At 45.0% G+C, this 144,179-nt stretch overlaps 1 protein-coding gene across 1 annotated transcript; it reads left to right on the top strand.

The window, feature by feature from the left end:
- Nucleotides 1-2,444: 2,444 nt before the first annotated feature.
- CFAP95 (cilia and flagella associated protein 95) lies at nucleotides 2,445-92,689 on the top strand. The gene is made up of 6 exons (XM_075340051.1): nucleotides 2,445-2,572; nucleotides 11,403-11,514; nucleotides 56,625-56,746; nucleotides 59,680-59,748; nucleotides 65,094-65,154; nucleotides 92,389-92,689. Exons 1-6 carry the CDS (start codon nucleotides 2,466-2,468, stop codon nucleotides 92,569-92,571), a joined length of 654 nt encoding a protein of 217 aa, XP_075196166.1. The 5' UTR covers nucleotides 2,445-2,465; the 3' UTR covers nucleotides 92,572-92,689.
- The last annotated feature ends 51,490 nt before the right edge of the window (nucleotides 92,690-144,179 follow it).

The following is a 144,179-nucleotide window of genomic DNA, read 5'->3' on the forward strand; positions in this document are numbered from 1 at the left end:
ACAGCTTCAGGCCAAAGGGTCACTTAGGAAAATCTACATAATTGTGCAGGGAGGCAGGCTCCGGACCACTAAGCAGTACCAGTGGGGACGGACACCCGGACGAGCTCTCCTGAGTGGCACCCAGAGACTTGGTTTACTTCTGTGTCAGAGTCTGCTTAATGACTGCGCCAACATCCACACAGCCTGAGTGAGTACACTGCACACCCTGTGTCCTGCCTGCCCGCATAGCCTGGACAACGCTATCCGCCACTTACATCCAGAGACCCGGGATTTCCCCTACCCGTGGAGGGATCACCATCTGGCTGCTGCACTCCATCTCCCCCGGGTACTCCCATCGGCAGCAGTGGTACTCCCCTTACCGCGCACCACGGGTGGCGTCACAAACTATCCCTTGTAAATAACCCCTCCCTTCACATTTGAAGTGGCTGCAAGCCCCCGGGTCCGGAGACCCTTGAGCCACAGCAACCCTGGATCCGAGCAGTTCGACTGCTGCAGGGGCGGCACAGTGTTTTCATACTGACCTGGGGAATCATAATGCCAATTCAGTTTTACCATACAGTGAACACGGTAAATAACCCAAACCCCTCCCCCCGCCACAAAACAATTGTGCAATTGCACTTCTTTTGCAACTTCATTGCCCATGTAATTTTTTTCCCCATTTTTCAGTATTATATAGGGCAAAATGAATGGTGTCATTCAAAAATCACAAGTCGTCCCGCAAAAAACAAGCTCTCATACGGCTATATTGCTGGAAAAATAAAAAAAAGTTATGGCTCTTGGAAGAAGGGATTATAAAAAATGAAAAACGAACAATTGCCCGCGGGTGAAAGGGTTAAAGGAACCAGTGTCAGGAAAAATGTACTGGTGACTGCAACAGCAGGCATGTGAACCACTTTGCAGATAAACACAGCATCCGAGCGGACAATACCGGTAGAGCAGACGTCCGGTGCTCACCTGAGGTCACAGCAGCCGCCGGGGATTTGTGTGACGTAGGATGTTGGGAGGAAACAGGGGGCACTACAGGGACCATAACCTCTCCTCTATGGGCGTGATATCGGCTGGATGAGCTGATCAGCGGAAGTACAAGGCATAACGACTAGTCACACTGTGACGCCCTGGCAAAGCCAGGTTGTCACAGAAAGAGTTAATCCTCCTTGGTAACCTGATCCCACACCGGTGCAGCAGGACAAACCACCTCCCCCAGTGTAAGAGCAAAACAGAGCAGTAGGGGAGGGGCTGGAGCAGAGTGTGTGGAGAGAGAGACATGAGAGGAGCCCGGAGTTGTAGCTCCCGGGCAGCTACAGAAGCGTGCTCCAAAAGGATCGGGACAGGCTGTTAGTGAGGAAGGGGCCAGAGGTAGCCGGGGCAGGGTAGTGGCCCGCCGGTACCAAGGGTGACCCGGATCACTGCAGGGGAGTGGACTCCCCGTTCCCGGCTGAGGAGAAAGAGAAAGAGTGGAGAAAGAGGCACCTGGCTGCAGGGAAAGAACAGGGGCTGCTGCACCGTGTGTGGGACACTAACACCCTCCGTACCGAAGGCTGCGGACTCCGGCAATTTCTGGTTAATTCCTGACTCTGTGTGAACTTTCTTGCAAAGCGAACTGTGAGTAACAACATCCCCCGGTCCAACCGGACGCACAGCTCTCAGACTGTCTCCATCTCCTCCCTGCACCACCTCACCGGGGTCCCGGGACACCAACACCCTACCCGTGGAGGGAAATCACCACCTTGCTGCCCACCACCATCCCCGGGATCCATTAACCGGCAGCGGCGGTGCTCCGTTACCTCACCGCACACCACGGGTGACGTCAAGGACAATTTCCCTTACCTAATCCCCTTCTTACTGTGGAGCCTGGGATCACAGACCGGGTCACGCCACCGTGATACCCACAGAAGTGACCCCGTGGCCCGGATCTGAGTACCCCTTGTCCCCGGGCGACACAACACTAATTAGCATATGCTGGAATAGAGGACTAAAATGCTGCTCTTATGTTTATACAAGCAACTTTCCCCTAACATTGGGGTTACTTGAAAAAAAGCATTGAATGACAAATGCAGCTCTGTAATTAGTTAATAAGGGTAAACACTGCTGTCAGGTTCCCTTTAATTGGCAGCACATCAGATAGCACTGTTACCATAGACTCTCATCTAACATCAGATCTGCCCCTACATAATGCCACCCAGTATCTCAGCTGCTGTCATCTCAGCAGCTTTCTACCCGTGGGTGTCAGATGCGGCTCCATTGTCTCCCCAGGACACTGCTGGCAGCCCAGATGACGCCCTCAATGTCCCCTGCACTGTTCACATCTACTGGAATGCAGGACCGTGACAGCGCGGAGTGATCCAGCGGCGCCAGGCGTCGGTGTTACTATGGCAGCGGGGACACATTCATAGCTCACTGAGAGAAAAGAGTTCCTGCGCGGAAGAACCAGACTGTGTCTCTCTCTGGAGCAGCACTGTGGGGTGATGTATGGAGACGACTTTCTGATCAGCAGGGGCATGGAGAGGAAGGGCTCCCTGTACCTGCGCTCCAGTCACATGCACTATGACAAGCCCACCAAGGTGTCTGGCTGGTAAGAGGGCATGGCTGTATGGTGGGCAACCTCTGCTCTACTAGTAATGGATGGTATTCTTCACTACAAAAGGGCCAAATGCATAGAAAGCCCATAAGTGTGGCTACATTGCTCCACTAGCTGCACAGTTTGTTTTTTTCTAGATAGGTGGCGCCAGTAAGCAGCCGCCATGTACAGTATATCCCATTATAGCGGTTCACCGCCCCTAGAGATAGGGTCTTATTATAGATACAAGACACTTTACGCCTTACGATGAAGACATTTTTATTGTTTTCTGCTGTTCTATTTTTTCATCCTCATTGCCACATGTGGATTTGTTTTTCTTTTTTAACCCCTTCAGCCCCCGGGCACTTTCCGTTTTTGCGTTTTTGTTTTTTGCTCCCCTTCTTCCGAGAGCCATAACTTTTTTATTTTTCCGTCAATCTTGCCATATGAGGGCTTGTTTTTTGCGCGACGAGTTGTACTTTTAAATGAAACCATAGGTTTAACCATATAGTGTACTGGAAAATGGCAAAAAAATTCCAAGTGTGGAAAAATTGCAAAAAAAGTGTGATCGCACAATAGTTTTTGGGATATTTTATTCACCGTGTTTACTATATGGTAAAACTGATGTATCTATGTGATGCCTCAGGTCAGTGCGAGTTTATAGACACCAAACATGTATAGGTTTACTTGTATTTAAGGGTTTAAAAAAAAATTCACAAGCTTGTCCAAAAAAAGTGGCGCACGTTTTGTGCCATTTTCCAAAATCCGTAGCGTTCTCATTTCTCGGGATCTGAGGCTCAGTGATGGCTTATTTTTTGCGTCTCAACCTGACGTTTTTACCGGTGCCATTTATGTGCAGATGCTACATTTTGATCACCTGTTATTGCATTTTGCGCAAAATTTGCGGCGACCAAAAAACGTAATTTTGGCGTTTGGAATTTTTTTGCCGCTACGCCGTTTACTGATCAGATTAATTGATTTTATATTTTGATAGAGCGGGCATTTCTGAACGCGGTGATACCAAATATGTGTATATTTTTTTAACCCTTTAATTTTCAATGGGGTGAAAGGGGGGTGATTTGAACGTTTAGGTTTTTTAATTTTTTAAAACTTTTTTTTTTACTTTTTTTTATTTTACTAGTCCCCCTATGGGGATATAGCGATCAGCAATCCGATCGCTCTGCCCTATCTGCAGATCACAGCTACAGAGCTGAGAACTGCAGATATGGTGCTTTACTTTCAATGCCGGCTGTATTCCGGCATTGAGAGGAAGTAACTCATGTTAGCTACAGGCGTCATCACATGACCCTGTGCTACCATGGCAACCACCGAAAGTCACGTGATCATGTCACGTGACATCCGATGGGGGCGGGGTAAGTGACTGTCATGGCGGCGCGCATGTACATCTCGCTGCCAGATTTTGGCAGCGAGATGTAAGGGGTTAATGGCCGCGGGTGGAAGCGATTCCACCCGCAACTAGCAGGCACACATGTCAGCTGTTGAAAACAGCTGATATGTGAGCGGATCGCCGCCGCCTGCTCACGGCAGGGGGCGGGGATTAACTGCACACGATCCATGACGTACTCAGTACGTCATGGGTCTCTACTTTTGAATGCCACCATTTTACTAACCAAGTAATGTAAAGAAAAGCAGAATAACAGGCAAGCTGTGACTGATATTGGTTCACTTCTGGCGTAATTATAACTGATCACTATTTTTGGGAGGCGTGGTGACCGAAAAGAGCAATTCTCCCATTTCTACTTCATTTTTTTACAGCCTTCTCCATTTATGAGTAGGTGACATTTTAATAGCTTAGAATTGTATGTACGATCATTATCTTTATATTTTTATGTTGTAAACAGATTTTTTTTAATTTAAAGGAAACCTGTCATATGAAAATATGTTAGTAACCTACAGATATGGGGTTAATCTGAAGGTTAAAGGGAACCTGTCAGCAGATTTGGTGACTGAGCTGTGGCCACCACCAATGAGCGTTAATATACAGCATTCGTACATGCTGTAGTTGTAGCACCCATGGGGCAGGGGGGTGAAATTACTCATCGCCGGGCCGGTGATGTCAGGTCTGGGATGTCACGGGGGGCCCTGCCCAGCTTCGTGGCCCCGAGGTGTACAATAAAAGGGGATGGAGGATGTTGGGAGTTGTCTCATGCCGTCACTTGCGGTATGCGGCCAAGGATTAGCCGCTGCTGCCGTCGCTGTCCTCTGGGGCGTATGGTATCGCAGCTAGCATAGTTCAGCTTCCGCAGGTGAAGCTAGGCCCCAGGGAGGATGATGGAGGTGGTAGTGGCCGTTGGCGCTGAAGCGCGGGGCGAGTTGACGGCGCCAACAATGAAGAAGTGACAAGGCAGTTGTGGTTCCAGGTCTTTTACTCACAGTTTGTATGCTGCCCAGAGGCACCGGTCTCCAATGTGATTGGGCTCCAGCCGATCCTGGGTAAGTCAAAGGTCAGAACTGGTGCAGTAGTCTGTGGACCCTTCCTTCTTGCTCTTTTTTGGGGGCCCCGGTGTAGTGTTAAAGTTCCTGTCCCGTGTGCAGGTGGTGCGGGTCCGCTGTGGGGCTGAACTGCAATCACGACTCCAGACCCTATGTGCCAATGTGCTCTTGGATCTTGTGGTGGCCAGAGGGATGTGGAATCCCCCTGTCTTGCAAATTCTGGTGGTCCAACATAGAGACAAGGAAAATTTTCAGGATCAGCTGACCTCTAAACTTGCTGTGGCCGGTTTTGGAGATCAGTGCACGGATAGTCAGCGGGCCGGATCCCGGGATTAATGAAGCAAAGAAAAAACTTATCATCCAGCACTTGAAGATAGAGTATCCCAAGATAGGCGCAATGATTTTAATTATTTGTACTTTTGTACACCAATAAAATTAATAATGATTTTATCAAGTCCGTGAATTTCGTGGAATTGGGATACTCTATTGCGGGCTTCACACGGTACGATCTATCGTGCGATTGCATGAGCGATCATACCCGCCCCCGTCGTTTGTGCGTCACAGGCAATTAGTTGCCCGTGTTGTACAAAGTCGTTAACCCCCTGTCACACGTACTTACCTCCCGGGCGACGTCGCTGTTGGCGGCGAACGTCCACTTCCTGAAGGGGGAGGGACGTTCGGCGTCACAGCGACGTCACACGGCAGCCGGCCAATAGAAGCGGAGGGGCGGAGATGAGCGGGACGTAAACATCCCGCCCACCTCCTTCCTTCCGCATTGCCGGCGGGACGCAGGTAAGCTGTGTTCGTCGTTCCCGGGGTGTGACACTGAGCGACGTGTGCTGACACGGGAACGATGAACAACCTGACGGACTATTTTTTAAAAGTGAGCGACGTGTCATCGATGAACGAGAAGCTGAGTATTTATGCTCGTTCACCGCTGTCACACGCTACGACATATCAGACGATGCCGGATGTGCGTCACTACCGACGTGACCCCGACGACATATCGCCCGATATATCGTACTGTGTGACGCCCGCATATCTTCAAGTGCTTGATGATACGTTTTTGCTTTGGTCCAACATAGAGTATGTTCCACCCTAGGGCTCTGCACCCTGAAGAGCATCGGTTCCAAGGGAGAAATGAAGCTCTCCCCTCGGCATCTGTGTTCCTCCTACATCACACAGGAACTACCGGTCAGTTAGCTCCTCCACTGTCGTCTCCAGCTCCTTCCAGTCTGCCCAGTCTTAAGTGTGGAAGTTCTTAAGCACTCTCCACAGCGGCCGTGTTGTGCTGAGTCTCAGACTATTCTGAGGTGAATGTCTGTGTGTTCTCTCACTTCCCCTGTGCTGCCCCCACCTTCCTGATGACTCACTGGTGACTGGGAAAAACCTGTTGTGATGGTGACCACCTTTAGCCCAGTTACAGTGGGAAAGCACCTGAGCTGTGTGTGTGTTGGAGCTGTGTGTGTGTTGTGTAAGTGAAAACCAGTGGTTAACCTCTTCCCTACCCAGGATGAGTACTGCACCTTAAGTGAGATGCAATACCCTGTGGCGACTGAGCCTCAGGGGTGCCACATTCGCCCACAGCGAATCGCAGCTCTCCCGGGCTGCAACAAAACATACATGGTATACCGCAATTTTTGTTAGGCTGAAAACTAGAGGCAGAGGGAGGAGCTAGAAGCAGAGCTCCGTCCCTCCTTCCTCTTTTATCTACATAGACTCATCAGCAGCATCAATCACAGTCTCCTATCTCAGTAATGGGAAAGTTCTCACTGAATACAGATTTTACCTCAGAACTGAGAATTTTGATAATGACTGATCAATTCTGACAGAGAAAGAAGCAGATTTGTTGGATAAGATATATTACAAAGTTATTTATTTTCATGTGTACTATTGATTTATGAAATAAAAATTCCCACAATGAGCTTTTTGGTGAGTTTTTGATTATGCAGATGTTCTGCTCCCTTTCTGAACCTATTAAGTAAATTAGGTTACTTGCGTATTGTCTGTGTTTTTTAGTGCATTTTTATCGCTTTATTCTGTTGTTGGTATGTCACGCTTTAAATAAAGTTGCTTTTGTTTTTGATACTTCCTGGCATTTGACTTTGACAACAGTTTATTGACACAGGCATTTTGGAAATGCACTAAAAATGCATGTGTTTTTTTTTCCTGCGGATTTTCTGCATCTAATGCAACTCTATGGGGAGAATCTGCAAATAAGGCTGGAAACACATCTATGCGAGTAAAATCGGTCCGAGTTGGCTGAAAAAAACTCGGCTGACTTTAGCTCACGTTAGGTCCGAGTGCAACGCAAGTGCGATGCTTCTTCTGAATAAATTAATGATTTTACTAGTGTGTGTAATGCGTGTGTAATGCCTGTGTAATGCGTATTTTTTACTATGTCATCTGCCATTCAGCTCTGCTACATGGCCGCTGACAGCAGACACAGACAGCCATGTAGCAGAGCTGAATGGCAGATGACAGCAGACACAGACAGAGCCGCACGATCAGAATGAACTCGGGTTAACTTCACCCGACTTCATTGTCATGCTGCGGCTCTGTCTGTGCCGCGTCCTGATTAGCGGTCACCCGTGAAGGACTCAGCGGTGACCGCTAATCCCCTGAGTGACTGAAGTTAGCAGCCCTCTCTCATACCCACCGTTCCCCGATCCCCGGCGCGGCGCTGCACGGCATTCACACTGCTGCGGCGGCTTTAACTATTTTGAAAAAGCCGGCCGCTCATTAAACAATCTCGTATTCCCTGCTTTACCCGCCCACAGGCGCCTATGATTGGTTGCAGTGAGACACGCCCCCACGCTGAGTGACAGGTGTCTCACTGCACCCAATCACAGCAGCTGGTGGGCGTGTCTATACTGTGCAGTGAAATAAATAATTAAATAATTAAAAAAACCGGCGTGCGGTCCCCCCCAATTTCAATACCAGCCAGATAAAGCCATACGGCTGAAGGCTGGTATTCTCAGGATGGGGAGCTCCACATTATGGGGAGCCCCCCAGCCTAACAATATCAGCCAGCAGCCGCCCAGAATTGCCGCATACATTAGATGCGACAGTTCTGGGACTGTACCCAGCTCTTCCCGATTTGCCCTGGTACGTTGGCAAATCGGGGTAATAAGGAGTTATTGGTAGCCCATAGCTGCCAATAACTCCTAGATTAATCATGTCAGGCGTCAATGAGATACCTTCCATGATTAATCTTTAAGTTACAGTAAATAAACACACACACACCTGAAAAATCCTTTATTATAAATAGAAAACACTAACAAATTCCCTGGTTCACCACTTTAATAAGCCCCAAAAAGTCCTCCATGTCTGGCGTAATCCAGGATGGTCCAGCGTCTCTTCCAGCTCTGCTGCATGGAGGTCACCGGAGCTGCAGAAAACACCGCCGCTCCTGTCACCTCCATGCAGCAACTGAGGTGAGTATCGCGATCAGCTGAGCTGTCACTGAGGTTACCCGCGACCACCGCTGGATCCTCCAACAGTGACAGCGGGTAACCTCAGTGACAGCTCAGTTGATCGCGATACTCACCTCATTTGCTGCATGGAGCTGACAGGAGCGGCGGTGTCTTCTGCAGCTCTTGTCACCTTCATGCAGCACAGCTGGAAGCGACGCTGGAGCATCCTGGATTATGCCGGACATGGAAGGCTTTTTGGGGCTTATTAAATTGTTGAACCAGGGAATTTGTTAGTGTTTTTTATTTCTATTAAAGGATTTTTTCGGGTGGGTGTGTTTATTTACTGTAACTTAAAGATTAATCATGGAAGGTATCTTATAGACGCCTGACATGATTAATCTAGGAGTTATTGGCAGCTATGGGCTGCCAATAACTCCTTATTACCCCGATTTGCCAACGCACCAGGGCAAATTGGGAAGAGCCGGGTACAGTCCCAGAACTGTCACATCCAATGTATGCGGCAATTCTGGGCGGCTGCTGGCTGATATTGTTAGGTTGGGGGGCTCCCCATAACGTGGAGCTCCCCATCCTGAGAATACCAGCCTTCAGCCGTATGGCTTTATCTGGCTGGTATTAAAATTGGGGGGGGACCGCACGCCGTTTTTTTTAGTTATTTAATTATTTATTTCACTGCACAGTATAGACACACCCACCGGCTGCTGTGATTGGGTGCAGTGAGACACCTGTCACTCAGCGTGGGGGCGTGCCTCACTGCAACCAATCATAGGCGCCTGTGGGCGGGTAAAGCAGGGAATACGAGATTGTTTAATGAGCGGCCGGCTTTTTCAAAATAGTAAAAGCCGCCGGAGCAGTGTGAATGCCGTGCAGCGCCGCGCCGGAGATCGGGGAACGGTGAGTATGAGAGAGGAGGGGAAAATGACCGACAGGCTGTGAGAGAGGGACAGAGATAGTGACGGACTGACAGAGAGAGAATAGAGAGCGAGAGGGAGAGACCGACTGACAGAGAATAGTGATTGACAGACATTGTGAGACATCACTCGTTTCCAGTGTTTTAGGAAACATGCGAGAAATGTATTTAGAAAATCGGATGTCACTAGGATGGTGTCAGTGCCGTCCCGTGACATCCGATTTTTTACACGCTCCCATAGACTCGCAAAAAAGCAGCATGCTGCGATTTTTTTCTCAGTCCGATCTGGACTGAGAAAAAAAAATCGCAAATGCGAGCTGAATCATTCACTAACGTGTCCGATTCCATTGCGAGTTTTTCTCGCATTGCTCTATTGCGAGAAACTAGCAAGTGAGAAGCAGCCCTAACTCAGCTTACCTGCAAGAGAAATGACATGCTGCGGATATGAGACACACACAGCAGGTCAGATTAGACTGAGTACAAAATAACACTGTGGACATGAGTTTTCTATAAATCTGGTCCACTTTTCTAAGATGCTGTGTTTTTGACAAAATATATACGATCAAAAACTCACTAAAAATTCACTGTTGGCGCACAGCCTTAAGTCCCGTTTTGACCATCTGTGTTTTTGATCACCCGTCCGTGTGCACATGTTTAAACACTTGTGTCTTCTGTTTTTACGGTATGAATGTAGAAAATGAAATTACAAAGTTTCTCCTATACTTTCAATGTGAAACACATAGCACACGGACAGCACCCAGATTGTACACTGATGCCCTCCGTGTACTGGACGTGTTTTTCACTGACCCATAAGGGTGCTTTACACGCTGCGACATCGCTACCGATATATCGTCAGGATCACGACGTTAGAGATGCACATCCGGCTTCATTAGCGATGTCGCAGCATGTAAAATCTCTGACGATCGCAAAAGAGTTAAAAATCATTGGTATTGGAGAGGTCGCTCCAACACCAAAAATCATTGACAGGTAAGTAGCGATGTTGTTTGTCGTTCCTGTGGCAGCACACATCGCTATGTGTGACACCGCAGAAACGAGGAACATCTCCTTACTTGCGTCTACCGGCAATGCAGAAGCAAGGAGGTGGGCGGGATGTTACGTCCTACTCATCTCCGCCCCTCCGCTTCTATTGGCCGGCCGCTTAGTGACGTCACGGTGACGTCGCTATGACGTCGAACGCACGCCCCCTTTGAAGGAGGGATTGTTCGGCGGTCACAGCGACGTCGCTGACAAGGTATGTGCGTGTGACCACATATCACAAGAACGACGGGGGCGGGTGCTATCACGCTCGACATCGCTAGCAAACGCTAGTGATTTCGCAGCGTGTAAAGCACCCTATAGACTTGTACGAGGGGCTGCTGATAAGTCTTTGGCTTTACCCAGAAAGAAACAAGATAGGATGATGAACCTTTACATTTATTCCGCATACTCTCCACTGATGTCAACACACTTCTTACATCTGTATTCCAAGTTCTGTAAGCCTAGCAAAAAGATTGATTTTGGTTGTGCCTCAAACCAGGCATCCGTAGCAGCCATGGCATCAGAAATGGTGTGAAATTTGGTACCCTTGAGCTGTTTCTTCAGGTTTGGAAACTGATGATAGTTGGAGGATTTGATTGACAGATACAACAGGAAGGGAATATGTGGGTTGGGTCTTGCTATCTATTCCCACCCCCATCTGCCTACCTGACTTTCCTCTCATCACTGTCATAGACGTTAATTCCGGCACAGGCAGGCAGACAGGGACAGGAATAGATAGCAAGCACTGACCCACATATTCCCTTTTTGTTGCACCTGTCAATCAATCAAATAGCAGTGGATTGCTGGAACTTTACTTGTACATATTTCTGAAATAAAACATCCAATCTCAGAACAAAAGGTATGCTTACATTCTGCATTCTAGCGCCAGTATAGCACTGGCTTTAATTTATATATGAAAAATCTTGATGGCTAGTTCTTTTTAAAACTGCACAATATTTTTTAAAGAAATAAGTAAAGTATGTTAATATTTTAATTCCTTATTGTTTAGGCATCAGAGTCGGGAAGCTGAACCTAAAGATTATGATGTCAATGAAGCTCCGTTAGGTAAGAAGAATTTGTCTCGATCTACCTATAGACGATTTGGAAACGTCACTAGTGAAGTGAGTATCATTTATGTTACCAGTAGAGTAAGGTTTTTTCTAGTTTTCTGTAAATAAAGCTATATTTGACTCTGATGATTGCATTTGGGACTGATACCATTAACCAAATCCTTGAATAGAATTTTCACAAATTCTGGATTGCAAGTACAAAAGATATGATTTGTAGCCTTCATTGTCAAGTTTATTAATAAGGAAAGTAGTGCTCTTCTTGCCATCAAACAATGTGCACCATGATGGAACTTTATTGTAAAGTGTCTGTCGGGGAACTGTTGGCCTCAGCCACAACACAGTTGGAAACAGAGCCTTACCTTGACCTGTAGGCATTACTTTCCAACATCATCTTTTTGCTGTTAGGTACTGAATGCATTACAATCTGTGGCCATATAATGGTCCGTTTACATGGAGCCACCCGGCATAGTGAAACACAGCTGATCAGAAAACACTTACTCATTGGTGGTTGTTCAATAGCCTGTTTACACAATCAATCCGCGGTAAATGATGCACAGAGAATGATCAGTAATAGATCGCTCAGTACACGTAGGCTACCATAGTTCTTGGCAGTGCTAGTCCTGTTTACACAGGTGATGCACAACTGAAAATGGATCATCTTTTGTGCTGCACAAAAGCTCATTTCATCCGATCAGGAACATTTTGCTGGTTCCTCATGTCAGGGCCGGCGTCAGCACCCGGCATACCCGGGCAAATGCCGGGGCCCTGGAGAGCTAGGGGGGCCCACTCGGCCTCGTCACTTCAGCTGCCCCCGGGCCCTGCCCACTCTCCTTCAGTTCTGCTGCCCCCGGGTCGAGATCCAGGGACCGCAGTCCTCGGCAGGTAACTGTGGCTGCCGTCCCTTAGCTAGTTTCACACTTGCGTTGCAAAAAGTGTGATAATAAAGGCCAGGGATTACAGTGGACGCGTTGCGTTTTCTTTAGCCGAGAGAGAGAGCCCTCATCATCACCGCACACATCTCGACATCACCGCACACATGCCGACATCACCGCACACATCCCGACATCACCGCACACATCCCGACATTACCGCACACATCCCGACATCACCGCACACATCCCGACATCACCGCACATATCTCGACATCACCGCACACATCCCGACATCACCGCACACATCCCGACATCACCGCACATATCTCGACATCACCGCACACATCCCGACATCACCGCACACATCCCGACATTACCGCACACATCCCGACATCACCGCACACATCCCGACATCACCGCACACATCCCGACATCACCGCACACATCTCGACATCACTGCACACACCCCGACATTCCCGCTCACATTCCGACATTACCGCCCACATCTTCACCGCACACACCCCGACATTACCGCCCACATCTTCACCGCACACATCCCGACATCACCGCTCACATCCCGACATCACCGCACACATCCCGACATCACCGCACACATCCCGACAATCCCGCACACATCCCGACATTACCGCACACATTCCAACATTACCGCCCACATCTTCACCGTACACACCCCGACATTACCGCCTACATCTTCACCGCACACATCCCGACATCACCGCACACATCCCGACATCACCGCACACATCCCGACATCACCGCACACATCCCGACATCACCGCACACATCCCGACATCACCGCACACATCCCGACATCACCGCACACATCCCGACATCACCGCACACATCCCGACATCACCGCACACATCCCGACATTACCGCACACATCCCGACATCACCGCACACATCCCGACATCACCGCACACATCCCGACATCACCGCACACACCCCGACATTCCCGCACACATCCCGACATTACCGCACACATCCCGACATTACCCTCCCACATCTTCACCGCACACACCCCGACATTACCGCCCACATCTTCACCGCACACATCCCGACATTCCCGCACACATCTCGACATTACCGCACACATCCCGACATTACCGCCCACATCTTCACCGCACACATCCCGACATTCCCGCACACATCTCGACATTACCGCACACATCCCGACATTACCGCCCACATCTTCACCGCACACATCTCGACATCACCGCACACATCACGACATCACCGCACATACCTCGACATCACCGCACACATCCCGACATTACCGCACACATCCCGACATCACCGCACACATCTCGACATCACTGCACACACCCCGACATTCCCGCACACATTCCGACATTACCGCCCACATCTTCACCGCACACACCCCGACATTACCGCCCACATCTTCACCGCACACATCCCGACATCACCGCTCACATCCCGACATCACCGCACACATCCCCACATCACCGCACACATCCCGACATTCCCGCACACATCCCGACAATACCGCACACATCCCGACATTACCGCCCACATCTTCACCGCACACACCCCGACATTACCGCCTACATCTTCAACGCACACATCCCGACATCACCGCACACATCACGACATCACCGCACACATCCCGACATCACCGCACACATCCCGACATCACCGCACACATCCCGACATCACCACACACATCCCGACATCACCGCACACATCCCGACATCACCGCACACATCCCGACATTACCGCACACATCCCGACATCACCGCACACATCCCGACATTACCGCACACATCCCGACATCACCGCACACATCCCGACATTACCCTCTCACATCTTCACCGCACACATCCCGACATCACCGCACACATCCCGACATCATCGCACACATCCCGATATCACCACACACATCCTGACATTACCGCACACATCCCGACATCACCGCACACATGCCGACATCACCGCACACATCCCGACATCACCGCACACATCCCGACATCACCGCACACATCCCGACATCACCGCACACACCCCGACATTACCGCACACATCCCGACATTACCGCCCACATCTTCACCGCACACTTCTCGACATCAGTGCACACATCCCGACATCACCGCACACATCCCCACATTACCGCACACATCCCGACATCACCGCACACATCTCGACATCAGCGCACACACCCTGACATTCCCGCACACATCCCGACATTACCGCAAACATTCCGACATTACCGCCCACATCTTCACCGCACACAGCCCGACATTACCGCCCACATCTTCACCGCACACATCCTGACATCACCGCTCACATCCCGACATCACCGCTCACATCCCGACATCACCGCACACATCCCGGCATCACCGCACACATCTCGACATCACCGCATACACCCCGACATCACCGCACACACCCCGACATTACCGCACACATCCCGACATTACCGCCCACATCTTCACCGCACACACCCCGACATTACCGCCCACATCTTCACCGCACACATCCCGACATCACCGCACACATCCCGACATCACCGCACACATCTCGACATCACCGCACACACCCCGACATTCCTGCACACATCCCGACATTACCGCACACATTCCGATATTACCGCCCACATCTTCACCGCACAAACCCCGACATTACCGCCCACATCTTCCCCGCACACATCCCGACATCACCGCTCACATCCCGACATCACCGCTCACATCCCGACATCACTGCACACATCCCGGCATCACCGCACACATCTCGACATCACCGCATACACCCCGACATCACCGCACACACCCCGACATTACCGCACACATCCCGACATTCCCGCACACATCACGACATTACAGCACACATCCCGACATTACCGCCCACATCTTCACCGCACACACCCCGACATTACCGCCTATATCTTCACCGCACACATCCCGACATTCCCGCACACATCCCGACATTACCGCACACATCCCGACATTACCACCCACATCTTCACCGCACACACCCCGACATTACCGCCTACATCTTCAACGCACACATCCCGACATCACCGCACACATCACGACATCACCGTACACATCCCGACATCACCGCACACATCCCGACATCACCGCACACATCCCGACATCACCACACACATCCCGACATCACCGCACACATCCCGACATCACCGCACACATCCCGACATTACCGCACACATCCCGACATCACCGCACACATCCCGACATCACCGCACACATCCCGACATCACCGCACACACCCCGACATTCCCGCACACATCCCGACATTACCGCACACATCCCGACATTACCCTCCCACATCTTCACCGCACACACCCCGACATTACCGTCCACATCTTCACAGCACACATCCCGACATTCCCGCACACATCTCGACATTACCGCACACATCCCGACATTACCGCCCACATCTTCACCGCACACATCTCGACATCACCGCACACATCCCGACATCACCGCACATATCTCGACATCACCGCACACATTCCGACATTACCGCCCACATCTTCACCGCACATACCCCGACATTAACGCCCACATCTTCACCGCACACATCCCGACATCACCGCTCACATCCCGACATCACCGCACACATCCCGACATCACCGCACACATCCCGACATTCCCGCACACATCCCGACATCACCGCACACATCCCGACATCACCGCACACATCCCGACATCACCACACACATCCCGACATCACCACACACATCCCAACATCACCGCACACATCCCGACATTACTGCACACATCCCGACATCACCGCACACATCCCGACATTACCGCACACATCCCGACATCACCGCACACATCCTGACATCACCGCACACACCCCGACATTCCCGCACACATCCCGACATTACCGCACACATCCCGACATTACCCTCCCACATCTTCACCGCACACACCCCGACATCACCGCACACATCCCGACATCATCGCACACATCCCGACATCATCGCACACATCCCGACATCACCACACACATCCTGACATTACCGCACACATCCCGACATCACCGCACACATGCCGACATCACCGCACACATCCCGACATCACCGTACACATCCCGACATCACCGCACACATCCCGACATCACCGCACACATCCCGACATCACCACACACATCCCGACATCACCACACACATCCCAACATCACCGCACACATCCCGACATTACTGCACACATCCCGACATCACCGCACACATCCCGACATTACCGCACACATCCCGTCATCACCGCACACATCCTGACATCACCGCACACACCCCGACATTCCCGCACACATCCCGACATTACCGCACACATCCCGACATTACCCTCCCACATCTTCACCGCACACACCCCGACATCACCGCACACATCCCGACATCATCGCACACATCCCGACATCATCGCACACATCCCGACATCACCACACACATCCTGACATTACCGCACACATCCCGACATCACCGCACACATGCCGACATCACCGCACACATCCCGACATCAGCGTACACATCCCGACATCACCGCACACATCCCGACATCACCGCACACATCCCGACATTACCGCCCACATCCCGACATTACCGCCCACATCTTCACCGCACACATCCCGACATCACCGCACACATCCCGACATCATCGCACACATCCCGACATCATCGCACACATCCCGACATCACCACACACATCCTGACATTACCGCACACATCCCGACATCACCGCACACATGCCGACATCACCGCACACATCCCGACATCACCGTACACATCCCGACATCACCGCACACATCCCGACATCACCGCACACATCCCGACATTACCGCACACATCCCGACATTACCGCCCACATCTTCACCGCACACACCCCGACATTACCGCCCACATCTTCACCGCACACTTCTCGACATCACCGCACACATCCCGACATCACCGCACACATCCCCACATTACCGCACACATCCCGACATCACCGCACACATCTCGACATCAGCGCACACACCCTGACATTCCCGCACACATCCCGACATTACCGCACACATTCCGGCATTACCGCCCACATCTTCACAGCACACAGCCCGACATTACCGCCTACATCTTCACCGCACACATCCTGACATCACCGCTCACATCCCGACATCACCGCTCACATCCCGACATCACTGCACACATCCCGGCATCACCGCACACATCTCGACATCACCGCATACACCCCGACATCACCGCACACACCCCGACATTACCGCACACATCCCGACATTACCGCCCACATCTTCACCGCACACACCCCGACATTACCGCCCACATCTTCACCGCACACATCCCGACATCACCGCACACATCCCGACATCACCGCACACATCTCGACATCACCGCACACACCCCGACATTCCTGCACACATCCCGACATTACCGCACACATTCCGACATTACTGCCCACATCTTCACCGCACAAACCCCGACATTACCGCCCACATCTTCCCCGCACACATCCCGACATCACCGCTCACATCCCGACATCACCGCTCACATCCCGACATCACCGCACACATCCCGACATCACCGCACACATCCCGACATTCCCGCACACATCACGACATTACAGCACACATCCCGACATTACCGCCCACATCTTCACCGCACACCCCCCGACATTACCGCCTACGTCTTCCCCGCACACATCCCGACATCACCGCACACATCCCGACATCACCGCACACATCCCGACATCACCGCACACATCCCGACATCACCGCACACATCCCGACATCACCGCACACATCCCGACATCACCGCACACATCCCGACATCACCACACACATCCCGACATCACCGCACACATCCCGACATCACCGCACACATCCCGACATCACCGCACACATCCCGACATTACCGCCCTCATCTTCACCGCACACATCCTGACATTACCGCCCACATCTTCACCTTACAGATCCAGACATTACCGCCCACATCTTCACCTTACACATCCAGACATTACCGCCCACATCTTCACCGCACACACCCCGACATTACCGCCCACATCTTCACCGCACACTTCTCGACATCACCGCACACATCCTGACATCACCGCACACATCCCGACATTACCGCACACATCCCGACATCACCGCACACATCTCGACATCACCGCACACACCCTGACATTCCCGCACACATCCCGACATTACCGCACACATTCCGACATTACCGCCCACATCTTCACCGCACACAGCCCGACATTACCGCCCACATCTTCACCGCACACATCCCGACATCACCACTCACATCCCGACATCACCGCTCACATCCCAACATCACCGCACACATCCCGGCATCACCGCACACATCTCGACATCACCGCACACACCCTGACATCCCCGCACACACCCCGACATTACCGCCCACATCTTCACCGCACACATCCCGACATCACCGCACACATCCCGACATCACCGCATACATCCCGACATTACCGCACACATCCCGACATCACCGCACACATCTCGACATCACCGCACACACCCCGACATTCCCGCACACATCCCGACATTACCGCACACATTCCGACATTACCGCCCACATCTTCTCCGCACAAACCCCGACATTACCGCCCACATCTTCCCCGCACACATCCCGACATCACCGCTCACATCCCGACATCACCGCACACATCCCGACATCACCGCACACATCCCGACATTACAGCACACATCCCGACATTACCACCCACATCTTCACCGCACACACCCCGACATTACCGCCTACATCTTCACCGCACACTTCCCGACATCACCGCACACATCCTGACATCACCGCACACATCCCGACATCACTGCACACATTCCGACATCACCGCACACATCCCGACATCACCGCACACATCCCGACATCACCGCACACATCCCGACATTACCGCCCTCATATTCACCGCACACATCCTGACATTACCGCCCACATCTTCACCTTACACATCCAGACATTACCGCCCACATCTTCACCTTACACATCCAGACATTACCGCCCACATCTTCACCGCACACACCCCGACATTACCGCCCACATCCCGACATCACCGCATACATCCCGACATCACCGCACACATCCCGACATCACCGCACACATCCCGACATGACCGCCCACATCTTCACCGCACACATCCCGACATTACAGCCCACATCTTCACCGCACACATCCCGACATTACTGCCCACATCTTCACCGCACACACCCCGACATTACCGCCCACATCTTCACCGCACACATCCCGATATTACCGCCCACATCCTCACCGCACACATCTCGACATTACCGCCCATATCTTCACTGCACACATCCCGACATCCCCGCACACATCCCGACACTACAGCCCTCATCATCACCGCTCACACACCGGCACTACCGCACCCATCATCACCGCACACACACACCGGCATTACCTCAGTGACGTCCCCGCTGACAGCTTGATTCACTTCAGTTGCTGCGTGGGGCTCACAGGAGCAGCGGTGTTCTACTGCAGCTCCTGTCAGCTTCATGTAGCAGAGCTGGATGCGGGACCTCGTGTGGATTACGCCGGACCTGGAGGGGTATTTGGGGATTTTAATAAAGTGGTGAAAGAGGGTGGGTTTTTTTGTCTTTTATTCCAAATAAAGATTTTTTTTCGGGTGTATGTGTTTATTTATTTTCACTTACAGGTTAATCATGGAAGGTATCTCGGGGAGACGCCTGCCATGATTAACCTAGGACTTAGTGACAACTATGGGCTGCTGCCATTAAGTCCTTATTACCTCGATCGCCACCGCACCAGGGCAATTCGGGATGAGCCGGGTTGAGTCCCGGGACTGTCGCATCTAATGGATGCAGCAATTCCGGGCGGCTGCTGGCTGATATTTTTAGGCTTCGGGGCTCCCCATAACGTGGGGCTCCTCATCCTGAGAATACCAGCCTTCAGCCGTGTGGCTTTACCTTGGCTGGTATCAAAATTGGGGGGGGGGGGGAGAACATGCCGTTTTTTTTAATTATCTATTTATTACTGCACGATATAGACTCGCTCACCGGCGGCTGTGATTGGTTGCAGTGAGACAGCTGTAACAGTGTGGGGGCGGGTCTGACTGCAACCAATCATAGGCGCCGGTGGGCGGGGGAAGCAGTGAATACAAGATTGAATAATGGGCGGCCGGCGTTTTCAAAAGAGGAAAAGCCGCCGGAGCAGTGTGAGTGTGTTTGTATGTATGTATGCTGGCCAAAAGTATTGGCACCCCTGCAATTCTGTCAGATAATACATAGTTTATTCTTGAAAATTATTGCAATCACAAATTCTTTTGTATTATTAACTTCATTTAATTTGTCTTCAATGAAAAAAAAATAAAAAAAATTGTCCTAAAGCCAAATTGGATATAATTCTACACCAAACATAAAAAAGGGGGTGGACAAAAGTATTGGCACTGTTTGAAAAATCATGTGATGCTTCTCTAATTTGTGTAATTAACAACACCTGTAACTTACCTGTGGCACCTAACAGGTGTTGGCAATAACTAAATCACACTTGCAGCCAGTTGACATGGATTAAAGTTGACTCAACCTCTGTCCTGTGTCCTTGTGTGTATGACATTGAGCATGGAGAAAAGAAAGAAGACCAAAGAACTGTCTGAGGACTTGAGAATCCAAATTGTGAGGAAGCATGAGCAATCTCAAGGCTACAAGTCCATCTCCAAAGACCTGAAAGTTCCTATGTCTACGGTGCGCAGTGTCAAGAAGTTTAAAGCCCAGGGCACTGTGGCTAACCTCCCTAGATGTGGAAGGAAAAGAAAAATTGATGAGAGATTTCAACGCAAGATTGTGCGGTGGATAAAGAATCTCGACTAACATCCAAGCAAGTTCAAGCTGCCTTGCAGTTCGAGGGTACAACAGTGTCAACCCGTACTATCCGTCGGCGTCTGAATGAAAAGGGACTGTATGGTAGAATACCCAGGAAGACCCCACTTCTTACCCCGAGACATAAAAAGCTAGGCTGGAGTTTGCCAAAACTTACCTGAGAAAGCCTAAAACGTTTTGGAAGAATGTTCTCTGGTCAGATGAGACAAAAGTAGAGCTTTTTGGGAAAAGCCATCAACATAGAGTTTACAGGAAAAAAAAGAGGCATTCAAAGAAAAGAACACGGTCCCTACAGTCAAACATGGCGGAGGTTCCCTGATGTTTTGGGGTTGCTTTGCTGCCTCTGGCACTGGACTGCTTGCCCGTGTACATGGCATTATGAAGTCTGAAGACTACCAACAAATTTTTCAGCATAATGTAGGGCCCAGTGTGAGAAAGCTGGGTCTCCCTCAGAGGTCATGGGTCTTCCAGCAGGACAATGACCCAAAACACACTTCAAAAAGCACTAGAAAATGGTTTGAGAGAAAGCACTGGAGACTACTAAAGTTGCCAGCAATGAATCCAGACCTGAATCCCATAGAACACCTGTGGAGAGATCTCAAAATGGCAGTTTGGAGAAGGCACCCTTCAAATCTCAGGGACCTGGAGCAGTTTGCCAAACAAGAATGGTCTAAAATTCCAGGAAAGCATTGTAAGAAACTCATGGATGGTTACCGGAAGCGGTTGTTCGCAGTTATTTTGGCTAAAGGTTGTGCAACCAAGTATTAGGCTAAGGGTGCCAATACTTTTGTCTGGCCCATTTTTGGAGTTTTGTGTGAAATGATCAATGATTTGATTTTTGTTTCATTCTCTTTTGTGTTTTTTCATTGCGAGCAAAATAAATGAAGTTAATAATACCAAAAAATTTGTGATTGCAATCATTTTCAAGAATAAGCTGAGTATTATCTGACAGAATTGCAGGGGTGCCAATACTTTTGGCCAGCACTGTATGCAGCAGAGCAGTGTGTGTCTGTATGTATGCAGCAGAGCTGTGTGAGTGTCTGTATGTATGCAGCAGAGCTGTGTGTGTCTGTAGGCATGTATGATGTGTATCTATGTATGTCAGTGTATATAACTGTATCGATTTGTCTGTTTATATGTATTTTGTGAGTTTTTCTTTAAATATGTATATGTACGTATCTGTGTATGTGTGTGTGTCTGCGTGTTTATGGGGCCCACTAGGACTCTTCTGCCCAGGGGCCCACAAAAACCTGGAGCCGGCCCTGCCTCATGTGGTCGGCAGCCTGTTTACACTTGCACAAAGGGTAAAGCAGAACGAGTCATATTAAGAACACTCATCCACAATAATCTTTCAGAACCGGTCACCAAATTTATGTTGCATTGAATACACTAGCTCCTCCCTTTATTTATGGCTCCTCGCTCTACCTCTAGCACCTCCCTTTATTCCTAGCTCCTCCCTCTGCCTCTAGCTCCTCCCTTTAAAGCTCCTCCCTCTGCCTCTAGTTCCTCCTCTTTCCTGCTGCCATAGAATCTCATCAGTACCAACTGCCATTTCCTATCTGATACGATATATTACAAAGTTACTTATTTGCATGTGTACTATTGATTTATGAAATAAAAATTAAAAGGAGACTTACTCCTGCTGTTCAATCTACTTCAGTACCCTATTACAGTAGAAAATGTATCTAATTTTATTTTTACGGAGTTGAAGTCTATCATGCACCATTTTAAAATTTTGATTTTCTTGTTTTTTTGCTATAAAAGGTAAAATACACTAATAAGAACATCTTTGATTTTGCACATAATTCATCAATCCAAAGCAAAAAAGAAAAGTCACTTAAGAAAAAAGAAGCAAATGATGATTGAGGGCCATGGTTGCGTCTGTATAAAAATATTGGAATTTATGTGTTCCTGTTTTGCTTGGTGTGCCATTTTGTAAGTTTATTTAAAGGAGATCTGTCATTGAGTTTTTGCCACCTAATCTGACAACAGGATAATGTAGAGACAAAGATCATGATTCCAGCAAATGTGTCAGCTATTGCACTGTTTGCTGTAGTTTTGATAAAATCTGGGTTTTTTTTAGCAGATTATAAATAGGTAATTAGCAAACCTGCTGTTATGTAGCTCCCATATTCATGAGTTCTATATATCCCTGCCCCCACCAATGATTTTCAGCTTTCTGCCTATGCACAGTACACATAAAGCTGTCTGTCAGTGGTGTGGGTGGAGTTATACAGAGTTCAGTATTCAGAGAACTGCTGGATCTGCTGAACATAAAACTGTAATTTTATCAAATCTGTAACAAGCCACACAGTGACATATCATAGGAATTTTGGTTTCTAACCCTACATCATGCTGCTGTCAGAGTACCAAAAACGTACAGACAGATTGCCTTTAACCCTTTCCAGACATTTGACAAAAGTTTACGTCATGGTCAAGAAGGGTTCGCACACATTGACATAAATGTATATCATGTATATACCTCCGTTCACCGTGTCTTTAGATGAGATGAACGGAGGAAGGTGCCTGCTGAATCTGACAGCAAGGAACTGGGACACGTCGCCACGGGGGAATTTGCTGGCCCCGCAACTGCGATCGCTGTGATTGGCTGGTTAATTCTGAACAGTAAATCACAGAGATTTCAATATTTCTGCAAATTAAAATACCTTAAATATTGAAGCTATGATTGGTGCTATAACGGCACCGATCATAGGCTAGACCTAGGTAATTGTGGGGTCATCAGACCCAGCACTGATCTGAGTTATTGGATGTCCGATTGCACCAGCAGAGACCTGGTCTGACCTCACAGTGACCGCTCTGCTCTGCCTCATTCCTGCTTGGAGACGCGGGAAGAGCAGTCACGATGTTGTTTTGCTGCCAATCTGCTGGGACTTGTGGTGCCACAGAATATTTTAGCCTGTGTGACTGCATAAAGATCTTCCTTATGGCCGGAGTCACACTTGCGAGAGACTCGCGCGAGTCTTGCAGCACATCACTTGTCATGGCTGCACACTCTCCGGACAGGAGTGTCTCAGCTGCAAACACCAAACACACACACCTGAATAAAATTTGGTTATTTGACACACACTATATACCATATTTTTCGCCTTATAAGACGCACCTCATTATGAGACGCATCTAGGTTTTGGAGGAGGAAAATTAAAAAAAATATATTTTGAGCCAAATAGTGCACTAAAACATTTTAATAAAATTCTAAAAACATTATTTTAACAGTATAGCCTCAACAACAGTGAACAGCAGCATTGTAAGTAACCTGAACCATGTTTATGAATAACATGAGGGGAAGCTTGTGAGATGATGGGAGATCTGTGGATGATGCACTGTTATGGAGGATCTGTGGATGATGCACAGTTATGGAGGATCTGTGGATGACGCTCCGCTATGGAGATCTGTGGATGACGCACTGTTATAGAGGACCTGTGGATGACGCACTGTTATGGGGGACCAGTGGATGATGCACTGCTATGGGGGATCTGTGGATGCACTGTTATGGAGGATCTTTGAATGACGCACTGTTATGGGGGCTCTATGGATGATGCACTGTCATGGGGAACATGTGGATGACGCACTGTTATGGGGGGTCTGTAGATGACGCACTGTTATGTGGGATCTGTGGATAACGCTGTGTTATGGGGATCTGTGGATGATACACTGCTATGGAGGATCTGTTGAAGACGCACTGCTATGGAGGATCTGTGGATGACAGACTACTGTGGAGGATTTGTGCATGACACCTGTTATGGGGATCTGTGGATGATGCACTTCTGTGGGGGATCTGTGGATGACACACTGTTATAGGTATCTGGGACTACAATCCCCCTCATCCTTAGAAATACACATGTGGCGCCTCTGAGGCCTCAGTCGCCACAGGCTACTGCATCTCTATTAAGATATAGTACTCATCCCGGGTAAGGAGAGGTTAATCGCTGGTGATTCTCACATTCACACACCACAAACAGATAGGTGCCTTCCCACTGGGGGGAAGGCCTGGGGTAGGCAGGGGGTTGGCCATCAGAAAGCATGGGACTTTCCAGGTCACTGAGCCAGCCACTTGGGGAAAAGGGTAGGAGCATCTTCACACATAGTCAGTTAGCCCCGGGCACAGCTTGGGGTGAGACGCACACTGGGACCTCGGTACACTCTCTTCTACTTCACACTTCTGGGAGCGCCATAGGACCCGTGTCTTGGAGCATCCAGCTCAGCCCGGGTTCTCTACAGCTACACAAGATTCCTGGGTCTGCGGTGAGTGCAGGAAACACCCGTGACCCGTTCCATATTCCACATACACCGGGATAGGAGGGACCCCGACCAGGAAGGACTCACAGTGGGAACACCTGCGGTGACCTCAAATTGCTCGGTATCGGCTGGGACCCAGCACACCTTTGGCCAGTACTTCTGAAGCGGCAACTGGGTTACTTAAAGAACTGTGAGTAAAACACCTGGAACCTACAGAGACTGTGTTTGCCTGTCCTTGCCGGCGCTGCCACCCCGCGCCTCGGCGCCCTTCATTACTACTCCCCTCATCATTCTCCCTGGGGCCCGCTCCACCTGTGGGGAGCAGAAACACCTTAGCTCCTACTACCATCTGCCCCAGAGGACAGCGACAGCAGCGGCGGATATTCCCTGGCCGCATACCCACAAGGCCCTATTATTTGGAAGTCAGGAAGGAGCAGACCCCGTAAAGAACCATGACAACATTTCCCAGGTGAGGTCCCCCAATCTGGAAAGAAAGTAAGGTTGCAAAAAAAGGGGCAAAGTGTGTTACAGAAAGGGGATAAGAAAGGACACCATTTTTCAGTGTGACACCTGCCCTGAGAAACCTGGCCTGTGTATAAAAGAATATTTCAAAGTCTACCACACATCCATGGATTATTAAATTTACTCCTGATTTACTCTAATTTATTGTACAACTGGATGTACTCTACACAACTCACATATGTCAACCTGATATGTTCTACCCAACTCACATATGCCAATCTTATGTACTATACACAACTTACATATGCCAACCTAATGTACTCTACACAATTCACATATGCCAACCTAATGTACTCTACACAACTCATATGCCAACCTGATGTACTCTATACAATTCACATATGTCAACCTAATGTACTCTACACAACTCACATATGCCAACCTCTGTACTGTACATAACTTTCATATGCCAGTCTTATGTACTGTACATAACTTACATATGCCAACCTCTGTACTGTACTAAACTTACATATGCCAACCTAATGTACTCTACACAACTCACACATGCTAACCTGATATACTGTACCTAACTTACGTATGCCAATCTTATGTACTCTGCACAACATACATATCCCAACCTAATGTGGCCTACACAATTCACATTTGTACGCAACTCACATGTGCCATCCTGATGCACTCTACACAACTGACGTATGTGATCACATTATAAAGATAAAATACCAGAAAAACACTAGATCAATTCCAATATAAGGTCACTTTCTTCTGTTTAGGCACATCAGGGTCTCTCCAATCGTGACATGATGCCCGCAGACTACAGTGCCTTGCGAAAGTACTTGGCCCCTTGAATTTTTTAACCTTTTCCCACATTTCAGGCTTCAAACATAAAGATAAAAATGTTAATGTTATGGTGAAGAATCAACAACAAGTGGGACCCAATTGTGAAGTTGAACGAAATTTATTGCTTATTTTAAATTTTTGTAAAAAATAAAAAAACTGAAAATTGGGGCTTGCAATATTATTCATCCCCTTTACTTTCAGTTCAGCAAACTCACTCCAGAAGTTCATTGAGGATCTCTGAATGATCCAGTGTTGTTCTAAATGACTGATGATGATAAATTAAGCCACCTGTGTGTAATCAAACCTCTGTATAAATGCATCTGCTCTGTGATAGTTTCAGTGTCCTGTTTAAACCACAGAAAGCATCATGAAGACCAAGGAACACAACATGCAGGTCCGTGATACTGTTGTGGAGACGCTTAAAGCCAGATTTGGTTGCAAAAAGATTTCCAAAACTTTAAAAATCCCAAGAAGCACTGTGCAAGCGATCATATTTAAATGGAAGGAGTATCATATCACTGCAAATCTACCAAGACCCGGCCGTCCCAAAAAAATTTAATGTCAAACAAGGAGAAGACTGATTAGAGATGCAGCCAAGAGGCCCATGATCACTCTGGATGAGCTGCAGAGATGTACAGCTGAGGTCAATAATCAGTCGTACACTGCACAAATCTGGCCTTTATGGAAGAATGGTTCACAAATAAGCGTATCCAGGTGTTAGAATGACCAAGTCAAAGTCCAGACCTGAATCCAATCGAGAATCTGTGGAAAGAGCTGAAAACTGCTGTTCACAAACGCTCTCCATCCAACCTCCGTGAGCTCGAGCTGTTTGCAAAGGATGAATGGGCAAGAATTTCAATCTCTCGATGTGCAAAACTGATAGACACATACCCCAAGCGACTTGCAGCTGTAATTGCAGCAAAAGGTGGTGCTACAAAGTATTAACTTAAAGGGGCGAAATAATATTGCACGCTCCAATTTTCAGTTTTTTATTTGTTACAAAAATTTTAAATAAGCAATAAATATCGTTCACCTTCACAATTGTGTCCCACTTGTTGATTCTTCACCATAACATTACATTTTTTTATCTTTATGTTTGAAGCCTGAAATGTGGGAGAAGGCTGAAAAATTCAAGGGGGCCGAATACTTTCACAAGGCACTGTATTCCATTAAAGTCTGCATTCCAACAAGTCACTTCTTCCTTTTAGAGCTTAACACTGTGTCCAAACGGTAGTTTCCCACCACATATGGGTATCTTCATATTCAGGAGAAATTGCACAACAAATTTTGGGATCCACTTTCTCCTATTATAATTGTGAAAATGACAAAAATTGGGGCTAAAATAATATTTTTGTGGGAAAAATCAAACTTTTTCATTTTTATGGTTTGACGTTGAAAAATTCTGTGCAGCATGTGTGTTTTCAAGGTGCTTACTGCCTGTCTAGGTAAATTACTTGTGGGGTCTAATTTCAAAAATGGAGTCACTTATGGGAGGTTTGCAATGTTCAGGCACACCGGGGGCTTTCGAAACGCGACATGGCGTCCGCTAACAATTCCAGCCAATTTTGCGTTCCAAAAGTCAAATGACGCTCCTTCTCTTTCGAACCCTGCCGTGTGCCCAAACAGTTGATTTCCACTACATTTTGGGTTTAAACTAGAACTACTGGACTCGTGACACCTATATAGAAATACATAGTGCAAAGTAGTCAAAATGACTACCTCAGTAGTTCTAGTGTTAAGCGTTCTCAGGAGAAATTGCACAACAAATTGTATGGTGCATTTTTTTCTGTTGTTCACACTAGAAAAATGATTTTTCTTAAGAAATTTCTTAAGAAATTTCTCAAGAGTGAAGGATTAGTGCACCTGCGTTAAAAAACGCACCAAAAACGCACCTGCGTTTTTGCCGCGTTTTCGGTGCGTTTTTGGTTCGTTTTTACCGCTGGTTTCTCCCTGCGTTATTGTGCCAATTATCTATGGCAAATAACGCAGTTAGCTGCAGAAAAGAAGTGACATGCTCATTCTTTTTCTTAAGAAAATCTACTGAAAGAATTTTATTAAGAAAAAAACGCAGTGTGCGCACAGCAAATTTTTTTTGCCATAGGTTTTGCTGGGGAATGTCTGCAGAAAGGTTACAAGAATTTCTCAAGAAATTTCTGCAGCAAAAACGGACCAAAAACGCAGGTAAAAAGCGCAGTGTGTGAACATAGCCTTACTCTTGTAAAAATATAAAATTTGGGACCTAAAAAAATATCGGCAGAATCACTGGGATCCATAAAGTGACACTGGTCAGAATTGAAAAAATTGGCCTGGTCAGGAAGGTGAAAACAGACTGAGGAGGTGATGGAGTTAATGTATATCTTTTCAATCAGTATTATATGTAAATTCGGTTGTTTAAGAAAATAAACAAGTGAAACTCAAGTCGTTAATCATTATAATAATTTCTGGTTGTACGCTGAAAGCTTTAGGGCCATGTCATATTAGGCTGGCTTCATACCTGCATCCTGGAATTCTATTATTTTTTTCCCTTTTAGGAACGGACAAATGGAATTCACGGCCCAAATAAATTGCATTTATCTGATGTAAATGGAAGCAGAAACAAAAAAGAGCATATCATGCAGAATGCAGATGAACAGCATGATAATCAATGGGGCCACTCTGCTTCCCGTACATCAGATATACAACCTAAGTAATGTCTAATGTATCAGTGTAATGAAATATGTGTGAGATACTGTAACATTACGTTCTTGACCACTGGAGGGAGCACGAATACTGCATGACAAAAGGCATCTAGTCTTTTTTTCCTCTGCTTCCTAATAGCACAGTCCTGAATGATAGCCTGGTGCATAATTTCTTCCTGTAGCAACTGCTTTCTGATTAGCAAAATGAAATGTAAAATCAAATATAAGATATTGGTACATTTCAAATATTTATATAGGATGAAGAAAGTGTTGACAATTAAATTCAATCATTTAAAGGAGTTGTCCAGAACTTTGACATTGATGGCCTATCCTTAGCATACAGTGCCTTGATAAAGTATTTTCTAAATATTTAATAAATCTGAAAATTGTGACCATCATTTGTATTCAGCCCCCTGTAGTCTAATACCCCTGAATAAAATCCTGAGTGACCAACTGCCTCCAGAAGTCACCTAATTAGTAACATTACTCTACCTGTATATGATTTATTCTCAGTATAACTACGGCTGTTCTGTGAAGACCTCAAAGGTTTGTTTGAGAATATTAGGGATCAAACCGCATTATGAAAACAAAAGAACACACCAGACAGGTGAGGGAAAAAGTGTAAGGGTACGCACCCACGATCATAGTTCACAGCCTTTTGGACGCAGCATGCTTTAGCTGCATCCAAAAGGCTGTGATGTACAGTAAGAGCACAGTGGATGGAATTTCTAAAAATCTCGTTCCCACTGGGCTTGTTTTTTTCCACAGCAAACACTGACCTGCAGTGCGACTTTCAAACCCGTAGCATTTCAATTGTTTGCTGCAGAGTTGCATATGTCCTCCGCAGGGAGTACAGAAGCAAGAGATCGCAGCGCCCCAAACCCTGATAGTGGCAGCTGCGGTCTCCTGCGTAGTCATGCGGAGGAGACCCGCTGCTTCAAGGATACAATGGGTCCTGGTCATGTGCACGTACCCTAAATGTTCATGGGGTATGAATACATTGTCAAGGCAATGTAGGTTATAAGTATCTGATCAGTGGGGGTGCGTTACCTGGCTGATCAGCTGTCCCTGGTGTCGGTGGAATTGCTCATTTATAAAGCGGCATAGTACAGAGTGGGCCATAGGTATGGATACACCCTGATAAAATGGAAGTGGGAGTACATGGGAGGGGCAAAACATTTGAGGCCGGGTGACGCTATCTGCAAAGCCACCATTTTGAATTCAACTTTACCCTTTTTTATCGGTATATCCATACTTATGGCCCACCCAGGGTGTATCCCATACTTATGGCCTACTCTGTACTGTCAACAGTATATGGCTGCAGACAGGTACTCCATATTTGAATCAATAATGCAGTTCCCTGAGCACTTCCGGCCACACCAGGAGCAGCTGATCGTCAGGGGTGCAGGAAGCCATAGCCCCATTGTTCAGATATTGATCAACTAGCCTAAGGGGCACTTTGCACACTACGACATCGCAAGCCGATGCTGCGATGCCGAGCGCGATAGTCCCCGCCCCCGTCGCAGCTGCGATATCATGGTGATAGCTGCCGTTGCGAACATTATCGCTACGGCAGCTTCACATGCACTCACCTGCCCTGCGACGTCGCTCTGGCCGTCGACCCGCCTCCTTATTAAGGGAGCAGGTCTTGCGGCGTCATAGCGACGTCACATGGCAGACGGCCAATAGAAGCGGAGGGGCGGAGATGAGCGGGAAGTGAACATCCCGCCCACCTCCTTCCTTCCGCATTGGCGGCCGGGACGCAGGTAGGAGATGTTCCTCGGTCCTGCGGCTTCACACACAGCGATGTATGCTGCCACAGGAACGAGGGAACGAGGAAAAATGCTTTACACACTACGATATCGACAGTGATGCCAGATGTGCGTCACTTTCAATTTGACCCCACCAACATCACACCTGCGATGTCGTAGTGTGCAAAGTGCCCCTAAAGGTTGCTTTACACGATACAATTTCTCATGTGATCGCATTTGCGATCGCACTCGCCCCCATCGTTTGTGCGGCATGGGCAATTTGTTGCCCGTGTCACACAATGCTGTAACCCCCCGTCACACGTACTTACCTTCCAAACGACCTCGCTGTGGGCGGCGAACATCCACTTCCTGAAGTGGGAGGGACGTTCGGCGTCACAGCGACGTCACACAGCGGCCGGCCAATAGAAGCGGAGGGGCGGAGATGAGCGGGACGTAAACATCTCCCTCACCTCCTTCCTTCAGCATTGCCAGCGGCCGCAGGTAAGCTGTTTCATCGTTCCCGGGGTGTCACATGGAGCGATGTGTGCTGCCTCGGGAACAATGAACAACAGGATGTTCGATTTTTAGAAAATGAGCGACGTGTCAATGATGAACGAGAAGGTGAGTATTTCTGCTCGTTCATAGCTGTCACATGCTACGATATCACTAACGATGCCGGATGTGCGTCACTTACAACGTGACCCCACCGACATCTCGTTAGATATATCGTAGGGTGTAAAGCCCGCTTAACGATAGTGATTGTATGCAGGAGGAAATCCTTCACTTGTCTTTTTGCAAGGGTTTAGATTACCCTTCATCATCGATACACCCGAAAAATGTATATTATTAAAAGTGACCTTGAAATCTCTTTTATTTTCTGGCTTACTTTTCCAGGTTTCGATGCTTCTTTAATTCGCTACTAGTACAATGTGAATTTTCTCATAACATATTATTCAGGCGGCACTGATTTTTCTTCACATGAAGTGTTTTTTCTTTGTCGCTCTATTGGGAGACCCAGACAATTGGGTGTATAGCTACTGCCTCCGGAGGCCACACAAAGCACTACACTTAAAAGTGTAAGGCCCCTCCCCTTCTGCCTATACACCCCCCGTGGGATCACGGGCTCCTCAGTTTTCATGCTTTGTGCGAAGGAGGCTGACATCCACGCATAGCTCCACTGTTTAGTCAGCAGCAGCTGCTGACTTTGTCGGATGGAAGAAAAGAGGGCCCATACTAGGGCCCCCAGCATGCTCCCTTCTCACCCCACTTTTGTCGGCGGTGTTTGTTAAGGTTGAGGTACCCATTGCGGGTACGGAGGCTGGAGCCCACATGCTGTTTTCCTTCCCCATCCCCTTAGGGCTCTGGGTGAAGTGGGATCCTATCGGTCTCCAGGCACAGAAGACCGTGCTCCGTCCACAGCCACTGGGAATCTGCTGGACATGGAGCTGAGTATCGTCAGGGACAGGGCCCTGCTGCATTAAGGTACTCTGTGTCCCCGTACAAATCGCGCACACACAGACCAGCGTTGCTGGGTGTGTTAGTGCGCCGGGGGCAGCAGCGCAGCGCGCTTGTGCTATTACTCACTGCAGCTTTGCTGAGTGAGTTTATGTATTAGGAACTGCCGCGCCGGCCGCTGCTGGCGGTTTTTTACACTGCGGTGCGGCTGGGACTTGTGGTGCGCCGGGGACTTCCGCGCTGGCCGTGCTTATAGGACGGCCGCGATTATAAATCGAGTCCCCGGCTTTTGCGGCCTAGTTCCGTTTCGTTCCCGCCCCCAGGCCTGCCAGTCAGGGGAAGGGCGGGACGCTGTACAGAACGTCAGCGCCGAGGGCTGGAGTCTACTTTACATACTCCAGCCCTCACACTGGGCACAGTGGGACGCCAGTTTCCCGCACTTTGTCTGGGGCACGCCCACGGCCCGCCCCTCTTCACAGGACGCCGGCAGCCATTCCTGTTTGCAGTCTGAGTGGAGAAGGGAGACAAGCTCTGTAAGACCCAGACACGGGATTCTGGCGACCACACACCCGCTTTTGAGCGGGCGGTAAGCGGCACCTCAGGTGCTGACCCCACTAGTGCCGAAGTGTTCATTTGTACTTTATGCTTGTATGCTATACATTGCACTGTACAGTCGCTATTCTTGGCTATATACCCTCCTAGATTGCTAGACAACAGCATGTCATCCGCAAAAAGCAAGGGGGCCAAGGCACAGGCTTTCTATGCTACCTGTACCGCATGTAAGGCTGTTCTACCGGCAGGTGCCACTGACCCCCATTGTGTGCAATGTTCGGCCCCTGTAGCACTTGCTCAGCCGGGGCCTCTGCTAGAGGTGGCCCAAGGAGAACCACCTGTGAACACTGTCCAGGTGACAGGGACGGAGTTTGCAGCTTTTGCTGATAGATTGTCGGTGACTATGACTAAGATCCTTGAGACTTTGCAGTCCAGACCGGTAACTCAGTCCATGGGCACTGTTGATTCAATGCTCCCTGGCCCCCCTCATTTGGAACAAATCCGTGCTCCGGGGGGGTCCCATGCATCCCGGGGTGAAGGCTCTGACACGGACGACAGTCCCAGACAGCCTAAGCGAGCTCGCTATGAGCGGCCCTCGACTTCATCACACTGGTCAGGGTCTCAGCAGGAGGACTCTCTGTATGATGAGGCAGAGGTAGCTGATCAGGATTCTGATCCTGAGACCGCTCTTAATCTGGATACACCTGATGGGGACGCAATAGTGAATGATCTCATAGCGTCCATCAATAAAATGTTGGATATTTCTCCCCCAGCTCCTCCAGTGGAGGAGTCAGCTTCACAGCAGGAGAAATTCCATTTCAGGTATCCTAAGCGTAAATTGAGTACTTTTCTGGACCACTCTGACTTTAGAGAGGCAGTCCAGAAACACCACGCTTATCCAGATAAGCGTTTCTCCAAACGCCTTAAGGATACACGTTATCCCTTTCCCTCTGACGTGGTCAAGAGCTGGACCCAGTGTCCAAAGGTGGATCCCCCAATCTTCAGGCTTGCGGCTAGATCCATAGTTGCAGTGGAAGATGGGGCTTCACTTAAAGATGCCACTGACAGACAGATGGAGCTCTGGTTGAAATCCATCTATGAAGCTATCGGCGCGTCGTTTGCTCCAGCATTCGCAGCCGTATGGGCACTCCAAGCTATTTCAGCTGGTCTTGCGCAGGTTGACACTGTCACAAGTACATCTGTTCCGCAAGTAGCGTCCTTAACCTCTCAAATGTCTGCATTTGCGTCTTACGCTATTAATGCTGTCCTGGACTCTACGAGCCGTACGGCAGTGGCGTCTGCCAACTCCGTGGTTTTACGCAGAGCCTTGTGGTTAAGGGAATGGAAGGCAGATTCTGCTTCCAAGAAATGCTTAACCAGTTTGCCATTTTCTGGTGACAGACTGTTTGGTGAGAGATTGGATGAAATCATTAAACAGTCCAAGGGTAAGGATTCATCCTTACCTCAGCCCAGACCAAATAAACCCCAACAGAGGAGGGGACAGTCGAGGTTTCGGTCCTTTCGAGGCTCGGGCAGGTCCCAATTCTCCTCGTCCAAAAGGACTCAAAAGGATCAGAGGAGCTCAGATTCTTGGCGGGCTCAGTCACGCCCAAAGAAAGCAGCCGGAGGAACCGCTACCAAGGCGGCTTCCTCATGACTTTCGGCCTCCTCTCTCCGCATCCTCGGTCGGTGGCAGGCTCTCCCGCTTTGGCGACACTTGGCTGCCACAGGTCAAAGACCGTTGGGTGAGAGACATTCTGTCTCACGGGTACAGGATAGAGTTCAGTTCTCGTCCTCCAACTCGATTCTTCAGGACTTCTCCGCCTCCCGACCGAGCCGATGCTCTTCTGCAGGCGGTGTGCTCTTTAAAGGCAGAAGGAGTGGTGATCCCTGTTCCTCTTCAGGAGCAAGGTCACGGTTTTTACTCCAATTTGTTTGTGGTGCCAAAAAAGGACGGGTCTTTCCGTCCTGTTCTGGACCTAAAACTGCTCAACAAGCATGTGAAAACCAGGCGGTTCCGGATGGAATCCCTCCGTTCCGTCATCGCCTCAATGTCTCAAGGAGATTTCCTAGCATCAATAGACATCAAAGATGCTTATCTCCACGTGCCGATTGCTCCAGAGCATCAGCGTTTTCTACGCTTCGTTATAGGAGACGAACACCTTCAGTTCGTAGCCCTGCCTTTCGGTTTGGCGACAGCCCCAAGGGTCTTCACCAAGGTCATGGCAGCAGTAGTAGCAGTCCTGCACTCTCAGGGTCACTCTGTGATCCCTTACTTGGACGATCTACTTGTCAAGGCTCCCTCTCAAGAGGCATGCCAACACAGCCTGAACGTTGCGCTGGAGACTCTCCAGAGTTTCGGGTGGATCATCAACTTTTCAAAGTCAAATCTCACCCCGACCCAATCGATAACATACCTTGGCATGGAGTTTCATACTCTCTCAGCGATAGTGATGCTTCCGCTGGACAAACAGCGTTCACTACAGACAGGGGTGCAATCTCTCCTTCAGGGCCAGTCGCACCCCTTGAGACGCCTCATGCACTTCTTGGGAAAGATGGTAGCAGCAATGGAGGCAGTCCCTTTCGCGCAGTTTCATCTGCGTCCACTACAATGGGACATTCTCCGCCAATGGGACGGGAAGTCGACGTCCCTAGACAGGAACGTCTCCCTTTCTCAGGCGACCAAGGATTCTCTTCAGTGGTGGCTTCTTCCCACCTCATTGTCAATAGGAAAGTCTTTCCTACCCCCATCCTGGGCGGTGGTCACAACGGACGCGAGTCTATCAGGGTGGGGAGCAGTTTTTCTCCACCACAGGGCTCAAGGCACGTGGACTCAGCAGGAGTCCACCCTTCAGATCAATGTTCTGGAAATCAGAGCAGTGTATCTTGCCCTACAAGCCTTCCAGCAGTGGCTGGAAGGCAAGCAGATCCGAATTCAGTCGGACAACTCCACAGCGGTGGCATACATCAACCACCAAGGAGGGACACGCAGTCGGCAAGCCTTCCAGGAAGTCCGGCGGATTCTGACGTGGGTGGAAGACACGGCATCCACCATATCCGCAGTTCACATCCCGGGCGTAGAAAACTGGGAAGCAGACTTCCTCAGTCGCCAGGGTATGGACGCAGGGGAATGGTCTCTTCACCCGGACGTGTTTCAGGAAATTTGTCGCCGCTGGGGGATGCCGGACGTCGACCTAATGGCGTCCCGGCACAACAACAAGGTCCCGGCCTTCATGGCACGGTCTCACGATCTCAGAGCTCTGGCGGCGGACGCCTTAGTTCAAGATTGGTCGCAGTTCCGGCTGCCTTATGTGTTCCCACCTCTGGCACTGTTGCCCAGAGTGCTACGCAAGATCAGGTCCGACTGCCGCCGCGCCATCCTCGTCGCTCCAGACTGGCCAAGGAGGTCGTGGTACCCGGATCTGTGGCATCTCACGGTAGGACAACCGTGGGCACTACCAGACCGGCCAGACTTGCTGTCTCAAGGGCCGTTTTTCCATCAGAATTCTGCGGCCCTGAGCCTGACTGTGTGGCCATTGAGTCCTGGGTCCTAGCGTCTTCAGGATTATCTCAAGAGGTCATTGCCACCATGAGACAGGCTAGGAAACTAACCTCTGCCAAGATCTACCACAGGACGTGGAAGATATTCTTAGCTTGGTGCTCTGCTCAGGAAGTTTCTCCCTGGCCATTTGCATTGCCTACCTTTCTTTCCTTTCTGCAATCCGGGTTGGAAAAAGGTCTGTCGCTCGGCTCCCTTAAGGGACAAGTCTCTGCGCTATCTGTATTTTTTCAGAAGCGCCTAGCACGACTTCCTCAGGTACGCACGTTCCTGCAAGGGGTTTGTCATATCGTACCTCCTTACAAGCGGCCGTTAGAGCCCTGGGATCTGAACAGGGTTCTAATTGCTCTCCAGAAGCCGCCTTTCGAGCCTATGAGGGATGTTTCCCTGTCTCGCCTTTCTCAGAAAGTGGCCTTTCTAGTAGCAGTCACGTCTCTTCGGAGAGTGTCCGAGCTAGCAGCGCTGTCATGCAAATCTCCCTTCCTGGTGTTTCACCAGGACAAGGTGGTTCTGCGCCCGATTCCGGAGTTTCTCCCTAAGGTGGTATCCCCCTTTCATCTCAATCAGGATATCTCCTTACCTTCTTTGTGTCCTCATCCAGTTCATCAATGTGAAAAGGATTTGCATTTGTTGGATCTGGTGAGAGCACTCAGAATCTACATTTCCCGCACGGCACCTCTGCGCCGCTCGGATGCACTCTTTGTCCTTGTCGCTGGCCAGCGTAAAGGGTCGCAGGCTTCCAAGTCAACCTTGGCTCGGTGGATCAAGGTACCAATTCTTGAAGCCTACCGTTCTGCGGGGCTTCCGGTCCCCTCAGGGCTGAAAGCCGAATCTACCAGAGCCGTGGGTGCGTCCTGGGCATTACGGCACCAGGCTACGGCTCAGCAGGTGTGCCAGGCGGCTACCTGGTCGAGTCTGCACACTTTTACCAAGCATTATCAGGTGCATACCTATGCTTCGGCGGACGCCAGCCTAGGTAGACAAGTCCTTCAGGCGGCGATTGCCCACCTGTAGAAAAGGGCCGTTTTTACGGCCCTATCATGAGGTATTATTTTACCCACCCAGGGATTGCTTTTGGACATCCCAATTGTCTGGGTCTCCCAATAGAGCGACAAAGAAGAAGGGAATTTTGTTTACTTACCGTAAATTCCTTTTCTTCTAGCTCTAATTGGGAGACCCAGCACCCGCCCCTGTTTTTTTGTATACACATGTTGTTGATGTTGAATGGTTTCAGTTCTCCGATATTCCTTCGGATTGAATTTGCTTAAACCAGTTTATTGGCTTTCCTCCTTCTTGCTTTTGCACTAAAACTGAGGAGCCCGTGATCCCACGGGGGGTGTATAGGCAGAAGGGGAGGGGCCTTACACTTTTAAGTGTAGTGCTTTGTGTGGCCTCCGGAGGCAGTAGCTATACACCCAATTGTCTGGGTCTCCCAATTAGAGCTAGAAGAAAAGGAATTTACGGTAAGTAAACAAAATTCCCTTCTTTTCTGTGATTTTTTTAATGTTAAATAAATAAGCTGTAAATATTTTACAGTACAACCAAAAGCTATGAGATTTCAGAAATATGCACACTCTTGTTTTTTTTCTAACTGAATTTGATATCTACAGCATGTCAATTTCTTTCAGCATTTTTCTACATTTTTTTCACCCATAAAAAGCAATGAGAAAATTAAAAAATACTGCAAATAAATGCAGCAAACCAGGTGTTGCTGCATGTTTGCTGTGTTTTTTGGTGAATAAGCCCACGTCCACATGTTGAGTATTTGGTAAGTTTTGTACCTCAGTATTTGGTGAGTTTTTACCTCAGTATTTGGTGAGTTTTTACCTCAGTATTTGGTGAGATTTTTACTTCAGTATTTGGTGAGTTTTTTACTGCAGTATTTGGTGAGTTGTTTTACCTCAGAATTTTGTGAGTTTTTATCTCAGTATTTGGTGAGTTTTTTACCTCAGTAATTGGTGAGAATTTTACCTCAAAGTTTGTAAGCCAGAACCAGTAGTAGAATAATCAGAGGAAAAGTATAATAGAAACACCTCACCACTTCTGTATTTTTTACCCACTCTTGGTTTTGGCATAGGCCTCTTTCACACGTCAGTGATTCTGGTATGTATGTGACAGTTTGAATATCTACCAGAATCACTGACATAAGCAGACCCATTAAAATCAATGGGTCTGCGCACGCATCAGTGATTTTTCACTGCCCGTGTCTTTGTGCGGCATACACACGTGTCCGTGTTCTCCGCATGGAGACAAGTCCATTTTTTTATGGCATCACTGATGTCCCACAGACCGCACTATGGTGTGATCTGTGTAACACGTACCAGAAAAACACGTACATTGAAATTAAAAAGCTTTTTATACTCACCTTTTCCAGCGACGCTGTGCTCAGCTGCTGTGCTGCTGCTGCTTCCAGGCCGTCTCATTATTCTCATGCATATGAATTTATGCACTACACAGCTGACCCGGAAGTAGCTACTGTGGGGGTTAGTGGCGGCTGGATACACAGCAGAGCCGAAAAGTTCAGCACCATGGAGAGCAAGAGCGGGGACAGGTGAGTATACATCCATGTGCTATCATGGATAATGGATCATGGATTACGGATAGCACATGGATAACCCAAGTGTACCGTAAATCACGGCACACGCAGGGACATATGCGTTTTTTACACGTCAGTGAAAAACATCTGTGTTTTTCACTGACAAGTGAAACAGGGCTTACACATACTGAGGTAAAAAACTCACAAAATACTCCATACAAAAATCCAAAATATGTGTGTGGTTTGTCTTACTATGAAGAGAGCAGGTTTTGGCTTCAGGCAAAAATGCTGCATTTGAACATAGCCTCAGTGTTTCAGATCAGATTTTCATCAGTGTTTGGTCAGTATCAAGTTTTTACCTTCAGAGATTCATCAGTTGTTCTTCTATGCAAAATAAAACTGATTAAGGTTTCTCCTAAGGCCCTGTGCCCACGCTGTGAAGTTTTGACACGTATTTTCAAAATCTGCAGCAAAATCAGCATGTTCATTGTGAAGCCAGTAAAGTCTGAGAATTCAGAAGTGCTTTGCCCACGTTGAGTATTTTTTCCTTGCGTATTTTGTGCATATTTCTGTTTTTCTGCACAAAATACGCAAGGGAAAAATACTCAACGTGGGCACAGCACTTCTGAATTCTCATAGACTTTGCTGACTTCACAATGGACATGCAGATTTGGCTGCAGATTTCTGAAAATACGCGTCAAAACTACACAGCGTGGGCACTGGGCCTTAGGGCTCATTCAGATGGCCATGTTTAAACAAGTATGGTACCGTGTGTCAATCAGTGTTTTCCATCCATGTATCATCAGTCGATTTTTACCATCAGTTATGTGTTTTTCACAGATAGATAAAAAAGAAATAATTACACAGCTTCTCCTATCTTTTGTACTGTTAATGCATTCAGCACACAGATTGTACACGGATTTCATCCATGTACGTGTTTTTCACTGATCCATAGCCTTGTATTGGCCCTTTTCATCCATGATACTGGAAAAAAAATGAATTTTTCTTCATGTGTTTTGCATGGACAAACCGTGAATTGAAAGATAGACTATATATAACAGAGATGTCTTTTAGACAATTAGTGAAAACCAAGAGGTGGTATAAAGTTAAAAAGAATGTGCCAAATTTATTTCTAAACTGTCTAATTTTAGGACACAATGTAAATATTTATGGGATTTTATGTTTATGAGAGGAAAAGTCCTGCATTCTACGAATCAATAGAAGGCAGAGATTGTTCAGGTCATTCACGTCTGGTCGTACTGGTAACATATCTAGATAGTTGCACCAAATTCTTCATTCTTCATACACCATATGTCACAGCTTCCGTCTGCCTAATCTAGTTTTTTCCTCTCTAACTTAATGACAGCAATTACAAACCTGCCATGTAGTTTATTGCTATTCCCACTCCTATGATGACTTCATAATTGTCCTTGTCTGGCTGGACATACCGTTGGTGCAACATGTACAACCGCACAGTGGCCCAAGAGGTAAGGGGCCTACTACACCTCCAAAGCAGCAAGGAATTTTTATCACAGACACTTTATTGCTCTGTAAAGGGTCGATGCACAGGGGTCCTCTTCCGTCTGTGTCCACTCCTGGTCCTTGTCATATATCTCTAGTTCCTGCTGTACCTGCTACCTGGTTATCCACTGCTACTGTAAGTGTGTTAAAGTCATAAAAATGTCATCTTTTTAAATTGAGTAGCTTACTGTCTATGTTTATGGTGGACGGATGGATCCAGCCTGTTGGATTTACAATGGCTAATCCTGTGTTTAGTGCTCTTGAGAAATGAAAGGCGCTCAGCTGAGCCGATCGTTCCTGAGTAGAGGAGAGATGGCAGTCAGTGAAATGATCACTCACTGACAGATGTCTAATGTGCATGGAGGCTTTGCTGGAGCAAAGTGATTCAATTGTAGTCAAACTTGACCAAAGGGTATGATCCAAAAGACTGTGGAGGAGCAATGGGATAGTGAAGTAGTTAAGGCTATGTTCCAACAATAAGCTTTTGATGTACTTGAAACACGCAGTGTCATAAACTCACCAAAGCTCTTCGTGGGAATGTAGCCTAAGGCTATGTGCGCACGTTGCGTAATTTCATGCGTTTACGCTGCATATTGCACTGCAACTTAAACGCATGCGTCCTGCGTCCCCAGCACAATCTATGAAGATTGTGCATAATCCATCCGCACGTTGCATTTGAGAGCGCAACGATTTGCATCCTGAAATTTTGATCCAAATCGCTGCACTCAAAAAAGTAACGTCACTTATTTGGTGCGCTTTGGATGCTGCTCCCATTCTGTCTATGGGAGAGCCAGCATCCATAGCGCATGAAATCGGCATCTATTCTGCAGACACACTTCATCCATTACGCAGTGTTTCTGCAGCGATTTGAAGCGCACATGCACTGCCAAATCGCTGCAGGTTTTTCAGCATGGACACTACACAACGTGCACACATATACTAAAAGCCCCGTCACACGCTACGATATATCGTGCGATCGCCCCCGTCGTTTGTGCGGCACGGGCAATTAGTTGCCCGTGGCGCACAATGTCATTAACCCCCGTCACACGTACTTACCTCCCTCTCGACGTCGCTGTGGGTGGCGAACAACCTTTTCCTGAAGGGGGAGGGACGTTCTGCGTCACAGCGACGTCACACAGCGGCCGCCCAATAGAAGCGGAGGGGAGGAGATGAGCAGGACGTAACATCCCGCCCACTTCCTTCCTTCCTCATTGCCAGCGGGACGCAGGTAAGCTGTTGTTTGTCGGTCCCGAGGTGTCACACGTAGCGATGTGTGCTGCCTCGGGAACGACGAACAACCGGCGTGCAGAAGGAGGAACGACATTATGAAAATGAACAACGTGTCAACAATAAGGTGAGTATTTTTGCTCGTTAACAGTCGTTTGGAGGTGTCACACGCTACGACATCTCTAACGATGCCGGATGTGCCTCACGAAAACCGTGACCCCGACGACATATGGTTAGGTATATTGTAGCATCTGACGGGGACTTTAGATGTCTGTTGCAGTAAGCAAAAACCTAAAGGCAACCATTGTATTAATAAAAATAGCTGATAGTCCTGTAAATGTCTAATAATTACATACTATTACTGGCCAAATATTTTGTATTTACTCTCAAAAGAAATGGAACCATCCCTGGTACTATTTAATCAGCATGAACTATTTCTAAATATTTTTGGTTAATTTTAAGATTTTGTCCAGATAGTTACAGAAGTATGCCTATGGCCAACAGTAGTATCTTATTAAGTACAAAGGTTTCATTATCCAGAATAACAAAACTCGACAGTTTCATTTCTCATTCAGGTTTGATTTCCCTTTATGGTACTTTCATCGTGTCCTATATTTATTAGAATGAAACCCTCAGGGTTATAACAATCCAAAATACGAAGTCAAAGGTATTTGTGCTGAAGAGATGAATTACTGAATCAGAATTAAACTATCAGTTTGAGTGATCACCTAAGGGTTCGGATGAGAATGACCTCCAAAGCAGATTAATTTGGGTTTGGTCCTCAATTCACCGGGCTTATAAATGGTTTATTACTTGTCAATGCAGATTCATCAAATTATCCAATGTTGAATTGTACGACTAAAGCCTGGAGCCAGGCGAGAAATGCTGTTAATATGTATTCTGTATCCTTTCGTATATGCACAAATAACAGTTGAGTCACAATAACTTTATTCTATAAAATTACTTTTTAAACTTTTTCTATTGGGGCCTCAGACAGTCAGACAATCAGATGGTCCTTGGGCCTTACCACCTGTGGTGGAAGTCTACGGAAAAGTTAAAAATTAATTCACCACCATGTGATATTTCAATTTTCGTGTTTAATAAAATTGTAAACATTTCTACGTTTCTATTTTTTTCTGTCAAGATGGGGTGCAGAGTGTACATTAATGAGAAAAAAATGAACTTTTTTGAATTTACCAAATGGCTGCAATGAAACAAAAACGTAAAGGGGTCTGATTACTTTCCATACCCACTATATTTATATATATATATATATATATATATATATATACAGTGTATATATATATATATATATTATATAAAGCTCAGTGTATGTGTGTGTGTGTGTATGTCCGCTAAAGCAGAAGTCCCCAACCCCAGGTTCGCGGACCAGGACCGGTCCGTTGGGGGTTTTCAACTGGTCCGCGGCGCCGCTGACAGCTATCTCTGCGGCCCTGCGCCTAGTCAGAGCACGCTCTGTGTGGATTGATAATGTTCTCTGCCGTAGCCGTGACAGCTCGCAGCTCCCAGCAGAGAACATTATGCAGGATGGGGCGGGGCATCGGGCGGGTCTTAGTGACGCGGCCCTCCAGCACAGCATGGTATGTACTTGACGGGGAGGGGCGGCAGGCTCTCCTCACTGACTCGCCCCCGGCAGAACATGTTATGTGGGGCGTGCCGGGGCCGGGCAGCAGACTGGCCTCATTGACGCGGCTCCCGGTACCGGTGTTCAGTGTGTAGCGCTGCTAAGCAGCAGTGCTGTATACACTGACGCTCAATGTACAGTGCTGCTACTTAGCAGCGCTGTACACCGAGTTCTTGCCAGCATCCTCCCCATACAGCGCTGTCTGGTGCATATAGCAGTGCTAGTAGCAGTGCTGTACAATGAGACTTAATGTACAGTGCTGCTACTCGCAGAATGTGCTCAGACAGAAGTAGGGACAAGCTGCGAGTTGGAGGGGGAGGAGCTCTGGATGCTAATGGGAAGCTAGATATGACGTCAGGTGTCTCACCCTTATGACTCCTGTAGCTGTTTTCTGGTGTTGCGGCCCAGCAGCAGATTTTATGGTTAAAGAAATGAAAAAAAGCAAATAACAATTAAAATTCATAGCAGCAGTGGCTGTGTCCAGTAGCAGCAATAGTGGTGGTTATCATCATCAGTGCACGTCTCCAGTAGCAGCAGTAGCGGTTATCATCATCAGTGCCCGTCTCCAGTAGCAATAGCCATCTTTCTGTGTTAGGGGCCCACAACGCCTCCACCTCAAACCCTTGTAAAATGAGTAAAAAACAAACATCACTGAAGAGCTTCTTTGAAAAGGAAGAAAGACCCAATGAGACAGATGAAGACTCCATGACTGCTAAAAAAAAGAAAGCTGCATTTAAAAGAAAATACAATGAGTCCTACTTAAATTATGGGTTCATCGCAACTGGCAATTCACATTCCCCAAGCCCACTCTGTCTGATATGTGGCGACCGACTATCCAACAAGGCCATGAAGCCTTCAAAACTGGTTCGCCACTTACAGACCAAGCACCCTGCATCAAAAGACAAGCCTTTGGAGTTTTTTGAAAGAAAAAAACGCGAACACGAAAGACAGGAGCAATTACTGAAGGCCACCACATCAAAAATGTGTCTGCCCTGAGAGCATCATTCTTAGTGGCTAACCGCATTGCCAAGGCTAAGAAGCCCTTTACTATTGGTGAAGAGTTGATCCTACCTGCCGCTAAAGACATTTGCCATGAACTTTTAGGAGAGGCTGCAGTTAAAAAGGTGGCACAGGTTCCTCTTTCAGCGAGCGCTGTCACTAGACGAATTAATGAAATAGCAGAAGACATTCAGGTACAACTGTTGGAGAGGATTAATGCGTCACCATGGCACGCAATCCAGGTTGACGAGTCTACTGATGTTGACAACAAGGCAATGATGCTTGTTTATGTGCGATATATTTTTCAGGAGGATGTGCATGAGGATATGTTATGTGCATTATTCTTGTAAAAATAGCAACAAAAAGAGGACAATGTCCTCCAAAAATTAAGTATTACTCACAGCAAGTTGGGCTGCAGTGTGTACATCGCCTAGGCCAAAAGCTAAATGCTCTACCAGGATACAGCTAAACCCCCACTAATGTGGAAGCATCACAGGTGCAGGAGAAGCAGATCACACACACACCTCCATGGAATGGAGGGGAGGCGAATGCTAGATGATAAAACTGCACACAAGTGGCTTGCATAGAGCGCTGTTCACATGCAGATGGCACAGTCACAAACCCGCAGCCTATTAGGTGACGCCCTTCTATTAGATCAGGCGGGCTGCCAAGCCGTACCCCTCTGTGTATCCTGCACGGACAGACACTCTACAATGCAAGGCCCAACAGAAAGGGGCCTGGCTGTATCCTGTACAAACAAAAAAATATGAGGTTTTTGTTGGTATTTATGGCCATAAAACGTAAGCCTACACCCTCGTCACGGGACCTCATGTCTGTAGGTCCCTACACTAAATATAAAAATAGCAACAAAAAGAGGACAATGTCCTCCAAAAATTAAGTATTACTCACAGCAAGTTGGGCTGCAGTGTGTACATCGCCTAGGCCAAAAGCTAAATGCTCTACCAGGATACAGCTAAACCCCCACTAATGTGGAAGCATCACAGGTGCAGGTGAAGCAGATCACACACACACCTCCATGGAATGGAGGGGAGGCGAATGCTAGATGATAAAACTGCACACAAGTGGCTTGCATAGAGCGCTGTTCACATGCAGATGGCACAGTCACAAACCCGCAGCCTATTAGGTGACGCCCTTCTATTAGATCAGGCGGGCTGCCAAGCCGTACCCCACTGTGTATCATGCATGGACAGACACTCTACAATGCAAGGCCCAACAGAAAGGGGCCTGGCTGTATCCTGTACAAACAAAAAAAAAATATGTGTGTGTGTGATCTGCTTCACCTGCACCTGTGATGCTTCCACATTAGTGGGGGTTTAGCTGTATCCTGGTAGAGCATTTAGCTTTTGGCCTAGGCGATGTACACACTGCAGCCCAACTTGCTGTGAGTAGTGCATTATTGTTGCCAGCCAACACCACAGGTGCAGAACTTTTCAAGTCTTTGGATGATTACATATCAGGAAACCTAAACTGGTCATTTTGTGTCGGTATATGCACAGACGGAGCAGCTGCCATGACTGGACGGCTTTCTGGTTTAACTGCCAAAAAGATTGCGTCTGAATGCGAGTCTACGCACTGCGTCATCCATAGAGAAATGCTGGCAAGTCGAAAAATGTCACCTGAACTTAACAGCGTTTTGCGAGATGTGATTAAAGTTATTAATCACATCAAAGCACATGCCCTTAACTCACGTCTGTTCGAGCAGCTCTGTGAGGAGATGGACGCGGAGCACAAACGTCTTCTCCTTCACACAGAAGTCAGGTGGCTTTCTAAAGGTAGAGCACTGGCCAGAGTTTTTGAGTTACGAGACCCGCTTTATAGATTTCTTTTAGCAAAAGAATCGCCACTTGCAGCATATTTCAGTAGTAAGGAATTAGTCACAAAACTTGCTTACTTATGTGACATATTCAACTTGTTGAACGAACTTAATCTGTCACTTCAGGGGAGAATGACAACTGCCTTTTAGGTGGCAGATAAAGTTGCTGCGTTTAAAGCCAAGCTAGAAGTGTGGGGACGGCGAGTGAGAACAGGGATATTTGACATGTTTCAAACATTAGCAGGAATTTTGGAAGAGACAGAGTCTGATCCTTCATTCTCCCAACTGGTGCATGTTCACCTATCTCAGCTTTCAGAAGAGTTTGAGCGCTATTTTCCGACCACAAAAGACCCATGAACTAGGAAGGAATGGATTCGCAACCCATTTGTGAACAAGCCAGGTGAATCGACCTTGTCCGTGCTTGAAGAAGACCAACTGCTTGAGATTGCAAATGAAGGTAGCCTTAAAAGTATGTTTGAGACTTCAAATCTCTCAACTTTCTGGATTAAAGTCAAGGCAGAATATCCTGAGATCGCCACAAAAGCACTGAAAACTCTGCTTCCATTTCCAACATCCTATCTTTGGGTTTTCTGCCATGACAACAGCAAAAACGAGTTTACGAAGTAGACTGGACATAAGGAACACACTTCGGGTTTCATTCTCTCCTATCACCCCTAGATGGGACTGTCTTGTTGCAGGAAAACAAGCCCAGTGCTCCCACTGATCCAGGGAAACAAGCCCAGTGCTCCCACTCATTCTGAACCTATAGTAAGTTGAATCACATTCTCATTATAAATGTCATAATTATATTATAAGTATGCACTAAGCTCCACCCCTCCATAACCTCGCCCCCATATGACCAAAGCTCCGCCCATGTCCCACCGGGCCATGGAAAACTGGTCTTGCTTAAACATGGTCCCTGGTGCAAAAAAGGTTGGGGACCTCTGCGCTAAAGGAATCCACACCGTCGCATTTACAATCACGAAATTTTGCACAGACACTCCATGTGACTCAGGGAACGTCATAGACTATGTTTGGGTGGGAAAATTTAACCCCGTGCTTTCCAGTTACTCTACAAAAATCCTTCAGACATTAAACTGAATGGAGCTGGGAGCTATAGACTATAAATAGCAACTGTCAGTGGTTGCTATAGGAACAAAGTAAACTGTTAGTATAAGATAGGATCGACGGATAGATAGAGACAGAAAAAGACAGACAGACAGAGACAGATCGGGAAAGAGACAGCCAGAGAAAGAGACAGCCGGAGAAAGCGACAGCCCTGGAAAGAGACAGCCGGGCAAAGAGACAGCGGGGCAAAGAGATAGCCGGGCAAAGAGACAGATGCCCAAAGAGACAGACGGGCAAAGAGACAGACCTGGAAAGAGATAGACCTGGAAAGAGACAGACGGGCAAAGAGACAGACCTGGAAAGAGACAGAGCGAGAAAGAGACAGAGCGAGAAAGAGACAGACTTGGAGAGAGACAGCCCTGGAAAGAGACAGAGCGGGAAAGAGACAGATGGAGAAAGAGTCAGATGGGGAAAGAGACAGACGGGGAACGAGACAGATGGGGAAAGAGACAGCCCTGGAAAGACAGACGGGCAAAGAGACAAACTGGCAAAGAGACAGACCTAGAAAGAGACAGACCTAGAAAGAGACAGACCTGGAAAGAGACAGACCTAGAAAGAGACAGACCTGGAAAGAAACAGACCTGGAAAGAGACAGACCGGGAAAGGGACAGACCTAGAAACAGACAGCTGGGCAAAGAGACAGCTGGGCAAAGAGACAGCCAGGCAAAAAGACAGCCGGGCAAAAAGACAGCCGGGCAAAAAGACAGCCGGACAAAGAGACAGAGAGAGAGAGACAGACAGATACAGAGATTGAGACAGATAGACTGATGCAAATACAGAGAGATAGAAACAGACAGACAAGGAAAGAGACAGACAGGCAGCGACACACAGACAGAGACTGGGAGAGAGACAGAGAGACAGTTACTATCCCGGGCAATATATGTTTATATGCAAGCTTATTGATGATTATTTACTGCAATAGAATAAGGTTGATGGAACAGTGTTGAGAACTGCACGTTTGCTAAAATGATTGATCAGTCCCTATACAGTAATGAATGGCACTTCACCTGTTTACACTGCTGCCAATGCATAAAAATGATTGTACCTGACGAATGAACGTTTGATTGCGGCCATATTTAGATAGACCAATATTCAGTAACCAATGTTCCTACTAATAACATTGACTTGTCCATATTGTGTATTAGAGGGTTTCTCCAAGAATAAAATGGCCTCCATCATGTAATACAAACGTCATCCCTTTGTTATCATGTGTCAGGATGGGCCGCAGTCAGCATGATAAGGACGATTCCACAGTTTTGGGAAATCTCCTTCCAGTGAGTGTCTGCTGAATCTCAAATCGAAAGTAACTGAGTGCTAGCAGGAGGAATTCAGGCTACACAAAGATTGATGGTATAAACTCCTCACTCAGTAGGAGGAGGTGCACACCCAGTTGCTTTATTGTTATTACACAAGTCTTTTTATAGAGCAATAGTGGGTTGATCCCTTAGAAGAATTCCCAATAGTATGGCATTGGTTATTTTAGAAGCACACGCAGAAAGCATATGATGATGTTTATGTCCATATTTGGGATTTCCTCTTCAGCCCTCCACTGCTCGCGGGGCTATCTTCAACCCACCATAGATCGCAGGGTCCTTGTCACATAGCACATTAATCATAGATCCGAACTTGCGCAGATGTAGCCAGTCATCCTCATCAACATCTTCATTCTGTTCGCTTGTATTAAACATCAGCTGCAGGCTTTGGTGTGCACATAGTTGCTTCTGATACGCAGCAATAATCAGGAAACAGGCTCCGTCTAGGTTACTCATATACAAAAGAAAGCTTGGTTATAGAAAAGCATAAAGAACCCCCCCCACACACACACACACACACATGTGTGTATATATATATATATATATATATATATACTAGCTGTACTACCCGGCTTCGCCTGGGTTAATAACTGTTGTTAACAAAATAGAATGTATTAACAAAAATTTATTCTGCACACAAAAAACACAAAACAAATAGAAATGTAATTATTAAAAGACAAAAACTAAGCTAATAGAAGCATTTCACAACATATCTTTCAACACCACAGATATTCCACACAGATTTAACTAAATTGGCCAAGTAATGTGCTCCGTCTGTCTCTTTCCCAGTCTGTCTCTTTCCTCATCTGCCTGTGTCTGTCTGTCTCTTTTTTTGTCTGTCTCTATCATCTCTCTGTTTCTTTCCCCATCTGTCTCTTTCTAGGTCTGTTTCTTTCCCAGGTCTGTTTCTTTCCCCGTCTGTCTCCCCGTCTCTTTGTCTGTGTCTTTTCCTGTCTGTCTCTTTCCCTGTCTGCCTGTCTCTGTCTTTCTCTTTCCTTTTCAATGTTTTGTTTATTGAATTTTTAACACATATAACACAACATTTCTCATTAGATCATATGCAAATCTCATCAGAGCGAATGTCGAAAAGACAAAATCAACATATTAAGTTCCGAAACATTGGCCATCGTTAGTTTGCTGCTGAAAAATCTCAAGATTGGCCTTAGCATATAACTAGTTCAAATATCAAGTATATAAACAAATCAGTAAAACTTACACAAAAGACAAAGGAAAGGGGAGGGGTCAGTAGGGAAGGGTAGGGTCTGTCTGTCTCTTTCCTAGTCTGTCTCTATTTCTCTGTCTCTTTCCCCATGTGTCTCTATCAAGGTCTGTGTCTTTCCCCATCTATCTTTGTCTGTCTCTCTGGATGTCTCCTCCTTCCCTGTCTGCCTGTCTCTATCCCTGTCTGCATGTCTGTCTGTCTCTTTCCCCATCTGTCTCTTTCCAGGTCTGTCTCTTTCCAAGTCTGTCTCTTTCCAGGTCTGTCTCTTTCCAGGTCAGTCTCTTTCCAAGTCAGTCTCTTTCCAAGTCAGTCTCTGTCCAGGTCTATCTCTGTCTGTCTCTTTCCAGGTCTGTCTTTTTCCAGGTCTGTCTCTGTCTGTCTCTTTCCCCGTCTGTCTCTGTCTGTCTCTTTCCCCGTCTGTCTCTCTCTTTCACCGTCTGTCTCTGTCTGTCTCTTTCACCGTTTGTCTCTGTCTGTCTCCTTCCCTGTCTGTCTCTATCTCTCTGTCTCTTTCCCCATCTGTCTCTTTCCAGGTCTGTCTCTTTCCAAGTCTGTCTCTTTCCAGGTCTATCTCTTTCCAGGTCAGTCTCTTTCCAAGTCAGTCTCTTTCCAAGTCAGTCTCTGTCCAGGTCTATCTCTGTCTGTCTCTTTCCAGGTCTGTCTTTTTCCAGGTCTGTCTCTGTCTGTCTCTTTCCCCGTCTGTCTCTATCTGTCTATTTCCCCGTCTGTCTCTCTCTTTCACCGTCTGTCTCTGTCTGTCTCTTTCACCGTCTGTCTCTGTCTGTCTCTTTCACCATTTGTCTCTGTCTGTCTCCTTCCCTGTCTGTCTCTATCTCTCTGTCTCTTTCCCTGTCTGTCTCTCTGTCTGTGTCTGTCTCTCTGTCTGTCTCTGTCTGTCTCTATCCGTCTCTATCCGTCTCCCCACCGATATCTTATTTCCTCACATATAAGCTTCTTATACTATGAATGTCTTTTGTTCCTTTAGCAACCAATCACAGCTCCTACTAATAACCTGAAGTTCCAGGATCCATTTACTTTAATGGAGGCATGTTTTTTGGAGAGCAACTGTAAAGCGCGGGGTTAAATTTTCCTGTCAAAACATAGTCTACAACGCTCTCTGGGTCACATGAGGTGTCTGTGCAAAATTTTGTGATTGTAAATGCGACGGTGCGGATACACTTTTCGTTTCACTTTTTCCCCATTATGTAGATAGGGGCAAAATTGATTGGTAAATTGGAACGCGCGGGGTTATAATTTTGCCTCACAACATAGCCTATGATGCTCTCGGGGTCCAGACGTGTGAGTGTGCAAAATTTTGTGGCTGTAGCTGCGACGGTGCAGATGCCAATCCCGGACATACATACATACACACATTCAGCTTTATATATTATATATATATATATATATATATATATATATATATACCCCGTATTTTTCGCTTTATAAGACACACTTTTGTTCCCCCAAATTTTGGGGGAAAGTAGGGGGTGCGTCTTATAAGCCGAATATACGGGGGGAGGGGGGTATATATATATGCACTGCAGGGTCCAGGGGAGGTGGGGGCAGCTCTTGAGCGCTGCTGGGGGCAGGTGAACGCTGCAGGCGGCAGCATTAGATCTCCTGCTCCCGCTCATATATGCACAGCCGCTATCCATCACCGTGGTGCTGAAACCGCACCGCAGTGACGGGCTGGGGGAGCGGTGCATATTATATGAGCCTGCGCCCCCCTGTGATGGCAAATGCCCCCCCTGTGTTAGATATGGCCCCCATACTGCTGCTCATCCTAAAATAAAAAAGCTTTACTTACCTCCAGAATTTCTCCCCGGTGTCCCTGCTTCCACTGTGATCAGGCACGCAGCGATGATCTCACTCTGCTGTGCTGATCACATGACCGCACCGAGAACCAGGAAGTGGAGGAACAGAAGCACAGAGGGAGACAAGAGGGAGATCAGCGCTGCAGGAGGTAAGGAAAGAGTGTTTTATTTTACTATGGGCAGCAGCATGGGGGCGATATCTAACACAGCGGAATGTGTGCAATCCATAGGGGGCCATAGGCAGCACAGGGGAACGTATGCAATCCATAGGGGGCCATAGGCAGCAAAGGGGAATGTGTGCAATCCATAGGGGGCCATAGGCAGCACAGGAGAACGTGTGCAATCCATAGGGGGCCATAGGCAGCACAGAGGGACGTGTGCAATCCATAGAGGGCCATAGGCAGTACATGGAACGTGTGCAATCCATAGGGGGCCATAGGCAGCACAGGGGAATGTGTGCAAGCACAAGGGGGCTATATTCAATATAAGGGGGCCATATCCAGATTAAGGGGGCTAATTTTAGGATGGGGGGCTATGAGGGACATATACCCTATATGATTTGTTAGACGGACACTGGCATTATAAGATGGACCCCATTTAACATTAAAAAAAAAAATTCTCTTTTCCTTCACCAAATTTGGGGGTGCGTCTTATAATCAGGTGCGTCTTTTAAAGCGAAAAATACGGTATATACAGTTAGGTCCAGAAATATTTGGACAGTGACACAAGTTTTGTTATTTTAGCTGTTTACAAAAACATGTTCAGAAATACAATTATATATATAATATGGGCTGAAAGAGCACACTCCCAGCTGCAGTATGAGAGTTTTCACATCCAAATCGGAGAAAGGGTTTAGGAATCATAGCTCTGTAATGCATAGCCTCCTCTTTTTCAAGGGACCAAAAGTAATTGGACAAGGGACTCTAAGGGCTGCAATTAACTCTGAAGGCGTCTCCCTCGTTAACCTGTAATCAATGAAGTAGTTAAAAGGTCTGGGGTTGATTACAGGTGTGTGGTTTTGCATTTGGAAGCTGTTGCTGTGATCAGACAACATGCGGTCTAAGGAACTCTCAATTGAGGTGAAGCAGAACATCCTGAGGCTGAAAAAAAAGAAAAAATCCATCAGAGAGATAGCAGACATGCTTGGAGTAGCAAAATCAACAGTCGGGTACATTCTGAGAAAAAAGGAATTGACTGGTGAGCTTGGGAACTCAAAAAGGCCTGGGCGTCCACGGATGACAACAGTGGTGGATGATCGCCGCATACTTTCTTTGGTGAAGAAGAACCCTTTCACAACATCAACTGAAGTCCAGAACACTCTCAGTGAAGTAGGTGTATCTGTCTCTAAGTCAACAGTAAAGAGAAGACTCCATGAAAGTAAATACAAAGGGTTCACATCTAGATGCAAACCATTCATCAATTTCAAAAATAGACAGGCCAGAGTTAAATTTGCTGAAAAACACCTCATGAAGCCAGCTCAGTTCTGGAAAAGTATTCTATGGACAGATGAGACAAAGATCAACCTGTACCAGAATGATGGGAAGAAAAAAGTTTGGAGAAGAAAGGGAACGGCACATGATCCAAGGCACACCACATCCTCTGTAAAACATGGTGGAGGCAACGTGATGGCATGGGCATGCATGGCTTTCAATGGCACTGGGTCACTTGTGTTTATTGATGACATAACAGCAGACAAGAGTAGCCGTATGAATTCTGAAGTGTACAGGGATATACTTTCAGCCCAGATTCAGCCAAATGCCGCAAAGTTGATCGGACGGCGCTTCATAGTACAGATGGACAATGACCCCAAGCATACAGCCAAAGCTACCCAGGAGTTCATGAGTGCAAAAAAGTGGAACATTCTGCAATGGCCAAGTCATGAACCAGATCTTAACCCAATTGAGCATGCATTTCACTTGCTCAAATCCAGTCTTAAGACGGAAAGACCCACAAACAAGCAAGACCTTAAGGCTGCGGCTGTAAAGGCCTGGCAAAGCATTAAGAAGGAGGAAACCCAGCGTTTGGTGATGTCCATGGGTTCCAGACTTAAGGCAGTGATTGCCTCCAAAGGATTCGCAACAAAATATTGAAAATAAAAATATTTTGTTTGGGTTTGGTTTATTTGTCCAATTACTTTTGACCTCCTACAATGTGGAGTGTTTGTAAAGAAATGTGTACAATTCCTACAATTTCTATCAGATATTTTTGTTCAAACCTTCAAATTAAACGTTACAATCTGCACTTGAATTCTGTTGTAGAGGTTTCATTTCAAATCCAATGTGGTGGCATGCAGAGCCTAACTCGCGAAAATTGTGTCACTGTCCAAATATTTCTGGACCTAACTGTATATACAGCTCTGGCAAAAAATTAAGAAACCACTGCAAAATTTTCAATTTTTCTGATTTTTCTCTTTATAAGTATATTTTTGAGTAAAATGTAAATGTTCTTTTATTCTATAAACTACTAACAACATTTTTCCAAATTTCCAAGCAATACATTTTGTATTTATTTTCTGAAAATGAGAAATGGTCAAAATAACAAAAAAAAAATCAGTACTTTCAGACCTCAAATAACGCCAAGAAAACAAGTTCATAATCATTTAGAAACAACAATACTTATGTTTTAACTCGGGAAGAGTTCAGAAATCAATATTTTGTGGAATAACCATGATTTTTAATCACAGCTTTCTTGTGTCTTGGCATGCTTTCCACCAGTCTTTTCCTACTGCATTTGGTGACCTTATGCCACTTCTGGTGCAAAAATGTAAGCAGTTCTTCTTTGTGTGATGGCTTGTGACTATCCATCTTCCTCTTGATTACATTCCAGAGGTTTTCAATGGGGTTCAAGCCTGGAGATTGGGCTGGCCATAACAGGGTTTTGATGTGGTGGTCCTTTATCCACTGTGGCTTGTACGCCTCTCCAGGTCTCCATCTAAACATTAGACGACCAGGTGTTGGGCAAAGCTGAAAATTAAACTCATCAGAGAAGATTACCTTTCTCCAGTCCTCTATGGTGCAATCCTTATGGTCTTTGCCAAACTTCAGCCTTGCTCTCCTTTGCTTCTCATTGATGAAAGAATTTTTTGTAGCTTTACATGGCTTGAGCCCTGCTTCTAGGAGCCTTTTGTTACGAACTGTTCTTTCCGTGCACTTCACCCCAGGTAAAATTCGAATAAGATGACGGTCATCCCGGTCAGTGGAGAGTCGCTTTCGCCCTCTGCTGGTCTATAGCTTTGTTGTCTCCAATGTCTGCTGCTTGACCTTGTTGTAATGGTCTGCTCTCTTAGAAATTTTAAGGATGGTGACAACGTGACGCTCACTGTATCTCTCTGCTAGTAAAGCCAGAATTGAGCCCTTCTTTTCCTCACTCAAGACTTTTCTTTTCAACTCCTTTGGCATGGTTAAGTTAGTTTTTCATTCCTATTGCTTTTGGGATATTACACCGATGATACGATTACGACGCTTTTGCGCTCGTTAATCGTATCATCTAGGCTTTACACACTACGATGTCAAGAGCGACGCCGGAAGTGCGTCACTTTCGACATGACCCCACCGACATCGCACCTGCGATGTTGTAGTGTGCAAAGTACCCCTAAACCTTTGCAAAAAGACAAGTGACGGATTTCCTTCTGCATACAATCACTATCCTTAAGGCCCCGTTACACACAGAGATAAATCTTTGGCAGATCTGTGGTTGCAGTGAAATCATGGACATATTGTTCCATTTGTACACAGCCACAAACCTGGCAATGATTGTCCACAATTTTACTGCAACCACAGATCTGCCGCAAATTTATCTCTGTGTGTGACAGGGCCTTAACACTTGTTTTGCCATCCATCTTGTCCTATTGCAACAGGATTGTTAAGACCACAGCAGGGTTTTTTATACTTTTCCTCGTTAAATAAGATTTGGTTCAGGTGATCACCTAACCAGAAGCACATTAAGTAGAATGAGGTGTACTCTGGTTGGAATTCAACTGACACTGGAATGGCTGTCACATATAGAGAAGATGATTTTTTATAAAACTGTGCAGTGGTCTCTTAATTTTTGCCAGAACTGTATATTGTATTCTCACAGTAGTAAAGCATATAGAAAAATATATTGTATTCTCACAAGAAGACCATTATTGTAAGCACACTTCAGCTTAGGAGAAGGGCTTTGATGGAAGAAGAAATAAATCTTCTCACATGGCTGAACAGAAAAGATTTTTTCTTGTCCTGTCACAGCCATTTTCTCGGCTCACTGAGGTATGTGTGTTTATGATACTGATCTTCCGATTGCAGCCTGTCCTCACATGTGACCACCATGGGCTGCCATATAAATTATGTGATGGGTCATTTTATTACATTCTTGTAAAACCCCTAAACTGACAGAGGGATTGAATTCTAAGTATTATCGGGATCAAAAACTCATTGGACTTGACTCATGACTGTGAAATAATTAAAGTTGAATAAATCTATTAAAAATGTTGGATTTCATAAATTACAATTAGGCCAATTTGAACATAGCTTAAATACAAGCCGAAAAAAGTCTCCTATTAAAATTTAAAAAATGTGACCAGTTGTCATAATTTCTTTTATATTATTTAGGAATGGAATACCACAACTGAACATCAGCTGTCTCAAGTTCACCTTAAAGGAGACTATGAAGTCCAAGATGTTGGTAAACAAATGATTAATGAGGACAACCTTGAAACCCTCAATCTTAAAAGGTAACCCAAGGTTTTAGAATTTGTGTTACCCTATCTGCTATTGAATAGCCTATCTGCTATTGCCCCCTGTCTTATACTCACCCTCCAGCGGCTTCCAGTCCCATAACTAATGACTGGCCAGAACGAGTGTCTCATAGAGATGTATAGAGTTGTGACCTCTGGCGTGCTCCATGAAACGCTGGAGCTGCTGGAGAGTTACAGATCGTCGGTGTATGACTGGAGCAACGCTGGAAACAGATGAAGACGGCAGTGAGTGAGTATAAGATAGGGGGCAGGGGACTTGCATTTAAAGCACCACTCCAGTGTGGAAATTTAAAAAAAAAACAAAAAATCAAAACTGCTGGAGTGGTGCTTTAAAGGGGTTGTCCACTGCACTAGTGGAAAACCCTTTTAAATGCATGTCTTTGTGTTCTTTTACTTTTTTTATTGTCTACTGTCTCAGGCTTTCAAAGGGTTTAAGCCTATTTCTTCATCCTGTTTTAAGACTCTGTTTTCATGTCCATTAAAACCCCTTTTGTAAATTCCATCATATTTGGTAGAAAAAACAGTATTCTTATTATAAATAGTATTATATTATAAATTAGTGCGGTGTGTTGGGTGAGAAATCGTTCACTGCATATTGGTTTCAGAAACTAGAATATAGACCATGCCATTAAACATTCTCCAATTGGCCATACATGAACCAATTGGCGGTCGTTTACTAGCCTGTTTAACTAGGCCTTTACTGGCCTGTTTAATTAGGCCGACGAACATTTTGTGCCCATGGGATGTCCCATTATCGGCAGCTTGTATTCCGTTTACATGGTGCAATGTGCTGCTGATAACCGTTTATAAGCTAGCTTATATGTATTTGCACCCGATGAACGAGGTTTTACTTTATTGTCGGGTGATTGCTGGCCTGTTTAGATGGGCTGATAGTATGGAATTAGACTTTTGAGTCCTAGTTATTAGCTTGTCGAAATGCGCCATTAGATTGAACCTTCCCTAGGGATCAATGAATCACTACGAGTTCAGCTCTGTGCTCATATGTTCTGCATTCAAATAAGGGGCAAACGTCATGCATCTGCCAGAATGGGAGCTGCTGTCGCTCTGTTTTATTTCAAGGACATGAGGACGTACAATATGGTGATTTGCAGAGAGTAATTAGACATAAAATCTTTCTGGTTGTGGTTCATTTATATTATGCGTAAATTGTGTTTGCAATCGGAAGTATTTGACATGATCATTAAGTAATAAAATAAGTTGATCCCAGGTTACACAATATATTCATGCACTACGTCCTCTTTCATATTGAAACACACACATAGTGGTTGGCCAGGAGTAAATTAAATTTGACTTTTATGGTTCCTTTATGAATTAACTTCTGTGCATCTCAGCCAAAACTTTGCCTGTCAGGTTCCTTTGGGGGAATACCTCCTTAGTTGTGTTCCCTTGCTGGAGTTTCATAGTTTCTTTTGCTGCTTGACTTATGTGCTGGTGTAAATTACTTGAAATAAGATTACCAATTCTAAGGGCACAGGAATTCATTTTACCCTTCATATCAACTGCTAACTTGGCATTGGTCATGGGGGGTAAACATGAGTGGAGAGGAGTGATGTGCTATACAGTGTGTCCACCCATATCCTGTCCACCGCCATTAACTTGAGAACAGCGGCAGCTATAGGAATAGAAGTGTTGTCTAGGTATAGTAAAGCAGCCATGTGCTACGCAATAAAGCCACATATAGCGCCACCTGGTGGAAAACAACGGAGTTAGCATTTTTATCTCGAAAACGGGACGAGATAGAGAAAAAAAGTGAATTAAAAAATTGTAGGGCATCATCAATTCAATACGAATCGACACCTAGCATACAGAAATGCTATGATATGAAACCCATGACTCCCCCCTAAAACATTGAATGCTGGTCACGCATATGGCGCTCATTTAACTTTGATGCTCAAAGTGGCCACTGTCAGCTGCAATGTACATCTGGACTCTGGACAGCATACTGTATCTTGCTGCACGTTGTGCAATATGGTAGGTGACATGTTTGCACAAGCATCTGTGATACGTCGTCGTAGGTCCTGCAATGTTGGTGGAGGGTCCCATACACCTGCTGTTTGATGTGACCTCACAGAAAGAAGTCCAATGGGGTCAGGTCAGGTGAGCGAGGAGGCCACTCCACACAGCCACCATACCCAATGACTTGTAGGAAGGTCTCCATGAGGTATCGCTTCACGTCTGCAGCCTTGTGAGATTTACACGTTCTAATCATAGCATTTTTGTATGCAAGGTGTCAATTTGCATTGAATTGATGATGCCCTACAACTTTGCAATTAACTTTTTTTTTCTATCTCGTTCCGTTTTCAAGATAAAAATGCTAACCCCGTTGTTTTTCACCAGGTGGCGCTATAGGTGGTTTCATTGCGTAGCGTATGGGCACTTTACTATACCTAGACACCATTTCTATGCCTATAGCTGCCGCTGTTCTCAAGTTAATGGCGGTGGACAGTATATGGGTGGACATACTGTGTATCAGTGGGTACAACCTCTACAATGATTTTAGTGACTGAGTTATTTACATTGTATTTTGTGCATTTGGAAAAATAACTAAGGGTTTGCTCATCTATGGATAATCCATGAATGCTTAATATATGAGGTCTCACCTCCGACCCCCCTGGGACTTCCATATAGCTGACACAAGAAAAAACTTGTTGTGTTTTTCTTATTAAATTATTTAGTCTTGGAGACTTCAGTGCTGGAAAAGCAGAAAGATAAAAATAACATGTTTTTGTTCCATTCTTCCCCCCCCCCGCAAATACTGACAATTGTATTTTGGGATGTGTTTAGAATATTACAATTTGAAGCTTATACACAACTCCAATCAAAGCAACGTATGATCTTGAAATGGCAAAGTAACATGTGTAATGTTTTCTGTATATATATCCCGGTAGGCACACTGGACTTCCAGATAGTGGATTTGGTGCTGTTTTGCCACATCATAATAAAGATCACAACAAAATGTAAGTGATAAAATGTAAAATAATTAAAGGGGTTTTCCATCTACACATTTTTTTTTAACTTCATGTCAATTCTGTTGCTAAAAATAATGAAATCGGCTAAACTCACCAACCCGTGTTCCAGCGCCAGCTCTCTGTTGCAGCTTAGTCTTTTTTTACAGGCTGCATTGTTAATGTCTCTAGTACAGCACACGTCACTATTTCATCCAATCACTGTACTTAAAGGCTTGTACTGTCTACATCGGCTGTGCCCAGTCATTGGGTCTAGTGGTCATGTGCCCTGTAGTTGTGACGTGACCACTGCAGCTAACAACAAAGATAGGCGGAGAGAACACTGTGAAAGGGGTGGGTGAGAACAGCTGATTTTGTAACTGCTATCAATAACTCATGAGAAAAAAAGCGCAAGTCAGCACTGCCACATTGTATAACATTAGGCCGGGTGCTATCCAACAAAAGATTGCACAGCTGTGCTATACGCTTGGCTGAAGGAGCCCTAAGAGGCTCGACCAGAGCAGAGCTCCGGCTGTGGCAGTTAACCGTTTAAGCACTGCTGTCAATCTCTGACAGTGGCATTTGAGTGGAAGGCACCACGCTGCTCACCCTTACTGGCTACTTGTGATGAGATTGCAAGACAAAAATGGGTTACTATGATAGCCAGAGTCCTGCCTAAAGGTACCGTCACACATAACGAGATCGCTAGCGAGATCGCTGATGAGTCACGGTTTCTGTGTCGCAGTAGCGATCCAGTTAGTGCTCTCGTTACGTGTGACACCTACCAGCGATCAGGCCCCTGCCGTGAGATCTCTAGTTGTTACAGAATGGTCCAGGCCATTTTCTTCAAAGGCGATGTCCTGCTGGACAGGACACATTGCGGTGTTTGACACTGTGTGACAGGGTCACAGTGACTGCTGAGATCGTTATACAGGTCGCTACTGCAACCTGTATTGTTCCTGCATCGCTGGTAAGATCTGACTGTGTGACATCTCACCTGCGACCTCCCAGCGACTTACCTGCGATCCCTATCAGGTCGCATCGTTTTCGGGATCGCTGGTAAGTCGTTGTGTGTGACTGGACCTTAAGGCTCCTATCGTCCCCCTCTTAATCCTCCACTGAAGCTGTACTGTATGCTGAAGTGCAAAGGAGACCAAGATTTACACTATATACTACTGCTATTGTAGCATATAGTATGACTGATGCGACGATCGCAGGTTAAAGTCCCATAGATGACTAAAAAATAAAATATAACATTAAAAATATATAAAAGTTCAAATCACCTGAAACCACTGAAAATAATTAAAAAAAATAAACATTTGGTAACGCTACGTTCAGAATTGATCAATCTATCAAAATATAACATTCATTTACGCAATCAGTGAATGCCGTAATGAGTAAAAAAAACAAAAAGCCAGAAATGTGTTATTTGGATCAGTACACCTCCATACCAAAAAATAAAATGCAATAAAAACAGATCAAAACATTGTATAAAGTAAAAAATGGTACGAATAAAATCATCAGATCGCCACTCCAAAAAAACCTCGCACTCACTACTGTGGTTGGAAAAATAAAAATGTTACGTGTCTTGAAATAAGGCAATAGAAACTAAAATTGTATTTAAAAAAAAAAATATTTACTTTTAGTTTCTTCCCTCAAAATAAAAATCTGTACATGTTTGGCATCGCCGTAATTGTACTGACTTGGAAAATCATAATTTAGAGTAAGTTTTACCACTAAATGTATACCGTAAATACAAAATGCAAAAATTCATTGCAGAATTGCATTTTTTTGAAATTTCACCATGCTCATTTTCCATTATAATAAATGCTGTTCTTCAAAACTACAACTTGTATTGCAAAAAACAAGCCATCAAACGGTTATCAGGACAGAAAATTAAAAAAGTTATGGCTCTTGGAAGAAGTTGAGGAAAAGAAAATTGGCTGCGGAAGGAAGAGGCTAATGTTAGTAATGGGCGGACCCGGACTGTGAAAGTCCGGATCTATGCGGTTTCAAAGGTACCCGGGTGCCTGACCTGGGCCCAGGATTCTGGGTACTGATCCAGATCTGGCACTAGGGAAATAAAAAAAAAATAAAAAATGAAATAAGCACTTCATACTTACTGAGGCTTCGTCAGCGCTGTATACTGCTACCGGGTGGCTTGTACACTGCTATCACGGCATCTACTTCACTTCCTAGGTCGCTAATTATTGCTCATCCATGTACCCAGCTTTCCCCGCTGACCGGCCGTCCTGGCTTCTGTGATTGGTTGGAGTCAGACATGTATCCAGCCTCTGTAGCAGCGTCTGACTGCAACCACTCACAGGCACGAGGACCACCAGTACGGGCAGTGGGCGGGGAAAGCAGTGCAACTGTCTGCGGGTCAGTAGCGTAGTATAAAAATAAATAAATAAAAAAATAAAATATTTGGCATAGGGTCTCCCCATATTATGATACCCAGCACAGATAAAGCATACGGCTACAGGCTGCAGCCCCCAGCCGTGCACTTATCTTGGCTGTGTATCAAAATAAGAGGAACTACATGCAGCTTTTTTTTTAATTATTTAAATAAATCATTTTAAAAAAACAACGTGAGGTCTCCCCCAATTTTGATACACAGCTATGATAAAGCATGACTGGGGTTGCAGCCTGTAGCCGTATGCCTTATCTTATAGATGCACACAGCGCCTGTCATTGGAAGCAGTCAGCTGACACTCTGGTTGCAGTCAGACGTGCCCCCACCCTATCACAGGCGCTGGTGGGCAGGGAAAGCAGTGCATATTCAATTAACGTAATGCGTGACACCATAAGTGAATGGGCGGCCTGGGAGCAGCGTACATGCCGAAGCCTCAGTAAGTACAGCGCATTTGCTCCCATCCCACTATCCCTTCTACCACCATTTATAATCGCCAGATTCTAGTCTCCATAGACTTATATGGGACCGGAATCCGGCCTGGAAACAGATTTTAGAAACCGGATTAACAGGATCAGCCAGTCCCGGTTATCTGCGAGTCGTGCTGATCACTAGCTAATGTATTTAATTAGAATATTTTGTATTGTGTAGGTTCATGCTATCAAAATATTTTATTACCTTAATATTTTAGCATAAAACAACAGCATGGAACCCTCCTGAAGTAATTATTGAAATAAACATAGATATGATGAATCATGTCTAATTATTTCTGGAGTGGTGATTGATTATTAAAAAACCTCATTATACTTATCAAAATTAATTAGCGCTGTACTTCCTATAAAAAAAGTTATGTGCAAGACAGATTAATTGAAGTCAATATAAATGTACAATTTTCATCCTCAGTTACAAGTTATACAGACCGTTTTCATATCTGCAAATAAAATTTATTTATAGATATGTAGAGTATATGTGTGAAAGTATAAAAGGCAATAGTTATGTTTTTAACCTTTCTTCCAGTAGAACAGCATACCAAAATAATAACACTAATATCGACTGACAAAGCCTTATGTTCTAAATTATGGAAATTGCCAATCTTTATTAAACAAGTCAATCCAATGCACAGGAGCAGAATCTAAAAAATGAAGGGGAAAAGTTTTGTTTTGTTTTCTGAAAATACTCCCCAATCCGTTTTAAAATGTGGCAGAAAAAGGAGAATATACACTACAGTTCAAAAGTTTGCGGTCACCCAGACAATTTTGTCTTTTCCATGAAAAATCATACTTTTATTTATCAAATGAGTTGCATACTGAATAGAAAATATAGTCCAGATAATGACTAAGTTACAAATAATGATTTTTACTAGAAATAATAATTTTCTCCTTCAAACATTTCTTTCGGCACAAAATGCTCCTTTGCAGCAATTACAGCTTTGCAGACCTTTGGCATTCTAGCTGTTAATTTGCGGAGGTAATCTGGAGATACTTCACCCCATGCTTCCAGAAGACCCTCCCACAAGTTTGGATTGGCTTGATGGACACTTTTTGCGTACCATACGGTCAAGCTGCTCCCACCACAGCTCATTGGGTTGAAATCTGGTGACTGTGCTGGCCACTCCATTACAGATAGAATACCAGCTGCCTGCTTCTTCCCTAAATAGTTCATGCATAATTTGGAAGTCTACTTTGGGTCATTGTCCTGTTTTAGGATGTAATTGGCTCCAATCAAGCGCTGTCCACAGGGTATGTATGGCATGGTGTTGCAAAATGGAGTGATAGCCTTCCTTATTCAAAATCCCTTTTACCTTGTACAAATCTCCCACTTTACCAGCACCAAAGCAACCCCAGACCATCACATTACCTCCACCTTGCTTGACAGATGGCATCAGGCACTCTTCCAGCATCTTTTCAGTTGTTCTGCGTCTCACAAATGTTCTTCTGTGTGATCCAAACACCTCAAACTTTGATTTGTCTGTCCATACAACTTTTTTCCAATCTTCCTCTGTCCAATGTCTGTGTTCTTTTGCCCATATTAATCTTTTCCATTTATTAGCCAGTCTCAGATATGGCTTTTTCATTGCCACTCTGCCCTGAAGGCCAGCATCCCGGAGTCACCTATTCACTGTAGACGTTGACACTGGCATTTTGCAGGTCCTATTTATTGAAGCTGCCAGTTGAGAACCTGTACTAATGTACTTGTCTTGTTGCTCAGTTGTGCAGTGGTGCCTCCCACTTCTCTTTCTACTCTGGTTAGAGCCTGTTTGTGCTCTCCTCTGAAAGGAGTAGTAGACACCGTTGTAGGAAATCTTCGGTTTCTTGGCAATTTATCACATGGAATATCCTTCATTTCTAAGAACAAGCATAGACTGTCGAGTTTCACATGAAAGTTCTCTTTTTCTGTCCATTTTGAGAGTTTAATAGAACCAACAAATGTAATGCTCCAGATTGTCAACTAGCTCAGAGGAAGGTCAGTTTTATAGCTTCTCTAATCAGCTGTGCTAACATACTTGCACAAGGGTTTTCAAGGGATTTCTAAACATCCATTAGCCTTCTAACACAGTTAGCAAATACAATGTACCATTAGAGCACTAGAGGGGTGGTTGTTGGAAATGGGCCTCAATACACCTATGTAGATATTGCATTCAAAACCAGATGTTTGGAGCTAGAATAGTCATTTGCCACATTAACAATGTATAGAGTGTATTTCTGTTTAATTTAATGTTAGCTTCATTGAAAAAAAAGTGCTTTACTTTCAAAAATAAGGAAATATCTAAGTGACCCTACACTTTTGAACTGTAGTGTATACTGATCCATATTTTTAATTCACTCTTAAAGTACTACACTTTGCACAAATATCTGTTAGAAATGGGGTTAAACAGTTTAATAAATTCCCCATCCCATGATGTATTTTATTACTGGGTTATCTTTCTTACCTCTATCTCTTTTAGGCATCTGATAACAACTTATGGTATTGACTATATGGCCCCTTTTCATTATACACCGCATCCTGTAAGTACCACTGTTTTTTTTATTAATCTTTCAAAAATATTTATATTTAGAGATGATTGAGCAAGAACAAAGCAACAAACATCATATTGCAGAAAGAGAGAGCTGACTTGTTGAACAATCACTATGCAATGAACCAATCTTAACTTTATTTGTTGAAGAGGCTTTAGGTCTTACCAAGTCCAAGAGAAAGAGACAGTTCAGTTTTTTTATTGTTATTATTGAATTCTTTGTTGCACACTTTCCTCCTTTTATAAAAGGAGTTTTCTATTTGTACTCACAAGTATAGCGCACTAAGTACCTAGTTGCTTCTCCAAGCTATACAATAACCATCATACTCACTAATACAGAGTAATTTTATACTGGAAGTCTGCTATTTGGACACTTATCATGTCATTTGTTACATTAATGGTCTTCTGGGTTTTTGTGAGCTGAACATCAGTCCACTTAAACATGTGAACCCTTTATTGAGGTCCTGATCCCATGCTAAAATTTGCATTGTCCACAAGGCTGTTTTGCTACCTGATAATGCATGCTCATTAGTGATGAATGAATATATTTGGCACTATTCATTATTCACACGAAAATTATTTAGGATATTTGGGATATTTGTTACTCGTCCAGTATTTTGATATTTGCCTTGTGAGTTTCATTTCCCCTACTCACATGTTTGGCGCCTGATTTGCATTCATTAAACATGTGGGGATTGCCTGCCAATCACGGTAATGCCATAGCTATCTTTGCTACAGGCGCAGCGAAAAAAATTATATAAATTACGTGTGGTCCTCCACTTATTTGTGATAACTAGCGCAGGTAACATAGACAGCTGGGGACTGGCATTCTCAGGCTGGGAAGGTCCATGGTTATTGGGCCCTCTGCAGCCTAAAAATAGGAGCCCGCAGCCATCCCACAATTGGCACATCCATTACCTTTACCTGGCTTTTTCTGGTTTCCCTGGTGTGATGGCATGATTAGTCAAAAATAACAGCTGCCATAAAGCCCTGGGTTGGTAATGGACAGGAGTCTATGAGACCCCCCCATTACCAGCCATGTAAGTAAAATAAAAGAAAACCCAAACACACAAAAATCCTTTCATTTAAATAATAATTAACAAACCCACCCTCTTTCACCGACTTATCAACCCTCCTGTCACAAACCAAGCTGTGGCGTCTTCTCGGATGCCTCCTGGGACTATTTCCCCCTATGCTTGGCCTCGTTCTGTTCGCTCCCTTGAGTCTCAGGTACTGACCCGAACATCCAGATGTTTTCAGCCTAAGTCCTGGGTTGTGCCTTCTGAGCATGCTCAGCCTGATAGTCTCAATTCTGAGACTAAGTCAGTGGTTCAGGCTTCTGAGCATGCTCAGGCACTTAGTGCATCAGGTATCCAGATGATGTGGCGCAATCCTATTGGCTGTGGTGACATCACAGACGACGTGGTGCGAACTCATTGGCCGTGGTGACATCACAGATGACGTGGCCTGATCCCATTGGCCTAGTGACATCACAGATGATGTGGCGCGATCCCATTGGCCATAGTGACATCACAGATGATGTGGAACGATCCCATTGGCCACAGTGACTTCATCAGTGACGTGTGGTCACATGGAAGACCGCTCATTGGTTATGGTTTGGGCGGGCCATAGGGATCTCCATCTTGTGGGCTGTCCTTAGGTTATATAAGCCTTGGGCACCCACATGGCCGTGCTCAGTTGTCTTCATATGTGGTGCAGCAAGCACTTACCACGTCAGTACAGGGCCAGGCGTCGAAGTCCTCTGGGACTAATACAGGTTTAGGAGGCAGGTGTAGGGCGAGGCGTCGCGGTCACATCAGACCGGTTTAGTGTCAGTTGATGGTTAGGCAGAGCTTGTGGGCTACACTAGTACTGGGTTCACTGGTAGTTAGCCGGTGGAACTCCACAGTAGTCCTTGATAGGAGCTAGTGACCTCATTGACTCCTCTATACACCCTTTGAGTCTCCTCCATTGTGGGATACGGTTAGTGTCCACTAAATACACCCTATTTGTACTATGTACACCACATATACACAGTATATTTGCTTTTGTGAAGTAACAGAAGTGATAAGTCGTAACCTGACACTGTGAAATAACAGTGCTCGCTAGAGTTTATATTAGAGCATCCGTGTGATCTGTAACACGAGATCTCAGGCCTTGACGCCCTATTCAGTAACAGAGTTGCCATTACTATAGCTATACCTCATACCCCTCTGTGCAGAAACAGAGTTGCCATTACTATAGCTATACCCCATACCTCTCTGTGTTGTAATAGAGTTCATGGTCTTACCTTTACTTTCCTCCCTGTGGGTTCTTTAACTCAGGGGACTCTGATATTTAGTAGCATTTGCCTAGTTACAGTTCAGGCACCTATCTACCAGCAGCAGCCATAACATCACTGCACGGTGGACCCTGACTTCTGATAGGCGTATTTCTCCATCTATTAGTCTATCAGCAAGCCATACCGTAACACCTCCAAACACCTCTGCAGGTCCGACGTAATCCAGAAGCTGCAGTGATGGAATACACAACTGATCATTGCAGCTGCAGCTCCTGGGATACTGAGAGCAGTGTAGGACGTGGCTGTGAGAAGCGATGAGGTCAGTCAGGTCACCAGAATTCACAGCTGGGTTTCCCAAGTGTGACCACTGGTGAACCCACTGCCGTATTGCCAGACTGTGGAACACAGTGGCGCAGCAGTCCAGCAATCCGGCAGTCAGGTCACCTGGAGTTCACACTGACCTCAGTGAACTCATTTGAACTCGCTGTCGAATTGCAAGACTGCGGCAATTGTTAATTTAGGGATTTCATAGACACCACTCCATTACCAATACAGGGCTTTATGGCACCTGTGATTTTTGACAAATCACAGCTGACATCAACCCCAGATATTACCTTAATTGCCAGAGCACCAGGCACACATCTAATGGATGCACCAATTATGGAGCAGCTGCCAGCTGCTATTTTTTAGGATGGGGAGGGCCCAATAACCATTGACCTTCCCAGCCTGAGAATACCAGTCCCAAGCTGTTTGCTTTATCTGTGCACGGTATCAAAAATAGCCAGAAACTCATGTCATTTATTTTATTATTTATTTAAGTAATTTTAAAAATCTAAAACGTGGGTGAGTCTCTATTTTTGGTAATCAGTCAAGATAAAACACACATCTGGGGGCTGCAGCCCACAGCTGGCTACTTTACCTGTGCTTGTTATTCCAAATAGGCGGGAGACTGCATTTCAAAGTGGCATAATACTTTGACAACATTGTTCCGAGAAGCGATCTATGTTTCATAGATGTATCTAGGCATGCTGTTCCCATTTGATTTCAGCTCTTTTCCACCCTGGGCGGGTCCGCTGGAAAATTATTCGAGTTTCCCATTGACTAGTATTAAGCGGGCGTCACACGAGACGCGCTATCGTGCGATGCATCGTCGGGGGTCATGGTTGTCGTGACGCACATCTGGCATCGCTTGCGACGTCGTTTCGTGTGACACCTCCTAGCGACGCAGAATCGCTCACAAATCATGAATCGTGTACTCGTCGCTTATTTTTAAAAAATTGTTTATTTTTAATGGCGCCGGTTGTTTATCGTAGCCAGGGCAGCACATATCGCTCCGTGTGACACCCCGGGAATGATGAACACAGCTTACCTGCGTCCCACGGCTCCCGCCGGCAATGCGAAATGAAGGAGGTGGCCGGGATGTTTACGTCCCGCTCATCTCCGCCCCTCCGCTTCTATTGGCCGGCCGCTGTGTGACGTCGCTGTGACGCCGAACGTCCCTCCCCCTTGAGGAAGTGGATGTTCGGCGCCCACAGCAAGGTCGCTCAGCACGTAAGTACGTGTGACGGGGGTTTAATGACTTTGTGTGCCACGGGCATTTAATTACCCGTGACGCACAAACGATGGGGGCAGGTACGATCGCTCGTGCAATCGCACGATAGATCATACCGTGTGAAGCCCGCATTAGATTCGTTATTTGTGACAAATATACAAATAGTAATAAATAGTACAAAATATTCAAGACAAATAATTTGAACCTGAATATTTCAGTATTCGCCCATCAGTAGTGCTGATATTTTTAACATGCTTTGTTACCACCTCTTGCACTATAATACATTTTTGTATGACTTTTTTTATATTGTTTTTATTTGCAAATATTTTGAAATAGAATAATCTTTTGCCCCAATTTTAGAGGAGAGCTTTCACACATCTTTTGACAATAAAAATGTCATCATAAATGCATAGTTTACATATCTGCTGCCCAAATTTTTGGTATTGTTCCTTCAATTCTCAGTTCCCTTTTCATGTAAATCTGCCAGATTCTCAGAGTACTTTATGTACTTTGGTAGTCTACAATACTCTCTCTTGCATGTGCCTGGTCCAACCAAGCGCAAATGGCATATATCAGAGTATTAAAACGCAATATGCTTAGTGTAGCATGACAAGTGTAGCGAGTGCATTGAGTAGTCAGAGAGGTTGACAGCCATTTTACAGAAAAAAATTGAGACTGGGAGTTGGAGGAACCTCACTAAAAAGATTAAAAAGGACATTGGCAATTTTTGTCTAAATTCTTTATTTTAAATAAAACTTAATTTAAAAATAAAGAAACTCCATCAATGCAGAAATAATTGACTAAGCATATACAATGAGTTATGGGCCATTTTAGAATAGTGGTCCTAAAGAGCAATAAGAGCTGCGGAATATGTTGGCGCTATAGAAATAAAACTTATTATAGCAACAAATTACATAGTGTTTCATAGAGGATCTTTGGATAAGGTTACGTCAAGGTATCTGTAGGAAAAAGACATACAGTAACAGTAACTGTCACACACAAGAGGGGTGATGGGAAATAAAAGAAGGTGGAGGTAAGTTTGTCATGAGTGTGTCCCACTCCAGGGAGACCTCCAGCAAGGGACCAGAAGGTCTATGGACAGTTCTACAACTTATATTTGAGTGAATCTACTTTCTATTCTTACTATAGGGGTTAAGGACTCTTTCCGTGCTTTGTAGCCTTATTCTCAGCTGCAGCTCTTTTGTGATCACTCTCTTTCACTATAAAAAGTAATGTGTCTTACCATCTGACATCAATTATAGATTCTCATTCTATGCTGACCACTGAGGAGTCATGACTATTGCAGCTGTGGTGTTTAGTTGCTTTGGAGGAGCTTGGAATGTTTTCCTTTTTGTGTCTATTTTCCTTCTGTCTCCCTTACCTTGTATTGTGTTATTGCAGTGGTGAGACTAGTGTTGTCTCCGGCCTTCTCAATAGCTAGGGTTAGATTAGAGCAAGCGAGGGCCTAGGCATGTAATGGAGACATAGGGGGGAACGATGTGTATAAGGACATTAAAGAGCGTAGGGTACAGACTCCGGTGAGTTGGAGGAGGTGTCCTCTCTCCCTTCTCCCTATTGCCAGGGCCTTCCTTTTCTACCATTCCTGTTGATACCCTTGTGTTGCACTGCACTTTGAGTGTCTGTATGCTCTGGCATGAGAGAGTTACAGCAAGACTTATGCAGGTATGTCCGGACTGTACAACAAGGGATTGAAAAGAAGATGATAAAGAATCCTCATTGAGGTAAAGGCCAGAATGTTTATCCTACAGTAATCCAATAAGCTTTGACTTCCTTATATTGTCCCCTTTTTTAACTCAGTTGGTTAGGGCTGGAGAAGATGTTGCTATCCAGAGGAATGGGATAGTAGGCAGAGTGACCTGGGTTGTCCGAGAATATTTTCATCACGCAACTTTCAAATAACTCGGATTTTATACACGAGCTATGACAAAGAATACATTATGTGCACTTCAGAGGGTACACCAGGTATTTTAAAGAAGCACAACAAAAATGGTATCCCCTAAACACCTTTCTAAATATGTAGGTCATGTAGAGTAGTTGTATTAAAATATTTACCCATCGACATCCTTATCGGTTCCCAGCTTTGTTCTCATTCTCTAACTGGGTCACATGACTTCAAATTAGAAATTAAATTAAACAATGTAAGTCTATGAAGCCTCGCTCTGGGTCTTCATAGGCAAAAGGCCCTATTCCAACAGAAGGATGAATACAGGTCGGTTTATGATATCAAAAATTGTTTAATATTTATGCTATTATATATTTCTCTCCTTTGTCTTGTTGGTCTGAGTTGCGTCACATGTACAGTATGCACTCATTGTTATGGAGTTGGAGTCTCCTTTTTAATATTATCAATAAAGACTATTTTTAACTTTTTGCCATATATTTCTGTGAATTGTTTTTCATACATTATACTATTGTTAGCCACACGATATTGATGTATTTCGCCTACACTCTAAGTTGTATGGGGACGCCAGCTAACTGACCATCAGGGGTTGTCCAAGAATCAAATTGCTAATTGAGTTGTTCTTCCAGAGATGAGCCGCACGCCTGTAAGTGACTGTCTCATAGAGGACACCGGAGCGCTCTGCCGAGCAAACGCTCCTGTGCATGGGAGACGGCCAAGATCACTGTTGGCTAAATGATCGACCAAACCATTGTTCGGCTGATAGCCACCTAATCTATATGGCTGGCTTTACCTTGATGAATGTAACACTACCCCAAACAATGGTCCTTGTATGAGCTGTCAAAGGATAGGAGCGCTCACATGATCCAGAAGAAGATCGGTGCAAAGCTGAAAGTTGGGGAAGACAACAATTAGAAACTATTTTAATACAACTACACTAGATGACGCAGATTTATAAAGTTTAGGGGGTAACAATTTTCTCAAATGTTTTTTGAACTGCACGAAGCATTAATTGTGTTTTTTTTTATTGTTACTATAAATCTCTTTTGGTAAGCTAAATCTAGGGATGGAGACTACACAGAAAAAAAAATAATGGGAAGATTTACAGTACATATTTGGCAGGTTTGAGACCTACTCTTGGTCTAGGATTACTAATTCTGATGTAAAATAATAACTAAAATATTGCTGTGTAAAGGTGGCCTTAAATCCGGACAGCGATAGTACATTAGTGTATACAGTGTAACCACACACACAAACAAACATGCATGCATGCACACATATTATGCTCACCTTAGCTTCCGTTCCATCGCCGGCCTCATGGTTCTTGTAGTTTGCTGCTACAGGATATGTATCTGGTAACCATCGCGACGAGGTAGGAACTTCCCCTTTCAGCCGCTATTCAAAGGCAGCGCGCTGGCCAATCAGAGGCAAGTGGCTCCTGCCTTTGGCATCAGCGCACTGGGAGCGGAAGGTCCGGCATCGGTCGCGATGGTTATCTGATACGCATCCTGTACGGGCGAACTGCAAGTTCCAGGAGGCCGGCGATGGAACGGAAGGTAAGGTGAGAATAATATGTGTGTGTGCATGCGTGCGTGTTTGTGTGTGTTTATGTGTGTTTGTGTGTGTTTGTGTGTGTTTGTGCGTGTGTGGAATGGCACAATAGGGGACCAGGTTGAGACATTTAACAAGTTGTGGAACGAATTGACTGCATTGCAATGATTTCTTATGGGAAATCTTGCTTTGCTGAACGAGTAACTTGGTTAACAATCACACTCCCAGAACGGATTGTTCTCGTTTACCAAGGTTCCACCGTATAGTTTACGGTACACCTAAGTATTCCCAATTTCCACCAAAAGAAACTGCGAAGGAATAATTGGAGTAACATGCTAGAAAATAAAAGAGTATTTGCAACAAGCCACAGCTGAAAAAGTCTCTGTGTTCAATCAAAATATTACGAGAAGCTCTATAACAATTTATCTTACTTCTGAACAACTTCCATGCAATTATCTTATTTTCAGAAGACACCACAATTTGTATCTGCGTGAGGTTTGCACACAAGGACTGATTATGCACGCGGTCTGGGCCACACAGACTGCTGGATCAGATTTCATATTTAAGCTCATTAGACAAGGCTCTATAAATAATCTCTAATGACGTATTCTTCAGAGTAGTCGATGCTCTCTACATAAGTATTGTGCTTTTAAACTATTTGCTCAATGCCCAACCAAGAATATTCTGTATAGACGAAATATTTCAAAGTATATGAACACTGAACAAAAATATAAATGCAATACTTCTTTTTGCTCCCATTTTTTATGAGCTGAACTTAAGATCTAAGACTTTTTGTATGTACACAAAAGGCTTTTTTCTCTGAAATATTGTTCACAAATTTGTGTCATTCTGTGTTACTGACAATTTCTCCTTCCATCCATCTCACAGATGTAGCATATCAAGAGGCTCATTAGACCGCATGAATATTGCACAGTTGTGCCTTAGGCTGTCCACAATAAAAGGCCATCTCTATAATGTGCAGTTTTACAATTTTTCGAAGACAGGTGGAGACCCGAACGAAGATGATAATTATGCAGATGAGTTTCCATGAGATGGTTTATGACCATTTGTGCAGAAATTCTTTGGTTATGCAACCAATTGTTGCAGCAGCTGTCCAGGTGGCTATCCTCAGGTGACCTTGGAGGTGAAGATGCTGGATGTTGAGGTCCTGGGCTGGTGTGGTTACCCATGGTCTGCGGTTGTGAGGCCGGTTGGATGTACTGGTAAATTCTATCTTTGAAGGTAGAGAAATGAACAATTGACAGGCAATTGCTCTGGTGGACATTCTTGTGGTCAGCATGGCAATTGCACACTCCATCAAAACTTGGACATCTGTTGCATTGTGCTGTGTGATTAAAATGCACGTTTCAGAAGCCTTTTGTGGCCAGCCTAAAGCTGGTGTCACACATAACGACGACGACAACGACGTCGCTGCTACGTCACCATTTTCTGTGACGTTGCAGCGACGTCCCGTCGCTGTCGCTGTGTGTGACATCCAGCAACGACCTGGCCTCTGCTGTGAGGTCGCCGGTCGTTGCTGAATGTCCAGCTTCATTTTTTGGTCGTCACTCTCCCGCTGTGACACACACATCGCTGTGTGTGACAGCGAGAGAGCGACGAAATGAAGCGATCAGGAGCCGGCACTGGCAGCTGCGGTAAGCTGTAACCAGCGTAAACATCGGGTAACCAAGGGAAGACCTTTCCCTGGTTACCCGATGTTTACGCTGGTTACCAGCCTCCGCTCTTGCTGCCAGTGCCGGCTCCTGCACTGTGACATGTGGCTGCAGTATGCATCGGGTAATTAACCCGATGTATACTGTAGCAAGGAGAGCAAGGAGCCAGCGCTAAGCAGTGCGCGCGGCTCCCTGCTCTCTGCACTGTGACATGTAGCTGCAGCACACATCGGGTTAATTAACCCGATGTGTGCTGCAGGAGAGAAAGGAGCCAGCGCTAAGCGCGGCTCCCTGCTCTCTGAACTGTGACATGTAGCTGCAGCACACATCGGGTTAATTAACCCGATGTGTGCTGCAGGAGAGCAAGGAGCCAGCGCTAAGCGCGGCTCCCTGCTCTCTGAACATGTAGCACAGCGACCTTATGATCGCTGCTTCTGCTGTGTTTGACAGCTAAGCAGCGATCATAACAGCGACTTACAAGGTCGCTGTTACGTCACCGAAAATGGTGACGTAACAGCGACGTCGTTGTCGCTGTCATTTAGTGTGACACCAGCTTTTGGCACACCTGATTTCTAATCAGCATCTTGATATGCCACACCTGTGAGGTGGATGGATTAGCTCAGCAAAGGAGAAGAGCTCACTAATACATGCTTAGGCCCTTCACACGTCAGTGTTTCTGGTACGTATGTTGCAGTTTTTATACGTACCAGAATCACTGACATACGCAGACCCATTATAATCAATGGGTCTGCACACATATCAGTGATTTTTCACTGACTGTGTCTCCGTGCAGCATACACGCGTGACCGTGTGCTCTGCTTGGAGACGTGTCCATTTTTTTCAGGCATCACTGATGATCCACGGAGCACACTATGGTGTAGTCCATGAAACACGTACCAAAAAAACACGAACATTGAAAATAAAAAAGCCTTTTAAACTCATCTTCTCCAGCGACGCTGTTTTCTGCCTCTGCTCTCTGCAGCTTCCTGCCCGGCCAATTACTGTCAAGCATATTCATTTATGCAAGCAGAGACAGCGGAGGCCGGATGCTGCAAAGCTGGAGACTTCAGCACCACAGACAGCAGGAGCAGGGACAGGTGAGTTTATCTCCATGTGCAATCACCGATCACAGATCACGGATGGCTCATGGACAACCTACGTGTACCATAAATCATGGCACATGGAGGGACACATGCATTTTTAACACGTCTGTGAAAAACGTCTGTGTTTTTCACTGATGTGTGAAACAGGCCTTACAGTCTTAAGCCGGATTTACACTCTACAATGTATCTTACGATGTGTCGGCGGGGTCACGTCGTAAGTGACGCACATCCGGCATCGTAAGGTACATTGTAGTGTGAGACAGGTACGTGCGATTGCGATTGAACGGAAATCCGTTCATCGCATACACGTCATGCATTCCTCATGAATTGCATGCAGCACACATCGCAGTGTGTGACACCCCCGGGAACATTGAACAGATCTTACCTGCGTCCCGCGGCTCCAGCCGCCAAAGCGGAAGGAAGGAGGTGGGCGGGATGTTTACGTCCCGCTCATCTCCGCCCCTCCGCTTCTATTGGCCGGCTGCTGCGTGACGTCGATGTGACGCCGAACGTCCCTCCCACTCCAGGAAGTGGACGTTCGCCGCCCACATCGAGGTCGTATGGACGGGTGAATACGTGTGACGGGGGTTAATCGTTTGTGCGGCACGTACAACAAATTGAACGTGCCACACATACGATGGGGGCGTTGCAAATCGCATACGATATCGTATGCGAAATTGCAACGTGTAAAGCTGGCTTTAGAGATCTTTGAGTTCAGCTCATGAAAAATGGGGGCAAAAATAAGTGTTGTGTTTATATTTTTGTTTAACTAAGATGGTAGTCATTATGGGAGCTCTTATTAATTTACTTAGTGGCATCCTGACAAGGTTGTTAATGAATGCCTCTGTCCATATATACAGTACTGTGGAAATTTTCAGCAAAGTAAGAGGTCTTTTGAACCCAATTAAGTTTAAATAAAATAATTAAAAATATATATTTTGTACTATGCTAAAGTTTAAGGCAGGTGTGAAAAAATGCTGTATAAAAAAGAATGATTGCTTTTAAGCTACAAGTGATAGTTTATTCACATTTTATAAACTGATAAAAATAGAGGAATGTAAATCAAATCAATATTTGGTGTGACTACCTTCTGCCTTCAAAACAGCATCAAGGCATTGATTCTCCTACCGTAGATACACTTGAACACAGTTATTGAACGAACTTATGGGGAGTTTGTTTCAAACATCTTGGAAAATTAACCACAGGTCTTCCGTGGATGTAAGCTTGTGCAAATCCTTCTGTCTATTCTTGTAATAATAGACTTGATGATGTTAATATTTGGGCTCTTATATATACAGTCATATGAAAAAGTTTGGGCACCCCTATTAATATTAACCTTTTTTCTTTATAACAATTTGGGTTTTTGCAACAGCTATTTCAGTTTCATATATCTAATAACTGATGGACTCAGTAATATTTCTGGATTGAAATGAGGTTTATTGTAGTAACAGAAAATGTGCAATCCGCATTTAAACAAAATTTGACCGGTGCAAAAGTATGGCCGCCCTTATAAGTTTCTTGATTTGAACACTCCTAACTACTTTTTACTGACTTACTAAAGCACTAAATTGGTTTTCTAACCTCATTGAGCTTTGAACTTCATAGGCAGGTGTATCCAATCATGAGAAAAGGTATTTTAGGTGGCCACTTGCAAGTTGTTCTCCTATTTGAATCTCCTATGAAGAGTGGCATCATGGGCTCCTCAAAACAACTCTCAAATGATCTGAAAACAAAGATTATTCAACATAGTTGTTCAGGGGAAGGATACAAAAAGTTGTCTCAGAGATTTAAACAGTCAGTTTCCACTGTGAGGAAAATAGGAAGGAAATAGAAGAACACAGGTACAGTTCTTGTTAAGCCCAGAAGTGGCAGGCCAAGAAAAATATCAGAAAGGCAGAGAAGAAGAATGGTGAGAACAGTCAAGGACAATCCACAGACCACCTCCAAAGACCTGCAGCTTCATCTTGCTGCAGATGGTGTCAATGTGCAGCGGTCAACAATACAGCGCATGTTGCACAAGGAGAAGCTGTATGGGAGAGTGATGCAAAAGAAGCCGTTTCTGCAAGCACGCCACAAACAGAGTCGCCTGAGGTATGCAAAAGCACATTTGGACAAGCCAGTTACATTTTGGAAGAAGGTCCTGTGGACTGATGAAACAAAGATTGAGTTGTTTGGTCATACAAAAAGGCGTTATGCATGAAGGCAAAAAAACACGGCATTCTAAGAAAAGCACTTGCTACCCACAGTAAAATTTGGTGGACGTTCCATCATGCTTTGGGGCTGTGTGGCCAATGCCGGCACCGGGAATCTTGTTAAAGTTGAGGGTCGCATGGATTCAACTCAGTATCAGCAGATTCTTGACAATAATGTGCAACAATCAGAGACAAAGTTGAAGTTATGCAGAGGATGGATATTTCAGCAAGACAATGATCCAAAACACCACTCCAAATCTACTCATGCATTCATGCAGAGATACAATTATAATGTTCTGGAATGGCCATCCCAGTCTCCAGACCTGATTATCATTGAAAATCTGTGGGATGATTTGAAGCGTGCTGTCCATGCTCGGCGACCATCAAACTTAACTGAACTGGAATTGTTTTGTAAACAGGAATGGTCAAATATACTTTCATCCAGGATCCAGGAACTCATTAAAAGCTACAGGAAGCGACTAGAGGCTATTTTTGCAAAAGGAGGATCTACAAAATATTAATGTCACTTTTATGTTGAGGTGCCCATACTTTTGCACCGGTCAAATTTTGTTTAAATGCGGATTGCACTTTTTCTGTTAGTACAATAAACCTCATTTCAATCCAGAAATATTACTCAGTCCATCAGTTATTAGATATATGAAACTGAAATAGCTGTTGCAAAAACCCAAATTGTTATAAAGAAAAAAGGTTAACATTAATAGGGGTGCCCAAACTTTTTCATATGACTGTATGGCGTAGTGTTGGGGCTCTATTGCATTGATCAATTCAGTAGCTAAATTTCTCTTTATTCATATATTCATGGCAGTAATGCAGATTCCATTTTTCACATTTCATTCGTACATATAGCTATTGAATTTTTCATGTCAGTATTCACACAGCAGTTTCTGCTATTCCATGTATTCCCCTTACATAGTCACTGGTGTGCATACCTTATCTCCCCATAGTGATGTTTTTTTAGGTTTTTGCACCCAGTTCAGACATAGAATGGAGTTCCAAACGTTATTTCGTATTTGTTAGTAGTTTTTCGTTTGGGAACCCTCCCCATACACACCTATTGCCAATCCACATCGTATATATAGCTTGGGTCTCAGCTTCCCATACACGGTAAGTTTTTTAACTGCATGAGAGGACACACACAAGCTAGGGACCCCAACGTAGAGAAATACTTTGGCGTAGTGTTGGGGCTCTATTGCATTGATCAATTCAGTAGCTAAATTTCTCTTTATTCATATATTCATGGCAGTAATGCAGATTCCATTTTTCACATTTCATTCGTACATATAGCTATTGAATTTTTCATGTCAGTATTCACACAGCAGTTTCTGCTATTCCATGTATTCCCCTTACATAGTCACTGGTGTGCATACCTTATCTCCCCATAGTGATGTTTTTTTAGGTTTTTGCACCCAGTTCAGACATAGAATGGAGTTCCAAACGTTATTTCGTATTTGTTAGTAGTTTTTCGTTTGGGAACCCTCCCCATACACACCTATTGCCAATCCACATCGTATATATAGCCTGGGTCTCAGCTTCCCATACATGGTAAGTTTTTTAACTGCATGAGAGGACACACACAAGCTAGGGACCCCAACGTAGAGAAATACTTTGGCGTAGTGTTGGGGCTCTATTGCATTGATCAATTCAGTAGCTAAATTTCTCTTTATTCATATATTCATGGCAGTAATGCAGATTCCATTTTTCACATTTCATTCGTACATATAGCTATTGAATTTTTCATGTCAGTATTCACACAGCAGTTTCTGCTATTCCATGTATTCCCCTTACATAGTCACTGGTGTGCATACCTTATCTCCCCATAGTGATGTTTTTTTAGGTTTTTGCACCCAGTTCAGACATAGAATGGAGTTCCAAACGTTATTTCGTATTTGTTAGTAGTTTTTCGTTTGGGAACCCTCCCCATACACACCTATTGCCAATCCACATCGTATATATAGCCTGGGTCTCAGCTTCCCATACACGGTAAGTTTTTTAACTGCATGAGAGGACACACACAAGCTAGGGACCCCAACGTAGAGAAATACTTTGGCGTAGTGTTGGGGCTCTATTGCATTGATCAATTCAGTAGCTAAATTTCTCTTTATTCATATATTCATGGCAGTAATGCAGATTCCATTTTTCACATTTCATTCGTACATATAGCTATTGAATTTTTCATGTCAGTATTCACACAGCAGTTTCTGCTATTCCATGTATTCCCCTTACATAGTCACTGGTGTGCATACCTTATCTCCCCATAGTGATGTTTTTTTAGGTTTTTGCACCCAGTTCAGACATAGAATGGAGTTCCAAACGTTATTTCGTATTTGTATGTAAGACCTGGCTCGACTATCAAAAGGGAGGGTGCCAAGAAGCAAAAAAACAGTACAAATTTTTTTTAGGATAGCTTCGGCACACCAAGAAAAAAGAAAAATGGAGCAATTCTGTAAGCAGCAACTCTCGTTATTTATTAATAAGGTATATGCAAAAGAAAAAAGTCCAACGTATCGACCCTTCAGGGGTCTTTCTCAAGGACAATTGGTCTATAAAGGTACGCGTACAATTGTATTCTCCACAGGAGGTTATTGTTAAGCCTTGATCTATATACCTTAAGAATAGATAAAAAAAGGGGTTCAATGTGTAACTGGACGAAGTCCGAAGTAACCTAATGGCCCATGAACCATCCAAAACCAGATGGTGGGGTGTGAGTCATCAAGGGGTGGATGAGTGCAGGTGGTCACTCGGTCACGTAAACAATGGATAGGTCCAGGTGATCGCATCAGCTGTCTGCAGAATTGATTAATAGCATGCCAAGGAATAATTTTGCTATAAGCACATAATGTGAAGACATATGATGTGAATATGTCATGAACAGGGATAGTAGTAGAAGGTGCATGGCCTGAAAGTGGTATGCAGGTAACTAGAGGGATTCCCTACTGAGGGTAGATAGTGGCTAAGGTGAGCCTGTATTGGTACGGAGAAGAAAGACCGGGCATGCGTTTTTACTGCGTTTCGGTGCGTTTTTGGCTGCGTTTTTGATCACTGCGTTTTCCTGCGTTTTTCCAATGCATTGCATGGGTGAAAAACGCAGTAAAACGCAGGAAAGAATTGACATGTCCATTTTTTGTAGCTCAAAAATGCAGCTAAAAAAAATAAGTTGTGTGCGAACAGCAAAAATGAAAACTCATAGACTTTGCTGGGGAAGCAAAGACATGCAGTTCTGAGCACAAAAACGCACAAAACCGTACCCGAAAAACGAGAAAAAACGCCGCTAAAAACGCCCAGTGCGCACATAGCTTTATTAAGTTTAGTTAAAATTAGAATATAATAAATAAGAAGACATGTAGGGCAATAACTACAAAGTTAGGTATCAGACAGATTAATGGTGTACTTACCTCCACTGTCAGGCAGGGACAAACCTAGGGACTAAACTTAGTAAAATAGTAAAATAATGATTTTATATCCTTTATGGTTGAAAATATATATATGGTCTTTAGTTGACATGTATAGTATGTCATAAGTTGTTAAGGGTTTAAAGAGGTTGTCCACTACTTGGAAACCCCTTCTCATTCCCCATGTTTGACACCATTAAAATAAAAAAATCATATACTTGCCTACAGTGCTGGTGCTGTTCCAGTGATGTCAGTGCTCGTATCCCTGGTCTCACGTGAGGTTGTGACGTCACCACCGACTTCTATCTCCCTTCCTTCAGACAAATAATTAATCAACAGGATGTTGCCAGCAGTGTAAATTATATTTTAATTTTGACAATAATTTTTTTTTTCTACTACTTTGGTGCAATAACATTTCAATTATAAGAAACCTCTTACATGATTCATGCTGCTCAAACCATGAAAAGCATGAGTTAGAGCCTGGCTGCACAATTAAAGCCAGGTACATTTTCCTCTAAAATGCTCCAGATTTTCAAAGAAAACCTTGTTTTCCAGAGACTATAGAAAATGGCAAAACTTGTTCTGTGCCACTCAGGTGTCACACAGAATTTTGCACAAACTTTGCCAAATGTCATGGCGGTGTTGATCTGTTCTGACACTCTGCCCAGTGGTTTCTCTGGGGTCTAGGATCCACACAGACAAACTCTGGTGTTGATCTGCTGTTTGCTGTTTCATAGGCAGTCTAGCAAGTATTAATCTCTGCTAGGCTGCTCCTTTCATCACATGTTGTGTGGTGGCCTATCACATCTGCTCCCTTCCTATTAATGCTGGTTGAAACCTTTCACTCATGCCAGCTATAGTTTATTCTATATTGGTCTGTGACCTGTGCTGTCCCAGACCTACTTGCGAAAGTTATACTCATTGCTTGGCGCGGTTGTGGAAGTTACCTCTGTTGTTTTGTAGATTCCGTCCTGCTCTTCTTCTTCCTCCTGAACCTCTTATTTTCTTTACCTTTGTGTGTGCATGCTATGTGACTATGTGCTTTGTGAGTTTTGGTTTTACCTGGTCTGTCTTTATTTGTGAAGTTTCATTACACTCCTGTCCTGTCTCTCCCTTGCAGGAGGAAGTCTATCAGGACTGGTCAGGAGAAGGGCTAGGAAGGAGACCTAGGCCTCTCATTCATCAGAAGTATCCCCTAGCTTAAGGCACAGCCTAGGAGCCCTGGTTTCTTGCTATCCCATAGTTATCGTAACATCAAGTTGGCTTCTCACCACACCGCTCCAGTTGACTGACAGGACTCCCCATATATAGACACTTGGGAAAGACTTGTAAATTACCTGGTGTAGGGTTGGAAGAAGTCTAGTCTCATTTATTCCTATAGTCACAGGTTGGCTATAAACTGAAACGCTGAAGAGTTTCAAAGAAAATAATTCCTTGCTGCAATCATGCAACAAGGCTACCCAAACCATGGATCTAGTGACAGGTTCCGTTTACATTTCATCCCTTACATATTTGTAGCAAATTTTAGTTAAGATATACTGAGTATATACTGTATTCAAGAATGGTCCCTAATTGTAAATTATTCAGTCAAACATTGTATGCAGTCTTTCCATTTTAGCTATTGAGACATTTAACAATTCTGTCATAGGGCTTGATAAGTTTAATTTTGTTGCAGACCTACAGGGTTTTGCGCACACTGTGCTTCATACCCAGCGTGTTAGCCCAACAAGGTAGTGTGTACAGTCATGGCCAAAAGTTTTCAGAATGACACCAAAATTATATTTTCACATGATCTGGTTTTTAATTGTGTTTGTCTGATGTTTACATCACATACAGAAATATAATTGCAATCATATTATGAGTACCAAAAGTTTATATTGACAGTTAGAATGAGTTAATGCAGCAAGTCAATATTTGCAGTGTTGACCCTTCTTCTTCAGGACCTCTGCAATTCTCCCTGGCATGCTCTCAATCAACGTCTGGATCAAATCCTGACTGATAGCTGTCCATTCTTGCATAAGCAATACTTGCATTTTGCCAGAATTTGTTGGTTTTTGTTTGTCCACCCGTCTCTTGATGATTGCCCACAAGTTCTCAATGGGATTAAGATCTGGGGAGTTTCCAGGCTATGGACCCAAAATCTCTATGTTTTGTTCCATGAGCCATTTAGTGATCACCTTTGCTTTATGGCAAGGTGCTCCATCATGCTGGAAAAGGTATTTTTGGGCGCCAAACTGCTCTTGGACAGTTGGGAGAAGTTGCTCTTGGACGACATTCTGGTACCATTCTTTATTCATGGCTGTGTTTTTATGCAAGACTGTGAGTGAGCCGATTCCCTTGGCTGAGAAACAACCCCACACATGAATCGTTTCAGGATGCTTAACAGTTGGCATGAGACAAGACTGGTGGTAGCGCTCACCTCTTCTTCTCCTAATAAGCTGTTTTCCAGATGTCCCAAACAATCGAAAAGGGGATTCATCTGAGAAAATGACTTTACCCCAGTCCTCAGCAGTCCACTGCCTGTGCCTTTTGCAGAATATCAGTCGGTCCCTGATATTTTTTCTGGAGAGAAGTGGCTTCTTTGCTGCCCTCCTTGAAACCAGGCCTTGCTCAAGCAGTCTCCGCCTCACAGTGCGTGCAGAAGCACTCACACCAGCCTGCTGCCATTGCTGAGCTAGCTCGGCACTGCTGGTAGTCCGATCCCGCAGCTGAAACAGTTTTAAGATACAGTCCTGGCGTTTGGTGGTCCTTCTTGGGCGCCCTGGAGCCTTTTTTTTTTTTTTTAACTTCGTTTTATTAACAATTTCAAACATGGTACAACTAACATTTGCCATCTAAAGATAGCTCAGTATATAGATAGTAATATTTAAATATAACAATAAACAGTCATATAAAGTCCATAATATCTTTAGCAGTTAAGATAGAACAATGTTATTATCCATACTTCTTATCATTTGCATATATATCTAATTTTATATTGAGCATAAGAACAGCTCTAACTATCAGCATGACCATATTTTGAAAACAAGATAGAAAGAGGAATAGAAAAAGGAAGAAAGAAAGAACAACAACAGCCACATTGCATTATTATACCTCAATATACCATTGGACAGTGTTTCATATCCCAACATCTAACGGGAACCACCATTATCCGCATAATCTCCCTCAAACCTCCGCAAGTGTGTCTGGAGAAGAATTCCACAAACCCCAGATTTTGTTAAATTTTCCCGAGCACCCCCTATTATAATATACCACCCGCTCATAGACTATGGTTGCATTGACTAGTTTAACCCAGGACCGCACAGTTGGATTCGAATCTCCCATCCACCTCAGAGCTATTAATTTCCTAGCCAGAAACAATGCATCTCTGAGGAATATTGTCATGTAATGATCCCAGGACTCTTCCTCCACCACCCCAAATAGGCATATCAAAGGGTCACATAAAACAGGAATCGACACAATCGATGTCAGCAGAGATGTCACTCCCCACCAGTACGAAGATATATTGGGACAGCTCCAGATCATATGTATGAAATTTGCCCCTGAGAGATGACACCTCGGGCACTCCGATGTACGAGAACGGCCCATACTAAATAATCGAGTTAGACTAAGGTATGCCTGGTGGACAATGTAGCATTGAATCAACTTATTATTAACCGAAGGGGATACCGCAGTCGGAGATTCCAATATCTCTTCCCATTCCTCTCCCTGTAGAGAGGGAATTAGAGATTTCCATCTATCCTGGGCTGGCAAGGGGTCCGACTCCACCCCCACCGACAACAGGTAAGTATATATAGCTGAGATGAGGCCTCGAGGTCCTTGTGATTTTAGAGTACCTATCATAGGAAGTGATGATATCAATTTCCTCACTCCAACTTTCTGTATGTGGGATTGAATCGCTGTGCGAATCTGCAGGTATCTAAAAAACTGTGATCTTGGAACATTATATTCAATCTGGACTTGTTCAAAGGACTTGAAGGTTGTGGTTCCCGGGACAAAAAGATCACCTAATGCACTGACGCTGTGAGTGGCCCAGAATTGCGCCGAGGGGTGATCTCTCAGAGTATGGAAGTAGCTATTCCCCCATAATGGGAGTTCCGCCACCACCCCTTCGAAGTGTACCACCATCTTGGCTTGTCGCCAGACTAATCTTGCCAACCTGAGGAGGGGTAATTGCCGTGGTGTTCTCAGTCCTTCTGATTCGAGAAAACCCACTAAACAATCAGTCCCAGTCGCGCGTGCAAAGTGACTCTCAGAGTTTGGCAGCTGACATCCAGGCATCCAAGTCTCTAGTTCCCTAAGCTGTCCCGCGAGGTAGTAGAGGAAGAACTCCGGTAAAGCCATCCCTCCCAGACTTTTGGATCTCTGTAAAATGGATAACCGAAGTTTGGGTCTGGATTTCCCCCATATGAAAGAAGTAGTAAGAGAGTTCAACATTGAGAAGAAGGATTTGGGTACTGATACTGCACTATGTTGTAGTGTATAACTAAGCTTTGGAAGTAATATCATTTTGATTAAATTTATTCTGCCAACCACTGACAGGGGTAGCTTGCTCCACAAGTTATATTTAAGTTTAACGTGCTCTAGAAGTGGTGTTATACTCGTCTGCAGGTCTAGTGTATGGTCTTTCTGTATGTGTATTCCCAGGTATTTAAAGCTAGTTACCACTTGCAAAGGTGACCTACCCTCCATTGAAATTCCAGACCCATGCATTAATGGTGAAACTCCCACGCCGGGGCTTGCAGGGCTCGCACGGTCACCGGGCCGGTGGTATTCGGGGTCAGGCTGTGAGTGGCCCGACCCGGCTTCCGTGACCCCCCCCGGCGGGTTTCAATAAAAAGGAATGTCCGACCGTCAGTCCGGTGTTACAAGGGGGGTGGAAGGAGGGTAACGGGGTCCCTGGGGGGGGCTTGCCATTGCTCTTCCCCAGGAAATGGTACGGGACGGGGACGGTGGTGCTTGCAGCGCCACCCGTGGTTTGCGGCCAGGTGTTAAGCCGCCGCTGCGCGGTCTCTCTCCGGAGCAGGTGTTACGGGCAGCCGGATGGAATCACTCCCCACGGGTGGAGCGGGGGAGCCCCGGGAGCTTAATGAGACCCAGGGCAACAGTCCTCAGGGACACCGGGGGCACAGTACGGCGGCATTACTCACAGCAGTCACAGAGTGCGGTTCCAGTTGTTCTTTATTAAGAGTCCGTTCCACATCGCACCCGGGGGTGCTGGTCCTCGCCGCCTGTAGCCTTCGGTCGGTCCCGGGCAGGTAGGAGGAAGGGGTGTCCGGTGAGGTGTTCTGGGGGTCTCTCCCTTTCGGTGCGTTAGTGCCGTCCCCGTGGCATAGAGCATCTTGGGAACTCGCCGCCTCTCTGTCTCTCTCATCCCCGGTGGCGGCACCACACAAACCGCCACCGCGTACAGCTTTCTCCAGGGAACCCCAGTCCTCAGCTCCATTCCCCTCCTCTAGATGTTATCAGCCCTGGTCTCGTGGCATCTCCTCAGCAGGAGCTGTTCTCTGCACGTCTGCACTCCCTTGCAGCCCCTGACGTTCTCTCCAAAACTTCTGTGTGCTCTGCACTAAACTCACTCCTTCAGGCCCCCCTCCCCTTGGTTGTCATGGGGACCTGCCTGTGTCCAGCCACCTGCTCATTAAGGAGACAGGATGAGTCATGGACTCAGAACAAACTTCATGCTGCAAATGCTGTTAACTCCTTCCTGCCAGTGTGATGTTAGTGTGTGTTGTGGGGACCCTTCTTCCTCCTGCCCGGGAAAAATGGGGTAACATTTAATACCCTGTAACGACCCGTTTACAGGGGTGTTACAATGGCATCAAAGCCGACTTATCCCAGTTGATGCGTAGTCCCGAAAACTCCCCAAATGTATCTATAGTATCTATAACCACCGGTAGAGTCTCTTGCACTCGATCTAAGAAGACAACCATGTCATCCGCATACAATCCTATTTGATCTGTGCAGTCGGCTATAGTGATTCCAGTGATCTGTGGATGAGAGCGGATTCTAATTGCCAAAGCTTCAATAACTAGTGCAAACAATGCTGGAGACAGAGGGCATCCCTGTCTTGTGCCCTGATTCAATGCGAAGGGTGTAGACATAGCACAATTGACTAGTATCCTTGTTGTCGGGGACCTATGCAACATATGAATCCAGTTACTGAATTTAGGCCCAAAAGCGAATCTCTGGAGGCAGGCAAATAAAAATGGCCATTCTACCGAGTCAAATGCCTTGGCCGCGTCCAGCGAGGCCAAGGCCCACTCGTTCTCTTGGACCAGTGTGCTATATTGCACTATAGACTGGACCCGTCTTATATTTATAGAGGTGTTTTTCCCAGGCATAAATCCGGTTTGATCTGGGTGAACTATACTCAATATGACTGAATTAAGCCTGGACGCCAGTATTTTGGTAAAGATCTTGTAATCCACGTTAACTAGGGATATAGGACGGTATGAACCACAGTCTAGTGGGTCTTTACCCTCCTTCCTCAGCACAACTATATGTGCTTCGTACAAGGAGGCAGGTAGAGAGTCGCCGGCTGAAAATTGTGAGAAAACCTCTAAAAGAATCGGGGCCAATACGTCACAATATTTACTATAGAATTCTATGGGAAGGCCATCTGGACCCGGAGATTTCCCCCTAGCCATATCCGAGATGGCAGTAATCACTTCATCCAGTGTGATGTCTGCCTCCAGAGACTCCCGTTGTGATTCACTCAAAGTGGGAAACTCCAAATCCGACAAATATGTCACACAACTTTGAACTCCATGAGGATTTCTAGATGTGTATAGGGTTTTATAGTATTCACAAAAGCACTCTAAAATATCCTCAGGGGATGTAGCTATTGAGCCATCCATCCTCCGTATACCCAATATTGTATTTGAAGTGTTGTGTTGCCTAACCATATATGCCAATAATTTACTGGATTGATTTCCAAGCTCAAAATATGATTGTCGGGTAAAGAACAATTTGCGTTTGGACTTGGTCTCAGAGTGCTGCATATATGACCTATATGATTGCATCCAGGCCGCTCTATTTCCATCGGTTGGGGCCGATATATATATTGCCTCTAAGTCCCTAAGTCTCCCCTCTACTATATCATCCTCAGTTTGAGTCACTCTTTTAAGATATGTTATGGTTGAAGACAAACACCCTCTAAGGTAGGCTTTAAGAGTGTCCCACACCAAGTTAATATTCCAGGGTTTAGGGTGTGCTTCCAGGAAATCCTCTATTTGGGACAGAGTTCTATCACTTTGATCTATTAGTTTCAGCCAAAAGGGGTTTAACCTCCAAAAGGGTTTACCAACACCTTGGTTAGTCTTCATAGTAAGAATCATTGGGCTGTGATCTGATATGCCCCTGACCCCGTGTACCACGTCATCCACCCAGGTTGCGATATTGCTTGACCCAAAAATATAATCTAGTCGGGACAGCGTGCGTCTAGTAGAAGAATGACATGTATATTCTCGGGTGTTAGGATGCCGGAGTCGCCAAAGGTCAATCCACCCACCTCCCTCCGCGCATTGCTGCAAATCAGTCAAGTGTGTGGCCGAATGTTGTCCCCCTCCATCCATCCGAAACCTGTCCTGCTCCTCATTCATCACAAGATTAAAATCCCCCATACATAACACATACGCATCTGGATAATTGAGGGCAAAGCTCATTGCTTGTTTAAGAATGGAGATGCGAGCTGGCGGGGGGTTGTAAATACTTAACAGCACATAATCTCTAGAGTTTATAGACGCATATATAAACACAAATCGCCCCTCCGGGTCACGCCTCACCACCTTCACTTCCCAACGGATATGTCTATGGACCAATAGAGAGACACCCCTGGAGTAGCTGGTGTGGAACGCATGTGCCGACCATTGTACCCACGGTTTGTTTACTACTCTGGCTGTGTCCCGTGTGAGGGGAGTCTCTACCAGTACCACCAGTTGGGCCTTGACTTGCTTAATTTGGGAGAATACCTTAATAAGTTTTTTGGGCGATTTAAGGCCTCTGACATTCCAGGTCATAAATATTAGCTCTGACCCCATATCACATAGATCTTTTTATAGAACCAGGATCCCAGGTATAAGACGCTTTCTGCCCTGCAATTAAGTGTGGTTAACCCTCCAACAGTAATAAGCCTGTCCCTGCAAAGAAATAAAGTTAATGCAATTGCAGCTGTGAACATATAGAACCAATATCGAACTTCAGGACCTTTCCGATAAGTCCTGTAAAACATTTCAAACATCAATGGGGATACCACCACTGAATACAGTGTCCTGGTATAGGTGGTATAAGGGTGCACAAGATAGGGCTCCCATTTCACAAGAACCAATTCCTGGCCAATTCCTCCATCACTCGAGGCACGGGGAAGTCCCATCTGTCTCCAAAGGGGGCTTCAAGCAACCATGGAAGAAGAGGGTCGCCAGGGGGCACAGAAAATGTCACTTAGGAAAGTAATCTCATGGCTTCTGCCCCTTAGGTTTCGGGTGTACCTGTAGCCAGTCCTCAGCCTCAGCAGGTGTAGTAAAAAACAGAGGCGACCCTTCATGCACTATGCGGAGCCGGGCAGGGTACAGCATAGAGTAGATGATGTTCCGCTCCCTTAATTTCTTCTTCACCTCCATGAAGTGGGCCCTCTGTTTCTGGAGGTCCACCGAAAAGTCCGGAAAGATCGAGAGGGCAGCATTATTGAACTTTGGTGGGCTCTTCTGTCGGGCCAGACGGAGTGCTGTGTCTCTATCTCTGTAGTTGAGCATCTTTGCTAAAAAAGGGACGTGGTGGCGCGCCTGGAATAGGAGGCCTTGTTGGAACTCTGTGCGCCCTCTCCACCGCAAATGTCGAGGAGAACTCATCTCCGAGATTACATTTCAGCCACTCCTCCAGGAATTGTTCTGGATGCTGACCTTCCGAGCACTCTGGCAGTCCTATGATTCGTATATTGTTTCAACGCATGTGGTTCTCCAGATCGTCTGCTTTCTGGCGCCATGCATTTGCCAATCCAGCCATTGTGGTCATTTTTGTTTTGAGTGTTACAGTTTGATCCTGAAGTTCAGACACTCGCGTCTCGACTTCCGCTGTTCGGGCCCTCAAGGATTGCATGTCCTGACGCAGGAGGCCCACCTCTGAATGTACCTGCTCAGTTTTCCCTGTGAGGGAGCTGTTGCTTGTAGAAATTGCTTGTAGAAGCTGTTCATTCACTTGCCTCAGGGTTAAATCATCTTTATCCTCTGACCCGTCAACCAATAGTGCCTGACCTTTTGGGGTGGCATTTCTCTTGGCTTTAGGGGCATCTGCCTGACCACCCCTTGCGAACTCCTTAAGTTTGTCAATAGCTCCACTTTGTTTAGGGGGACTCATATTGATACACTGGGGATTTGCTGATTCTGCACCCCTCTCTTATCGTGCCCCCGTGCGTTTGAATCTGTGCCTTTATAATGTATATGTAGTAATATGTCTGTCTCCACTTCCTCACCACGTCCAGAGAGCCGGAAAACAGCCACTTATATGGTGGATAATAAGAATGAAGGGAGTCCCAGGGCAGCACAGCACTCAGGGTGTATTTATCAGGATGATGCAGGCCTGTGCAGCGTGGGGACTTCAATATGTGTCACTTATGTGTTTTCATGTGTCAGGAAAAATCTGCAGGGCCCGTTTTTCAAGGCACACACTCCAGACCCTCCAGCACTCTATGGGTTAAAGTCTTCCACACTGCAGCCGGCCCCCCTAATGTGCTGCACACTGACTGCCAGTTACACAGCTAAGGGAGAATTAACTTCCCTGTGCTCACCGCTCCTGGGTCTTCACCTCTGGCCATAAATCTGTCACTCCTCACTGCTCTCCGGAGTCATGCTCTGCTGCTCACTGTGGAAATGCATGCTGTAGGGAAGATGGCTGCTGCTCCACACTCTCCAGCCTCAGGAGATCCAGCAACACCGTGCAGGAGTCAGAGAATAGCTCCAGTGGGAATCTGCAGCCTCCAGATGGTGTCTCCTGTCACAGCAGCAGGTCAGTGAGTAAATGGATCAGGTAACCGGGTGTAAATGGCCAGGATAAGATCAGGATTATAGGAGCTCTCTTCCCATGCGTCCTCTCTGGTCGGCTACATCGCCCCGCCCCGCCCTGGAGCCTTTTTGGCAACAATGGAAGCTCTCTCCTTGAAGTTCTTGATGATGCGATAGATTGTTGACTGAGGTGCAATCTTTGTAGCTGCGATACTCTTCCCTGTTAGGCCATTTTTGTGCAGAGCAATGATGGCTGCACATGTTTCTTTAGAGATAACCATGGTTAACTGAAGGGAAACAATGATACCAAGCACCAGCCTCCTTTTAAAGTGTCCAGTGGTGTCATTCTTACTTAATCATGACTGATTGATCGCCAGCCCTGTCCTCATCAACACCCACACCTGTGTTAATGGAACAATCACTAAAACAATGTTAGCTGCTCCTTTTAAGGCAGGAATGCAATGATGTTGAAATGTGTTTTGGGGGTTAAAGTTAATTTTCTTAGCCAATATTGACTTTGCAAGTAATTGCTGTTAAGCTGATCACTCTTTATGACATTCTGGAGTATATGCAAATTACCATAAGAAAAACTTAAGCAGTAGACTTAGTAAAAATTAATATTTGTAGCATTCTCAAAACTTTTGGCCATGACTGTAGCTCTCAAACTTACGGGACAATAGCGTTTACTGATCCTCTACTTATTTAAGCCTTAAATGTCTAAATTTATAAAGAGAACTTCTTAATTTATAAATGATACATAGTCTATAGACTTAATAAATGAATAAATTGAGTTTTGTGAAAAGGTTTATAAGTTGAATTTTTTTCATTTTGATCATTCTGGATTTCATAGTCAAGTAGGCACTCCTAATCCATGATTGGCAGGCTTCCCTGTATAAAATAGTTAGATCTGATTAGGACCACCCACTTGACTATTAAGTCAGTTGAATGAATCAGTGGGGATGTCACAGAATAAAATACAATTTTTTACTAAATCTTTTCTCATAAACCAGCTGGTCAGCTTTACTTGCTATATAACATGATCAGACTGTATATTCCAAGAGATGAGCTGTACTTAAGTTATGTATGTCTTGTAATTGTATCATTATTACTTTAGCATCAAATGCAATATACACATAATAACAAATCATATGGACTCATTAGCTGAAGGTTCCCTCAATAACTTTTCTTGCAATGCAATTCTTCACATTAACATTTAGCATTTATATTATCCAACAGTTTACATCTCAGTAAGGCTCCAAATAAGAATTCAGTTTTTGATCTCTGTTTTTTATGTAGGAAAGGCTGTCATAGATTTTCTACAGCCTTTCCTCAGACCTGTAACAGGTAACAAAGTAGCTAAGCATTACATCTCAACACATAATTGGACAGATGGGGAATATTATTATTCGACAGTCTGTCTTTCAGCCAGCAAAGTTCTGTAATCTTTTCTTCTGCGTGTTATTAGAATACATTTACTGATCATTTATTATACAGCATCATATGTAATGAAAATCATGTTTTTTATCTTTTTATTTTGAAATTCAGAAACTTCCAGAAGTTCCAAACTATTCTTTTGCCTTCAAAAAGTGCCATTCCCAGTTTACAGATGCATCAGACTATAGAAGGCATGGGAGAAACACTTGGCAGGATGAAAGTGGCATATATGCCAATGGAGAAGTGAGACAAAAGGTGTTTAAACCAACCTGCCCCATCACGCCACATCTGTGAAAGTAATACATATTCATATATTGCTATGGAAATTAGGAAAATTGTCATATCTAATAAAGTGTCAACTTTAAAACTTTATGAAAAAATGAGTAAATACATTAAATGGGAAGATTAAAAGTATTTGGAAAATCATTAAAAATGCCTCTATTTTGCTACTGCTCTGTGCTTTTTTTTTTCCTTCTAATTTTTGTATGAATTTTGTTCCTAAGTTGCAGAAAAGCTGAAAATATACTTGTCTTTCTTCTGTTCACAGTGGTAGGGTTTTTATATGTCTATGGGAAGGGGGAGAAAGATGTTGAGATTACTGAGGTCACTGATGGGATGCATTGGTCATGTGGAAGTACACTGTGATTATGGCATCAAAGGGAAACAGAGACCAGCAAGACCAATAAAGCAACAACACTAAAGCAATGGGGAGTTAAATGGTAAGTTATGTCGCATCCCTGGTGTGGACCCTCAAAGTCCTCGGCCCAGATGAGCAGTTGGAGTTCTGCATGGGAAGATGGTGCCGATGTAGGGGAATCGGTAGAAGCAATGTTGGGTGTAGGGGCTGCATCATTCATGCTGCAGTGGCTTTATAGCTGTTGAAAAGTAGTGTAGTAGGTTACAGGGAAACTGTAGAATTGGGGAAAGATAAATTGGAGAAGCATCGTCAAGATAACCTCACAGTAGAGGTAATTTGTCAATGAAGCAGAGCCTTGCAAAGTAGAGCAATGTGACAAAGCCCAGTAGAATGTCACAACTGGGTATTTCAGGACACACACTTGTGGAGATCTAGCTGAGTCTTATGCAACAAGAGATCAGGGCATGTCAGGAGACTGACATAAAGAAATAGCAAAGCCTAACAGAACAGCATTGCTGAGGACTTCAGAATGCTCACTTGTAGTTATGTAGGAGAGTCGAGCAGAAAAAACGAGCTGAGTATGTCCAAAGTCCAAAGGCACCGAATATAGCTTACATTGTATGGTTGAAAAAAAACACATGTCCATCCAGTTGAACCACGCGAGGATAAAGGGAATTTAGTATACAGTGCCTACAAGTAGTATTCAACCCCCTGCAGATTTAGCAGGTTTACACATTCAGAATTAACTTGGCATTGTGACATTTGGACTGTAGATCAGCCTGGAAGTGTGAAATGCACTGCAGCAAAAAAGAATGTTATTTCTTTTTTCATTTTTTTTTTAAATTGTGAAAAGTTTATTCAGAGGGTCATTTATTATTCAACCCCTCAAACCACAAGAATTCTGTTTGGTTCCCCTAAAGTATTAAGAAGTATTTCAGGCACAAAGAACAATGAGCTTCACATGTTTGGATTAATTATCTCTTTTTCCAGCCTTTTCTGACTAATTAAGACCCTCCCCAAACTTGTGAACAGCACTCATGCTTGGTCAACATGGGAAAGACAAAGGAGCATTCCAAGGCCATCAGAGACAAGATCTGGAGGGTCACAAGGCTGGCAAGGGGTACAAAACCCTTTCCAAGGAGTTGAGCCTACCTGTCTCCACTGTTGGGAGCATCATCCGGAAGTGGAAGGCTTATGGAACTACTGTTAGCCTTCCACGGCCTGGACAGCCTTTGATAGTTTCCACCCATGCCGAGGCCAGGCTTGTCCGAAGAGTCAAGGCTAACCCAAGGACAACAAGGAAGGAGCTCCGGGAAGATCTCATGGCAGTGAGGACATTGGTTTCAGTCAATACCATAAGTAACGTACTCCACCGCAATGGTCTCCGTTCCAGACGAGCCCGTAAGGTACCTTTACTTTCAAAGCGTCATGTCAAGGCTCGTCTACAGTTTGCTCATGATCACTTGGAGGACTCTGAGACAGACTGGTTCAAGGTTCTCTGGTTTGATGAGACCAAGATCGAGATCTTTGGTGCCAACCACACATGTGACGTTTGGAGACTGCATGGCACTGCATACGACCCCAAGAATACCATCCCTACAGTCAAGCATGGTGGTGGCAGCATCATGCTGTGGGGCTGTTTCTCAGCCAAGGGGCCTGGCCATCTGGTCCGCATCCATGGGAAGATGGATAGCACGGCCTACCTGGAGATTTTGGCCAAGAACCTCCGCTCCTCCATCAAGGATCTTAAGATGGGTCGTGATTTCATCTTCCAACAAGACAACGACCCAAAGCACACAGCCAAGAAAACCAAGGCCTGGTTCAAGAGGGAAAAAAATCAAGGTGTTGCAGTGGCCTAGTCTGTCTACAGACCTTAACCCAATTGAAAACTTGTGGAAGTAGCTCAAGATTAAAGTCCACATGAGACACCCAAAGAACCTAGATAACTTGGAGAAGATCTGCATGGAGGAGTGGGCCAAGATAACTCCAGAGACCTGTGCCGGCCTGATCAGGTCTTATAAAAGACGATTATTAGCTGTAATTGCAAACAAGGGTTATTCCACAAAATATTAAACCTAGGGGTTGAATAATAATTGACCCACACTTTTATGTTGAAAATGTATTAAAATCTAACTGAGCAACATAACTTGTTGGTTTGTAAGATTTATGCATCTGTTAATAAATCCTGCTCTTGTTTGAAGTTTGCAGGCTCTAACTTATTTGCATCTTATCAAACCTGCTAAATCTGCAGGGGGTTGAATACTACTTGTAGGCACTGTAAGTACTTTACATCTATAATGCATGATTTCATCTGTCCTAAAAGAGAACGTTTTTTTCCCTCCTGATCCTAAGTGACCGTTTCAACACTCAGAACAAGAACTTTACACATGTACTGTACACAAGTGTTATAAGTGTTATTTTATTCTAAAAAAAATATCCCAAAAATATCTAAGCCCTTTTGGAAACAACAGTTCCTAGTTTGACCAACTCAGATGAATAATATAATTTTCATGATAAATAAACCACATCTCTTAGGGGGATTGAATCTTTTTTCCAGACGGAGGGCATGCCGTCTTGTTTTTTGGAAAGGTTTACATGAAACAACTTTTGACCATATTTTTTTGCATAGATTTTGTATGTACATTTACTAGTTAATCATGTTTCCCATTAGAGGTTGCTTCTCCAGACTAAATAAATAAATACATTTATTTTTATTTTTCCTCATAACTAAAATCTTCCATGCCCCTTATAAATTTTGTGACTCTTTTTTTTACTTTTCGGAACTCCTAAGGAATACTATCTAATAGTTATCCAAAACTGATCTGGATTTTTTTTTATGAGACACACTAATGCTTTGTATAATGATGGTATTACTGTTATGCACACGTGGTAACTCACACGGGAAAATAGGTCATAGCTCAAAACTACAGCACCTAACCCAACCAGTTCCTGTAGAGACTAAAGTTCCTAGCTGCACAGTCCCTGGTGGCATCTGTGTGGGCTGAAATAATCCTAACTACAAAACTAGAAGATAACAAATCAGACCTGGCTGCCTATAGGCCGTCGAGTGTTCATCATACCTCCTTATCAACCGGTGAGAAGTACAGAGCACTATAACCCTGAATAAGGAGCGATGTGCAAAGATAGAAGACATCCTAAGTGAGAAAACATAAAACAAGAATACAAAGTGGAAAGAGCAAAGTATTACTGCAAGGAAGCAAAGCATCCTATTACCTAATTCTTGGCAGGAGAAGTAGGATAGACAGCAAAGATAATAAACCTATCTGGTCTCCATCTGACTGGCATAAATCCTTGGTAGTATAGTTGGAACACCAAGCGGGATCCACATTGAAATATAGCCAGTAGTGAAGACCAGGAAGGTGAAGGTATAAATAGCCATACTGGCAATGTGATAGGATATACTAAATGACAAATGGAAACACCTGCTGACCAAGAAGAATAAAACAAAGGTAAAAAATAATCAGCACTCGAAAAGAGTTTTTCCGGGACACAATTAGTTCAGAGACATTACATAGTACAGGGTCTCCGGATCGAATCCTAAGGGAAGATTATTGCATACCGAGAGTCCATGCCTCCTTTAGTACATGACGGCTTTAGATGCCACAGATTGAAATTATATGCTGTTATTTAGTCTACACCTAGATCCTTTTCTTCAAAAGACTTTTCTAGTTTACTCCCACTAGAATATAGTGCCCACTAGAGACGAGCAAATATATTCTAGGGGAATAGAAATCTACTCAAATTTTACAAGAGCAGCAGATGAGTTCCCAATTACGTTTCTGTAATAATTCGCAAAATCTAAAAAACATTGCACAGCCTTAGGGTTTCTAGGACGGTCCCATTTAATATAGCCTGTTACTTAGTGGGATCCATCCGAAAACCTGCCACCTAAATTATATACCCCAAAAAAGGAAGTTACTGCATGACTAACAGAGATAAGCGAACCCGAAGCTCGTGTTTCAAACCGAACACCAACGTAAAAAAACAGGGTTTGGGTTCGGAGTTTGGATGCTTTATGTGTGAACTTAATTTGCACGAGCAATGCTGTGCTCAGGTATGCTTGGTGCTCAGCCCTGTGTGAGCCGCTTGCAGTTTTTGAACAGCTCGCACTGGGGTTAACAACAGCATGATCACATCTATTGTGCAACAAAAAAATATTTTTTTTTTATTTATTTTTTTTAAAAAGCCCACCCACTTTACTCTGGAAGTGATCTGCTTATGCCTGGCTGTGTGTTGGTGGAGACTCAAACTGCCAATCAGTGATTCCGAACCTCCTCAGGCCAAGTTCGGACACGTTGAGGTTCGGTTCGTTTGCTGCCAGCGAATCAACCCTCCAAATGTTCACTCATCTTTAATTTCACAAATACACACTCAAGATTAGCATGCAACCTATTATCTTTGAGAATTTGTAGCATCTGTTTGACATGTTTCATATAAGACCCATAGTCCTGTAAGTGTATCAGAATGTCATCAAGGTAAACGATTACAGATTTCATGAAAAATTCACAGCAAGAAAGGGCAATAATGTTTACCTGCCCAGGACACAGAAACAAATGCACTCACAGGATGCAGCAAAACCCCTTACTAGACATGGAGGCAACAGGTGCAAAACACTGATGAATCAACCACTCACATACTGCCACTCCATGGAGGGGGTGATTGCTTAGTATTCAAATTGCACACAAATGGCTTGTATAGGGCGCCGTTCACACATGTAGGTGCACAGTGTCTGACTTACAGCCTATTGATGACGCCCACAATATTAGACTAAGTGGGCTGCCCAGCACTATATAAGTGCACCACACAGGAATGGAGACCCTAGTTTACAAGGCCTACATTAATGGGCCTGGCTGCATCATGTATACAGATATGATAAGTGCAAAAAAATATATATGCTAAATATATATCAGGTATTAGTTGATATTATGGCCAAATTACAGATACTCATAACCCAACATTAAGGGTCCTCATGTCCCTAAACTAAATTTAAAAGCTAAAACACAAAAAGAGGAATTATCCCCCAAAAATTCAGAAACATTCACAACAAGAAAGGGCAACAATGTTTACCTGCCCAAACCACAGAAACAAATGCACTCACAGGATGCAGCAAAACCCCTTAATAGAGATGGAGGCAACATGATTACAGATTTCCCCAAAGGATGAACAAAAACATAATTAAACCCCTTAATGACTGCAGGCCGTATTGGTACGTCCTAAGCAATCAAGGGGAAATTAACTGCTGTTGCTGCGGGTGGCCGGAGGTGATCCCCGCACATGTCTGCTGATTTGTACAGCAGACATATGTGCCTCACAGGCAAAGGTAGATCCGTGATCCACCTGTGCCTTTAAATTGCGCTGTCAAAATGTGACACTGCGATTTAAATGTTTACTCACCTCCTGCCATTGGAAGTCACGTGACATGATCACGTGGAGCCGATGGTTGCCATGGTAGCAGAAGGTCATGTAATGACTCCTGTAGCTAGCATGACTCACTTCCTGTAACACTTGGCAGAGCAGCAGCTGTTACAGAAGACAAGCATTTCTCCTGTTCTGAGCTGTGCCGCTTTGATAAAAAGAAATGAATGAGCGATCAGACTGCCTCTTCGGCATATTAAAGGCTGTTTTCCACTCATCCCCCTGTGTGATCCGGATCAGATTATATGACAGACAACTCAGGAGTTGATGTGAAAGAACGGGGATTTTTATTCCAAGACAGTACTGCGCTGTCCACCGCTATACTGCGTGAGCGCTCTTTCAATATAGCGGTTGACACCGTATGAAACACAGTATCACGTGCCTCTCCTAGAAAACAGAGACACTCTACCACCGCCGCACATTGAGGAAGGTCCAATATGGACCGAAATGATTGTTATTGGTACTGTCTTGGAATAAAAATCACTGTTCTTTCACATCAACTTCTGAGTGACAAGTTTTCTGTCATATTGGTTATGGGATTTGATCCTACTTGTGCACCATCAACAGAAGTGCTATGTTTTGCTATAACCGGATCAGATTATAGGCTCCCCTAAGGTCAACCATTTAGCATCAGCAATCTAATTAAAAAGGTCAGGAATGAGTGGAAGAGGATAAGGATTCCAAACCATTATTTAGTTGAGCTCCCAGAAATCCGGGCTGCATCCCACCATCCTTCTTTTTGCCAAAGAAAACTCCTGCCGAAACTAGCAACGAAGATGGCCTAATGGGCCCCTTCCCTAAATTCAATGTTATGAACGCTTTGAGAGTTGATCTAATAGCGCTATATAAATGAATAAAATTATTATTATTATTATCTCTCAGACAAATTATAGAGTTTGCACTTGTGCAATTTTAACCCTGGGACCATCATTATAGGGCAGTCATAAGGCCTATATGGCAGCAACTTCTGACCTCTGAGAACTGATCACAAAAATCAGACAGAGGAACAAGAAGATTTGTGGCAACCCCAATCAGTGGTGGGGTTATGTAAGGTTAACCAGAGAAACCCCAATACCATTTGTGCGGTTCCCCTATATGGAGTTTCAGCCCCTGTACACACTCAAAAAAGCCTCCCTGAATAATACGTGAAGAATCAATGGCAAAAATATGAACAGGATTTCATAACACCATTAAATCTATCCCTGTGAAACGAGCAACTGTTCATCGATCATGTTTGTCCCTGAATCACTTCTAGAAAAACCGAAATAGGAATTTTTGGGCCTTCAACCTTAACTCTTGCAGGTATTAAACATTGAGACACTATTGTGGAGGATATAATTAAGGCCCTGTCACACACAAAGATAAATTTGCGGCAGATCTGTGGTTGCAGTGAAATTGTGGACAATCAGTGCCAGGTTTGTGGCTGTGTACAAATGGAACAATATGTCCATGATTTCACTGCAACCACAGATCTGCCAAAGATTTATCTCTGTGTGTGACGGGGCCTTTAGACCCAGGTTGGAATCACCCAACCAATCTGGGTCTAGGAGTTTTCCGACTGCCATCTTTTCCTAGGCACCGAGAGACAGACACTAATAAAGTGTTCATTTTTGACAAAGAAAAAATGGACTCCACGCTTTTTTAGCGGAGTGGAGGTTCTCCCCCCACTGGACGTCCCTCCAAGCTGCAAGGGCTCGGGTGAGGCTTCTGAAGGTAATGCAAGTACAGAAACACCCCCCAAGATGATTTAGATTCATTGGTCTTCTGCCAAAATTGGTGATCAATACGTATTACCAAGGACATAGCACACTTTAAAGAAGGAGGGGTCTCATATATAATCAATGCCTTCTCTCGGACAACGTCCGGAAAAAAATGGCTTTTCAGCCCAGGGTCATTCCACTGTGTATCCGTGGACCATCGCTGGAATTCAGTAAAATTATCCTCTGCAGGCTGATTCCCCTGTTGCAGAGAATGGAGTTTAAACTCAGCTAATGATGTTCTATCCATATCATCATAGATAATCCCGAGTGGCGAGAAACTAAATCTACTGTCAAAAGTACAGGCAAATCAGAGGGCAAGGAAAAGGTCCATGCTTGTGGGTGCCCTCTCAAGACAGAGACAATAATTCCAATATTCATCACCATCCGAGGAGTGAGGATGTAAATGGAAATGTAACTTACATGATTCTCTGAACGTAGCAAACATGGTGTACTATCCCAAAAATCTTTCCGGGTGAGGCAGTTTTGGCTCTGACGATCCAGAGACCAGGGCCATTTGCACCGGTGTGGCGGACTGAGCTTGCTGCTGTACCACCCCTTTTAGTTCAGGCACCTGAAGAGACAAGGTTGGCAATTGTCTCACTAATGTAGCAAAGCAAAGTGGCGAAAGTAGGGCCAGCTATAATGTGACTACAGGATAATGAGGGACAGGGGGCTTCTATATTGTCCATCATGCTAGGTAACCTTAGGCTATTCCTGTAATCAGGAATATTTCTAATGGTGGAGATTCCTCAGTCCCGTGCCTGACTATTTTCCTGACCACAGCTAATCTGTTCCCACACAGGGAAGGAAGGGGCAAGAGTGTGATGGTGGTAACACACAGATTTAGACAGACATGGAAAAAAACAAACTCAAGCACACTGCAAACTCACAGGAATAAACAGTAAGAAACTAATAATAAAATCAAAAGAATTCAGGCAACAACAATAGGACAACAAGGGTTAACACCACAACCACTAACAGCAATAAAGTGCCACTGAAATGCCCGCGCCGGGGCCTGCAGGGATGGCACGGTCACCAGGCCGGTGGTATTCGGGGTCAGGCTGTAAGTGGCCCGACCCAGCTTCCATCACCCCGGCGTGTTTCAATAAAAGGAAAGTCCCAAAGTCCATCCGGTGTTACAAGGTGTGGAAGGAAGGAGGGTAACGGGGTTCCTGGGGAGCTTGCCATCGCTCATGGCGGCCACTGAGGTCTCGGCCTCCTCTGCCACCGCTCTCCCCCAGGAAACAGTACGGGATGGGGACGGGGGATGCAAGCAGCACCACCCGTGGTATGCGGCCAGGTGTTCAGCCGCCGCTGCACAGTCTCTCTCCGGGGCAGGTGTTACAGGCAGCCGGATGCAATCGCTCCCCACGGGTGGAGCGGGGGAACCCCGGGAGGTTAATGAGACCCAGGGTAACAGTCCTCAGGGACACTGGGGGCACAGGGCGGCGGCATTACTCACACCAGTCACAGAGTGCGGGTTCTAGTTTCTCTTTATTTAAAGTCCGTTCCACATCGCACCAGGGTGCTGGTCCTCGCTGCCTGTAGCCTCTGGTCGGTCCCGGGCAGGTAGGAGGAAGGAGCCGGTGGAGTGATCTGGGGGTCCCTCTCTTTCGCTGCGTTAACGCTGTCCCCGAGACATGGAGCATTTGGGAACTCGCCGCCTCTCTGTCTCTCTCTTGCCCGATAGCGCACAACAGCAACCGCCACCGGGTACAACACTCTCCAAAGATCCCCAGTCCTCAGCTCCATTTCCTTCCTCAGATGTTATCAGCCCTGGTCTCGTGGCATCTCCTCAGCAAGGATCTGTACTGTAGACGTCTGCACTCCCTTGCAGCCTCTGACATTCTGCTCGACTTTCTGTGTGTTCTGCACTAAACTCACTCCTATTCAGGCCCCCCTCCGCTTGGGCTGTGCAGCCACCTGCTCATTAAGGAGACAGGATGAGTCATGAGGCTCAAAACTACATGCTGCAAAAGCTATTAAACTCCTTCCTGCCCGTGTGATGTGAGTGGACTTCACTCCTCCTGCCCGGCAAAAAATGGGGTAACATTTAATACCCTGTAACGACCCAGTTGCAGGGGCGTTACACTACAACTACCAGTATTTCTGAAACAAACCACCTCTCTGGCTATGTAGACATCTCTGGAAGCCCCATACATCAGTAAAATGTGGTCTCTTGCTCCGTTTAGCACTCCAGAAAAGAGTGTATGAATTAGACAGGTGGCTGTACATGCACTGTGATTTATGGAAGTTGTGAAATGTTAGGCAGTAAACCCATTATTTCTATTTTTAGAGACTCATGTGCATGCATGACCTTTTCCTCATTAGAATATATTCACATAGTTTTATAGCAAAGATTTAAAAGCGGATTTTACTACAAACTTCACATATGACAAAATTGTAACAAATGCTATTTGAATAAGCTTCCAATTAATTTAATGGGAAGTGCTCAAAATAACATGTTTTTCCAATTAAAATCAACCAGAAGTGTATTTGGAACATTTGCTCTGAAATCGAGGCTAAAAAATTGCTTCAGAATCCCAATTTGTGGATGGAAGAGACTTATAAATAGAATTTGCACCTATCAGACATTAACCCCTTCACGACCTTGGATGTACCGGTATGCTCAAGGTCGTGTCAGCTATTTTAATGCGGGCTCACGCAGCGAGCCCCCATGTTTCCCTGCACATGTTTACCTGCATATTTTCCTCACCTGTTAACTAGTTAGATTGCGCTGTCGAACTCTGACAGCGCAATCTAACATGCGCCGGAGAGGATTAAGCCATTACCCACTGCCATCGGTGGCCCCGTGATGTGATCAGGGGCGCTGATGGGTTGTCATGACAGCCAGGGGTCAGATGGTGATCACTGTCACTGTCATGACGAACTTCCCGTGAACACCCCCTGAGTGCTGGCATTTACAGGAGATCACAATTTCTGCTGTTCAGAGGGATTCTGAAGCACTGCTCTGAACAGAAGAAGCGATCGTACTTTGTCAGCATCAAGTCCCCTAGGCGGACTAGTAAAATCAACAAAAAGTGTACCCCCCTTTTGCCCCATTGAAAATAAAACAATTATTTTATTAAAAAAATACACACATTTGATATTGCTGCACTCAGAATTGCCCGATATATCAAAATAAAAAATAAATTAATCTAATTGGTAAACAGCATAGAGAAAAAAAACCCAAAATACCAGAGTTACGTTTTTTGGTCACAACATTGTATTAAAATGCAATAAGAGGTGATCAACACATCACATTTACCTAAAACTGGTATAATTAAAAATGTCAGCTCAAGATGGAAAAAAAAGAAGCCATCACTAAGCCCCAGATCCTGAAAAATGAGAACGCTATCGATCTCAGAAAATGGCGACAAAACCAAAATAATTTCTTGTTACAAATTTTGTCATTTTTTTCCACTATTTAAATAAAAATAAAACTATATTTGTTTAATATCTACGGACTCATACTGACCTGGGAAATCATAATGACAGGTCAATTTTAGCATATAATGAACATGTTCAATAAAAAGCTAAAAAAATGGTCGTGGAATTGCACTGTTTTGCAATTTCACCTCACTTGGATTTTTTTCTCCTGTTTTCCAGTACAATATGGGGCAGAATGAAGGATGTCATTCAAAAGTACAACTCGTCCTGCAAAAAACAAGCCTTCATATATACAAAAGTTATGGCTCTTGGAAGAAAGGGAAGAAAAAACGAAAATGAAAAATAGAAAATCGTGGTGGTGAAGAAGTAACATCACAGAACTTAATACCTTATTTTTGCAATTCTTGAGACTGGTTTAGTATGAAAATGTGGCTACTAGACAAAAAAAAGTTGTTCACTCCTTCAATAAAGTAATGCAATCTATTTATTACAAGTGAAAGTCGTAAATGTATTTTTATTCATTCATTCATTCATTTTTATTCATTCCTTCATACTAAAAAAATATATCAACCTCTACCATATGACCACCAGTGATTTAAAAAACAATTCTTCCTGAAAAAAAGGTCTGAAATAATTACACAGCCATAGGTTACTTTCAGAAGAACGCTGGCATTTTGCAGATCAGTACACGTGGCTGGCTCCATGTGCAGCTCTGTTACTCGTCTATGTAGCGGATTCGAGCAGCTGCCTGCTATTCACATACATCAGCCCAGTCCGTAAATCAGACCACACTTGCACATACACTGTGTGCAGAATTATTAGGCAAATGAACTTTTATACATGTTGTCCTACTTCAAGCTGTGTAGGCTTGAGAGCCAACTACCAATTAAGTAAATCAGGTGATGTGCGTGCATCTCTGTAATGAGTAGGGGTGTGGTGTAATGACATCAACACCATATATAAGGTGTGCTTAATTATTAGGCAACTTCCTTTCCTTTGGCAAAATGGGTCAGAAGAGAGATTTGACAGGCTCTGAAGAGTCCAAAATTGTGAGATGTCTTGCAGAGGGATGCAGTAGTCTTGAAATTGCCAAACGTTTGAAGCGTGATCACCAAACAATCAAGTGTTTAATGACAAATAGCCAACAGGGTCGCAAGAAGCTTGTTGGGCAAAAAAGGGGCAAAATAACTGCCCATGAATTGAAGAAAATCAAGCGTGAAGCTGCCAAGATGCCATTTGCTACCAGTTTGGCCATATTTCAGAGCTGCACCGTTATTGGAGTATCAAAAAGCACAAGGTGTGCCATACTCAGGGACATGGCCAAGGTATGGAAGGCTGAAAAACGACCATCTTTGAACAAGAAACATAAGATAAATCATCAAGACTGGGCCAAGAAATATCTTAAGACTGATTTTTCAAAGGTTTTATGGACTGATGAAATGAGAGTGACTCTTGATGGGCCAGATGGATGGGCCAGAGGCTGGATCCACTCCGACTCAGACATCAGAAAGGTGGAGGTGGGGTACTGGTATGGACTGGTATCATCAAAGATAAACTTGTGGAACCTTTTCGGGTTGAGGATGGAGTGAAGCTCAACTCTCAGACCTACTGACAGTTTCTGAAAGATAACTTCTTCAAGCAATGGTACAGGAAGAAGTCGGTATGATTAAAAAAAAACATGATTTTCATGCAGGACAATGCTCCATCACATGCATCCAACTAATGACATGGCCCCCTTGTTCACCTGATCTGAACCCTAAGGAGAATGTGTGGTCCCTCATAAAATTTAGGATCTACAGTGAGGGAAAACAGTACACCTCTCGGAACAGTGTCTGGGAGGCTGTGGTCCTCGCTGCACGCAATGTTGATCGTAAACAGATCAAGCAACTGACAGAATCTATGGATGGTAGGCTGTTGAGTGTCATCATAATGAAAGGTGGCTATATTGGTCACTAATGTTTTTGGGTTTTGTTTTTGCATGTCAGAAATGTTTATTTCTAAATTTTGTACAGTTATATTAGTTTACCTGGTGAAAATAAACAAGTGAGATGGGAATATATTTGGTTTTTACTAAGTTGCCTAATAATTCTGCACAGTAATAGTTACCTGCACAAACAGATATCCTCCTAAGATCAAAGCCAAATCTAAAAAAAAAACACTCCAACTTCCAAAAATATTAAGCTTTGATATTTATGAGTCTTTTGGGTTGATTGAGAACATAGTTGTTGATCAATAATAAAAAAATCCGCTAAAATACAACTTGCCTAATAATTCTGCACGCGGTATAGACAGTCATTTGTCTGTGATCTCTAAACAAAATGGCCAACAGAATGCGATGAGGCAAAACCAAAATATTTATATTGGTCTTTAAGACGAACATTGGGTTGGCCAATATGTTTTATAAGTATATTATTATTATTATTATTTTTATAAGTATCCATATGTATTTCATTCAGTTTGCTTTATTTAGTTTAAGAACAGAAAACTATATACAGTACAGTATATGTAGTGTTCAAGTAAAGGGGATGCCTGGTAGAGGGGCAAAAACATTTTGACAGCAGTATATGTTTGCTATAGGGCACAGTTTACGCAGTAGTGAAGTTCTAGAAATAAGCTACTTTATTCTGGAGTGATCTCAGCTTCTCAGAGGATAAGTCACATAAGGAGAACTATATTAATAATATGCTGTGCTTTAAACAAGACTAAATCTGAACATATTATTGCTGAGTTTAATAAACAAAAGAACATAATAATGGAAATTTTAAGTCAGTCATGTGCTAATATTGCACAAAGAAAAAAAGAATCTTCGTTTCTCAGTAAACAGTACGGTATTTATCTTATGAGACAGATCCAGAGGTCATCTTGTGTAATACAAACCACTGCTAATAATGGCTACAAAAGAACGTACTGCCTGTAAAAGCACACAGATCTTATCAGAACAGAAATAATCCAACCTGTCAGATATTTCTTTCAACCAACCAACAGATGGTGAATGGTGTGCTTTATAGACTGGTAGAATAGAACGGTCTGTGACCTAAAATTGCTTTTGTATACAGTTAGGTCCAAAACTATTTGGACAGTGACCGAATCTTCTTGATTTGTACTATTTAAATACATAAATTTGGCCATAATTAGTACACCGAGTAGATTACACAGTAGTATCCCTCGGGGTGGTGCCAACTCCGGAAGGCAAATCAAAAAGGAGAAAAGGAGATAAGGCACAAATGTGGTACAAAAATATTGAATTTTATTAATGGTAAAAGACAATACAAAACAGTAAAAAAGGACATACAAGAAACGGACTCGGTCACCAATAGTGTGGGAAAGGAAAAAGTGTTCCTTTATAAAGGGTTAGGGGGTAAGAAAACTGCCAAGCAGAACCAGCCAAAAAGGGGTAATTTCAATGTGTATGTATAGATTGTGTAAAAACCATACATACACCAGTATCGTGATATAGTGGAAACACCACATGAAGGGTATATGCAAGAACTCAAAGAGTCTATAGGGGCACAGGTAAAAAAATATGTATGTATATATAAATGTACATGTATATACCTGTGATCAGGCATAGAAAAACCTGTGTCCCTCATAGAAATATCACATGGATGGTAAAAAAGGTGAAACCCAAACTCAGCAAACACAGCTCTGCTTAATGGTTATAAGGTTTCACAGAAACTCCAAGTGGCTAGAAAAAACAAAAGCAGAAGGAGTGTGCAGGAGAAGGGGAAGCACCTAATACGTGGATTCAAAAAAAGGGGAGCTAATGCATTACCTGGTGGTATCAAAGGCTGGTTCTGGAGGCAGCGATGGACCTCCTAACAGCCGTTTCGCAGTCACTTTTTCTAAGCAAGTATATTGTGTGCACTGGGGGGGGGCAATCTATATAGGGAAGGCAAAGGTGCTGATAATCACGTTTAATTGTCGTGGGTACAGTGCGCGTGCACCGGCGATCGAGTTCGGACAGAAGCAGGGGGCAGGGACACCGCTGTGTACGGCGCGCGGGGCCATGGAACGCGTCACCATGGCTCCCACGCCCAGCTCCAAACCATGCCCGCTGTCAGAAGGCTGGAGGACGCGCACCACCACAGAAAAAGGTAAGCAAAGTATGGAAGAGCATCACATGAGAATAACAAAAACTTTATTAGCATTGACACAACAGGAACAAGACGCTCCATAATGATGCAGTGAAGCCAATATAATGCATGGAAGATTCAGTCTCAATATTGATTGGCATTAAAAGAACCTACAAAGAAATAATGGACAGAAAATAAGGGAGAAAATTAAAATGATGTTTTAAAACACAGAGCAGACACATAATAAAAACAATACCCCGTAACCCCAGGTGCTTAAGGTGTATCGCAAGTTACATATCCATAAAGCACATGGTACAGGGAGGCAAGGCAACAAGAGAAGGACCGAAAGGGCAACAACAGGGTGCCCAGAACAAACACATAGTTTTAATTTATATTTACAAGAGCTGACCAGAAAGCACGGAGTCTCTATAAAAATGGAGCGTAACTCACCGTTTCACTCAGGCCAAAGGGAACGAGGGTGTTCAGGGAGACAATCCACCTGGACTCCCGCTGTGCGAGGGTCCTACGTAAATTGCCGCCCCGAACACCCCCGTGAAACACATCAATACCCTGTATCACAAGTGATTTGGGGTTACAATTGTGATAAGTCCTGAAATGGTGGGGGAGTGTTTTAAGCAGAGTAACGTCCTCCACCGAACCAGCTGCTGCAATATCTCAGACGTGCTCCCTGATTCGTATGCGGAGCTCCCATGAGGTGAGCCCCACATATATCAGGTAGCATGGACACGTCACGTAATAAACCACATGTGTGGTGCTACACGTGAAATGCTGGTCGATGGAGAACGTACTCTTCCCATCTGAAGAAACAAAAGAGGACACTCTGATGGTATTTTTGCAGGCAACACAATGGCCACACGGGAAAAATCCCCGTAGAGGTCCTCTGGATCAGAAAAAGTTCTGCCGGGGGTTATATAATGGCTTGTGACGAGAAGATCCCCGAGGTTCCTAGCCCTCCTAGCTGTCATGAGGGGTCTCCTGGGCAACACTTCAGCCAAAATGGGGTCAGTAAAAAGTACCGACCATTGTTTACCCAGGATTCCCCTCATTGTGTCCCATTCGTGGTGAAAAGTCCCAATAAACCGAATCTGACTATTAATGGTTGTCCGACGTGGTTTATATTGGAGAAGTTGCTCCCTGGGGGTATTTTTAGCACGAAGATAACCTTTCTTTATACATCTATTGCTATACCCCCTGGCTTTACACCTGCATCGGAAATTGGACAACTGGGATTCAAAGGTGGAAGGAGTAGAGCAGATCTGCTTCATCCGCAAAAACTGTCCGGTCGGGATGGCGCGTATGGTTGACATGGTATGACCAGAGGATGGATGAAGGAGGGCATTGACCGACATGTCCTTACGGAAGACATCGGTCTGAATGCCCCCCGATCCATCCACATAGATACCAATATCCAAAAAGTCCAATTTATCTCTACTTGACCGATAGCTCAATTTGATGTTCAGAGAATTATGATTAAGGTCATCCATAAATTGATCGAATTGCTCGGTCGGGCCCTGCTAAATAATAAAAATGTCATCTATGAAGCGGAGCCAGCACTGCACATGGGCGCTTACCAGGGAGCCCGCATTCCCGAACACCAACCTCTCCCAGTGACCCAGGAAGAGGTTGGCGTAAGCGGGCACACAGGCCGCGCCCATCGCAGTGCCACGCCGCTGTAGATAAAATAAATCCTTAAACACAAAGAAATTATGGGTTAGGGTGAAACCGAGCAACTCCATAATCAACTCAACCAAGGCGCCATCGCGACCGGAGGTGGTGAGGTAGAAGCGGACTGCCTCCAGACCGTCCTCATGTCCGATGCAGGTGTAAAGCGACTCCACGTCGGCACAAACCATCAGCATATCATCATCCATAAAGATGCCATCAAGGCGCCTCAGGACGGCCGTGGTGTCCTTCACATAGGAGAGTAGGCACTCAACTAAAGGTTTTAAATAAAAATCAACAAATTTACAAATTGGTTTGCACAACCCTCCTATGCCGGACACGATTAGATGCCTCGGGGGGTTGAGGGCATCTTTATGGATTTTGGGTAAAAGGTAGAAAGTTGGGACACGTGGACAGCTAGTGAGCAGCCACTCAAGCATCTTCTCGTCAATTATGCCTTTTTGATGTGCCAGGGAAAGAATGTTTTTGAGCTCAGAGGAGAAGGAGGTCATGAGACTATGGGTAAGGCGTGACTAAGTAGTTTTGTCCCTAAGTTGTCTAAATGCTTCTTTTTCGTACTTTTCCACTGGCCAGATCACGATGTTGCCCCCCTTGTCTGCCGCCTTGATCACGACATCATCATAGTTTTGTAACTGTGTGACCGCCGACCTCTGGCATTGAGTTAGATGTCATATTTCCGCCGTGTTGCAGAAAAAGCAGGAGTGTGCAGGAGAAGGGGAAGCACCTAATATGTGGGTTAAAAAAGGGGGGCTAATGCATTACCTGGTGGTATCAAAGGCTGGTTCTGGAGGCAGCGATGGACCCCCTTTGTCCCTATGCCCGGCCATTGACATCTTTTTGAAATTGGTGACCGACGACCTCAAACAATTACCAACACAGCGGAAATATGATAATATAACTCAATGCCAGAGGTTGGCGGTCACACAGTTACAAAACTATGATGATGTCGTGATCAAGGCGGCGGACAAGGGGGGCAACATCATGATCTGGCCAGTGGAAAAGTATGAAAAAGAATAGCGTGTAAAGCCCCCTTTAGTGTTCTAATATCAATCCTTTGCTTATTGTCAACTTATATTCCTCCTGCCCATCATTTCTATCATTGTTGATGCTTGCATTAGTTGTTTGGGAGAAGACAGATACGAAATATGAATTTAGTAGTTCCGCCTGATGTTCCACCTTGTTGACTTTTTCACCATTTTAATTTATCAGGACTCCATTGGTCTCCTTTACTTTTCTTTTGCTTTTACTATACCCAGAAAATCCTTTCACCTTACTCTTGGCCTTTTTTTTGCCAGCCTCAATTTGTGTTCAGCCTTAGTTCCTGTGATGCTTCTCTTGCAGAGTCTGCAAACTGAAATGTATTAATCCCTAGGTATAATCTCCATCTTTCACTTGTATGTTTCCATTCTCTTTTTAAGCAGGTGATATAATTTTTTGAGGTCTTCCTCATTTTTCTTCCTTTTAGGTATTGTTAGTTCTTGTGCAATAAGGATTTCTTTACGAAAGATTTCCCATCCTTCTTGTGCAGTTTTGTGCTTAAGAATTATGTGCCTTGGAATTCTAACTGTTACCTTTAGGCCCTTGAAGTATGCTCTGCTAATGTCAAGCCTTGAAGTCTGTGACTTCTCAGGTTTTCCCCCTCTTGCAACCCCAAATTCAAGGACAGCATGATCACTGAGTCCTAGTATGCCTGCCACCCTTAGTACCTTAACCATATCCTCTTTGTTTCGTAGGACTAGGTCCAAGATGGCTGTTCCCCTTGTATTTTCTTCTACCAGGTGGGAAATGAAGTTGTCTGCAAGGCAGGATAAAAATTGGATGGATCCTTTACTCTAAAGCCCGCTTTACACGCTACAATATATCTAACGATGTGTCGGCGGGGTCACGTCGTAAGTGACGCACATCCGGCATCGTAAGGTACATCGTAGTGTGTGACAGGTACGTGCGATTGCGATTGAACGTTACAACGTTCATCGCATACACGTTGTTGAATCCTGAAGAATTGCACGTCGGGTTCTTCAATGTTCCCGAGGCAGTACACATCGCAGTGTGTGACACCCCGGGAACATTGAACAGATCTTACCTGCATCTCGCGGCTCCAGCCGGGAATGCGGAAGGAAATAGGTGGGCGGGATGTTTACGTCCCGCTCATCTCCGCCCCTCCGCTTCTATTGGCCAGCTGCCGCATGACGTCGATGTGACGCCGAACGTCCCTCCCACTCCAGGAAGTGGACGTTCACCGCCCACATCGAGGTTGTATGGACGGGTAAGTACGTGTGACGGGGGATAATCGTTTGTGTGGCACATTCAACAAATTGAACGTGCCACACATACGATGGGGGCGGTTACGATCGCATACGATATTGTATGCGAAATCGTAACATGTAAAGCAGGCTTTACCTGTGAGGATTTCCCAATGAATGCCTGGTAGTTGTAATCTCCCATGATCGCTATTTCATGTTTTTTTGAGAACGTGACCAGTTGATGTGAAAAAATCTCGTCCATATCCTCTGTTTGACTCGATGGTCTATAATAAACACCTATTATGATTTCCTTCCCGATGTTTACTCCATGAATTCTAAACCAAATATTTTCTAATAGCTTCTCATTCTCTGAAACGTTAATTTGTGGAGATGTGCTCTTTGGTGACATACAATGCAACTCCACCTCCTCTTTTGTTAGTTCAAATCTTTTTCAATAAATTGTATCCTTCCATCTGTATGTTCCAGTCGTGCGTGTCACTCCATCAGGTTTCTGTGATGCCGATGACATCATAATTTTCCTTCTGTATTACTAGCTCTGTTTCGCCTTGCTTGTTTCCCATGCTTTGTGCATTTGTATAAAGACATTTTAGTTTGTTCTCCTTTGCTCCCCTTTTCTTAGATTCCGTCTGAGTCTCCTGTCCTCTGACCGCTTTAAAACATCTAGTATCCTTGTTTAGTATGTACTTTTTGCAGCACTGATAATTACACCGCTGATATCAAATCTGGTCGATGAAAGATAAGAGGGATTCCTCACTTTGCAAAACACAGGATAAGGAGAAGAAATCTTCCTTATCTCTGTACCTGAGATATGGTTGTGTTAAGGCCACGTCTCACTAAGCGACATCGCTAGCGAGATCGCTGCTGAGTCACGGTTTTTGTCACGCACCAGTGACCTCATTAACGATCTTGCTGTGTGTGACACTAAGCAGCGACCTGGCCCCTGCTGTGAAATCGCTGATCGTTACACACTGCTCTGATTCATTTTTTGGTCGTCGGGCTCCCACAGGGCAGCACACATCACTGTGTTTGACACTGTGTGACAGTGTCCCAATGACCGCTGAGATCGTTATACAGGTCGCTACTGTGACCTCTATCGTTACTGCATCGTTGGTAAGATCTGACTGTGTGACATCTCACCAGCGACCTCCCAGCGACTTACCAGCGATCCTTATTAGGTCGCATCGTTTTCAGAATCGCTAGTAAGTCGTTAAATGTGACGGGGGCTTTATACTAAGAACTGTGTATAGACGTTATGCATGTGTAAAACACAAACAATATATTGTTATGTATCAGGAAGGTGTTATCACACCTCTGCAGGTCTAGAGTTTATGTCTAGACTGACGATTATCAGTAATTAATATAGGAGTTCACAAGGAAAAGTTTCACGTTACACTATTTCAATGGGCGTCAGTCACCTGTAAAAAAAAAGGCAAAAGCGTGATAATATGTTCTCGCTACATGCTATACATACCAAAATGTATAACAGACTAGAGCCAAAAATACCTATCTCAGGAATAATGACTGTGGTCAATCGGTCTACAGTGTATTGTAACAGCTGTAGACAGACAGATTACAGTCTATTGTAAATGTTATGGTCAGTCAGTCCACAAACTATTTTGAATAGTGTGGCCAGTTTGTCCACAGACTAGTATAAATGCTGTGGTTAGTCAGTCTACAGGCTATTATAAATACTGTGGTCAGTCAGCACACAGTAAAGGCGGTGTTACACGCTACAATTTATCTGCCGATATGTCGTCGGGTCACCGATTCCGTGACGCACATCCGGCATCATTAGCGACGTCGTTGCATGAGACACCTACGAGCGACTCTGAACGATCGCAAATAGGATGAAAATCATTGATCGTTGACACGTCGTTCAGTTTCAAAATATTGTTCGTCGTTTATAACGCAGCAGACATATTGCTACGTCTGACACCCTGCCAACGACGAACAACATCCACACGACCGCCTTGGTCAAACAATATATCGCTGAACGATGTTGCGCCGTTTGTGAAATCAGTACGTGTGACTGCTACTAAACGACCTATGTGTGATCTCGGCAAATCGTAACTATGATCTGGGCGTGTCACATCATTTAAGAGATCGTCAGATAAATTGTAGCGTGTAACGGGGCCTTAAGTATAATTATTTTTGTCAGTTGATTCACAGTCTGGCGTAAATGCTGTGGACTGTAAGTCCACATTCTGGTATAAATACTGTGAAAGCATGGTATAAATACTGTTCCGCCAGTACATAGCTAGTGTAAATGTTGTCGTCAGTTGATCCACAGTCAAGCGTAATTGCTGTGGATGTGAGTCCACATTCTGAAATAAATACTTTGGTCAGTCACTCCACACATAGCGTAACTGGTGTGGCAGTCAGTATACAAAACACAGTCTAATGTAAATGCAGTGGGCTTTTGGTCCATAGATTAGTGATCAGTCTCTTGTATTTGTGGCATTGATAATTACATCACTGATATCAAATCTGTTCTGCCTCTCTCAATAATATACCCCCATGCTGCTCCTCTCCATAATATAACCCCTACACTGCCACTTTCCATAATATACCGCCACATTGACTCTCTTCATAATGTACCCCCATGCTGCCACTCTCTATAATATTCCCCCATGCTGCCGCTCTCTATTATATAACCCCCATGCTGCCACTTTCCATAATATACCATTTTGCTGCCTCTCTCCATAATGTCCATTCATGCTGTCCTTCTCCATAACATACTGTCATATTACCTCTCTTCATAATATAACTCCTATGCTGTCCCTCTCCATAGTATAACCCCCACTCTGCCACTCTCCATAATATACCATCACATTCCCTCTCTCCATAATATACCCCCATGCTGCCACACTCCATAATATACCACCATGCTACTTCTCTTCATAATGTCCCCCATGCTGCCACTCTCCATAATATACTGCCACATTGACGCTATCTATAATATTCCCCCATGCTGCCACTCTCCATTATATACCCCAATGCTGCCTCCATAATATACCCCCCACGTTGCATCTCTCTGTAATATACCCCCTATACTGCCCCTCTCCATAATATACCCCCACACTGCTCCTCTCCATAATATACCCCCATGCCCCAAACTGCCATTCTCCATAATATTCCACCACACTGCCACTCTCCATTATATACCCCCCATGCTGCCATTCTTCATAATATACCACTTTGCTATCTCTCTCCATAATGTAACCCCCACACTGCCTCTCTCTGTAATAAACCCCATGCTGCCTCTCTCCATAATATATCCCCACACTGCTCCTCTCCATAATATACCCCCATGCTGCCCTGCTCTATAATATAACCCCCAAACTGCCATTCTCTATAATATTCCACCACACTGCCACTCTCCATTATATACCCCCCACGCTGCCATTCTTCATAATATACCACTTTGCTATCTCTCTCTATAATGTAACCCCCACACTGCCTCTCTCTGTAATATACCCCACGCTCCCTCTCTCCATAATATACCCCCACACTGCTCCTCTCCATAATATACCCCCATGCTGCCCCGCTCTATAATATAACCCCCAAAGAGCCAATCTCCATAATATTCCACCACACTGTCACTCTCCATTATATACCCCCCATGCTGCCATTCTTCATAATATACCACTTTTCTATCTCTCTCCATAATGTAACACCCATGCTGCCTCTCTCTGTAACAAACCCCATGCTGCCTCTCTCCATAATATATACCCACACAGCTCCTCTCCATAATATACCCCCATGCTGCCCTGCTCTATAATATAACCCCCAAACTGCCATTCTCTATAATATTCCACCACACTGCCACTCTCCATTATATACCCCCACGCTGCCATTCTTCATAATACACCACTTTGCTATCTCTCTCCATAATGTAACCCCCACACTGCCTATCTCTGTAATATACCCCATGCTGCCTCTTTCCATAATATACCCCCACACTGCCCCTCTCCATAATATACCCCCATGCTGCCCCGCTCTAGAATATAACCCCCAAACTGCCATTCTCCATAATATTCCACCACACTGCCACTCTCCATTATATACCCCCATGCTGCCATTCTTCATAATATACCACTTTGCTATCTCTCTCCATAATGTAACCCCCACACTCCCTCTCTCTGTATTATACCCCATGCTGCCTCTCTCCATAATATATCCCCACACTGCTCCTCTCCATAATATACCCCCATGCTGCCCCGCTCTATAATATAACCCCCAAACTGCCATTCTCTATAATATTCCACCACACTACCACTCTCCATTATATACCCCCCATGCTGCCATTCTTCATAATATACCACTTTGCTATCTCTCTCCATAATGTAACCCCCACACTGCCTCTCTCTGTAATAAACCCCATGCTGCCTCTCTCCATAATATATCCCCACACTGCTCCTCTCCATAATATACCCCCATGCTGCCCTGCTCTATAATATAACCCCCAAACTGCCATTCTCTATAATATTCCACCACACTACCACTCTACATTATATACCCCCCATGCTGCCATTCTTCATAATATACCACTTTGCTATCTCTCTCCATAATGTAACCCCCACACTCCCTCTCTCTGTAATATACCCCATGCTGCCTCTCTCCATAATATACCCCCACACTGCTCCTCTCCATAATATACTCCCATGCTGCCCCGCTCTATAATATAACCCCCAAAGAGCCAATCTCCATAATATTCCACCACACTGTCACTCTCCATTATATAACCCCCACGCTGCCATTCTTCATAATACACCACTTTTCTATCTCTCTCCATAATGTAACCCCCACACTGCCTCTCTCTGTAATATACCCCATGCTGCCTCTCTCCATAATATACCCCAACACTGCTCTCCATAATATACCCCCATGCTGCCCCGCTCTATGATATAACCCCCAAACTGCCATTCTCTATAATATTCCACCACACTACCACTCTCCATTATATACCCCCCCATGCTGCCATTCTTCATAATATACCACTTTGCTATCTCTCTCCATAATGTAACCCCCACACTGCCTCTCTCTGTAATAAACCCCATGCTGCCTCTCTCCATAATATATCCCCACACTGCTCCTCTCCATAATATACCCCCATGCTGCCCTGCTCTATAATATAACCCCCAAACTGCCATTCTCTATAATATTCCACCACACTGCCACTCTCCATTATATACCCCCCACGCTGCCATTCTTCATAATACACCACTTTGCTATCTCTCTCCATAATGTAACCCCCACACTGCCTCTCTCTGTAATATACCCCATGCTGCCTCTCTCCATAATATACCCCCACACTGCTCCTCTCCATAATATACCCCCATGCTGCCCCGCTCTAGAATATAACCTCCAAACTGCCATTCTCCATAATATTCCACCACACTGCCACTCTCCATTATATACCCCCATGCTGCCATTCTTCATAATATACCACTTTGCTATCTCTCTTCATAATGTAAACCCCACACTCCCTCTCTCTGTAATAAACCCCATGCTGCCTCTCTCCATAATATATCCCCACACTGCTCCTCTCCATAATATACCCCCATGCTGCCCCGCTCTAGAATATAACCCCCAAACTGCCATTCTCCATAATATTCCACCACACTGCCACTCTTCATTATATACCCCCATGCTGCCATTCTTCATAATATACCACTTTGCTATCTCTCTTCATAATGTAAACCCCACACTCCCTCTCTCTGTAATAAACCCCATGCTGCCTCTCTCCATAATATATCCCCACACTGCTCCTCTCCATAATATACTCCCATGCTGCCCTGGCTTAGTATAACCCCCAAACTGCCATTCTCTATAATATTCCACCACACTACCACTCTCCATTATATACCCCCCATGCTGCCATTCTTCATAATATACCACTTTGCTATCTCTCTCCATAATGTAACCCCCACACTCCCTCTCTCTGTAATATACCCCATGCTGCCTCTCTCCATAACATACCCCCACACTGCTCCTCTCCATTATATACCCCCATGCTGCCCCGCTCTATAATATAACCCCCAAAGAGCCAATCTCCATAATATTCCACCACACTGTCACTCTCCATTATATACCCCCCACGCTGCCATTCTTCATAATACACCACTTTGCTATCTCTCTCCATAATGTAACCCTCACACTGCCTTTCTCTGTAATATACCCCATGCTTCCTCTCTCCATAATATACCCCAACACTGCTCTCCATAATATACCCCCATGCTGCCCCGCTCTATAATATAACCCCCAAACTGCCAATCTCCATAATATTCCACCACACTCTCACTCTCCATTATATATCCCCCATGCTGCCATTCTTCATAATATACCACTTTGCTATCTCTCTCCATAATGTAACCCTCACACTGCCTCTCTCTGTAATAAACCCCATGCTGCCTCTCTCCATAATATACCCCCACACTGCTCCTCTCCATAATATACCCCCATGCTGCCCCGCTCTAGAATATAACCCCCAAACTGCCATTCTCCATAATATTCCACCACACTGCCACTCTCCATTATATACCCCCATGCTGCCATTCTTCATAATATACCACTTTTCTATCTCTCTCCATAATGTAACCCCCACACTCCCTCTCTCTGTAATAAACCCCATGCTGCCTCTCTCCATAATATACCCCCACACATTCTTCATAATACACCACTTTGCTGTCTCTCTCCATAATGTAACCCCCACACTGCCTCTCTCTGTAATATACCCCATGCTGCCTCTCTCCATAATATAACCCCCATCCATGCTGCCACTCTCCATAATATACTGCCACACTGCCTCGCTCCGTAATATACCTTTATGCTACTACTTTCTATAATATAATCCCATGCTGCCTCTCTCCATAATATACCCCACACCGCACCTCTCCATAATATAACCCCCACACTGCCTCTCTCATTATATACCACCAAGCTGTATCTCTCCATAATATACCCCCCACGCTGCCACTCTCCATAATATACCACCACACTGCCATTCTCCATAATTTAACCCCCATGCTGTCTCTCTCCATAATATTCCACCTATGCTGCCTCTCCCTGTAATATACCCCCCACACTGCCACTCTTCAAAATATACTCCCCACACTGCCTCTATCCATAATATTTCCCCACACTGCCCCTCTGCAAAATATCCCCCTATATTGCCTCTATCCAAAATATTCCCCCCACACTGTCCTTTTGAAAAATATCTTCGCCTGACACGCAAAGCTGTGTCCCTTTCATAAATGTTTCCCCATTGTGAGCCCTAAGCCCCTCATCACTCATCCACATTGATAAACAGTTCATCTTTGGCTCTTGCATGAAGCGCTTACTGCTGCCCGACATGTCTCTGTGGTGCTATCAGCAGTGTGATGATGTCAGCAAGGTTTTGTGCTCATCATGCTGCCGCACGTTAGCGCTTCACTGTTCAAATGTATTTATGGCTGAGAGACATAAATACATTTGATCAGCAAAGAGGGAGCTGCGGTCACTGCCACTCTCCTCAGCGGCATGTACGCTGAGCACACGATCACACAGCACAGCAGAGTTGGTGCAGCGCAGCACAGCATGCTGCCTCCTGGGCCTGTTGTTTCAGTTGTTCAATGCGATCGTGTGTGCAAGGCAAACTAATGCTGCTCGGAGTACATACTGCTGAGGAGTGTGGCGGTGACTGTAGCTTGAGCGGCTCACTACAGGGACTGGCCCTTCTGGCATTTGCCAGAATTGACTGATGGCCAGTCTGGGCCTGACTCATACTAAAGGGTTTATTGCACTGTAATTAACATTGGTGTGACTCCACTTCATAAAGTAGATTGGCACGCCCCCTGCTGTGAATTCCACCATGTCAGCACATCGAATATCAACTAGTTAACCACTAGGCCGAAAGACCTTGTAGCGATGTAAGTAGATTAGCCACGGGATGCGAATGGCAGAAGTGAGCTCACAGCAACCATGCCTTATGCAGCAGCTTTTCTAGGTCGGGATAGTAGTCTAGAAATTGCCGTACAACCAGGTTGAGGACGTGAGCCATTCAAGGCACATGTGTGAGGTTGCCCAGCATAGGACTCCACCAGGTTTGCACATGGCCTTCCCTGGCTCAAGGTTCAGTGGAGACAGCCACTGCTAAACCTTAACCTGGATAGCTGCCCACAACTCTACAGCTGTATGAATGCATTCTCCCATGGATTTTAATTTCAATACTGCCTAATTGCGTTGAGCCCTGGGGGTGCTGTACGGAGGTGGCGAGGATTGTCTCTGCACTGTTGGAACACTTGTTACATTAAAGGAGTGGTTGAAGGCACAGGTGGAGGCCATAGAGAAGGCGGAGAAGGCAGAAGCAGTGGAGGAAGTGATAGATACAGAGGTTTGTCCTGCAAGCCTTGGGGATTCCAAGACTTGAGGAGCAGCCCTTTGCCCGCATGCCCCACAGCCATCAAAGTCTCCCAGTGCCCAGTGAGCGAAATGTAATGCCCTGGCCAAGCTTCCTTGTCCAGGTATCAGTGGTAAAATGCACTCTGCCAGACAGAGTTTTTCAAGGTTCAAGGAATGGGTGATGTTGTCTGCAACATGCTGGTGTAGCGGAGGCACAGCTTTATTAGAGAAGTTATGGCGACTGGAAACTGGTACTGGGGGACTGCCACAGCCATCAGGTTTCAGAAACCGTCTGTACCAACCAGGCAGAAAGGCAGCATTTCCATGGCCAACAGTTTAGATATGGAAAAATTCAAGATCTTAGCTGTGGCATGTGTAGGATAGAGATGAGCCACCCCCCTAGTGTTCGAGTTCGGTTCGTCAAACGGCGGGTGTGTTCGGCGAACGTTCGTTGAATGTTCGTCGAACACCTTCGAACCCCATTGAAAACAATGGTAGGCAAACACAAACACATACAAACACATTATACATGTACACATACAGTTAATAAACATTGCCATTATACTTACAGGTCCCCGTGATGCGTCCTGCAGACTCTGTCTCCCACCGCTCTCCTCCCAATCATCGCTGCGTCCTCCCGATAACCAGCACTGATGATAGGACCTTCCGTGACATCATGATAGCTTGTGACCAGGGACCTAGAAAGCTCGGGCCAACCTGTGCTGTTGATTCCAATCCCCAGCTGCCTAGTTGTACCTGGCTGGATACAAAAATTGGGCAAAGCCCACGACATTTTTTTTTTAAATTATTTTATGAAATTCGTGAAATAATTTAAAAAAAGGGCTTTCCTATATTTTTGGTTCCCAGCCGGGTACAAATAGGCAGCTGGGGGTTGGGGGCAGCCCGTAGGTGCCTGCTGTACCTGGCTAGCATACAAAAATATGGCGAAGACCACGTCATTTTTTGGGGGACAAAAAACTCCTCCATACAGTCCTGGATGGAGTATGCTGAGCCTTGTAGTTCTGTAGCTTCTTTCTGCTCTCCTGCATACACTTTTGGATGAAGTATGCTGAGCCTTGCAGTTCTGCTCCGCCTGCCTCTCCCTCCAGCATACAGTCCTGGATGGAGGATGCTGAGCTTTGTAGTTCTGCAGCTGCTGTCTCCTCTCCTCCATACAGACAGACAGCAGACAGCAGCTGAAGAACTACAAGGCTCAACATACTCCATCCAGGACTGTATGCAGGAGTTTTTTGCCCCTCAAAAAAATGATGTGGGCTTCGCCATATTTTTGTATGCTAGCCAGGTACAACAGTCAGCTACAGGCTGCCCTCAACCCCCAGCTGCCTATTTGTACCCGGCTGGGAACCAAAAATATAGGGAAGCCCTTTTTTTTAAATTATTTCACGAATTTCAAGAAATAATTAAAAAAAAAAATGACGTGGGCTTCGCCCAATTTTTGTGTCCAGCCAGGTACAACTAGGCAGCTGAGGATTGGAATCACCAAGCTTTCTGGGCACCCGTGCTGCGAGTTGCAGTCCGCAGCCGCCCCAGAAAATGGCGCTTTCATAGAAGCGCCATCTTCTGGCGCTCTATGCAACTCTTCTAGCTGCCCTGGTGATGGGTGGCTCGCTGGGTAATAATGGGGTTAGGGCTATCTGTATATTATCAACTGGTCCTAAGCCCGAAATTCATGGTGTCACGCCAATATTAGACATGGTCACCATGAATTTCTAGTACAGATAAAAAAAAACACAACAGACAGAAAAATATTTTTATTAGAAATAAAACACAACACAATTAGTGACTCCATCTTTATTGACATAAAGAACCCCCCTCCGCAGTAATCCTGGGTCAAGGGTCCCGCGCCGTCCAATTCAGATCCAATATCATCTGATCGGTTTGCTGGAAGGCAAAGCGATCAGATGATGTGTCAGGTTCAAGGGTCTGAATCACATCACACAGCAGCTGATTGTATAAACGGGTTTTATACAATCAGCTGATACATCAGTGAAACCCCCCCCCAAAAAAACTACACACTTCTGTGCAGATTCCTGTCCGACAGCATCAGCTGATAGTTTAGCCGACTGGGCGGTAAAAAGCTGGCCTCACCGCTCGACTTATAGTGTCAGTTGATTCCGTCAGGTGACCGCATCAGCTGATCATCGCCAGGTCTGTGAGAAAGAGACAGAAGATAGAGAGAAGAGAGAGAGAAGAGAGGAGAGAGAGAGGAGAGAGAGGATAGAGAGAGAAGAGAGGAGAGAGAAGAGAGAGAGAAGAGAGAGAGAGGAGAGAGAAAAGAGATAGAGGAGGGAGAGAGAAAAGAGAGAGAGGAGAGAGAGAGAAGAGAGAGAGAGAAGAGAGAGGAGAGAGAGGAGAAAGGAGAGAGGGAGAGAGAAGAGAGAGGAGAGAGAGAGAAGAGAGGAGAGAGAAGAGTGAAAGGAGAGAGAAGAAAGAGAGGATAGAGAAAGAAGAGAGGAGAGAGATGAGAGAGAAAGAAGAGAGAGAGAAGAGAGAGGAGAGAGAGAAAAGAGAGAGAGGAGAGAAGAGAGAGAGGAGAGAGAGAGGAGAGAGAGGAGAGAGAGAGAAGAGAGAGAGGAGAGAGGGAGAGAGAAAAGAGAGAGAGAGAAGAGAGAGAAGAGAGAGAGGAGAGAGAGAGAGGAGAGAGAGAGGAGAGAGAGGGGAGAGAGAGAGAGGAGGGAGAGAGAGAGGACAGAGAGGATAGAGAGAGGAGAGAGAAGAGAGAAGAGATAGAGGAGAGAAAGAAAAGAGAGAAAGGAGAGAGAGAGAAGAGAGAAAGAGAAGAGAGAGGAGAGAGAGAGGAGAGAGAGAGGAGAGAGGTAGAGAGATGAGAAAGAAGAGAGAGGAGAGAGAGAGAAGAGATAGAGAAGAGAGAGAAGAGAGAGGAGAGAGAGAGAAAAGAGAGAGAGAGGAGAGAGAGAGAAGAGAGAGGAGAGAGAGAAAAGAGAGAGAGGAGAGAGGGAGAGAGAAAAGAGAGAGAGAGAAGAGAGAGAGGAGGGAGAGAGGAGAGAGAAAGGAGAGAGAGGAGAGAGAGAAGAGAGAGGAGAGAGGGAGTGGAGAGAGGAGAGAGAGAGAAGAGAGAGAGGAGAGAGAGGAGAGAGAGAGAAGAGAGAAAGAGAAGAGAGAGAGGAAAGAGAGGAGAGAGCAATGCAGCCTCATTCCGTGAACTGCTCCGATTTTAGAGGTGTGTCCCACGGCTCACAGCTGATGTCCGGCTCTTCCCCTCAGTGCATAATAAAATTAAATTATAATTATAAATAAATAATAATTATAATTTAAAATTATAAATAAATTCTTTACCGGGACGGCCTGGACTCGAACTCGTGAACTAATTCTCCCTAGGCAGTGGCTCTAGCCATTGAGCCACTGCCTGTAATGAAAAGCATATTAAGATTTGGTAATCTCGACCTTTGTATTGCAGTAGAGAATCCAGAAGTAGATTATTCAGCTACAAAGATGAGAGATAAAGATGAGTGAGTGAGAGAGTGAGATGAGTGAGAGAGAGAGAGAAAAGAGAGAGAGGAGAGAGAAGAGAGAGAGGAGAGAGAGAGAAGAGAGGAGAGAAGAGACAGAAGAGAGAGGAGAGAAGCGACAGAAGAGAGAGGAGAGAAAAGAGAGAGAGGAGAGAGAGGAGAGAGAGGAGAGACAGAGAAGAGAGAGAAGAGAAAGAGAAGAGAGAGAGAGGAGAGAGAAGAGAGAGAGGAGAGAGAGAAGAGAGAGAAGAGAGAGAGAATAGAGAGAGAGGAGAGAGAGAGAAGAGAGAGAGAAGAGAGAGCAGAGAGGAGAGCGAGAGAAGAGAGAGAAAGAAGAGAGAGGGGAGAGAGAGAAGAGAGAGAGAGAAGAGAGAGAGAAGAAAGAGAGGAGAGATAGGTAAGAGACAGAGAAGAGAGAGAGAGACACACAGGCACTACCACCCCAATCCTCATCACCGCACACACAAGCACTACCGCACTCATCATCATCATCCTCGCACACACGCAGGCACTACGGCACTCATCATCATCACTGCACACAGAAGCACTACTGCACTCATCATCATCCTCGCACACATGCAGGCACTAGGGCACTTATTATCATCATCACACACACATGTCCTACCACCCCCATCATCATCCTCGCACACACGCAGGCACTACGGCACTCATCATCATCATCGCACACACACGCACTACCGCACTCATCAACATCCTCGCACACACGCAGGCACTATGGCACTCATCATCATCGCACACACAAGCACTACTGCACTCATCATCATCCTCCCACACATGCAGGCACTATGGCACGCATCATCATCACCACACACACATGCACTACCACCCCCATCATCATCCTCGCACACACGCAGGCACTACATGGGTGAAGTCTCCGGTGACAGCGCGGCTCACTTGAGTTGCTGCGTGGAGCTGACACAGAGCGCTCGTGTTCTACGGTGCTCCCTGTCAGCTTCATGTAGCAGAGCTGAAAGCGTCATGTGGATTACTTTGGACCTGAATGGGTGTTTGGGGATTAATAAAGAGGTAAAAGAGGGGTTTTTTTGTCTTTTATTCCAAATAAAGGATTTTTCGTTGCGTCTTTATTTACTTTCACTTATAGGTTAATCATGGAAGGTATCTCGGGGAGACGCCTGTCATGATTAACCTAACCTTATTACCCCGATTACCACCGAACCAGGGCAATTCGGGATGAGCCGGGTAGAGTCCCAGGACTGTCGCACCTAATGGATGCGGCAATTCCGGGCGACTGCTAGCTGATATTGTTAGGGTGATGGGCTCCCCATAATGTGGCGCTCTTTATCCTAACAATACCAGCCTCCAACCGTGTGGCTTTATCTTGCCTGGTATCAAAATTGGGGGGAACCGCAGTTTTTTTTTTTTTTTTACCATTTATTTATTTATTTCACTGCACGATATAGACCCGCCCGACGTCCGTGATTGGTTGCAGTGAGACAGCTGTCACTCATCGTGGGGTCGTGTCTGACTGCAACCAATTATGGGTGCCGGTGGGCGGGGAAAGCAGGGAATACCTGATTGAATAATGAGCGGCAGCCATTTTCCAAAAGGGAAAAGCCGCCGGAGCTTTGTGACAGCCGTGCAGCGCCGCGCCCGTGATCGGCGAGTAGGAAAGAGAGAGAGATTGTGCTGGGGACACAGGACGCATGCAGATACGCAACGTGTGCACATAGCCTTACTGTGAAAAGCCACACTTTTGGTGATCGAATCGTTATCGAACGATATCTCGAACTTCGTCGAACGATTCGAACACAGCCCAAAATCACTCAAATTTGAAATTGGCGAATGGTTCGAATCGAACATCGCTCATCTCTAGTGTAGGAGGAAATTATCTTTTTCGTGACCACAATTGCAGGACCGAGAGATGGCTGCTGTGCTGACAGAGGGTGGAGTAGAGTGTATACGACACACTGGTGGACTGTGAGGGAGGTGTAGGCGGAGATGTTATGGTGGAATGAGAAATATGGGGTGTGCACGGTTTCTAAGATGCGGCAAAAACACCATGTCCACTTGGTGATGGGCTCTCACTCACCCCGACTGTAGCGGGTAAAAAAGTAGAGGTTCCGAGGCCGGAGATCTGTGTGAGAACACTTTTGATGATGACGGAGGAGGAAGACGCAGCAGATGTGGTTGAAGGGGTGGCTGTGCTTGGGGATGCCCGCTGGGCTGTGTTTTAGTGCAGTAAGAATGCCAGAGTAACGTATGTTGGTAGAGCATGTGCCAGTTCATGCATGTAGTAGTCAAATTATTGGAATTTTTGCCTCTACGGAGTCGTTGTTTACAAACTTGACAGATAAAGAAAGTTGGGCCATTCTTTGCGGTCTCAAAAAAGGCCCAAGCGAGGTAACCCTTCCTGCAGACACACTCATCTGTGCTTCCCCACAGTTAGATGGGCAGTTGGAAAGTTGTGATGTGGGGAAAAACAAGGGTAATTGGGGTGCCACCTCTGAGGACTGTACTGTGTGTGAAACTGAGGTGGAGGTAGAAGAGGAGAGGCCACTTGATGCAGCACTTGCCATCCACTGTAGCACTTATGTGATGCCCTGGCCTATCAGGTCATCACAGGGTATTGTGCAATCTGCCCTTCTGCACAGTATCCACCTCCTCCTTGGTTACGGGTCCCTGACCTTTGGTGTTGCCAAGAACAAGCTAATCAAAATCCTAGGAACACTCTGCACCACACCCACCAGACACACCAGTGGACGGCCTGAGTGGAATAAGGTCGCCCACTTGGGGGATTGGTTAAGGGGAGGTCAGAAGTGTCAGGAGAAGGCAGTGTAGTGTTGGAGGTGAAAGTGAGAGGAAGTCAGGAGCTGGACTCCTTAGAGCTACTAGGTGGCAGACGTTAGTCTGGGCCTGGTAGGAGCTGGACCCCGGTCGCAGGGGATCATGACAAGGGGCACGGACTGTTGAGGAGGACAGCCGGCGGCCTTGTGCCATCACCGGGCAGGGGCCAGGGCACGACGGGGTACGTGGACTCTAGGTCAGGAAGTAGCTTCAGGCGTCCTGGTAATTTACCCGACGAGGACGGAGCCTTCAAGATCCGTTCTCCACCCGCTCCAAAATCGGGGTACTAGCGCAACAAGGGGGATAGGACTTCCCACACATACGGTCCAGAAAATTCCAAGCGTGAACCCCGAGAGCAAGCTTACCCAGTTAGCCATACTGGTGAGCGGGACCCGATTAGTTTCACACTAAAGGGACCAACTAGAAGACAAGGTGCCACGTTAAAGGTCACAGACTAACAGGCAACACCAACGGGCACGGGATCAAGGCGTGCTCCCTTCCAGCAGCAGCGGTGTCAAGAACTTTGGTTTACCATAGTTGTCGGTGTCAGCGTTAATGGACTGAGTGAGTACACAGGTGAGCCTTACTGTCCCAACGGCACCTCCCCGTCGCCCTCATCGAGTCTGGGGGCATCCCCCTACCCGTGGAGGGGTTAAACACCTGGCTGCTCACACCATCGCCACCGGGTACTCCCAACTGCAGCGGTGGTACGCCACCTTACTACACACCACGGGTTGCGTCACAAACTTTGCACATCATCCCCTGTAAATACTCCCCCTTTTTATCCGAGTGGCCGCGCGACCCCGACCCCCGGGTCCAGAGATCCCTCGAGTCACCGCGGATCCGGATCCAAGCAGCCTGACTGCTGACGCAGGGGTGGCACACATACTTTTTTCTGGTCCTAATCTACAAGTCGTACAGCTGTGCAGCTGCCAAAGAAAGGGAGTGGAGTAGCCCATGCATTAACAAAAGTTGTCAGTTGTATTTGGCTAGGATACGCCGGTGTTTGTTCAGTAGAGCTTTCAGAAATTTTAGCACCTACCCCACGTACTCCTTGAACACCACGTTTATTCCCCCTTCCACAAAGACCTTGGGATTTCCAACTCATGTTTGATATACCCATTCCCTCTTTTAAGCAGTTGTTTCAGAACCATAGTTCTACACCTTTCAGTCACCTATCACTAAATTAACAATCACTATTTAGGTTATTAAATGACAATTTTTACCTGGAGCACAGTCTTCAGTTGCAGTATTTTGGATGCTGAACTAGCAATTTGGAGCTGGAATACAGATGTGACCCTATTTACATGCACAAATCGCAATTTGGAGCTGGAACACAGATGTTGCCCTATTTAGATATGCAAATTGCAATTTAGAGCTGAAGCACAGCTGGGGCCCTATTTAAATGTGAAAATCACAATTTGGAGCTGGAACATAGATGTGGCCCTATTAAGATGCACAAAACGCAATTTGGAGCGGGAACACTGATGTGGCCCTATTTAGATTCAGATTGAAGTAAGTAAGAGAAGAGGATGTCCAGGAAAAATCCACAAATCCAGGAATGTTAAAAACAAAACTTTTATTCCACATGTATAAAACATTCAGTAAAGTACTGTAAAATCAGTGCTGGCAGTGCTTATTGAGCAATTGTTAGACTACGCGTTTTGGCTTCTCATACCTTCATCATGGTCTCCTTCATCATGGACCATGATGAAGGCTTGAGAAGCCGAAACAAGTAGTCTAGCTTTGAGACTGCTCAATAAGCACTGCCAAGACTGATTTTACATCCTCTTCTCTTACTTCAATCTGAATTTTTAGGTTTAGTCAAGTAGCAGAGTCCAGAGGGCTGTCCCTGCCCACACCAGACTCTCAATAGAGATTGCATATTGACAGTGAGGTGTCAGAGGAAGCTTCATTCAGGACCGCTGTGCCCATCAGTTTCTAGTCCTGTAATGATGTGTCCTGCTGCTTAAATAAACATAGCAAATAAACAAAAGACTGCAACAAAACAGGCATGCTTCAACTTTCTGTGTTAACCCTTCCAGCATGCTGGCTTCAGTTTACATAGCAAAAACCTGGTGACAGATTCCTTTTAATTGTCCATTACACAAATAAGTGTAGTCCTTTTCTATATGATCACAGGTATACAATTTACCAAAGTATGTAGAATAATTGAAGCCCTTTGTGTATATTCTTTCTCCAATGTACCAGTTGCTTGTTTATAGGGATTTTGGGGGAGATATCCCAAATATAAACTTTGGTTAGACATAGTAAGAATTAAGTCAGATATTATAGCATCAGCATGGCCTCTAGGGACAAAAAGAGAGAAAATGAACCCACTACTTTTCAATGTCTCGATTTGGAAACCACCTGAATTCATGACTATGTTGTCAAAGAAGTCTCATGAGCAGACAGTTTTGAATAATAACCACATAAATTCCAGTTCTGAGCGGAGCTTGCCACGAGCCATTCCGCCGGTACAGATGTTCATACTGGCATGAAGAGAAGAAAAAAGATTGTCAGCAAAACAGGAAAACCAGACGCTAAAGTCATGATAAAGAATTTCTGAGAGGGGGCAGCTGAGGAGAAGACGGCTCTGTGGAAAGAGGAACGGCTGCATATACATGGAGAAAAAGGTGGAAAACACTTGAAAAATGCTGTGTCTGACCTTCTGTTGATAATGGAAGCTGAGCACGTCCTGATTTCCTCCCACTGTCTCACACTATTTTGGCACTGTACATAGGCCATATATTTTTAGCTTTAAATGTGCTGATACTCATTCAAAATCCAATAGCATAATCAGGACCTTGAAGCCCAGTCGAAAAAAACTATAGAGTAGTTATATATAGCGCCAGTGATTTTGTTCTTAGAATCAAGATATAGTTTGCAGAAAGTTTGAAGATTTTAATTGAAGGCAGCAGGGGTATACAGTATAGAAATTTTGGGGTCCCATAGCGGAATATCTAATTGGGCCCACCCACCCTCTTCTCTGTCTATCACCCCACCCGTTCTCTACGCTCTGCAAATGACTTTTGACTAACATCCACACTAATTCGAACCTCCCACTCCCAGATCCAAGACTTCTCCCGAGCTGCACCAACCCTCTGGAACGCTCTAGCCCAAGAAGTTAGGACAAATCACAACTTACTCAGCTTCAGACACACCCTAAAACGCATCTTTTTAGGGCGGCCTATCACACTCCCTAATTAAATTCAATTCACATAGTCCCTCTACAACTTCTCACAACATAACTCCACGTCAAACTCCATGACACACAAATGCATCTCAAGGTTCTGGGCAACTGGTCCAGGAAACCATTATCTATCCCCCATTTCCTTGAGATGGCTGGATTGTTACTTGTTTGTATATGATCCTCCTGAATTGTAAAGCGCTGAGGAATATTTTGGCACTATATAAATAAAGATTATTAATATTATTATAATGCACCCCCATAGTCCACCATGTATACAGTGCCTACAAGTAGTATTCAACCTCCTGCAGATTTAGCAGGTTTACACATTTGGAATTAACTTGGCATTGTGACATTTGGACTGTAGATCAGCCTGGAAGTGTGAAATGCACTGCAGCAAAAAAGAATGTTATTTCTTTTTTTATTTTTTTTTTAAATTGTGAAAAGTTTATTCAGAGGGTCATTTATTATTCAACCTCTCAAACCACAAGAATTCTGTTTGGTTCCCCTAAAGTATTAAGAAGTATTTCAGGCACAAAGAACAATGAGCTTCACATGTTTGGATTAATTATCTCTTTTTCCAGCCTTTTCTGACTAATTAAGACCCTCCTAAAACTTGTGAACAGCACTCATACTTGGTCAACATGGGAAAGACCAATGAGCATTCCAAGGCCATCAGAGACAAGATCGTGGAGGGTCACAAGGCTGGCAAGGGGTACAAAACCCTTTCCAAGGAGTTGGGCCTACCTGTCTCCACTGTTGGGAGCATCATCCGGAAGTGGAAGGCTTATGGAACTACTGTTAGCCTTCCACGGCCTGGACAGCCTTTGAAAGTTTCCACCCGTGCCGAGGCCAGGCTTGTCCGAAGAGTCAAGGCTAACCCAAGGACAACAAGGAAGGAGCTCCGGGAAGATCTCATGGCAGTGGGGACATTGGTTTCAGTCAATGCCATAAGTAACGTACTCCACCGCAATGGTCTCCGTTCCAGACGAGCCTGTAAGGTACCTTTACTTTTAAAGCGTCATGTCAAGGCTCGTCTACAGTTTGCTCATGATCACTTGGAGGACTCTGAGACAGACTGGTTCAAGGTTCTCTGGTCTGATGAGACCAAGATCGAGAACTTTGGTGCCAACCACACACGTGACGTTTGGAGACTGAATGGCACTGCATACGACCCCAAGAATACCATCCCTACAGTCAAGCATGGTGGTGGCAGCATCATGCTGTGGGGCTGTTTCTCAGCCAAGGGGCCTGGCCATCTGGTCCGCATCCATGGGAAGATGGATAGCACGGCCTACCTGGAGATTTTGGCCAATAACCTCCGCTCCTCCATCAAGGATCTTAAGATGGGTCGTCATTTCATCTTCCAACAAGACAACGACCCAAAGCACACAGCCAAGAAAACCAAGGCCTGGTTCAAGAGGGAAAAAATCAAGGTGTTGCAGTGGCCTAGTCAGTCTCCTGACCTTAACCCAATTGAAAACTTGTGGAAGTAGCTCAAGATTAAAGTCCACATGAGACACCCAAAGAACCTAGATAACTTGGAGAAGATCTGCATGGAGGAGTGGGCCAAGATAACTCCAGAGACCTGTGCCGGCCTGATCAGGTCTTATAAAAGACGATTATTAGCTGTAATTGCAAACAAGGGTTATTCCACAAAATATTAAACCTAGGGGTTGAATAATAATTGACCCACACTTTTATGTTGAAAATTTATTAAAATTTAACTGAGCAACATAACTTGTTGGTTTGTAAGATTTATGCATCTGTTAATAAATCCTGCTCTTGTTTGAAGTTTGCAGTCTCTAACTTATTTGCATCTTATCAAACCTGCTAAATCTGCAGGGGGTTGAAGACTACTTGTAGGCACTGTGTATAATCCACTCCTCGTAGCCCTCCATGTATTAAAATACAATCCCTCATTCCCATCTATGAATCACAGTGTACCCCATGGTCCTTCATCCCAAAGTCATCTATGTATTATAATCCACCCCCATAGCCCTCCATGTGTTATAATGCACTCTCCATAGTCCTCCATATAATATAATGAACACTCCATAATCCTCCATATAGTGTAATGCACCCTCCCATACCCCTCCATATATTATAATGCACACTCTATAGTCCTGATATATTGTAATGCATCCCATAGCCCTCCATGTATTATAATGCACCCCTCATACCCGTCCATATATTATAATGCACACTCCATACCCCTCCATATATTATAATAATGCACACTCTATAGTCCTCCATATATTATAATACACCCCCATAGTTAACCATGTATTATAATGCACACCTCATAGCCCTCCATGTATTAAAATACAGTCCATACAATCCACAATTCACATCTATAAATCATAGTGTACCCCATGTTCCGTCATCAAAAAGTCCTCCATGTATTATAATGTACACCCCCATAGGCCCCCATTTAGTATAAGGTAGCCCCCATGTAATTTCATTGAGTATCCCCTATTGTCTTTCATAAATTAGAATGTTTCCCCCATAGTCCTTCATATTATTTAATGCACCCTCATAGTTCTTTGGCCACCGTGAACTCACTGATTAAAAAAAAAATAAAAATTATATATATATATATATATATATATATATATTACTCACCTCTCCTCAGTTTCTCACTGCTTCCATTCTCCGTGTGAGCACTCTGAAGCTCTGCATGTCTCTTCACAGTGGGGCACCGTAGTGACGTCACCGTGCTCGCCCTGCTGAGATGTCAGAGCTGAGACACAAAGGAGAATAATGGGGGAGGAAGCGGAACACTCCCTCTTTCATCATGGCTTTCAACTGCATTGGCATCTGTGATGGTCGGAGCTGCCTGGTGTTGTCTCTGGCACCGGACCTCCCTGACTCATGGGCCCCATAGAGGCCATGTGGTCTGCCGGCATTGGCGGTATGCCACTGGATGACAGTGCTATCCATTTCCTTGTATATTGTCATCATAATTGATCCTTTTACAAGTGAAAATAATTTAAGAATTATAATCCTGAATTGCATTAGGCGAGAGTGTAGTATCTTGCATATATTAATATAGTTTGCATATAGTGGGAATGTTTCAGGATAGTTCCTATACCATCCATATATATGTTTATTTAAATAGAAAGAGAAATAAGCTGAAGTCTGACAGCCCTATTAGTATATGGGAACAAAGAATATGACATGATAAAATCCAGTAGGACGGATCCTTGTTTCGCCCAGCATCTGTGCGGAGATTGGTTGCTCCAACATATTAGGTTGTTGGACGATCGCCCTAATGTTGCCAGTTTTGGTATACATACTGTATATATGTCACTTGTCCGGCCTTCTATACATAGAAGTTTTCTGCCCACAACTGAAAGGCCACTTTAAAAATAATATTCTGAATTAGTTTTACTATATTGAAAATTCAAAATCTGTAGGATCTGTTTTTTTTAACGGCTTAAAAATCAAGATGTCGCATCGACGTGTAAAGTTATTTTATTGTTTTGCATACATTATTTTACAGATAAAACTTTAAGTTACGCTTACTATTGTGAATAATCCAGAACAGCCCGTCGGGTGTCGCAGTAGCTGTCCTGTTATTTTAGTTTCATTGTGGAATGCTTTTTAGAGGGCAGCGTAGCGTGAACCTATTTAATTTGGCTTCTGCCGTGGTTTCCATCATGTATTCAGCATAAACTGCTCCTCAGAGTTGAACAACTGTTCTGAACAGCTGCCGCTGCCCCCGGATGTCCATTTGTGAACTATTATTTTCCAGCAGTAGCATTCAGATCTGTTGATATTTGTTTGCCAGATTCCTTGGTTGGTTACTTCGCCTGTTTATCTTGTGTTTTGTCTTGCTGCTGTCCTGATTGGCGCTGGTGCAATGTCTCCCTGCCAATCCACTGTCTTACAATTCTAAACATTTACTTTCCAAGTAAAATATTACAGATGTTACAATTTCTGTATAATTCAGAACAGCCTCACATACAATGGAGGCTACTGTACAAAAACAATGAAAAGGCTTAAACCTGGATACAGCAAACCATATATACTGACAAGTCTAGTGTATTCTGCTCACACCGATATGAAAGGAACATCTTTATATAAAGTAGTGCTGCTGTTCCTGATAAAGGACCTGTGTATGTCATGATGCATATTTCAGTCATATTTTTCTACATGTGTTCTCTTATGAAGACAGTCCAATTTTTGAGTGATGTCGGCACAGTTATTATCCCTAGGCAAAGCCACTTCTGCTCTTAAAGACAGATTGATGGGACAAGCAATGTGGTACATGTAGAGCTCGCCAAGAAATTTGTTCAGAAAGGAATTATATGTTAGCCTATTAACGTACATGATGATACTGAGTGTATAACGCCAAGGTGCTAAGTATACTAGTTTCAGATTTCCACCTATAATATGGCATGTGCCAACTACTAATGCCCCTAAGCCAGCCAAAGATGGCCAGTTACAGATTGTAACAGTGGACAGGTTCAGTCTATTGCATATATCAGTGCCCAGAAGTAAGACAAAAGTCCAAAATTTATAGAGAATTCTTTGACACTGAAGAATCAGTGATAATGATGTAGTTACATAAGTGATATTTATTAACTCCAAGTCATATATACAGATATCAATTTCCCACATTTCGAGCTGGCTGGATGGTGTTTGTCAATGTTATCTGTGCAGAACTCAAAATTTACAGTCTAAAGGCCGCTTTACACACTGCGATATCGGTACCGATATCGCCAGCGTGCGTACCCGCCCCCATCGGTTGTGCGACACGGGCCAATCGCTGCCCGTGTCGCACAACATCGCCCGGACCCGTCACACGGACTTACCTTCCCTGCGACGTCGCTGTGACCAGCAAACCGCCTCCTTTCTAAGGGGGCGGTTTGTTCAGCGTCACAGCGACGTCACAGCAGCGTCACTGAACCGCCGCCCAATAGAAGTGCATGGACGGAGATGAGCGGGACGTAACATCCCGCCCACCTCCTTCCTTACGCATTGTGGCCGGAATGCAGGTAAGCTGAGGTTCCTCGTTCCTGCGGTGTCACACGGAGCAATGCGTGCTGCCGCAGGAACGAGGAACAACTTCGTTACTGCTGCAGTAACGATATTTGAGAATGGACCCCGATGTCACCGATGAGCGATTTTGCACGTTTTTGCAACGATGCAAAATCGCTCATAGGTGTCATACGCAACGGCATCGCTAAAGCGACTGGATGTGTGTCACCAAATCTGTGACCCCAACGAGATCACTTGAGCGATGTCGTAGCGTGTAAAGCCCGCTTAAGGCTTCGCTCCCACTTGCATTAAAAAAAATTGGATTGCACTCGCAGCAATGTTATTCAATACGGCAGTGGCTGAGGAAAAATTACAACATGCTGCATTTGGACACAAATATCACGCGAGCGTTGTCGATACAAGTTTATGGGTTTGTGTGCCATCCAATTTTTTTTTCTTCCACCCATATATATATTTACACTACAGTTCATTCAAAAGTTTAGGGTCACTTAGATATTTCCTTATTTTTGAAAGAAAAGCACATATTTTTTCATTAAATTAAACAGACATACACTCTATACATTGTTAATGTAGTAAATGACTATTCTAGCTGCAAACATCTGGTTTTGAATGAAATATCTACATAGGTGTGTAGAGGCCCATTTCTAACAACCACCACTCCAGTGTTCTAATTGTACATTGTGTTTGCTAACTGTGTTAGAAGGCTAATGGATGTTTTGAAATCCCTTGAAAATCCTTGTGCAAGTATGTTAGCACAGCTGAAAACAGTTTTGCTGATTAGAGAAGCTATAAAAGTGACCTTCCTTTGAGCTAGTTGAGAATCCTGGAGCATTACATTTGTTGGTTCCATTAAACTCTCAAAATGGCCAGAAAAAAGAGAATTCTAATGTGAAACTCGATAGTCTATTCTTGTTCTTAGAAATGAAGGATATTCCATGCGAGAAATTGCCAAGAAACTGAAGATTTCCTACAATGGTGTGTACTACTCCCCTCAGACGAGAGTACAAACAGGCTCTAACCAGAGTAGAAAGAGAAGTGGGAGGCCCTGCTGCACAACTGAGCAGCAAGACAAGTACATTAGAGTCTCTAGTTTGAGAAATCAATGCCTCACAGGTCCTCAACTGGCAGCTTCATTAAATAGTACCCACAAAACGCCAGTGTCAACGTCTACAGTGAAGAGACGGCTCCGGGATTCTGGCCTTCAGGGCAGAAAAAGCCATAGCTGAGACTGGCTAATAAAAGGAAAAGATTAATATGGGCATAAGAACACAGACATTGGACAGAGGAAGATTGGAAAAAAGTGTTATGGACAGACAAATCAAAGTTTGAGGTGTTTGGTGTGGAGACACAGGGCTCAGTGGGTGCTCTCGTCCACTAAAACCCGCCGCCTTTAGAAAGACAGCATGGCTCAGGGCTCATCCCAACTGAACGCCGGCCTCCTTAACCGTGGGCGTAACACTACTCAGACAACACAGGGTGAGGGAACCACAATAATTAGACTTCATTGGATCCCCAAACAGTTAACGGCACATAACACATAACCAGCAAAACACAAATGTAACAGGCAACAGAGTCTCACCCTTCTGCTGGCTCACCAGGGATTTAGAATGTCCATGCCTCAGAGGTTCCAGGGCTATTTACTCCAATCCAGCAGCACCCCGCTTTTAGCGGGCACCCACCGAGAAAGGAATAATGCCAGATTTAGGAAGCTGGCTGAGGTCTGCAAAGTCTGTAACAGGTGACTGAACTGTCCCAACCTGAGTGTCCTCCTTAGGTAGTCCTGGTATGATGTTACAATCCTGGCAGCCGGAGTCGAAATCCCTAGGCTGTGGATATGGTCTCCAACCGGAACCGGAGTCCCTAGATTGAAGCCATAAGATATCCTGATCCTCTAGTCAGCTCCGAAGAGCTTAGACTGGATCCATCAGCATCCATCAACAACCTGGTGGCTTAAAGAAGTCCCTTTTATAGCCACAGCCTTCCACTTAGATACACTGCGTCCTCATCGATTGGTTGGAAAAGATCGCCTCTCCCATTGGATGAATCTCAAGCTGCATGGACAATGTTCATTTAAATGATGTGCATAGAAAGACTGAAGATATCTACATGGAGTCTGCAAGTCACAGACTCGACAATGGCTACTAAGGTAATCACATTAGCAATACACAACTACAATACAATAGTTACTGGAAAAGTCTGGAGAACAATACGTCTGGCTTTCAGTGGCCAACACAATTACATTGAGTCAACAAGAGTCTTGTAAAAACAATGAGGGACTTTTCCTCCGTCTATAGACAATCTATCATGCTGTCTGGCTGAATTTTAAGAAACTTTAACCCATGAGAGTCCATGTCGTCACATTTGGATCACACCGAAAAACATTTATGAGACTGAAAAGATGCTGCAAGAGTGCCTGACGCCCTCTGCAAGCATGGTGGAGGTAATGTGATAGTCTGGGGTTGCTTTGGTGCTGGTAAAGTGGGAGATTTGTACAATGTAAAAGGGATTTTGAATAAGGAAGGCTATTACTCCATTTTGCAATGCCATGCCATACCCTGTGAACAGCACTTCATTGGAGCCAATTTCATCCTACAACAGGACAGTGACCCAAAGCACACTTCCAAATTATGTATGAACTATTTAGGGAAGAAGCAGGCGCTGGTATTCTATCTGTAATGGAGTGGCAAGCCCTGTCACAAGATCTCAACCCTATTGAGCTGTTTTGGGAGCAGCTTGACCGTATGGTACACAAAAAGTGCCCATCAAGCCAATCCAACTTGTGGGAGGGGTTTCTGGAAGCATGGGGTGAAATATCTCCAGATTACCTCACCAAATTAACAGCTAGAATGCCAAAGGTCTACAAATCTGTAATTGCTGCAAAGGGAGCATTCTTTGATGAAAGCAAAGTTTGAAAGAGAAAATTATTATTTCAAGTAAAAATCATTATTTCTAACCTAGTCAATGTTTGGACTATATTTTCTATTGATTATGCAACTCCTTTGATAAATAAAAGTATGATTTTTCATGGAAAAGACAAAATTGTCTGGGTGACCCCAAACATTTGAACTGTAGTGTGTGTGTATATATATATATATATGTAAGTATATATACAAACATTGATTGATAGATAGATAGATAGCTACTGTAGATAGATAAATAAATAAATAGATAGATAGATACTGTAGATAGATAGATAGATAGATAATCAAGTCCCGACCACCCTACATATTATAAACTTGCACCTTTTAATGCATTTCATGTGGCACTAAAGGGTGCCTTGCCTGGATTAACCTATGTAAAAAAAAAAAGGGGTTGATAAGCAGCAAAGGTAAAGCAGACAGCTGCGGGCTGATATTATCAGGCTGGGAAAGCCCATGGCTATTGGGCTCTTCTCAGTCTAAAAATAGCAGCCCACAGCCACCCCAGAAGTGGCGCTTCACATTAGATGCACCAATTCTGAAAGAAAAAACACACAATGTACTTTATTTGAAAAATGTCCCTATTCACCAATTTATTAATAAAAAACAAAACTATGTAAGTCCAACATGGTCCAAAGAATCCGACACAGTCCAGAGAAGGAAACCTGAAAGACATAAAAAGAGAGAACTGAAAATAAAACACTAATATTCGTTCACCAATTTATTAGAAAGCAAAGTTCCCATGTCCGATGTAGGCGATTCCTACAATGTTCCTCGATTATGGAGATTAAAGGCCAAGCAGCCTCATTAGACTTTGAGCAGCAGCCATAGTCTTTGATCTCCGTAATGGTAGTCCATATGTCATAGGAACCGCTGGACTGTGTTGGACCTGGGAACTTTGCTTTCTAAATTGATGAATGCAGGACAGTGTCTTGTTTTCTCCTTTTTTTATGTCTTACAGGTTTCCTTCCCTGGAATATGTTGGATTCCTTGATCTACTTTGGACCTGTATTTTTTTTTTTTTTTTAATAAATTGGTGAACCAGGGAAAGCATTGAGGATTGTTTCCTTTAATAAAGCTTCTTGTGTTATTTTTTTTTTCTTTTTACTTACTGTGTAACTAATGGGGGTGTCTAATAGATGTGTCTCCATTACTAACACAGGGGCTGCATGTGACGGGGTCCTTCTCCCATATCACACAGTTAACAGAGCGAGAGATGGCTGTACAATCTAAAGAGCATTTATTCCAAGCAAATCAAATGGTCCATAATATAATCCACAAAACCGAGGGTAAAATTAGTAAAGAAAACACGAATATAGTCCAGTAATGGATAAATATCCAGGTCTCTCTGAGGAGCCGCACCTTCAGCCCAGAGGTTCAATCTTCGTCCTTCTCTCTTCAAGTTCTCAAACAGACTGCTTCTTCCCCCCAGGTAAGCAGAGAGTTTACAGTAGGTGGATCCCAGACCCCTCCCCTAGACTTAGGGACAGGAACACTACAGGGGGTAATTATCTACAGAAAATACAATGTACACACAAGCAATACAAATAATGGACAGTGAACCAAGATTAAAATACGAACCTACACAACATGATACACAGTACACCATATCCAACCATCACAACCTCTCCATCCTTCTGAATAATTGAGTATGCCATGAGGTCTACACAGACCTCTGGCCATCTCACTTAAGTCCATGTTGCTCAGCTGTGGATAGTCCCTTGTACAGTGGTAGGGTTGGAAGGACAAGCTTCCCTTTGTGTACTCCTTCACTGTTTCCTGCACCCACAAATTGACATTGTAGATCTCCCACATCATTTCCTAGGAGAATATCCGCAGACAGGCCGCTCATCACCCCAACCACACATTGCGTGACCCCAAAGCCAAAGTCCAGATCTACAGTCGCCTTTGGGATATCCCTATTTTGTCCTCCAGCCAATTCAATAACAATCCCTGGTCCATGATGTATCGCCTCTGGCTGAACCACTCGGGGATCAGCTATTGAGAGAAATGCCCCGGAGTCACAAAATCCAATAACTCTCTGTCCATCGAGCACGACCTCTTGTAAGTGCTTACTTTGATAATAAGAGGAACTAGGGGCTGTGGCTCGCACCCCATAAACCCCTAGGGGTCGACCACAAGTGTCGGAGTCATTAGGCACATCAACTTGAAGGGGTGAAAACTCTTCCACCATTGTATTTGGTTGTACAGAACAAACAGGTCTATTTTGTGCAAGGTCATTCCTCAATCAACCAGCAGGGCAAGTGTTTTGCTGATGCCCAGGCTGCCCACATCGATAACATCTGTGCTGTGTCGTACTCCTTCCAATGTGCATTCTGGAGAAGGCAGTAAGAGAACCTGGTGACAAAGGCCGGAGGCCATACACTCCAACAGGGTTATCTATGGTACAGGGGTCAGCGGTACACTCCAGTGGAGGTGGTGGTAACTCTTCCTCAGCCGGGATGGAGAGCATAAAATGTACCGGACGAGATGGAGGTGCATGGAGGTTCCTCCGAGTCCTTACGGGACAACTGGATTACAGGTGCCCATGTGTAACGCCTGCCTGGATCCACAGACTCAGATGGGCTGTAATGGGGAGGCTAGAGGGAAGCCACTCACCAAGCAGGACCCCCAGAACCCTGAAACCATTTAACCCCTATACAGGGATTTGGAATTACACAGGGCCCTGGTGATCACTACCTGTGGATGGCTGCAGTCCGATGAGAGTAGTAGTCAGGCAGGGTCAAACCAGGAATTACGGAACAGGGACAGAATCGGCAGGCAATGACGTAGTCAGCAAACGTAGCAGAGGTCAAATCCGGATCGGGCAGCGAGGTACAAAAACAGTAGGCAGGAGGGTAGTCAGAAAACATGCAGAAGTCAGCACACAGGAATAACCAAACAGAAAAGGACGTAACAGGAGCCAGGAAAATCAGAACTATTTCTGGCAGTGGTCATGTGACAGGAGGGGGAATAAGAAGGGTGTGGTGTCTTCCCATTGGCTGTAGCTGAACGCTGGCAACTTCAGCTGGAAGACACATGCCACCCACAGTCAGCCAGCGGTACTGCAGATCCCAAGATAACCCAGCCCAGTGGATGATCGGAGCCTGCGCCCACCGGTGCTGCTGGCATCGACTCCTCTCCCATCACCAGCACCATCCATGGCAGGAACACGGCATCACTTGGCGATCGGAGCAGAAGTCGCTGGAGCAGACTCCGGCGGTGACGTAACACTAGGTTGTCCGCACCCATAACATCTCCTCTATGTGATTCTCACAGGGCGTGGTCGGAACTGTTGGGGCCCAGAATTGTGAGACGAGGATGTCATCGGCTTGCAGCTGGGTGGAGGGGCAGATATAACTGGAGAGGGCCGGGGAGCAGGAGCAGGCTGTGGCTTATTATCCAGAAGCCCCCTCCATTGCGGTCGGATAGTAAGGGCCTCATCAACCAGGGCTGCAGCTCTATCCAAGGTGTGCGGCGTGTGCTCTCTGACCCAATCCCGTATTTCTGAGGGACATTTGTAAAGAAATTGTTCTATAAGAATTACCTGTATTACATCTTCCACAGTGAAGACGTCTTCCAGCTATCTCCGACATGCCTGGGACATCTTATGGGCATACATCCTAAACGATCCCCCCGTGGTGCATGGGAGGTCTCGGAAGTTTGCTCTATGTGAGTCTGTGGTGATAGCATGGTATTCCAGGATAGTCCGCTTTATAATGTTGTAATCCTGGTTTTGCTGTGAGTCAATGGTGCGATAAGCCTGTGCCAGGCTTCCGTTCAGGAGTCCTACTAACAAACGCATCCAGCCAAAGTGGGGAACCTCCATCACCGTACACTGCTGCTCAAAGTCCTTGAAGAGCCCTTCCACATCTCTGGAAGCCTCATCAAATGGCTTGAAGTCTGCTCGGGTGATCCGTTCAGGCTCCCGGATTGCTGGGTTTACACTCCAACATATATTACTCTCTGTCGGACTCCATTGCTTCTTGTCTCTTCTGTGCTTGGCGAGCATCCTCCTCCTTATACTACTGAGATACACCGGGGCCAAGAGCTGCCATCTCTTCTTCAAACCACACCAACCACTGGCCTTTTTAGCCAGGGATCCCCGTCATCAGTGCTTGTTTGTCAGACATCTGGGAGGAGGTGGACTGGCTCGCACCCACCAGTAGATCAATTAAGGCCTCTTTACTCAGTCCATGGTGGTTCAGGCCCAGATCTCTGGCTCTCTCAAGTAGACTGGATGCGGTCAAGTCTCTGTACTCACTCTGTGGGTGGATCTCCATTAGGCTGCGCTCTGTTGATCCCACCGCTGCCACCAGTTGTGACGGGGTCCTTTTCCCATATCACACAATCAACGGAGCGAGAGATGGCTGTACAATCCAAAGAGCATTTATTCCAAGCAAATCAAATGGTCCATAACATAATCCACAAAACCGAGGTTAAGATTAGTAAAGAAAACACGAATATAGTCCAGTAATGGATAAATGTCCAGGTCTCTCTGAGGAGCCGCACCTTCAGCCCAGAGGTTCAATCTTCGTCCTTCTCTCTTCAAATTCTCAAACAGACTGCTTCTTCCCCCCAGGTAAGCAGAGAGTTTACAGTAGGTGGATCCCAGGCCCCCTCCCCCAGACTTAGTGACAGGAACACTACAGGGGGTAATTACCTACAGACAATACAATGTACACACAAGTAATACAAATAATGGACAGTGAACCAAGCGTAAAATACGAACCTACACAACATGATACACAGTACACAATATCCCACCATCACACTGCATGTCAGCTGACACTACACAGCTGACATCAATATCAAAAACCCAGATTGCCACTACACCAGGGCAATTGGGAAGAGCCAAGACGAAACATCAGAACTGGTGCATCTAATGACACACATCACATTAGATTCACCACTTGTAAGGTGGCTGTTTTTAGGCTGGAAAAGGCTCAAAAACCATGTACCTTCACAGATTGATAATATTATGTCATCCCTTAAAATGCCCTCAAAAACTTTGCATAAAACTGATGTCAGGCTTACTGGACGGTAGTTGCTTGGACCTACCCTCTTACCTTTCTTAAATATCGGTACCACATCAGCAATCCTCCAATCCTGAGGCACCAACCCTGTTACAAGCGAGTCAAAAAAGATGAGATACAGCGGTCTGTCAATTACAGAGCTCAATTCCCTCAATATTCGTGGATGAATGCCATCTGGCCCTGGGGATTTGTCAATGTTTAATTTACTCAGACGTAGGCGTACTTCTTCTTGTGTTAAATTGATTATATCTGGTGGGGAACTTTGATTTTTCACTTGTTGAATGATGCCTGGTACAGTCAGTTCCTTGGTGAACACAGATGAGAAATGCCTATTTAATATCTCAGTCTTTTGTTTGTCCTCTATAACTAACTTGTTATTATATTTTAAGGGGCCAATACTATCCTTTGTTTTCCTTTTGGCATTAATGTATTTATAAAAGATTTTGGGATTTATTTTAATGTCATTGGCGATTTTTGTTTCAGTAGCTAGTTTTGCTTGTTTGATTTCTTTTTTGCATTGCCTATTGATATCTTTATACTCCTGCAATGCTATTTCTGTATTCTCAGCCTTCAAGATTTTAAACGCCCTTTGTTTTTGTTTTATTATACTTTGTACAGTCTTATTTATCCATAGTGGTTTCTTTTTATTCCGGGACGTTTTATTACCAGAGGGTATAAGTTTTTTACAGGACTCTAGCAATATATCGTTAAACTTTCCCCATTTATGTTCAGTATCCCCAGTTACCATGACTTTGTCCCAATCTACACATTTAAGCTCTTCCCTTAATTTGTTGAAATCAGCTTTCCTAAAATTCCAGGTTTTAGCATTTCCCCTTTGAAATGTTCTATTGAATATTACGTTGAAGCTTACCATATTATGATCGCTGGTGCCCAAGTGCTCCCGGACCTGTAGATCTGAAATTGTATCCGGTCTATTTGACAGGACGAAATCTAGCAAATTATCTCCCCTCGTCGGTTCATCTACCATCTGAGAGAGGAAATGGTCTTGAATGGTAGATAAGAATTTACAGCTTTTAGCACAATCAGAAGATTCTATGTCCCACTGTATGTCTGGATAGCTGAAATCCCCCATAATAAGAACCCGATTATTATTATTAGCTGCCTTTTCAATTTGTTCCAGCATTTCACCCTCTATTTGTTCAAGTACGTTAGGAGGCTTATAGCAAACTCCAATTAGCATTTTTCCATTATTCTCCTCCCCATGTACATTTACCCATACTGACTCTACATTGTTGCAGTTCCCCCCAATGTCATCATTCAACACAGGTTTTAGGTTAGATTTGATAAATATACATACCCCACCACCTTTTTTGTCTTTCCTGTCCCTCCTAAATGTACTATAACCCTGTGTGTTTGTCACCCAGTCATGGCTTTCATCCAGCCAGGTTTCCGTAATGCCCACCACATCATAATCCATGGTTGACATAAGAGTCTCCAATTCATTCATTTTGTTTGCAAGACTTCTTGCATTTGCCAGTAGACATTTAATCCTATTAACACCTTTATTACTCCTAGCCTCCCTACGTTCCTTGCATGTCCCATCCCCCCTAATCCTTCATTGACCCCTACCATCTCACTGTCTCTATCTGCTCTATCTATCCCCTTTTTTGCTCCACTACCCTCCCTCCCCCAGATCCTAGTTTAAAAGCTCCTCCTTCCGTCTGACCATTTTCTCCCCCAGCACAGCTGCACCTTCCCCATTGAGGTGTAGCCCGTCCCTACCGTAGAGCCTGTAGCCGACTGTGAAGTCAGCCCAGTTCTCCATGA

This window comes from Anomaloglossus baeobatrachus, chromosome 1, assembly GCF_048569485.1.
Source record: "Anomaloglossus baeobatrachus isolate aAnoBae1 chromosome 1, aAnoBae1.hap1, whole genome shotgun sequence".
NCBI lineage: Eukaryota > Metazoa > Chordata > Amphibia > Anura > Aromobatidae > Anomaloglossus > Anomaloglossus baeobatrachus.

Bases quoted from the DNA above. Each gene is read 5' to 3' on its own strand.
- CFAP95 (XM_075340051.1), top strand. From the start codon at position 2,466: ATGTATGGAGACGACTTTCTGATCAGCAGGGGCATGGAGAGGAAGGGC. The intron at 59,749-65,093 runs GTAAGTGATAAA...TATCTCTTTTAG, and splicing joins AATAAAGATCACAACAAAAT to GCATCTGATAACAACTTATG. The intron at 65,155-92,388 runs GTAAGTACCACT...TTTGAAATTCAG, and splicing joins TTCATTATACACCGCATCCT to AAACTTCCAGAAGTTCCAAA.